The sequence below is a fragment of the Dromiciops gliroides genome, chromosome 1, assembly GCF_019393635.1.
Source record: "Dromiciops gliroides isolate mDroGli1 chromosome 1, mDroGli1.pri, whole genome shotgun sequence".
NCBI classification, from domain to species: Eukaryota; Metazoa; Chordata; class Mammalia; order Microbiotheria; family Microbiotheriidae; genus Dromiciops; species Dromiciops gliroides.
The window spans coordinates 323,917,833-324,062,011 of record NC_057861.1 but is presented as its reverse complement, the minus strand read 5'-3'; the positions used below and the strand labels follow the sequence as shown (position 1 = coordinate 324,062,011).

Genomic DNA, 144,179 nt, shown 5'->3' with positions numbered 1-144,179 from the left:
ACTTAAAATATTGAAGTCTTGCTTTGCTTCTGATTTGTCTTCCAAGGAGGAAAATTGGGAAAAATGGGACAAAAATGACTTCAGAGAATGTAAACTCAAGATACTGTGAGAGAGAGGGGCATCTGACTGCCTACAAAGAGATCAAGTATCCAAACCTAAACCAAGGATATCCTAGGTTGTTAATGTTCCTAATACATGATTACCAAACCACTATCAACACCTTTTTCTTTCTTTTTGTTTTTGTTTTTTTGTTTTTTAAAAAACAGGATATGTGCCATGTTGTCAGAGAAAGAAAAAAAAAAGGCCTGGATTTTCAAAAAGCCATGGGACATGGCTTATATTCTTGGAAATATTTTAATATACACAATCAAAGACATGATTTGTAGGTACTTAAAAAGTAAAGTGTGTTTCAATAAAAGCAAACACAATTTGCTTAAGAATAGATGATAGAAAAAAATCCATTTCTTGTTTTCACAGGGTAACAAGTATGGTAGAAGAGTGGGTACAGTACATATTAGCATGGTAGGTTATGACCAGACTTTCTGGATAAACTGTATAAGTGAGTGAGCAGGCTATGGAGAGCAGAAGAAATTTTGATGGGGAACATTCCCTAGGATGGAGAACAAATAGAATTTTAAGCCAAATGGGAGATGTCATGTAGATAGCTACAATATATGTTTCTTTGCATTAGATATAATCAAAATCTCTGTAGTATTGCCATGCTCCTTAGCATCCTTCTGGTCTTATAAATAAAGATTCACTAGGCTGATATCTGCTTAGTCATACCAGATCAATCCTCAATTCCATAATGATTAAATTTAATACCAAGTATTTTCTCTGTGAAGAAAAAGAGAACCAAGAGAAGGTCTGCCATTTGCCTAAACCATAAGCAGAATCAGAAATAGTGACATGAATTCTTGGCCACTTATTGACAAATGTAGCCTTAAAAATTAAGTCAACACTTTCTTATATAACAACTCATTTGTAGTCTCAATTATTTACAATGTATTGGCACCTGAGGTAAGCTGTCTACCCACTACACAAATCATATCTAAAATTTTGCACTGCTACTCATGTTATCCTATAAAAAGAAGAAAATATGAGGACTACTTATGAGTACAGTCAGATCAATTTGGAATTCTCTGGAGAAAGTTTCATAGTGGGATGGATCTAACCTTCATGTTTCCAGGATTATACTAGGGAAATATAAGCTCTGACAGATTCTACCATGTTGGAAAAGCTCTGAATACAATTTCTAAAAATAGGTTCTCTAGTTTCTAAGGACCATCCTACCCAGAAGGATTCATCCCAAATAAGGTGGACACTTGTTGATATATTCTTTGTCCATGGCAATGCTTGAAATAAGGTGGGGCAGGGCAGGAATCTATGTCTTAGTGGTGATGACAGAGGTGTGGGGAAAAGGGCAGAGGGTAATAACAATCATACCATTTTATTATATCATAACCATTAATTCATTTATTAGCATTAAATTTGTGAGATACTTGTCCACTATTGAACACATGGGCTAACCATTACAGAAAATTAAACCAATCAATCTTGATATTTTTACTATAAATTGAAGTAGAAGACAATAAAGTTTCAGCAAAATGAAAAGCTAGCTAACTGAATCTCTTGAAAAGACAAAGCAAAGAGAATTTCATTTTGTACCCAAGGCAAGGAGAAATGCCATGTCATGTGGAATATGGTCATTTTTATCTTGAAGAAAATATTTGCAAAAAGAGACTATCACAAAAATAATGACTTATGTAACATCCTTTGTTGTAGAGAATAAGGAAATTTCAATAAGTCTATCCTCCTAATTTAATCAATTTGTACTTTGATACTTCATAAATATCAAAGATATACTTAGAGAAAGATGGTTAAAAATAATGAGAGAGAGGGGCAGCTAGGTGGTGCAGTGGATAAAGCACCAGCCCTGGATTCAGGAGGACCTGAGTTCAAATCCAGCCTCAGACACTTGACACTTACTAGCTGTGTGACCCTGGACAGGTCACTTAGCCCTCATTGCCCTGCAAAAACAAAGCAAAACAAAATAAAAATAATGGAAGGTAGTATTGTCTAGTGGAAAGGGCACAAGGCTTGGAATAAAAACATGTGCATAATCTCAGTTCTCACGCTTATTGTCTGTTTGACCTTGGAGAAGTCACTTACACTTTCTGATCCTTAGTTTCCTTACCTATAACACTTTGGGAAATAATGGAAAAGATCATTTCTCTGCTCATTTAGAGATATAAGTCATTAATTCCATGAAGAAACTTATGTTGCCCCTGGTCACATATTTTTATTCTCTGAATTATAAGGCTGATTATTTTAATTTTCTACTTCAATTGCACACATCCAGACCCAAGTGAGTGATTCTTCCTTTTACCAAAATGAAGAGAAATATTTCTCACTACTCTGAGATTGGAAAAAAAGATGATGAGAAGAAATCAGACAACACGTTTTCTCATTTGAAGATAATCATGAATATCAGATAAGCCAGATTCACACATGTAGATAGAATGAGAAGATGCTTGAGAAAACAACTTGTCAGTTGAAGTTACCATAACAGTCTGAAACTATGAGAGCGTTTTTGAACACTATTCCATGAAATGACCAGAAAAGTATGTTGTAGATTAGATAATATTTTGAACAGTTCTAGTATTTCATCCATATCACCCTTGACTTTATGCCATCATTTCTCTTTTGCCACTAAGGGACAACTGAGAGACAGAGACATAGAGAGACAGAGACAGAGACAGAGAGACAGACAAACACTCAGTGAGAGAGAGAGACAGAGACAGAGACAGAGACAGGGAGACAGAGAGACAAAGAGAGAATCATCTACTATCTATGTACCAGGTCCCTGATAAGTGCTTTACAATATATGATCCTCACAAATAAATTATGGAGTATATAATGTTATTATCACTATTTAACAGTTGAGGAAATTGCAATAAATAAGGGTTAAATGACTTGCTTACTGTCACACAACTATTTCTGAGCCCAGATTTGAAGTCAGGTGTTCCAGAAACCATGTCTAGAGCTCTATGTTTTATACTATCTAGATACCTTTAGGTATACAGCTGTCATTGATGCTGAAAATATTCATACTCTTATAATTTCCCTTTTATAATTTATATTAAATAATTATGCTCAATTAGTTAAAGTATTAGCATAATTATATATTAAAAACAATCACAAATATATCACTTTAGGTGGAAGTTAACCTATGATTTCATTGTATAGCGATTCTTGATAAGAAAACTCCATCGATTAAAGCCCTTCAACACCTTTTCTGAGGTGGTTTTTGTTTTGGTTTGTTTTGGTTTTGCCAGGCAATGAAGGTTAAGTGACGTGACCAGGGTCATGCAAATAGTAAGTGTCAAGTGTCTGAGGCTGGCTTTGAACTCAGATCCTCCTGAATCCAGGGCCAGTGCTTTATCCACTGTGCCACCTAGCTGCCCTAGCTGCCCCCGAGATTTATTCTTTTATAAAGTTACTTGGGACAATAGGAAATGAAGTAATTTAAGGGAATCCAGGCTGTCTTGATTTTAAGATCAGTTCTCTGCTTAGTATGCCACTCTTTATCTCTCTATTGCTGTTGATAATGCTCATGGATGGATACAGAAAAAACATTTTTTCAAAATAAACACTACTGTACAAAAAGCATTCATTTTGTTATTGTTAAAAATGAGAGAGGAAAGCTTAAGAATAAGAGAAAGAAATTAATATGATCATCACCAATCATAGAATTGTTTAGTGCATGTGTTCTTTGATACCTTCAATACTTGATAAACTATTTAACCTAACCTTATGAAATTATCTAATATCATTTTCAAAACCCAAACTTCCAATGATGCTCTAAAACAAGACTGATTTTTATTCTGGATCATTTGAACCTCAGTACTAGCTTTTCCCTTAATAAATGGCAGGACTCTGCTTGTTGATCTAACACCTTGTCTGAAAAGCAAACAAGTTTTAATACAACTTTTCCACTCCTGATCACTGTTTTATTCTCTTTCATCTTCCCATGAATAATACATTATCATTTCATTTATCAATCTCATGCCAGGCTTTGATTCCATAGACCTGAACCATCTGTGGGCCAAACTATATGATTTTGGAAAAGATACCAGAGAATCGATGTTTTATTTGTTTGTTTATTTTTTTATTTTTTTCAAAGTTGTTGTTATAATACTGCTGCTAAAAGCAAAGTGGGCATAAATGGATTTCTGATACATGGAATTACAATACTAAATGATATCAAGCAAGGCTTTTTCAGCCATTTTGCCTTTGATTTTGTATTTAAATAACTTAGTATAATTGCTTAGTTATTAAACAAATTAAATGCACGTCCTCTAGCTATAACAAAAATAAAGATAAGCATCATTTTCTTTACTGGTAATGAAGTTTTGTAATGTTAAACTAATTATTGCCAATGAAGATCATCAATTAGACTAATACTGCAACCACTGGTTTTAGTAGCACTTTTAAAATATTTAAATAAAAGGCTTTTCTTTAATCTGTCTTTTCTATTAGCTACCACATCAGCAGAGAGCAACTATACAAACCCTGAATAAAACATTCTCCCATATATAATTATATAAGTTGGTTAAAACATTTCCCTATTGGGGGCAGCTAGGTGGCGTGGTGGATAAAGCACTGGCTCTGGATTCAGGAGGACCTGAGTTCGAATCCAGCCTCAGGCACTTGACACTTACTAGCTGTGTGACCCTGGGCAAGTCACTTAACCCTCATTGCCCTGCCCTCAAATAAAAAAAAAACATTTCCATATTGACTATGTCTGAATATGTATCTCTGCACAGCTTGAGCTTTGGTTGAAGATAAGCACTGAGGTTCATCTTTACTCAATGGATGTGATGATCAGAATTCTAGAGTCTTTCACAGTTTTTTTACTCCTTAAAGTTCTTATCTTTGTGTAAAACTATTCTTCTAGTTCTGTTTAGTGCCTTCTTCAATAGTTCCTTGAGATCTCAATTTCCTCTGAAATTGGACATTTCATCAGTTCTGAGGGTATAGACATATTCCATTATATTCCAATACCACCATTTCATTGACCCAGTGTTTCTCAAAACCTATAGTGAAATCTAGATTGAACCCTGATATATGTTCATAATGTTCATAATAATACTAAAATATTTAATTTCTAATAACATAAATATTGATGGATGTAACCCACATAAATAAAAGCTCTTTGGAGGTTTTTAGAAAGTTTTAAGAGAATAAAAGTGTCTTAAGAGCAAAAAGCTTTGAGAATCACTGGATTATATATTCTCCAATAGAATATGACTTCATTAGTTCCAAAATTTTGACTACCATGAAGAGAATTGCTATTAATATTTTTACACTGATGGGTCCTTTTATTCCTGTATAATATTTAAATAGATATTCAACATCATCCAGGAGATCAATTCCTTTGGAAATTTAGGAGAGTCTTTGAAGCTAATTTATGAAGGATTCAGTCATTCTGAGAATCCACATTTGACCAAGAGAAACAACTACTTTCTATACCTTCCATACCTTTTTATTTCTCCCCAGACTAAATTATGTTTTCTATTCTTTATGGTATGCAATCTGGCAATAAAATGCTTCACCAATTAAAAATTGTTTGGTAAAACAATTAGTGATCCTATTTATATGGACACCTGCAACCCATTTCTCTGCAAAAGTGGTATGACCCCCATCTGGGCAATGATACAAGTCAAATTTTAAACTTTCACAAAAAGTTGTCAACTCTGAGTCCTAAAATTTATTATCCAAAGGATTGACTAAAAAATAGCAGCACAGACTATGAACACTTTGGACACTCAGAAAATGAAACTGTGAAATTGCTGCAGTCCTACACATAGCAAAAGCTAACTTGAGACATCTGGCATTTGAGAGACAGAAACTAATGGATATGTTGCACATTCATTCTTTTAGGTTCCCCACACTCTCATCTTGAATTGAATTGGATTAGAAAATAACATAATAATACCATATTATCTTAGTTTCTGATAGAAATGTCTTCAATGAGTTAAAATTTAATGATATTCCTTCAGATTTCTCCTTTTATGTGATCAATATAAGAAAAATGTTATTGAAAAATAGTTTGGGTCTTATCCAAAATCATAGCTGAAAAACCTGGGATGAGTATAAAAACAAATCTTATGCAATGCATTATTTCTTGAACTTACTGCCAAGAAACTCAAATTTAAGTATAAAACTTGGCTGGAGTAAATATTCTCATTACTCAAAATGTCTGTTAACATCAATTTCTTGGTGTGTTTTTTTTTCAACTGTTACTTTTTTTGTTTGTTTTACACTGTACTTATTATATTTCTTTAAATATTTTGCAGAACTATTGTTCTTTCTCTCCTCTCCTCTTCTCTGTCTTTGTCTCTGTCTCTCTCACACACAAACATAACCCTATATGGAAACATATGCCTATATTGATATAATATGGGTGTGAGGAAAAATAGAAATTATTATGTATTACTTTTCTCTCTGGAAGAGAGAAAAGATTATTTTTATTTATTATTTTATTTTCCCCCAACTACATAAAAAACAATATTTAACATTTGTTTTTAAAACTTTGAGTTCAAAATTCCCTCTGCTCCCTATCAAGAAAGACAGCAATTCAACATAAGTTGACTATATGTGTAGTCATGCAAACCATATTTCCATTTTAGTCATGTGAAAGAAAACAGAGAAAAACCCACAAGAAAAATAAAGTAAAGAAAAATCATGATTCAATCTGTATTCAGTAAGCATCAGTTCCTGTCTGAGGATAGATAGCAGTCTTTACCATAAGGGCTGCTCTGGTTTATTGTTTTACTGAGAATAACCAAGTCACTCACAGCTCATCATCTTAAAATATTGCTGTTACTTTGTGCACAGTACATTTCACTTTGCATCAGCTCAAGTAAGTTTTGCCAGTTTTTTTCCCCCAAAAGCATCATGCTCATCATTCCTTATACCACAATAGTATTGCATCAAAATCACATAGCATGATTTGTTCAGCTATTCCCCAATTGATGGACATCCCCTCAATTTCCAATTCTTTGCCACCAGAGAACTGCTATAAATATTTTGTACATTCAGGGTCCTTTTCCTTTTTTGCTCTTTTATCTCTTTTTGGACACAAACCTTATAGTGTTATTGCTAGGTCAAAGGGTATGAATGGTTGCATAGCCCTTTGGGCATAGTTCCAAATTACTCTACAGAATGGCCGAAACAGTTCACAACTCCAACAGTGCATTAATGCCTAATTTTTTCCTGTATCCCCTGCAACATTTGTCATTATCCTTTTCTGTCCTGTTAGTCTATCTAATAGGATACCTCAGAATTGTTTTAATTTGTATTTCTCTAAGCAATAGTGATTTAGATCATTTTTCTTATTGCTATAGATTGCTTTGATTACTTCATCTGAACACTGAATCTTTTTATCATTCATCAATCGGGAAAAGGATCTTATTTATTTTAAATTTGACTCAGGTTTCCATATATTGGATACATGAGAACTTTATCAGAGAAAATTGCTTCAATTTTTCCACAATTATTATTGCAAAATTTATTTCTCTCCATCCTATTCTCTACCCCATTTATTCTATTCTCTCTCTCCTTTCACCCTGTCCCTTCTCAAAAGCATTTTGCTTCTGACTACTACCTTCCTCAATTTGCTCTCCATTATATAACTCTCCCCATCCCCTTGCCTCCTACATTTCTATATGGTAAGATGTATTTCTATACCCAATTGAGTGTGTATGCATTTTACTTCTCTGAGCCAATTCTGATGAGAGTAAGGATCTCTCACTTCCCCCTATATCTCCCATCTTCCCAAGAACTGTAAAAGCCTTTACTTATCTCCATTATGTGAGATAACTTATGGCATTCCACCTCTCCTTTTCTCTTTTTCCAAGTGCATTCTTCTTTCTCGCCACCTAATTTTATTTTTTAGCTATCATCTTTTCATATTCAATTCACACTGGAATGCTTGTGAATCATCCATTTCATTGAATATCTATTTTCCCCTGAAAGATTATACCCAGTTTTGCTGGGTCTGTGATTCTTACTTGTAGTCATAGCTTCTTTTCCCACTGGAATATCATATTCCAAGCCCTCTGATCCTTTAATGTAGAAACTGCTAAATCTTGAGCTTCCTAACTGTGAATGCACAATTCTTTAATTGTTTCTTCTGTCTGCTTACAATATGCTCTCTGTGTTGTAGGAGCTCTGAAATTTGGCTATAATATTCCTGGGACTTTTCATATTTCAGGGGGTGATCTGTGGATTCATCCAATTTCTATTTCACCCTCTAGTTCTGGAATATAAGGATAGTTTTCCTTGATAATTTCTTGAAAGATGATGTCTAGGCTCTTTTTTTGATTATGTATTTTAGGTGTTCCTGTAATTTTAAAATTATCCATCCTGTATCTATTTTCCATTTCAGTTGTTTTTCCAATGAGTTATTTCACATTGTCTTCTGTTTTGCATCTGTTTTGTTTTATTGATTTTCTGTTATAATTACTTAATTACTAATAAAGTCATTACCTTCCACTTCTTTAATTCTAATTTTTAAGGGATAATTTTTTTTTAGTTATTTAAGTACCTTTCCATTTGGCCAAATTTACTTTTAAAGTTATTGTTGTTGTTGTTATTTTTTTTTTATTCAGTGAATTTTTATGTCTCTTTTTCCATTTGACAGTTCTGCTTTTCAAGGCATTCTTCTCATTTGTGTTTTATATGTCTTTTACCCTCTGGCCAAAGATGTTTTTAAGGTGTTATTTTCTTCGGGATTTTTTTTTGTTTGTTTCTTTCTCTTTTATGAAGCTGTTGACTCGTTTTTTGTGGTTTTCTTGCATCACTTCCATTTCTCTTCCCAATTTTTCTTTTATCTTTATTACTTGATTTTCAAAATCCCTTTTGAGCTCTTCCATGACATGAAACCAATTCATGATTTTCTTTCAGGCTTTGGATGGTGGAATTTTGAGTCTGTTATCTTCTTCTGAGTGTGTGTTTTGATCTTCCTTGTCCTCATAATAACTTTCTAATGTCAGAATATTTTTCCTCTTGTTTGCTCATTTTAAAAGCCTATTTATTAACTTTTAACTTTTTTTAAAGTGGGTCCCTGCTTCCAGAGTGAAGGGTGCACTGTCTCAATTTTCAGGATTTTTGTACAGCATTTTTAAGTGATACTTTTAAAGACCTGTAAATTTTCAGTTCTTCCAAGTCAGTAAGATCAAAGGAGAGATGCCTTACTACTCTTCTGGCCTGTGCTCTAGTCTGTGAATGACCACAAGCAGTCTTTACTTCCCTGGAACTGTGAAGAAGGGGCCCTGTTCCACTGCACAACAAAGTCTGGTATGCTAGTGCCCCTTCTTGCACTGGGACTGCCACTCAGAAATCTGACCCATACCTAATTATCCACAAAGCTACAGAGTCTTGCCCCTACTGCCAGGGAAAAGACCCTTATAATCTCCTTCTGAACAATTGCTCAACCCTCTTACTGTCTGTGGGCTGAGAGCTCCAGATGCAATTGCTCCTGCTGCTGATTCATTGACACCCAAAGTCTGCTGCTAGTTTGCTAGGGTAAGATCTGAGCTGATGAGGCCTGCACTGAAATATGCTCTATTCTCACCCTGGTGCAACAAACCTTTCCCAACAACCTTCCAAGTTGTCTTTGACTGGAAAATTATTTCATCTTATACTATTTGTGGTTTCTGCCACTCCAAAAATTATTTTATGCCATTATTTAAAAGAGTTCTGAGGGATTTTGGGGATAGCTCAGGTGAATCACTACCTTTTATCCACTACCTTGACTCTTCCCCCTAAACTTCCTACTTCTCAAAAGTTTGTGAGGTTAAATGATAAATTGTAGAATATGAAATTAAGCCCCTCATAAAAGATATACAGGCTGGATGAAAAGTCACAAACAAGTCTAATATTTAATTATTTTTAAATGATTTTTTCTTATTTTTTGCCATTTAAGATATTTTTTCATATGTAATATAAATTAATTTCCTATATGTACTATATAGGATACTATGATATTGTAAATTAAAAACAAAAAATTGAGTTGTAATTAAGTATTTGTTGGTTTTGCCCCCCCTGTACCACCCAATCTTCTCCTGAAATCTGTGTATACATATACAAATATATAAATGTATGTGTATACACAGATTTCAGGAGAATTGTCCCAGAAATCACTAAGCCCCCGAAATATAATCTACTTAATAAAATATTCCATATTCCAAAACAGTTGCTATGAAAATTGGAAAACATTTGGGCCAAAAAAAAATGACTTAGCTTTTATTCTAGATGCCACAATAGATTCCAAATGGATATACTACCTAACTATAAAAGGTGACATCATTTTTAGAATATTTGAAATCAATGAAATACATTTTATGACTATGTCTAAGGGAACAATAAGGGACATATAAAATCATAAACTAGAGAATTTGGTTATATAATGTGAGAAAATAATGGGATTTGGCAGATACTCACAGGGTTACCTGGAGATTAATCTAAACTGATTGAATTAAGTGAGAGTGATTGACTGATGATTAGCCTACTTCAAGTTAATTAGATTGTAACCACACATGGATAGCCCTTAAGAAGGTATTGTTCTCAGAAGCTAAGGACTTTGCACTCAACTCAAGACCACCTTCGAGTCCAGTGAACCAATCAATGTGGATGACAATAAGCAATCCAGCTTGAAGCAGTGTGTAAGGATCACTTGTGCTCCAGACCTATAAAAAGCTTCCACACTCAGTTTGAGGTAAATTCATGGTTAAAGCAGGCTCATGGTGGAGGATTTGAGGAAGAACCTGACCAGGCTGGAACTCTAGGCTAGATAGGCCTTTTCTTAACTTTCTGAACTCCACATGAATACCTGGTATATTTTAAAAAATGCTTAATGGCAAAAGACTGGTGCTAAAGCTTCTCATTTAAGGCAACCACACATTAGATTTAAACATCACAATAACACTGTAAAAATGTTACATCAATTCCAAGTTCCATTTTGACGTTGAAATATTTTATTTTATGATTGTATGAAAGGCAGACAAGTGGGATTGTCATTTTGCAGGAGGGATATAAAATTATATCAAAGAAAAACTCATCTGAGTTTTACAAGGTAAGCACAGATGCTTCCATATTTATTCCTGCCTTAACTGACCAGGCACTTCCATTAAAAAGTCCCCCCTCAACCCCCCCCCAAAATTCTGACAAAATGGCACTTGAACTTTAGTTTCATCTGGATTAGTTCAAAGAGGAAAAAATGTGGATATGTATATATGTAAACACACATACATACCCACACAAACAGTTGGGTATGTAGGACTGTTATTCAACAGGAATCTTTGATCAATAGTTATTTAGAATACTTTTTCATATGACTATAGAGTGATTTGATTTCCTTGTCAGAAAACTGCCTTTTCATATCCTTTGATCATTTATCAATTGTAGAATGGCTTGTATTATTATAAATTTGACTCTGTTCTCTACAAATTTGAGAAATGAGGCCTTTATCAAAGATCTTTTTTACAAACATTCTTTGGGAGTTTTCTGTTTTCCTTATAATCTCATTTGAATTGGTTTCACTTGTGCAGAAGCTTTTAAATTTGATATAATCAAAATTATTTATTTTCTATTTTGCAATACTCTCTGTTTTCTTTTGTTCTACATTCTTCCTCTGTCTGTAAATCTGACAGATAAATGATTCCATGCTCTCTTAATTTGCTTATGATATCACCCTATATGTGTAAATCATGAATGCATTTTGACATTATTTTGGTATACATTGTGAGATGTTGGTCTATACCAAGTTTCTGCCATACTGTCTTCTGGTTTTCTCAGCAGTTTTTGTCAAATACTGAGTTTTTGTACTGAAAACTTGGATCTTTGGGTTTATCGTGTACTAGATTACCATAGTCATTTCCTATAGTGCAATTCATACCCATTCTGTTCCACTGATCCAGCACTCTATTTTTTAGCCAGTACTAGATTATTTTTGATAATTATCACTTTATAATATAATTTGATATCTGGTACTGCTAGACCATCTTCATTTATATATATATATATATATATATATATATATATATATATATATATATATAATTGATTCCCTTGATATCTTTGAGCTTTTGTTCTTCTAAAATAATTTTATTTTTTCTAGATCCATAAAATAATTTTTTGATAGTTTAATTGATATGGCACTAAATATATAGGTCAATTTAGGTAGGATTGTCATTTTTATTATATTGGCTCAGCCTCTCATTGAGCAATTAATATTTTTCCAATTGTTTAGATCTGCCTTTATTTGTGTGAGAAAGGTTTTATTGTTGTGTTCCTATCATTTCTGGGTTTGTCTTAGCAGGTAGATTCCCAAGAATATTATATTGTCTACAATTATTTTAAATGGAACTTATCTTTCGATTTGGTGCTGCTGGACTTTGTTGCTAATATATGAAAATGATGATGAAGTATGTTGGTTTCTTTTGTATCCTTTGATTCTCTAGGCTTCTCTAAGTATAACATTATATCATCTGCAAAGAGTGATCATTTTGTTTCTTCTTTGTCTATTCTAATTCCTTTAACTTATTTTTTTCTTCTTTTATTGCTATAACTAACATTTCTAGTACAATATTAAACTATAGAAGTGATGATGGGCATCCTTGCTTCATTTCTGACTGTATTGAGAAGGCTTCTAGCTTATCCTCATTATAGATAATGCTTGATAACATTTTTAAATAAATAGAACTATTCACCTTAAGGTAAGCTCCATATATTCGTATGCTCTCTAGTGTTTTTAATAGGAATAAGTGTGGTATTTTGTCAATCTGTTTCCTTGCAAACTTTAAAATACTATTTAAATGCTGGCAGCATTGCTGGTGGTGGTGGTAGTAGTAGTCTGCTCCTGGAGTCAGGTACAACAATCTACCAATTTGCCACATGATAGCTTATAAATTACTGAAATAAAATTATCATGTGTAGGTTCTTAAGTTTTCACTTTTCTGTGTTTAACATCCTAAATTCCACATGTGTTCCCCCAAAAGGGATATTTATGTAAATGTGTACATATGTATGTATGTTTATATGTAAATATATATGCATGTAAATTTATTAGACATACATAAATGCAAATCATACATATGAATGATTCATTCATTTTATGTTTTTATAGTAAATATGTATATGTTCTTCATATATATATGATGGTATAATGTATATACCAAATATAATTTATATGAAAATATATATATATATTAATTACATGTATAGTGTGAGATTCAAAATTGGATATACAAGCATTAAACTCCCCCTTTCAACTTTTCATATATATATATATATCAGACCACTAAGAAAAAGAAGCCTCTGAGCTTTAATCTGTGAGGGATTAGTTTTTATTGCTTGGGAATTAATTAGACAACAAAAGGTGATACCAATTAGGGAAATAGGGAAGTAGAAATACAAATGAATTATCTTAGGTCTAAACTCAGTCTATTTTCCTTTATAAAACTCACCAAATCCCAAACTGCCCACCAGGCCGAGAACCAGCACACCCAAAGCCGAACACTAACCAAGTGTTTCCTCTCACCCGAGCACTGCCACGGCTAAGTTTAAAAGCCAGAGAGTGAACTTCTGTTCCTCCCTCACTTTTAAGCTGGCATCCCAGAATTTCGTTGTAGTCTCCTCCCCAAAAGGGAGGTACTCCAAAAGCCTATTCAGTAGCATGCTCAATCTCTCAAATGATTCAGCTAAAACTTATGATATATATCTTTACCACAAATAATTTTTTATCACAATAGCATGCAAAAACACTGTGAAGAAAATGTTTGTCTTGCGAAACCTTTCATTTCCTTTTGTACCCATATTAATCCATGGATATGTAGTGGAATTGTGTCTGTCTTTACTGAATCAAGATTGAGCTCCAGGCATACTGAATTCAAAAAGTTATCAAGGCAAATCCAGCTTCCTCAGGCACTGTGAAGACACTCATAGATGCAACATCTGACCAGAACTTCTTTTGCTTTTCAAGTTGAAAAATTTTGACACCATACTAGCCTTAGTTTTTTTTTTTTATAATTCAATATCTCATTGTTATCTTTCCTTATGTTATCCCATTTCATTCTGTTTGAGAAAATCCCTTTTGAATTAAATTTCTAAAGATGGTGTTTTAAAGTACATCCATGTTGAATTGGCCACTTACTGAATTATGTCATGATTGAAAATTTCCTGGCTTGGAAACTTGCTACTCATCCCAGAGACCCAGGAAGCTAATTTCTGGCCATATTTTTGATGAAGAGAAAGACATTAAAATATTGGTGTTTTTCTTCTGTATGCATTATAGATGGGGTGCGAGAGCAATTAATTAAAAGTGATTTCCTCTTTCATGAGTTGGAAAACATGACAACACCCATCCCAAACTAGAGTTCTAATAGCTTCACATGCCTTATGATCTGTCTGTTTTTTTGTGTGTTTTCTGAAGGATGCTGAAAGTGAAGTCAGTATCAAACATATCTTCCTTTACAGATAGTCTGCTTTTATCCTTTCAAGAGAAAGCTCATGGCCCATTTTCCAGGTATGTTTTTGTGTGGAGTCAAAAAGACCAGGGTAAACTGCTTTCAGAACACCATGTGGGAAAGATTTAGTCCACATTTCTGTTAATTTCAGAGTCAAGGGGATTTCTCTCTCTCTTTTTTTCATTTTTTGTCAATATTTAAAAAAAATTACAAAGCGCTAAGATAAGCTCATAAATTGCTAAATTATTAGGTGATAGAAGAGTTTTTGTTAAAAGCTAGTCAATAAAGTAGATTTTTTTTAAAAATCAAGATAACATAAAACATTACTGCTTAAGTGAAAAGACCTCATGCTGATTGGTAGATGAGGGGAGGTTGGGGTGATTATGTAATTCCAGCTGTGTACAGAAAGTAGGTTAGCCGGCATGTTGTTATGATTCTTATTATATGGAGTGTTCACAGGATGTTAGGAGGGTAGAATATAAAAGCTGAAATTTACTTGAGATATTATGGTCTCCCAACCCCCACTTTAAAAATGAGGAAGAGATTTTCATCACAGTAAATGTAAGGGACATTTTTGAATTGGATAATATACTATTAGACAGGTCATTAATTTTTTCTCCTTATGTTTTGCATAATGAATGTGTTCTTCATATTTTCAAAGAAGGCACTTGCCTGCATTGGAGGCAGGATTTTCCTTAACCAGTGTATTCCCTTTATCAGCAAAATTAGAAATTAAATCCTTGTATGTAATCAAATAGTTTGTATTATTATCAGTTTCTATTTTTATGTAACCCTGATATTAATTAACATCTATGTAAGCATTTGCATATCTTAGATTGCAAAGTCTTTCAAGAGTCATGCATTATTCTTTCTTCTATCCAGAGTGCCTAGAAAAACACTGAGCATATGCTCATATGTAGCATAAAAGCATATATTACCAATAAGACTTGTGGAAAGTATAAATTAAAGATTAGTTAATAGTACAGCAATCAACTCATAAGTGTCCCTAATATTTATAAGATTATCTGCCAGGCACTAGGAAAAGCACATTACAATTATTGGTGCATTTGATCCTCACAACAGCTCTGGGAGGTAGGTGCTAATATTATCCCCATCTTATAGATAAGGAAACAGGTAAATAGAGGATAAGGGACATGCCCAGGGTTAAAGAAAGGGGAAGTGTCTGAGACTGCATTTGAATTCAGGTCTTCCTGACTCCAGGCCTTGCTTTCTATCTACTGAATAAACTTTGTAAGCTTCTTGAGAGTAGTAGTGGTATCACTAGTTTAGTATGCTCACCTTCTAGCAAGTACTTAATTGATATTTGTTTATTTTGATGGAAATTAACTTGGGCATACATCGAATATGCAATACAAATGTGGAAAAGAAAAGCTTAACTCTTGCAAGTCTATTAGTGAACACAGTGCCATCCTAGGAATCAGGAAGTCTGACCTCTGATACATACTGCCCATGTGATTATTATCATATAACTTATATTTTCGGTGACCCCAAGAAACTTTATATAACTTCAAGTTGAAAGAGATTTAGAGATGTCCATTGATAAAGGGAATTTCTTCAATGGGAGGGCTGTCCATCATTGTAATCACATGTCCAGAAAATCTGAACAAAACAAACAAAACAAAACAAAAAAAAACTGTCTAAACATGAAAGTGATTTTAATCGGCTCCAAACTCTAGGATACATATGTATTAAGGTTAAACTGACACAGAGAACAGGCATTGCTGCCACTCCCCCTGACAGTTACTTGCCAAGGCAGAGTTAGACTTAAGTTTCCTGGATCTCTAATCCCATCCTATATTCCTTTACAGGCAAATCAGATAATGATTATTTCAGTAGTCTAAACTACTCTGTGGCTTAGCCTCACTGGCAACAGAGTAGTATCAACTGAGTACTGAGTACTGAGTACTGAGTACCATGGAGCTGTTTGTTTTTAATACCTAGCTTACTGTTTGTTCAAGCCATTAGCCTGCCAATTGGCTGGGGACAGTGAAAAGAGAGGGAAAGTTCCTACTTGTACAGTTCCCCATTGGCATGACTTTTTCAACAGCTGCCAAACCTGTATGGTAGTATTATTCTTTTGGGAAATATTTCCCTCTCCTTTTACCCTGCACACTGAACAAACTCTGGGCTATGTTTGTCAAGGAAGATGCCTTTCAGTATATGTAATTTGACCTGGACCTTAGATAAAAAGATATAAGGGAATTTATTTGACAAAAGTGGGGAGAAGAAAGTGTTTCAGGAAACCTATGGTCTAGAGCCATTCTTGTCACTATCTTTAGGAGCTTGAGAAACTTATATATCCTTTCCACATGCCCAGTTTCCTCATTTCTCACATAAAGGGTTTGAACATTATGAGCTATAGGGACCATCAAGCACTAAGACAAGTACATTCAGAGGTGCAGATCTAGCAATGTACTTGTTAGGTTTCAAGTTATGTTTAAATTTTCAGGTTATGAGAAGATCAGCATATTTACTCTTCCAGACAAAAAGCAATAATAATAAAAATAGAAATAATAATGATGATTGTGGTGGTGGTGGTTGTTATGATAAAGTAGCAAACCTATGGGCAGTGCTGGTATTGGCTCTTGCAAATCAGAAAAGGCAGGTTCCCATTTTAGTAGTATCCTTTGAAGAATGTATTCACATTCCATCAATCAAGTAGTCCACTGACCTCTACAACCTTTCTACCCTCATTACTATCATCATAGAAAATCATGTTTGATGCTTAGCAATTTCCCCAACATGATTCAATCTCTGACAAGAAAAACAAGCTATGGTTTGGGGAATCTCTATGCTGGTCATCTTCAATGTGGCCTCTGAGTTAGAAGTTCAGGGTTTGAGTTCTAAACTAGAACCTAATTTTGATGCTACTACTGGCAACTTATATAACTAATTTGTCTCAATGTCATCATTTGTAAAATAGGTGTATTGCAACTTGAACTACCCAAAACAAATATTTTTTTTTTGTGCAGTAAATTGGATTTATTTTTTCCATAAAAGTATTTTATTATTTTCCAGTTAAATGTAGATAGTTTTCAACATTTGTTTTTATAAGATTTCTAGTTTCAAATTTTTCTCCCTCCCTTCCCTCCTTCCCCCCTCACCAAGACAGCAAGTAATGTGATATAGGTTATATATGTACAATCACATTAAACATATATATGCATTAGACATGCTGTGAAAGAAGAATCAGAGCAAAAAGGGAAAACCTCAAAAAACAAAAACAACAACAAAACCAATAGAAATAGTATGGTTTAATCTGCATCTAGATTCCACACTTCCTTTTTTATCTTTTCTCAATTTGGAAAGCATTTCCCATCATGAGTTATATGGAACTATCTTGGACCATTGTATTCCTGAGAAGAATCAATTCTATCACAGTTGATCAACACATAATTATAACAAATAGTCATAAGAAATATACTTTGTGAACTTCAAAATCAAAGCTTTATCAGAAATAGATCTTTGAAATTTTCACTTACTTGTTAGATGGGATAGAGATCTAGGCATGGCTTATTTCACTTGCTAAACAGGACCTGTCTTAAGTACAATCCTAGGTAAAGTTTGTCTTAGTCACTCAGCAAATCTTTACGTACTTCCTTCTCTCTATTATATGCTCTCTCTCCATTTTTCTATAAAAAATTTTTTGAATTATGAATGACCTGATAAGACTGAATATTCTTACAAAATTAAATCCGTTCTCTTAGACTGTCATTCAAGGTCCTTCACTATCTACTTCTCTCAACTTATATTTTGTTGTATGCAAATCATAGTTTTCTAGCTGTAAGAGCATCTCCTCAAAATTAACCCACTGCACAAACCAAGTGAATAAATTGGAATTCATTTTTACATGTCTTCAATTTCCCCACTTTTTACCTTTGCCTATGCTATCTATTCTACCTAGAATGATCTTTGTTCTTCCTGGCTCCATTTCAAAATCCTATATTCCTTCAAGACATACATTGAATCCCACCTTATACAAAAATAAAATAAAACAACAACCAAAACAGCCCCTTCTTTATAAGTTCAACCAACAATTGCAATCCTTTAGCAATTATTTTTGCCCATTTTATGCGTTGTTTTTAATATTTTGTCTTAATTAGTCATGATTTCTATGCCCCCTTTTTCTTTTTTTTTTTTTTTTAGTGAGGCAATTGGGGTTAAGTGACTTGCCCAGGGTCACACAGCTAGTAAGTGTCAAGTGTCTGAGACCGGATTTGAACTCAGGTCTTCCTGACTCCCAGGCTGGTGCTCTATCCACTGCACCACCTAGCTGCCTCCCCCCCCCTTTTTTCTTAATACTAGATTTACCTCTTTGAAGGCCAGGACCATAACATGCACAACTTTGCATACTACAGAATCCTGCCAATAATTGATCCATATGTTGGAAAGATCACTAGTTCTAGAGTCAGAGAACCTGGGTTCAAATACTTTATTTGACAACTTAATATCTATGTGATTTTAGAAAAATCCTTCAGTCTCAGTGTCCTCATCTTTAAAATCAGGGAGGAAGGATTGGACTGTGGCCTCAGTATCCCCTTTTGGTGTTTCCTCTCTCTCTCCCTCCATATATGTACCCATATACACATAAATATATGTATGGATATATGTGTGTATATGATATCATAGGATTAATTATATAGAGATACATGCATGTAAGTATATATATATATATACACATGCTTTGTATATACATATATGCTTAACATATACACCACATATGTGTGTGTGTATGAGAGAGAGTGAGAAAGAAGAAAGAAGAAATGAATACATGGATGTGACACTCACTAAGGATATATTTTTATAAAGTACAGGGGAATAAACTTATAGTATAGGAAGTTGTAGTTTCATCAAGCCTCATGAAGAAGGACTTGGAGGAGGGCTATAGTACTAAAATCAAATTATTCAGTTTGTCACCTATATTTTCTATAATGACAATGATGTTTCTCATATATAGGAAATGGTAAACTTTAAGAAAAGAAATGACAAAATTATAATTTGTATTTCTGTCATATTGCTGGGGCAAGGGGAGAAGTGAGATTAATGTGGTTATGAATAAGTTTCAAATAATATATGCTAGAAAGAGGGAATTCTTAAGATGGGGGTTATGGGGGACACATAAAAGAATCTACCAGTCCAATTCCCCTGAAGAGCAGAAAACATTCCCATTTTGGCCATAAAACATTGATCCTTAGTCTAGCATTATCAGTTCATTGTTCTTTTGTTGCTCTGAAATAAAAGCTAATTTACATTCATGGAAAAAATAATCACTACATAGTGCTTCACAGATTCTGAAGTGTTTTCCTAGCCATGAGCTCATTTGTATTTCATATTCATTATCTGTCAAATCAAATCAATGTAATTCCATTCAACAAACATTTATTAATCATCTATGTGCAACATATCAATAATTTTGATGAAATAAGATAGCTGAGTTATGTTAGGATCATCTTTATTAAAGAACTTCCTTCTTGACTGACTACTATTTCAGGCACAATGCCAAATGCATGTCTAGTAATTGGAAAAGGAAGGCTGTCAATTTTATAGAAAACTCACTTCTTCCTTTCCTGAATTTCATTGGACCATACTTGAACCCTTGCTTTTATACACTAGTCTATTAGAGAGACTCTTTGTGAAGGACTTTAAAGGAAAGACACAGGTGAATAGAGGAAAGAACTGTTCCACTAGTGTGCTGTTCTCTGCAGATGCAATTTACTTTCAGGAAAAAAAAAAAAAAACTACACCTACCTACATATTTAGTCTTGAGAATTAGAACATCCTAAGTATAGAGTACTGACCGGGGCATTGGATCACATAGTTGTGATAAGCAAAGAGCAAAACTGGGAAATAATCAAAGGCTGTCTTCAGTCTTCCACATCGCTTCACAATTGCACTTCAGTTTATTCTTGAGCATCCATGTTTTCTTTTTGATGCTTTGAATTTTTACTCTTCATAGAGGAAATAATTCCATTTGATCATTCATTCATTCATTCATTCATTCATTCAGCTAATCATTATTTGCTGAGATCATGCTATGTGGAGGCAGTGTTATAGTAATAAATAATAATAGTAAAAGCCAAAATTAATATAGAATTTTAAGATTTGCAAAGTATTTTCTGAGTGTTAGTTTGATCCTTATAACAAAGCTGAAAGATGAATACTATTATTATCAAAAGGAAATTGAGGCTCAGCTCAGCAAGCTTGTGACCTCAGATTCAGTCAATGTATAATTTCCTAAGGCAGGATTCAAAATGAGATATACATGATTCCCAGCCTGATATCCTGTCCTATCGTCTATCCTGCATTAAAGATGGTTTTTGCTATTGTTCATATTAAATAACCTGGTTGGGTTTGGTTAGAAACATACAATCACAAAAAATAAATAGAGGAGACAGAAGACTTTATCCTACTTTTGTCATTAAGCATTTGCATGACAAATTATTCCATTTCTCCAGAATTTGGAAGAATAAAGTCCACAAAAGCAGCCTCAGGTTCAGATTTGATGGTGAGAGATTTAAGAACTCATAGACAATTAAGATAATAACTAGAAGCTCTCATTGAATTCAACAAGCTTTTACCAACTCCCTATCACATGCCACCATGTTAGATACTGGCAATACAAAGATGACAAATGATATTGTCCTTGCCCTAAAAAAGTTATAGTTGAATGGCTGAGGAGGAACATCTATAATGAGGAATGATAGAATGAGATCACTTTTTCCTGGAGTTTCTGGGAAGGCTTCATAGGTAGGCAACAGAGATAGGATGAGGGATGTGGAGAATTGTTTCCATGAAAAGGGAACTCATTAGCCAAAGCACAGTAGTAGGAAAAAATAGGTGCAGAGAACAGTCCAATTAAATAGAAAACAATATTTGGAGGGAAGAAATATGATATCATAGGATTAATTATATATCAAGAGATACATGTATGTATGTTAAACATATATATATACACATATATTTAACATTTACACCACATATAAGTACTGTGTGCATGTGCATATGTACACACACACACACACACACACACACACACACACACATATATATATATATATATATATATATATATATATATATATATATATATACATATAAACACATATATAAACACACACATTTGTTGAATGACTTCTTTTGGCACACATTAAGGCATATAAGGCTAGTGCCAATCATATATATTGGATGATCTAGAAACGTCTTACAGCTCTTGGTTTTCTCATCTATAGAATGACCAGTCAACTAAATGAATACCCTTCCAGCTCAGGTGAGAGAAAGAGAGAGAGAGAGAAAATATTGCTTTCAGGAGTAAGGCCATTACCCAACATCATGGAGGAATATTCAAACAAAGCCTACTAGCAATTTGTCATGTTAGTTTTCTCAGAAATATTTGTACTTGTAAATAAAATTAATTCAGTCAAATGTTTAATCTAGAAATGAATCTCAGTGGTAAGAGTTCATGTTTTTTCTAGGTCTGGAGACTCTTTTCATACTAGCTAAATTACACAAGGGTTAATTTTTCCATTAAAGAAAAACTGTGACCTCCATCTGCCAACTGATTTTATGCCCTAGCCTCTCAGCCACAGAAATTTTCTCAGGCCTGAGAATCCCTTCTGTTTTCATATATATCCCCCAGGTACTTGCCCCTCTCCCTAAATACCCACCTTCTACATGGGAATATTTATTTACAATATCCCTGAAAACTTGAGTTACAAGTCACATTTGACCTTTGGCTCCTGAACATATAGCACTTCATGGATCCTATCATTAAAATCCTTCATTTTAAGTTATATTTGTAACAAATAATAAATTCACAATTTACAATTTTATAAATTCAGAGAGCTCAAAGTAAGTTATTTTTGACTTGACTTGCCACATGGGATAAATGTTTTGAATGCCTTAGACCAGGTAGGAATATTCCTTTTCCTGGCACAGTTTTGGACAAAAGTTCTGTTTTGTGTCTCTTCTGACACTGATTCTTGTCTTTTTGACAGTTAATCTCTGTTGAAAGCAGAGCTAGTTTAAGCATTTTCCCAAGAACTTACATGTAATGTATATATTTGTTTTAGTCCTTTATTTACAGATTATGGGCTTCGTGACATACATGCTTAGCCAGACATTCACAAATACAGGACATAAGGCCTTTGATTTACTGTGAAATTTAATGAGTGAATTTTATGTTGAAGTCATGATATCAGATTATGAAATCCATTCTCACCTAAATCCTCAATCCCCAAACATCAGTCCTCATAATCAATTCTTAAGGTTACTTTATTTCCAATGCAAACTTACAGGCCAATATCTTCAGCACAGTAAACAGTAGTTTCCCTAATGTCTCAGATTCTGTAGAATATAAGTCATTAAATATGAGAGAGATATAAAGCATTTAAGCATTTGTTATATGAGTGCCAGACTGTGTGCCAAGCCCTGATAATATAGATATAATGAAAGAAGTAATTCCCTGTTCTCAAGATGCTTGTATTCTAATTAGGGAAAACAACAAAAACAGGGAGCTAAAATGGAGGTTGAATAGTTAAAAGTATTAAGGTTTGTAGATAGCTGGGAAATTGTCTCCCAAGATAGAAGACTGGACCCAAGCAAATTAAAGATGAAACCTACCTATCTGAACTCCAGGTGGTTTGGGAATGTGTGGGGGGAAATCAAGTTTCCAGTGGAGAGGAGGAAGAAATAATGACTGAAGAGCTGGCATCATGGTTTGAAGATGGAAATGAATGAAAACAAGCTGGACTTAAAATTAGAACACCTGCATTTGAGAATAGCATTTTAACTTTTTTCCAGTTACGTGTAAAAATAGATTACAATGTTGATTATTGTAAAATTTTGAGTTCCAAATCTTTCTCGTTCATCACTTCCTCTCTCTCAAAGCCAGCAAGCACACTGATATAGGTTATACATTACAATCATGTTAAACATACTTTCACATTAGTAATGTGGTGAGAGAAGAATCAGAACAAAAAAGAAAAAAACACAAGAAAGAAGAAACAACAACAATAACAAAAGTGAAAATTATATGCTTCAATCTGCATTCAGGCTCCATAGTTCTTTTTCTGGTAGTGGAGAGTACTTTCCATCATGAGTCTCTTGTCATTGTCTTACATCATTTTGTTATTGAGAAGAGCTAAGTCTATCATAGTTGATCATCACCCATTGTTGTTGCAACTGTACAATGTTCTTTCGGTTCTGCTCATTTCACTCATCATCAGTCCACCTAAGTCTTTCCAGGTTTTTCTGAAATCTGCCAGCTCATCATTTCTTACAACATAATAGTATCCCCATTAAATTCATTACTACAACTTATTTAGCCATTCCCCAATTGATGTGCATTCTCTCAGTTTCTATTTCTTTGCCACCACAAAAAGAGCAACTCTAAATATTTTTGTACATCTGGTTACTTTCCCTTTTTATGATGTCTTTGGGATATAGACCTAGTAGTGGTATTGCTGTGCCAAAAGGTATGAACAGTTTTATAGTCTTTTGGACATGGTTCTAAATTATTCTCGAGAACGGTTGGATCAATTCACAATTCCAACAAAAATGCATTAGTGTTCCAATTTTCTCACAACTTCTCCAACATTTATCACTTTCCTTTTTTGTCATAGTAGCCAATTGGATAGGTGTGAAGTGATATATAAGAGTAGTTTCAATCTGCATTTCTCTAATTAGTAGTGATTGAGGACATCTTTTCCCATGTAACCGTAGATAGCTGAAAACTGTCTGTTCACATCCTTTGATGAATTCTCAATTGGTGAATGACTTACATTTTCATATATGTGATTCACTTGCCTATATATTTTATAAATGGGGCCTTTATCAGAAACACTGGCTATAAAAGATGTTTCACAACTTTCTGATTTTCTTCTAATCTTGTTTGCATCATCAACCACCTTCTACTAGTATGGACTTGATTAAGTTCTCATTTTCTCTGGGTCTCCCTTTAATTGTAAAATGGAGGAGATAGTCATGCTACCACTGGGAGAAGAGAATACTGTAAGCCACAAAGTACTATGTAAATTTAATCCATTATAATTTATTCAGAGGACAGATGGATGGAAGAGTGGATGGAATTCTGGTCCTGGAGTCAAGAGGACTCATCTTACTGAATTTAATTTTGGTCTCAGTCACTTGCCTGTGTGACCTTAAGAAGTCACTTTACACAGTTAGAAACAGTTTCCTCATCTTTAAAATGAGTTGGAGGAGCAACTAGGTCATGCAGCAGATGGAACACCAGCCCTGGAGTCAAGAGGACCTGAGTTCAAATCCTCCCTCAGACACTTACTAGCTGTGTGGCCCTAGACAAGTCACTTAACTTCAATTGGCCTTTAGAAATTAAAAAGTAATTAATATGGGGACAGTTAGGTGGCTCAGTGGATAAAGCACCAGCCCCAGATTCAGGAGGACCTGAGTTCAAATCTGGCTTCAGAAACTTGACACTTACTAGCTGTGTGACCCTGAGCAAGTCACTTAACCATGAATGCCCCACCAAAAAAAAAAAAGAAAAGAAAAGAAAAGAAAAAGTAATTAAAATGAGTTGGAGAAGGGTATAACAAATCATTCCAGTATATTTGCCAAGAAAACCCCAAATAAGTTCATGAAGGGTTGAGCACAACCAAAACAACTGAACAACAATTTACTTATAAAAGCAGTAATATTTTACATTTTAACTTTTCAACACATACTTACTTTCTAAAATATATCCTCACCAAGGTACATTGAGACAGCAATAAGTTTTTTTTCTTCTCATTTTCTAAATAAGGAAACTAAGTCACAAAAAGAGCAGGTGATTTGGTCAAAGTTATACTAACTAATAAATGGCAGACTTTTTATTATATTTCAGGCCTATCAAATTCCAAGCCCTTTTGTTGTTTTTATTCTTTTTAATGTACCATTGAGCCAACACTTTATGGAGATCTAGGCTATGGCTAACAATTTGTTGATGCAACTGTTTCACTACAGTTCAACTGAGTCAATCAAAAATGTATTTAAAAAAAATTTCCTCACAGAAATATTGATTTTGCATAATTTATTGGATGGGTTAGCATCATGTTGGTCCAGGCAAAATCAAATTAATTATTCATGAAATAATAGCATATTAAAGGGGAAAAGAAACTTAGAAATTACATAATCTAAGTTCTCTTCATTTCAAACTCTGAAGAAATTGAGAACTATAGAACTGACATGTCTTAGCTAATTTCACACAGCTCCCTAATACACAGGCCTCGACTCCCATGAGATTCAGTTTGCATTACACCAATCTAATTCCATAACTTTTGGGAGAACTTAGCACTAACACTATTTACTTCCTTATAGATGAACAAGTGTTGAAATTGGAATAAGCCCATTAGAAATAACATTCACAAGGCAGCTAGGTGGCACAGTGGATTGAGCACTGGCCCTGGATTCAGAAAGACCTGAGTTCAAATCCGGCCTCAGACACTTAACAATTACTAGCTGTGTGACCCTGGGCAAGTCACTTAACCCCAATTGCCTCACCAAAAAAAAAAAAAAAAAGAAAAGAAAGAAATAGCATTCACATATGGAAAGCTTAAATAGCAGGAAATGGAGGTAGGTATCACCATTGCCCATTTCTAAAGTTCTGGATTAACTATAATCTATAATCTCTCTCTCTCTCTCTCTCTCTCTCTCTCTCTCTCTCTCTCTCTCTCTCCCTCCTTCCCTCCCTCCGTCATCTATCTATCTGACTATCTATGTATCTATCTATCTTTTAAATATTCTGGTTAATACAGAACTCTACATAAATATTTATATGTACATATTAATATGATATACATATATGTTGTATATATAGATATATAGTCATTGACATTTTTAATTTAGAGCACTTCAAAATTCTTATAGATTATTCATATGCTTCCTTGCTGTTTTAGCATAAAATACAGATATGTAATTTCCCTAAAGGAGTTACTTTTTCCTACCCTTGCCTCCATTCGACTTTTAATAAGGCCAAAAGATGTCTTGTGGAAATAAAGGCAATCATGGAACAACTTGGCCAATTTTTAATTAAAGATGAAAATCATTAGCATCCTGACTCTTACTAAAAGATTACAGTCCTTGGTCAAAAACTCACTTTTTAAAAGCTTTAATAGGGAAAGTTCCAGGGCGCAGAGCCAAGATGGTAGAGGAAAGACATTAAATGCACAAAGCTCCCGATACCCCAAAAATAGTAATAAAAGAAAGACACACAAAAATACAGGCTGAGAGTTTTCTCCAGCTAAAGATAGATTTCAGGGGACTGTGCTGGGCCATGAATAAAGCCTAACCTCACAATTGGGCCAATACACCAGACACCCACCCATGGAATTTGCCCCAGTGCCTCTGAATCGGCTGTAGCACCAGTGTCTTCAGGAACCGAGTGTGCTGTCGGGTTGAATAGCTGGGGGGTGGAGTAGGTAAGTGCAGGGGTACCAATGGACTGGGGGGGGAAGGATTCAACTGTCCCACCCCAGCAGGGAACCAGGAAGAAATCCTTAGGGGGGGGAGGCCCTGGTGGGGGAGTGGAGCAGGGGAGCAGGCTCCTCGAGGCTAAAAACCACTCCACCAAAAGCTTTGCTGGTTGGTTGTTTAATAAATAGGCTTGAGGTTATCTCTGGACCAGAGAACAGGCCAGGTGAGATTAAAACCTGCCCCCACTCAAACCAAAACACCCTCTGAAGCTGGGAACAGGAGCAGAGCCCAGAAGCAGCCCCACCCCCACCCTCCGGTGGAGAGTTTAAAATCAAATAAAAGTGAGGCCAGGCAGACTGAGAAGAAGCCCAATCATCCCCTGGGCCATGCTATAGCTCAAACAGTGTGTCCTGGAAGCACTTTCACACTTTAAGAAGGAGTTAAAAACCAAGAAATACTAAGCCAGGTTGAGTAGGCAGAGAAAGCAGACCATCAAAAACTTCTTTGGGGGTAAGACCATGATACAACTTCAGTAGAAAAAGATAACAGGGTCAAAGCTCCAACATCCAAAGCTTCCAGGAAAAATATGAACTGGACTAAGGCCATGGAAGCTCTCAAAAGGGACTTTGAAGAGAAAGTAGGGGAAATAGAAAGAAGATACAGAGAAAGGGAGGAAAGAATGGAAAGAGAAATGAGAGCAATGCAGGAGAATCATGAGAAAAAAGTCAACAGTTTGAAAAGCCAAATGGAAAAGGAGATTAAAAAATGTCTGATGAAAATAACTGCCTAAGAATTAGGATTGAAGAAATGGAAGCTAGTGACCTTATGAGAAACCAAGACACAGTAAAACAAATCCAATTGAATGAAAAAATAGAGGGCCATATGACATATCTCCATGACCAAAACAAAAGCTTAGACACCATGCTCCAAGAGTTTGTGAGGGAAAATTGCCCTGATTTTCTAGAAGCAGAAGCTAAAATAGAAATCAAAAGAATCCACCGATTACCTCCTGAAAGAGATCACAAAAGGAAAATCATAGCCAAATTCCAGAACTCCCAGGTCAAGGATAAAATATTGCAAGCAGCTAGAATAAAGGAATTCAAAAACTTTGGAGCTTCAATAAGAATAAAACAAGATCTAGCAGCTTGTACATTAAAGGACTGAAGGGAAGGGAATTTGATATAACATATTTAATTGCTTGATCTCATAGGGAGGGTTGAGGAGGGAGGAAGGAAGAAAAATTTAGAGTGCAGAATTAGCTCAGGGACCTTGATCTCATCAGATTGGGCTCATGGAGGGAATAGCGTTCATACCCAGTTGGGAGGAGTAATCTACCCTACATGAAAGTAAGAGAGGAGAAGGATAAGGAAAGAAGGGTGAAAAAAAGGGAGTGTGGAGTGGGGGAGAGTCAGAAGTAAAACACTTTTGAGGAGGAATAAGTAAAAAGAAGATAGAGCAAATGTCATGGGAAGGGAGTGGGATGGGGGGAAATATATATGATGATTGATTATAATGGCAAAATGGCACCTACTTTGCTGGGCTTTTACGAAGAGAATTCTCTGTCAAGCTTGAGGTACTACATACAGGTTATGATGAACAGGACACTATCGGAAAAACCTGGAAAGACCTACATGAACTGAAGCAGGGTGTAATGTACTGTATACAAAATAATAGCCATAGTGGGGAATGATCTGCTGGAAAGCATGTCGTTATTTTCAGCAAGGCAATGATCCAGTATAACCCTGAAGGACTTACAAAGATTGCAATCATATGCAGAGAAAGAACCAATAGTATCTGAAAAAAGATGGAACCATATTTTTAATTTTTTTTCTTTTCTTCTTTGACAATTCATTAATCAGAACTTTGAGGGGGTTTTGAATGTTTTCTTTCATGACTAGCTAATATGGGAATTTTTACATGAAGACTCATATAACTTATTTTGAATTGCTTGAGTCCTTGTGGGTGGGGGATGGGAATGGAGGGAGGAAGAGAAGTTGGAACACAAAGTTGTTTTTTTTTAATTGATGTTAAAATTTGTTTTTACATATATTTTGGAAAATAAAATTCTATTAAGAAAACAAATAGAAAAAAGTTTAAAAAATAAAAATAAAAGCTTTAATAGGGAATGTTAATAATTGGGCCCTAGAGCATCACCAGAGTGAGAGACAAAATGGAAATCTGTCATTACCACATTAAGTATAAGTTATTTTTTTTCATTAACTACAACTCTACTATGTGTACATCTAAACTGACTTGTTGACTATGTCTTTCTTTGTTAAAAACAAAAAAACATAACAAAACAAAACAAAAAACAGAAATGTCCTTTCCCTCCCTCCCACTCCCACTCCATAAGGAAAAAGGAACCATAGCAAAATCAAAATCCTTGGGATTTTTTGTTTTGTTTTGTTTTTTAACAAAAATTTATTTTATTTTTTTCCAATTACAAATAAGGGTAGTTTTCAACATTCATTTTAATAAGATTTAGAATTCCAATTTTTTCTCCCTCTCTCCCTTTCCTCCCCCCTCCACAAGATATCAACCAATCTGATATAGGTTATGTATTTACAATCCAAAAGTGCTCTTTTTATCAGTTCTTTCTATCGGGGTGGATAGTATCTTTCTTCAATAGCCTCTTGGGATTGTCTTAGATCATTGTATTGCTGAGAGTAGTTAAATCATTCACAATTGCTCATTGAACAATACTGCTGTCACTATGCACAATGTACTCCCACTTCTGCTCACTTCACTATACATCGGTTCATATGAGTATTTCCAGGTTTTTCTGGTATTATCCTGTTTGTCATTTCCTATACCACAATACCATTCCACTATAATCATATACCACAGTTTCTTTAGTCATTCCTCAATTGATGGACATTCCCTTGATTCCCAATTCGCAGCCACCACAGAGTTGCTATAAATATTTTTTGTACAATTTTCCCCCTTTTCTCTTTTTCATGATTACTATAATTAACCGTTTCTCTCCATCCTATTTACTCTATTATCTATCTTCTTTTACCCTATCTCTCTTCAAAAGGGATTTGCTTCTGTCTGTCCCCTCCCCCAATCTGCCCTCCCTTCTTTTGCCCCTCTCTCTTTATACCCTTCCACTCCTATTTTCCTGCAGGATTAGATAGATTACTCCACCCAATTGAGTGGATATGTTATTCCCTCCTTGAGCCAATTCTGATCAGATTGAGGTCTTTGAGTCAATTCTGATGAGTGTTAGGCTCATTTACTGCCCAGATTAAATAGATTACTCCATGCAATTGGGCATGTGTGTTAAACCCTCCTTGAGCCAACTCTGATGACATTAAGGTCTTTGAGCCTATTCTGATAATTGGAAAGTTCATTTACTGCCCTGCTCCTACCCCATCTCTATCCCCATTCAAGAAACACTTTCCTAATTCTCTCATGTAGGATTTCAACCCATGCTACCTCTGCCCTTCCCCCTCCCCCAGTGCATTCCTCTCACCCCTCAATTTTACCCTAAATATGTCATCATGGGGCAGCTAGGTGACAGAGTGGACAAAGCGTCCACCATGTATGCAAGAGAACCCCCACCCCAATCCAGCCTCAGACCCAAGACAGTCACTCACTGCACAGTCCCAAGTATGTCCCCCAACTCCAGTTTTTTATGGTTATCTAGGGTCCTGTATTTGAAAGCCAAATTTTGCATTCAGTTCAGGTCTTTTCACCACAAATACCTGAAAGTCCTATTTTTCATTGAAGTCCCATTTTTTTTCCAGTGAAAGATTATAATCAGTTTTGCTGGATATGTGATTATTGGTTGTAATCCCAATTCTTTTGCCCTCTGGAATATTATATTCCATGCACTCCGGCTCTTTAATGTAGAAGCTGCTAGATCTTGTGCTATCCTGTTTGGGGCTTCACAGTACTTGAATTCTTTCTTTTTGGAAGCTTGCAATATTTTATTCTTGACCTGGGAGCTCTGGAATTTGGCTATAATATTCGTAGGAGTTTTACTTTTAGGATCTCTTTCAGGAGGTTATCAGTGGATTCTTTCAATTTCTATTTTTACCAAAATGAAAATCCTTGTAACAAATATTTAGTTAACATAACACATTCCTTCACTTAAAATCTCTCTCTCTCTCTCTCTCTCTCTCTCTCTCTTTCTCTCTCTCTCTCTCCCCACCCTATACAACCCCCCCACCCCCCGCCATACACACACATATGTATGTGTGTGTTTATCTCATTTGAGCTGGTAAGTCATTTGAGGCTTGTAATAGTATTTAATGATTAAAAATAGGTGTAGGATAACAATAGCTTAAATTATCCCCTCCTCCCAGTGCTCTTTGTATTTTACATTGACCTAAATTAGAATAATTAGTAGTGAGATAACATTCTAATTTAATTCAATAAACAGGTATTAAGTCATGGCTATGGGAAGCCTATCCAGTCAGGTTCTGGTTATATAATAATAGATAATATGTAACATCAGCCCTTAAGAAATTTACAGGTTATGGGGGTAGCTAGGTGGTGCAATGGATAGAGCACTGGCCCTGGAGTCAGGAGTACCTGAGTCCAAATCCGGCCTCAGACACTTAACACTAACTAGCTGTATGACCCTGGGCAAGTCACTTAACCCGAATTGCCTCACTAAAAAAAAAAAAAAAAAAGAAAAAAAGAAATTTACAGGTTAATGAGGTGAAGGACAAGCCATAAATGGCCTTGATACTAATCCTTATTTGGTAAGGGCAAAGGGGATGTTCACCATCAAACATTTTTGAAGTGTTTATAAGCAGCTAATATGTTACAGGCACTAGCTAGATGCCAGTATAAAAAATAGAAAAATGAAACAGTCTTCACAAAGTGTCAACTCTAAGGAAGAGATATGCTATACAGTTATTCTTTCCACATCATGGGGATTAGGGGTGTATTGCCCCCACAATCTGGAACATCCATGTAAATTATTTTGGCCCTCCCATTTTACCAGAAAAGGAGTCTGATTTTTTTTCTTTTTCTCTTATGAGATGTTTATAGAATATTATTTTGTAATCTGGTTCAGTATTTAGTCATAGGCTCTGTATCATCTGCTGGCATTTGCATATCATATGTAGCTTTTGCAGAATGCCTCCCAAATTCCCATTTAATTTTTATGCTGACCTATGATATATTGAAATTGTCATGTGGAAAGTTGTGGAAGCTATAACTGTATATCTGTCAAAAATCTTAAAAATGTAAATATGATCATTTGATTTTTTTTAAAGTATCCCTTTGAGTTGAGTTTTTAAGGAAGCTCCATATCCTAAGATACCAAAATGAGAATGAAGTATATTGCAAGATTGGGAGGAGAGAGGGGTAAGCAAATGCTGAAACAAAGTGCTATGAGAAATTTAAGAAGTGAAGAGCACATAAGCCCAGGGGAATAAGGTGTCATACAGAAGGTCAAACCTGAGTTGGACTTTTTGAAGGGAAAGAGGAAAATCAGTATAAGGTGATGTGTGAATCCTGTTTCCTCCATAATACAAACACCTCGGCTTGGGTTTGAAAGTTTTTTTTGAAACCTCATCACAACCAATCTATCCCACTTCATTATGTGTTATTCCTTGGCTAGATCATAGACTCTGGCATACACCTTCCAGGATGAAATCTATAATCTAGTCAAATTGACTTTCTTGCTTTTTCTTATATAAGAGACCACATTTTTTTTTCTGTCTTTGGATGGGCCATTTCTCATGCCTACAATAACTTCCCTACGCATCTCTGTTTCATATAATCTCTTATTTCCTTCAAGGTCTAAGTCAAGCATGACTTCCTACATGAAACTTTGAGTGATACCCATCATATTGCCTTCCTTTCTAAACTATTCTGAAGCAGGTCTCTAGGCCTGGGGTGATCCACCAGTGGGTCCCTGCCCTCCTACAGACCAGTAGCCCCCTATGCAAGTGAGCAGTCTAGGCAGCATAGCAAAAACACTCACCAGATTAGCTACCCCCAGGAAAAACGACCAGGCAGGCCTTGACCCTATTCCTGACTAGTACTGAAGCCCTACCAGAGGTTGGCCAACATCAAGTTCCCCTCCATGGGGCCTACCAGCAGAGAGAAACTTTTTTTCCATAGCAATCCAGCAGCAGAGGGTCCCAACACTCAGGAAGATCTGCAACAAAATTAATCCTCAAGGGCCTTGCTAGCAGAGACTCTGTTCCCATAGCAACACTGCATCATGATGCTAACCCTTAGGCAAATTTGGAAGAAAATTACTATTCCAGGGCCAGACACCAGAAAGACTTAATTAGAGCAACAGAGCACCACCCCTGGAGAAGGCCAATTTACACCCAGGGGAGGCCAAACGGGAGGACCAACCTCCCCACCCACTCTAACATGTCATAAAGGAAGCTTACCTTACAGAGAAAGCAAGTGGCTAAGCCCTGCAGCCCAGTGAAAGCCCCCAATAAGACCAAGAGTCTCAGCACAAAAATTTAGAACAGTGGAGGAATAGAGTCCAATTCTCTCATAAAAACACCAAGTCACAAAAAAGGCATAAAAATGAGCAAAACAAACAACAGAAAAGCTTTATTATAGAAAGTTACTGTGGTTATAGGGAAGATCAACACATAAATTTAGAGGACAGTAGTAGCAAAATGGTTACAGATGAAGCTTTGAAGAAAAATCTAAATTTTTCTCAGGCCCAGGAAGAATTCTTGGAAGAATTTAAGAAAGACATTAAAATTAAATTAGTCAATTACATGGGAAAAGATATACAAAAATTACTGAGGAAAATAACTCTCTAAAATGGAAAAGGAAATACAAAAAGTCACTGAAGAAAATAATTCTTTAAAAATTAGAATTGAATAAATGGAAACTGACTGTATGAAACATCAAGATGAGATAAAACAAAAAAAAATTTAAGTAATAGAGGGGCAGCAGCTAGGTGGTGCAGTGGATAGAGCACTGGCCCTGGAGTCATGAGGATCTGAGTTCAAATCCAGCCTCAAACACTTAACACTTACTAGATGTGTGACCCTAGGTCAATCAGTAACCCCAATTGCCTCACCAGAATAAAAAAAAAAAAAGGAATAGAAGGGGCAGCTAGGTGGCACAGTGGATAAAGCACCGGCCTTGGATTCAGTAAGACATGAGTTCAAATCGGCTTTAGACACTTGACACTTAATAGCTGTGTGTCCCTGGGCAAGTCACTAAACTCTCAGTGCCCCACAAAAATCAAACAAACAAAAAGTAAAAGAAGAAAATGTGAAATTTCTCACTGAAAAAACAATTGAACTAGAAAATAGATTCAAGGTAGACGATTTTTAAATTATTTAACTACCTGAAAACCATAATAAAACAACAAAAACAACAGCAACAGCAGCAGCAGCAACAACAAAAACAACAAAGCATGGACATTATCTTTCAAGATAATGGAGCTACAGTAAGGATTACACAGGATTTGGCAGCTTCCACATTAAAGTAACCTTAAAGGTCTTGGAATATGATATACCAAAAGACAAAGGAGTTAGGTTTTCAACTAAGAATCATCCACCCAGCAAAATTGAACATAATCTTTTAGGAAAGAAAGGGATATTTGATGAAATAGCATATTTTCAGTCATTTTTTGTTAAAAGCCAGAGCTGAATAAGCTTTTGATCTCTAAATACAAGGCTCAAGGGAAATATAAAAAAGTAAAAATGAATCAAGAAAGAAAAACTTTAAGAAATTAAATAAGGTTAAACTGTTTATATTTCTATATGACAAGATGCTACTTATAATTTTTAACAATGCTATTACTTATAAGAAGAATGAGGAGTATGTGAAGAGATAGGCTTTGGTTATAAGGTGACATTGATGGGATGATACCCCTTTCCCCTCAAAAAAATTAAGGTGTGAGAAAAAAAATTCATGGAAGAAGAAGGGGAGTATTGAATGGGGTAAATTTTCCCCACATTACAGAGGTATGAAATAATTATTATAATGCAGGGGGAAATCAGGAGGATGTGGTTGTTGGTGGGGGAATTTTAAACCTTATTCTCATCAAAATTGGCTCAAAGAGGGAATAACATCCACACTCAGTTCAATATAGAAAACTATCTTACCTTATAAAGAAGTAAAAAGAAAAGTACAGCGATAATAGACGGGGGAGAAGGGACTGATAAAACGGAGGGAATGTTGGAGAAAACAGTGGTCAGAAGTAAGACACTTGTGAGGAGGGAAAGTGTAGGGGCTAAAGAAGGCATAAATAAATGAAAAAATAACACGGAGACAAATAAAGTTAGTTAACATAACTATATATGTGAATGGGGTTAACTTACCTATTAAACAGGAGTAAATAGCAGAATGGATTAAAAACCAAAGTTTTACAATATATTATTTATAAGAAACACATTTGAATCTGAGAAATACACATAAAGTAATGGGTTTGAAAACAATCTATTATGCTTCAGCTGAAGCAAAGAAAGAAGGGTAGTAAACATGATTTCAGACAAAGCAAAAGCAAACATAACTCTAACTAAAAGGGATACAGAGGCAAACGATATCTTGCTGAAAGTTACCATAGACATTGAAGTCATATCAATACTTAACATATATGCACTAAATGGTATAGCATCTAAATTTTTGAAGGAGAGTTATAGTAGGAACAAAATACTAAAACCATAATAGTGGGGGACCTTAAATTTCCCCTCTCAAAACTGGATGAATCTAATGAAAAAAGAAGCAAGAAAGAAGTTAAGGAAATGAAGAAAATTAAGGAAAAGCTAGATGAGACAGATCTCTGGAGAAAGTTGAATGGAATAGAAAGGAATATATCTCCTCTGAAGTACATAGGACCTACACAAAAATTGACCATGTATTAGGATACAAAAACCTCACAACCAAACACAGAAAAACAGAAATAGAAAACACATTTTTTCAGATCATAATGCAATAAAAATTCTATTCAATAACGAAGAATTGAAAGAGAATAAAATTTAATCGAAAATTAAATAATTTGATTCTAAAAAAAAGTGGATCAAAGAACAAATTATAGAAACAATTGATGTTTTCATTAAAGAAAATGGCAATGAATTGAAAACATATCGAAAATTTATAGGATACAGCCAAATCAGTCATTGGAGGAAAATGTATATCTCTAAACTATACTGCATTTTTTATTCTACATATATTTATTTATCACCTCCTGAAAGAGACCCCCAAAAGGAAAACTCCAAGGAATATTGTAGCCAAATTCCAGAATTATCAGGTGAAGGAGAAAATACTCTAAGCAGACAGAAAGAAGCAATTTAAATATCATGGAGCCCCAGTCAGGATTGCTCAGGACCGGGTACCTTCAACATTAAAGGACTGCAAGGCTTGGAATATGATATTCCAGAAGGCAAAGGAGCTTGGATAGCAGCCAAGAATCTATTACCCAGCAAAAATGTGCATTTTCTTTCAGGGGAAAAGATGGACATTCAATGACATTGGGGACTTTCAATGTTTCCTAAGGAAAAGACCAGAATTGAATAGAAAATTCAATCTTAACATTTAAGACTCAAGAGAAGTTTAAAAAGGTAAACAGAGGGGAAAAAATAAGTTATGCCATTAGGTTGAACTGTTTACATCCCTACACAGGAAGATAATACTCATAACTCTTAAGAACTGTAAATGTATTTGGGCAGAGAGAAGGACTTTACACAGAGGGTATAAATAATTTATAAATTGGCTTTGATGTGATGATACAAAAAAAAATTTAAGGGGTTAAAAAGGGAGTCTATGGGGAGGAGAGGAAAGGGGAGGTGGAAGGGGATGAATTATATCATATGAAGAGGTGAAAAAAAAACCTATTACAATAGAGGGAAAGAAAGGAGGGGTGAACATTGTTTCAACCCTATTCTCATTAGATTTGATTCAAAGAGGGAATAACATATACGTTCATTGGGATAAAGAAACTTAACTCATTCTTTAGGGAATCAAAATGGGAAGGTAAAGGGGGGGACTGATAGAAGGGAGGACAAAAGCAAGGGAGAAAAGGGTAAAGAAAAGAGAGGGGGGTGATAAAAAGGGAGGGCAGATTGGGGGAGGCAGGGGTAAAAAGTAATACATTGGTGAGGAGGAATAGGGTGAAAGAAGGGGGGAAAGTACAAAGGGGGTAAATAGAATGGAAGGGAATAGACAGTAAGTAATAATAACTGTGAATGTGAATGGGATGAAATCTGCTATAAAATGGAAGCTAATTGCAGAGTGGATTAAAAAACAGAATCCTACAATATGCTGTTTACAAGAAAAACATTTGAAGCAGAGAGATACACACAGAGTAAAGGTAAAAGGCTGGAGTAGAATATATTATGCTTCAGCTACAATAAAAAAAGCAAGGGTAGCAATCCTTATCTCAGACAAAGTGCAGCCAAAATTGGATCTCATTAAAAGAGATAAGGAAGGAAATTATATCTTGCTTGAAGGCACTATAGATAATGAAGTAATATCAATATCAAATATGTATGTGCCAAGTGGTATAGCATCCAAGTTCTTAAAGGAGAAGTTAAATGAGTTACAAGAGAAATTAGACAGTAATACTATACTAGTGGGGGATTTGAATCTCCCCCTCTCAGAATTAGATAAATCTAGCCAAAAAATAAATAAGAAAGAAGTGCAAGAGGTGAATAGATTACTAGAAAAGTTAGGCACAATAGATGTCTGGAGAAAATTGAATGGGGATAGAAAGGAATATACCTTTTTCTCAGCAGTACATGGCACATTTTCAAAAATTGACCATGTATTAGGGCACAAAAACATCATAGTTAAATGTAGAAATGCAGAAATAGTAAATGCATCCTTTTCAGATCATGATGCAATAAAAATTACATGTAAGAAAGAGCCAGGGAAAAGTATAATGAAAATCAATTGGAAACTAAATAATTTCATTCTAAAGAATGAATGGACCAAACAAGAAATCATAGAAACAATCAATAACTATATCCAAGAAAATGACAATAATGAGACAACATACCAAAATCTATGGGATACAGCCACAGCAATGCTTAGGGGATAATTTATAGCTCTAAATGCTTACATGAATGAAAAAGAGAAAGAGAAGATTAATGAATTGGGCATGCAACTTAAAAACCTAGAAAAAGAACAAATTAGAAATCCCCAATTAGATACTAAATTAGAGATCCTGAAAATCAAAGGAGAAGTTAATAAGATTGAAAGCAAAAAAACTATAGAATTAATCAATAAAACTAAGAGCTGGTTTTATGAAAAAACCAATAAAATAGATAAAATATTGGTTAATTTGATTAAAAAAAAAAGATAGAAGAAAAACAAATTACCAGTATCAAAAACGAAAAAGGGGATGTTACCACCAATGAAGTGGAAATTAAAGCAATAATTAGGAAATATTTTGCCCAACTGTATGCCAATAAATTTGACAATCTAAATGAAATGGATGAATATTTACAAAAATACAAACTGCCCAGGTTAGCTGAAGAGGAAATAAAATCCTTAAATAAACCCATATTAGGAAAAGAAATTGAACAAGCCATTAATGAACTCCCTAAGAAAAAATCCCTAGGGCCAGATGGGTTTACAGGTGAATTTTACCAAACTTTTAAAGAACAATTAATTCCCATATTATATTTATTATTTGGAAAAATAGGTGAAGAAGGAGTTCTACCAAATTCATTTTATGACACAAATATGGTGGTGATACCAAAACCAGGCAAAGCAAAAACAGAGAAAGAAAAGTATAGACCAAATTCCCTAATGAATATTGGTGCTAAAATATTAAATAAGATATTAGTAAGGAGATTACAGCAAGTGATCACCAGGATAATACACTATGACCAGGTGGGATTTATACCAGGAATGCAGGGCTGGTTCAACATTAGGAAAACTATGAACATAATCAACCACATCAATAAGAAAACCAACCAAAATCATATGATTATCTCAATAGATGCAGAGAAAGCTTTTGACACAATACAACACCCATTCCTAATAAAAACACTAGAGAGTTTAGGAATAAGGGGAGCTTTCCTTAAAATAATAAACAGTATCAACCTAAAGCCATCAGCAAGTATTATATGCAATGGAAATAAATTAGAGGCCTTCCCAATAAGATCAGGGGTGAAACAGGGATGTCCATTATCACCCCTATTATTTAATATTGTCCTAGAAATGTTAGCTTTAGCAATCAGAGAAGAAAAAGGAATTAAAGGAATTAGAATAGGCAACGAGGAAACAAAACTATCATTCTTTGCAGATGATATGATGGTATACTTAAGGAATCCTCGAGAATCAACTCAAAAATTACTTGAAACAATTAACAACTTTAGCAAAGTAGCAGGATATAAAATAAATCCACATAAATCATCAGCATTTCTATACATGACCAACAAAGGCCAGCAGCAAGAGATAGAAAGAGAAATTCCATTTAAAGTAACAGTAGATAATATAAAATACTTGGGAGTCTACTTGCCAAGACAAACCCAGGAACTCTATGAACACAACTACCAAACACTCTTCACACAAATCAAATCAGATCTAAATAATTGGAAAGATATCAATTGCTCATGGATAGGCAGAGCTAATATAGTAAAAATGACAATACTACCTAAATTAATTTACTTATTCAGTGCCATACCAATCAGACTACCTAAAAATTATTTTATTGAGCTAGAAAGAATAATAACAAAATTCATCTGGAAAAACAAAAAATCAAGAATATCCAGGGAAATAATGAAAACAACTTCATAGGGAGGTGGGTTAGCAGTACCAAACCTGGAGCTCTACTATAAAGCAGCAGTCATCAAAACTATATGATACTGGCTAAAAAATAGAGTGGTAGATCAATGGAATAGGCTAGGCTCATGAAATGCAGTAGTAAATGACACTAGTAATGTAGTGTTTGATAAACCCAAAGACTCCAGCTTCTGAGATAGGAACTCAGTATTTGACAAAAACTGCTGGGAAAACTGGAAGATAGTATGGCAGAAATTAGGCATAGACCAACATCTTACACCTTATACTAAAATAAGGTCAAAATGGATACATGATTTAGACATAAGAGGTGATTCCATAGGTAAATTAGGAGAGAAAGGAATAGTCTACCTATCAGATCTTTGGAAAGGAAAACAGTTTTTGACCAAACAAGAGATAGAGTATATTATAAAATGCAAAGTGGATGATTTTGATTACATTAAATTAAAAATATTTTGTACAAACAGAAGGAATGCATCCAAAATTAGAAGGGAGGCAGAAAGCTGGGAAACAATTGTTGAGGCCAGTACTTCTGATAAAGGCCTCATCTGTAAAAAATATAGGGAACTAAATCAAATTTATAAGAACCCAAGTCATTCCCCAATTGAGAAATGGTCAAAGGATATGAACAGGCAGTTTTCTGATGAAGAAACCAAAGCTATCTATTCCCATAAGAAAAAATGCTCTAAATCTCTAATGATTAGAGACATGCAAATAAAAACAACTCTGATGTACCACCTGACAACTATCAGATTGACTAAAATGACAAAAAAGGAAGATAATAAATGTTGGAGAGGCTGTGGGAAAATTGGAACACTAATCCATTGTTGGTGGAGCTGTGAACTGATCCAACCATTCTGGAGAGCAATTTGGAATTATGGCCAAAGGGCGATAAAGCTGTCCATACACTTTGACCCAGTAATACGACTTTTGGGTCTTTTTCCCAAAGAGATCCTGGAAGGAGGAAAGGGACCCACATGTACAAAAATATTTATAGCTGCTCTTTCCGTGGTGGCAAAGAATTGGAATTGGAGGGGGTGCCCATCAATTGGGGAGTGGCTGGACAAGTTGTGGTATTTGAATACAATGGAATACTATTGTGCTATAAGAAACGATGAGCAGGAGGAGTTCAGAGAAATCTGGAGGGTCTTGCCTGGGCTTATGATGAGTAAGATAAGCAGAACTAGAAGAACATTGTACACAGTAACATCAACATTGTGTTGATCTACTGTGATGGACTATATTCTTCTCACCAATGCAATGGCACAGAAGAGTTCCAGGGAACTCGTGATGGGAGAGGATCTCCAAATCCAGGAAAAAAAAAAAGAACTGAGGAGTATAGATGCTAAATGAACCATATTATTTCCTTTGTTTTTGATGCTGTTGTTTTTTTTTTTTCTATTTAGAGGTTCTCCATCATTGCTCTGATTTTTTTTCTCTTATAATATGACTAAAGCAGAAATAGGATTAATGTTATTATGTGTGTGTGTATACATATATATATACATATATATATATGTGTGTGTGTGTGTGTGTGTGTGTGTGTGTATATATATATATATATATATATATATATATATATACACATATATATATATATAAAACCTATATCAGATTACCTGCTGTCTAGGGAAGGGGGGAGGGAGGGGAGGGAGGGAGAAAAATCTGAAATTATAAAGTTCGTGTAAACAAAGGTTGAGAACTATCTTTACATGTAACAGAAAAAAATAAAATACTTTATCAATTTAAAAAAAAGAATAAAAAAGAGAAAGAGGAGATTAATGAATTGGGCATGCAAATTAAAAAGCTAGAAAAAGAACAAATTAGATTGAAAGCAAAAAAACTATAGAATTAATCAATAAAACTAAAAGCTGGTTTTATAAAAAAACCAATAAAATAGATAAAATATTGGTTAATTTGATTAAAAAAAAGGAAAGAATAAAACCAAATTATCAGTATCAAAAATGAAAAGGGTGATGTTACCACCAAACAAGTGGAAATTAATTCAATAATTAGGAATTATTTTGCCCAACTGTATGCCAATAAATTTGACAATCTAAATGAAATGAATGAATATTTACAAAATTACAAACTGCCCAGGTTAACTGAAGAGGAAATAAAACCCTTAAATAAACACATATTAGAAAAAGAAATTGAGCAAGCCATTAATGAACTCCCTAAGAAAAAATCCCCAGGGCCAGATGGGTTTGCAGGTGATTTTTACCAAACATTTAAAGAAAAATTAATTCCAATATTATATTTATTATTTGGAAAAATAGGTGCAAAAGGAGTTCTACCAAATTCATTTTATGACACAAATATGGTGGTGATACCAAAACAAGGCAAAGCAAAAACAGAAAGAAAATTATATACCAATTTCCCTAATGAATATTGATGCTAAAATCTTAAATAAGATTTTAGCAAGGAGATTACAGCAATTGATCACCAGGATAATACACTATGACCAGGTGGGATTTATACCAGGAATGCAGGGCTGGTTCAAAATTAGGAAAACTATTAACATAATCAACCACATCAATAAGAAAACTCACCAAAATCATATGATTATCTCAATAGATGCAGAGAAAGCTTTTGACAAAATACAACACCCATTCCTAATAAAAACACTAGAGAGTTTAGGAATAGGTGGAGCTTTCCTTAAAATAATAAACAGTATCTACCTAAAACCAGCAGGAAGTATTATATGAAATGGAGATAAATTAGAGGCCTTCTCAATAAGATCAGGGGTGAAACAGGGATGTCCATTATCACCCCTATTATTTAATATTGTCCTAGAAATGTTAGCTTTAGCAATCAGAGAAGAAAAAGGAATTAAAGGAATTAGAATAGGCAACGAGGAAACAAAACTATCACTCTTCACAGATGATATGATAGTATACTTAAAGAACCCTAAATAATCAACTCAAAAATTACTTGAAACAATTAACAACTTTAGCAAAGTAGCAGGATATAAAATAAATCCATGTACATCATCAGCATTTCTATACATGACCAACAAAGGCCAGCAGCAAGAGATAAAAAGAGAAATTTAAAGTAACAGTAGACAATATAAAATATTTGGGAGTCTACTTCCAAAGACAAACTCAGGAACTCTATGAACACAACTACCAAACACTCTTCACACAAATCAGATCAAATCTAAATAATTGGAAAGATATCAATTGCTCATGGATAGGCAGAGCTAATATAGTAAAAATGACAATACTACCTAAATTAATTTACTTATTCAGTGCCATACCAATCAGACTACCTAAAAATTATTTTATAGAGCAAGAAAAAATAATAACAAAATTCATCTGGAAAAACAAAAAATCAAGAATATCCAGGGAAATAATGAAAAAAAATGCACATGAAGGTCGGTTAGCGGTACCAAATCTGGAGCTTTACTATAAATCGGCAGTCATCAAAACTATCTGGTACTGGCTAAGAAATAGAGTGGAGGATCAATGGAATAGGCTAGGCACAGGAAACACAGTAGTAAATGACACTAGTAATGTAGTGTTTGATAAATCCAAAGACTCCAGCTTCTGAGATAGGAACTCAGTATTTGACAAAAACTGCTGGGAAAACTGGAAGATAGTATGGCAGAAATTAGCATAGACCAACATCTTATACTTTATACTAAAATAAGGTCAAAATGCATATATGATTTAGACATAAGAGGTGATAACATATGTAAATTAGGAGAGAAAGGAATAGTCTACCTTTCAGATCTTTGAAAAGGAAAACAGTTTATGACCAAACAAGAGATAAAGAATATTATAAAATGCATACTGGATGATTTTGAGTACATTAAATTAAAAAAGGTTTTGTACAAACAGAAGCAATGCATGCAAAATTAGAAGGGAGGCAGAAAGCTGGGAAACAATTGTTGAGGCCAGTACTTCTGATAAAGGTCTCATTTCTAAAATATGTTGGGAACTAAATCAAATTCATAAGAATCCAAGTCATTCCCCAATTGAGAAATAGTCAAAGGATATGAACAGGCAGTTTTCTGATGAAGAAACCAAAGCTATCTATTCCCATATGAAAAAATGCCCTAATCTCTAATGATTAGAGAGATGCAAATTAAAACAACTCTGAGGTACCACCTGACACATATCAGATTTGCTAAAATTACAAAAAAGGAAAATAATAAATGTAGGAGAAATTGTGGAAAAATTGGAACACTAATGCTTTGTTGGTGAAGCTGCGGACTGATCCAACCACTCTGGAGAGCAATTTGGAATTATGCCCAAAGTACTATAAAGCTGTGCATACCCTTTGACCGAGCAATGCCACTTTTGGGTCTTTTTCCCAAAGAGATCATGGAAAGGGGAAAGGGACCCACATGTACAAAAATATTTATAGCTGCTCTTTAAGTGGCAGCAAGGAATTGGAAGTTGAGGGGATGCCCATCAATCGGGGAATGGCTGGACAAGTTGTGGTATATGAATGTAATGGAATATTATTGTACTGAAAGAAACAATGAGCAGGAGGAGTTCAGAGAAACCTGGAGGGTCTTGCGTGGGTTGATGATGAGTGAGATGAGCAGAACCAGAAGAACATTGTACACAGTATCATCAACATTGTGTGTTGATCTACTGTAATGGACTATATGCTTTTCACCAATGCAATGGTACAGAAGAATTCCAGGAAACTCATGATAGAAGAGGATCTCAAAATCCAGGAAAAAAAAAAAAACTGTGGAGTATAGGTGCTGAATGAACCATACTATTTCTTTTGTTTTTGGTGCTGTTGTTTCTCTATTTTGAGGGTTTTTTGGCATTGCTCTGATTTTTCTCTTATACTATGACTAATGCAGAAATATGTTTAATGTTATTATGTATGTGTATATATATATATATATATATATATATATATATATATATATATATATATATATATATATATATAACAACTGTATCAGATAACCTGCTGTCTAGGGGATGGGGGAGGGAGGGGAGGGATGGAGAAAAATCTGGAATTGGAAAGCTTATATAAACAAAAGTTGAGAACTATCTTTATATTTAACAGGAAAAAAATAAAATACTTTATTAAAAAAATTTTAAAAATCAACATTAAAAAAAGAAGTGAGGGCAGCTAGGTGGCGCAGTGGACAGAGCACCAGCCCTGGAGTCAGGAGTACCTGAGTTCAAATCCGGCCTCAAACACTTTACACACTTACTAGCTATGTGAGCCTGGGCAAGTCACTTAACCCCCATTGCCTCACTAAAAAAAAAAAAAAAAAAAAAAAAGAAGTGATGTGTTCTCTACAATGTATTAGAAAGATTATTCAAGATGAACTGTGAATCAAGTACCAGAGTAATAGAATTTAGCTATAGATAAGTCAGTTAAGAAGAATATTAAAACAGTCTGTGAGGAAAGAGTTAATGTTCTGAACGAGAAGTTCTGGTCCAAGAGGATGTGATGGATGTAAGAACTTTTGAAAGGCTAGAATTGCCATAAGTGAGAGATGGAACATACACACAAACACACACACACACACACACACACATTCTTTGTGTATGTGTTTGTGTGTGTGCATGTGTGTGACAATGCTTTGGAAGGTAATAAATTCTTAGTAGAAGTGTTCAGGTAAAAGTTTGGCTCATTTGTCATTTTCCCCACACTCCTCTCAATTTCTCTATTTTTGTTGTTGTTATTATCCTCCTTCTGGTATTTTTACTAGACATCTTGAAGTCATTTTTGACATTTTTCAATTAGTTGCCTAAGTATATCCAGTATATCGTACTTCAATTATCTCTAACATCTTGCTGGTTTCCATTCATACTACCACAACTTTGAATCATACCCCCATCAATTCTTATGTTAGGCTGCTGTAGGGTCTTCCTAACTGTTCTGTTTGCCTCAAGTCCATTCCTATTCCTATCATTTACTATCAATATAATCACCCGAACCACAGGTCAAAATATAATTTCTCTAATATATGACTTTGAACATGTTATTAAACTTCCCTAGATCTCAGTTCCCTCTCTTTTGATATAATGAGGTTGGATTATATAACTATTGCATACATGACATGTATCTCTTTAGAATGTCACCCATGACCACCTAAAATTTGACCCATAACTGTGTTTTTAATGTTTTTATAAATCCTACTCCCATTTATATTAATTGTACATACAATATATTGCATATATATTTTGCAATATGTATAATACATACCTATACATTGCATTTCTATAAATTCCATATATAAACTTATAAAAATTACATATTACATAAATTGCAAGAATTACAAATTGTGCTATCAGTTAGTTCTTTCTTATCTCATCTATCATCTCCCTACTCTGTGTAATTGTGTGAGTCATGTTCCATGTCTTCAACACACTACATACAATAATCTTTTAACAGTTTTCTTTTTTTAATGATCATCAAGTATCACCTTCCTCATGAAACCTTCCTTAATTTTTCTAGGACAGTGATACCCTTTTCTCTCATCTTTATTTCACATCTTGTTATTTCCTTTTACATGATCACATTCTATGTTAAAGCAAAATAATACACATTAGTTTTCAACTACCTTGAGGGCAAGGTCCTTTTCCCTCTGAATTTTCAGTGACTAACACAGTGACTTGCACAAAGAAGGTACTTCATAAATGTTAAATTTTAATATTATGATGAATCTATTTAAATTGTTCTGTAGTTAGGGCCTATTTAAGATAAGTTAACCAAGACAGAAAAACCAGTTAAGATAGAAACTTTGATTTAACTAATAGATCTAGAGCTATAAATGACCTCAGAGTCCAACTATCTAGTCCTACTCCCCCATTTTACAGATGAGGTGAGGAAACTGAGCCAAAATGAGGGGTCATTGACTGGTCCTATAGAACAAGGGAATAAGTGATAGAAACATGATGTGAACTCAGTTTCTCTTACTCTACAGCTATTGTTTTTTGTCCTATTCCACTACCTCTCAAATAGTAGTTATAAAATGGAATTGACTTTTTTTTCTATTGATTGTTTTGTTTTATTTTGTTTTGTTTTGTGAGGCAATTGGGGATAAGTGACTTGCCCAGGGTCACACAGCTAGTAAGTGTTAAGTGTCTGAGGCCAGATTTGAATTCAGGTCCTCCTGGCTCCAGGGCCAGTGCCACCTAGCTGCCCTGCACCACCTAGCTGCCCAAATTGACTAATTTAAAAAAAATTCCCCTTTATTAATTAATTCTTCTTTAAAAATAAGATAGAACTTAAAAGCTATAAATCACTTCCCATTGCTGTACTATTCTCACACTGTTTATCCATGGAATATTTGTTTTCTGTTGTTGCTGAATAGGGCAAGGTACAGCACTTCGAACTCCCTCCCCCATTCCCCCACATGATTAACAACTAATTCATTTGGCTGCATTAGCTTAGTCTCTTTAACTTATCAGGAAAAAGGCTGCAAGTACGAGATGATAACATGATATCTTGAGCATATTCAAGAGTACTACTCCAAATAGTTGTTCTTAAATACATGGTATTTTAAAATATGTTCTCTGATGTCAATTTCTAAATCTGATCAGCCTTTGTGAAAGAAAACCAAAAATATTCTTTATTTAATTGGCAGGTTTTTCATTTTCAAATTAGGAAGGTTTTGTTTAGTTAATAATGGATTCACTTAACCACAAAGAGAATTGCTATGAGTTTCAGTAGGGTGCACAAAATTAAAATGGTTAATTAGCAACTTCTTTGATAATGTTGGAGATTGTACAGAGAGGACTCAGTGTTTCCTCAAGACCTCAGAAGAAACAATTCCAGCTTGAAAAGAATTCCTATGTATTATTTTCCTATAAAGTATATATATGTATGTATATATATATTATATATATGTGTGTGTGTGTGTGTGTGTGTGTGTGTATAATAAGAATGGAACAAAGAGCAACTAATTCTAAGTTGGGCCAGCTTCCAGCTTTTACTAGGATCTTGATTTATGATTACACATGAAATGATATAAATGGACCATCAAGGTCTTCCTATTTTAAATCTCTTATTTCATGGGTGAAGAAACTGAGAATCAAATACATGAAATCAATAAGTCAACAACTTGTCAACAGTCATTAATTGAGCTACTCTGTAGTGAGTAATATGACCAGCACTAGGCTAAGTGTTTGTGATACTAAAGGAGGAAAAAAAAAATTATCCCCCATTTCAAGGTCTTCAAAGTCTAATGAAGGAGACAACATGCAAACATATATGTATACCTTTGACTGAGACCCAGACATGTATGTATAAACATGATATATTCAGAGTAAATTGGAGATAGTCTCAGAGGGAAAGCATTAAAAGTAAGGGAGAAAAGGCAAGGCTTCTTATAGAAGGGGGGACATTAGATAAGATTTGATGGAAGACAAGGATGCTAGCAAGAAGAGGTGAGAAGCAAGAAATCTCAGGGATGAGAGACTTACAGTAAAATATATATAGTTGGAAGGTGAAATTTCTTGTCCACGAATTGCAAGGAGGCCTGAGTCACTTGATCATAGAGCCATGGAAGGTAGTCATATGCAAGATGACTGGATTTAGGCTTTACAAGTAGAGGTTTTTATATTTGATATAGAAATTATTATAGAGTCACTGAAGGTTTTTGTTTGTTTGATTGATTGTTTGGTTTTAAAGGGTAGTGGCAAGGTCAGTCCTGAGCTTCTGAATAATTGTATTATTTTTTTATTTAAATTGAGGACAAAGTGAAGTAGGAAGAGAATTGAAGGAGGAAAACCAAAAACAAATATATTTTAAGACCCCTGATGTGAGGTGACTAGTGCCTACAGCAGTTGTAAAACAAAACAAAACAAAAACAAAACCCACACAAAACAAAACAAAAACAAAAAACCTGTTGGTACTGTAGTTAGAGTAATGGGCTTAGAATCAGGAAGATCTAAGTTCAACTCCAGGCTTAGCCATTAACTAATTATGTTTTTCTGGGCAAATCAAACTCTGTTGGCTCCAGTTTCCTCAATATAAAAGGGGATTATAAATAAAAGCCTCTATTTCACAGGATTGATGTGAGGATCACATGAGATTTTGTTGGTTGAAAAAGACAGAGCATTTGGGAGGAAAGATAATGAGTTGTGTTTCAGAATATTATAATGTCTATAGGATATCCAAATGGATGTTTGAGATGTGAAACTAGAGGTGAAGGGAAAAGTTATGGACAGATAATTATAAAAAACATATTCATAAAAATGATCATTGACTTTATTGGAGTTAATGAGACTACCCACCGAAACAGCACAGAGGGAGAAAAGAATGTATAGGGCAAAACTTTGGAAAACAACCCTGGTTCATTGGGTGTTGTTTTGATAAAATTTCAGGAGATATAGAGGAGCAGTCAGGCAGACAAAGATAATAAGGAATGATAAATGTGATAAAAATCTAGAGAAAGAAAAAAAGTATCAAAGAGAATTGGGTGATCAATAATATCAAAGTCTACTGAGATGGTCAAAAGGATCAGGACTGAGAAAAAGCAATTCTATTTGGCAATCAACTCCTTTTAACCAAGGTATACAGCCATAAAGTCAGGATTTCATCTCATATTCTTCTTCTTCTCTTACCTCTATTGACACAATTATTAAACTTATTTTTTAGGCTGAAATTGATCTCTATTGTTAATATCAGTGGGTTCTAGTTTTCTCAGCCACAGTGTGCATTAGAAAGCACTGCTAAATTTGTAACCAAAAAGTGTGGATTCAAATCATAGCTTTCCCACTTATTTCCTATGTGACACCCATGATGAATCTAAAATACCAAATGATTTTAATTATCAGTTCTATTCAGATGACTCCCATAACTTCATCCCTAGCTCTAATCTCTCCTCCTGACCTAGAATGAATCATATTTTGCCAATATCCTACTAGATATTCCCTACCAAATGCTCCAAGAAACATTTCAAAATCATCATATCCAACAGAGAATTCAGTGTATTTTCTTTAACATCAACACTCTGCTTAATATTACTGGAGTAAATACCACCTTGTTCAGGGTTCTATGGTTCTATTAATGTTGTTTAATATTAAAATACCATTTGGGGCTTCCATGTCATATTGATGCTTCATGTGAACTCAAAGTAAGGTACTATCTCTAAGAGCAAACTCAGAGAGGATGATAGAATACAGAAATGAAATAATCCTTTTCATGTTTGATTTTTTTTAAACTCCAATGTGATAATGTAGAAAAAAAAATCATCTTTGACTCAAAAGAACAGGTTTGATTTCCTAGTTTCCACACATATTAACTGAATGAACTTGAAAAAGTTAGCCACTTTATGTCACTATTTCTTCATTTCTCAAAAAAAAGGATAATATGATGCGGGGACCAATTCTTAATTGGGGAGTGCTAGCTAAGCAGCTTGCCACAATATTGGGGCAAGGAAGGAAACCAGCAGCCTCCCTCAAAACAGAACAAGATTTATTTTTAACAAGAACGAACTTAAAAAAAAAACACAAACAGGATCAGTAGGATCAAGGGAAAGGAAATAAAATGGGGAAAGGGAAATTATAATACCTGAAAAAACACCACTGCCCAGGAATCAGCTGAAAATACGCAGCAGAACATCTGTTGCTTTCCAGCTTCCACCTAGAATGCCCAATTCTCCTCCCCCAAACCTAGACAACACCCCACACAGCCCCAGCCAATGGGATGGCCGCTCTGACAGTCACATGACTGCCCTCACCAGGCTTCCAATCATTATAATTTTGCCAGGCCCATGTAGAAGTCAGTGAGGGTGATGACATGAGGTGCCAGAGCCCTGACAACAGCTACAACCAGTGGGTGGAGCACTGTGTGGTTTGCGGAGCCCCAGGCCAGTGAGCGCCAAGGCATAAAAACCTCAAATAACAATTAATTCTTTACCATGACATACATTCCAGTCATATGGGGTTATTGTAATGCAAGTGCTTTGTAAAATATAATATACACAAATGTGAAATTTTATTTTTAGAGCATGTGGGTCCTTCTACAAAAGGCAACACTGGTGTCTTATAATAGATTGCAGGAAATGATGAATTCTTAAAAGCTTTTCTTGAAAACAAAACAAAACAAACAAAAATAGCTCTGGCAGTATCTACGCTGTCAGATTCAATGAGGTGTAAAGTGTTGTCCCAATACAATAATATATCTGATTTTAGAAAAACAACCTAGTTAAAGAAAAAGAGCTTATCACTTCTGGCTATTTAGTGGTGTCTTCTTAGGCCACAGGAACCTATTTAAACACAGGGAGCTATAAAATGGAGATCTGTCCTGCTTATGCTCTTCTGTTTCTATAGTGGTGATAGCAGACTTTAAGAAAAGGGTGAAGACAGAGCTACCAATTCAGAAATTTCATTGATATTTATAAATATTTTCTTAGCTAGTGATAATCTAAATATGAATTTAGAAATATTTCTCTAGTGACCAATGAAGTGAATATAAAAGTGAGGATTTGAATTGTGTCAATCTTAATAATTTTACTCTAAATATATCCAAAGGGAAGCAGTAAAGTTGGCTATAAAAGGAAAGATTGTGGGTTCTTCTTGGAGAGGCTAATCATAGGGGGTTGAAGAGAATAGAACAGATGTGTTGAAAACATAATTCAAGTAAAGGACTAAAGAGGCCAGTGGCTTGCAGAAAATACTGAAGCTTTGTACCCATTTGTCATGAATAACAGTGAAGAAGAAGGTAGAGATATATGTAATATGGCAAGGATCAACTACAATACAAAAAGTTAAATGGAACTATTTCTATTTAATCAACAGGAAAAAAATTGTTTACCAATACAGATCATTTCCAAATCAGTTGTGTGGTCAGGTCATAGTAAACCTTGTAATAATAAACATGCAGATCAAATCCAAATTAGAAGAAAGAATAAAAATGAAAAGATGGTATACAGTTGCAGTAACAAGCAACTAAGATATTCAAATGAATTATTCACACTCAAAAAATTAAAAAGGATAAAATAAATTTGAAATAAAATGTCATTTCTTAAGAAAGGTTAATTAATGCAAATTAATTACCAACATGAATGAGCCAAGAGGCTAGAAAATGCCTTATCCAGAAAACACTTAATCTTTTTGCTAATGAGAAAGGGGGGAGGGGTAGAAAGAGAGACAGAGACAGAGAGACAGAAACAGAGAGACAGACAGAGAGACAGAGACAGAGACAGACAGAGAGACAGAGACAGAGAAAAAGAGAGAGATGTGGAAGCTAAGACGCTGCATCAGTATGGAATATAAATGCCTTCCATGTCTGTGAAGAAGGATGGTGAGAGGTTATGAGCATTATTATTTTTTAAAAAATCAAAAAGTAGTAGAAGTACATTTAGAGAAAACTTGGCAAGAAACTCAACTAGGCTGGATGATCTCAAAAATGAAATTTGTAATGAAGGAGGACAGTGAATAGACACAACTGAAAATCTCTATAAAGAGTTCTATAGGGGCAGCTAGGTGGCGCAGTGGATGGAGCGCCGGCCCTGGAGTCAGGAGTACCTGAGTTCGGATCTGGTCTCAGACACTTGACACTTGCTAGCTGTGTGACCCTCGGCAAGTCACTTGACCCCAGTTGCCTCACATCCCCCCCCCCCAAAAAAAAGAGTTCTATAACAAAATACATTCTTCATCAATGAGTCACAACATTGGGTTCCCAATATGACAGCCCTCAATGGATACCAGGCTATATAAAAGTCAATAAAGGAAAAAGAACATGTGAAGATCAGCTACACTATAAAAAGTAGACATAGAACAAATCTACACTTGGAATGCATAATTCTGAGAATATTGTGGGATACAGGAGAAGATAGAAAATATCACAGGCAATTTTTCCTCCCAACTAGTTCTTTCCTTTCTCCTTTTCCTCCAAGGCTTCTGGGTGTTAAACCTTAATCTTTCCCTTAAGTGAGGCAATATGATAGAGTTAAGTGAGTTAACATGATAGAGTCCTGAAAAAATTGACCTTCTGGTTTTTATTTCTTTATAAATAATAAATACTTTTTATTTATTTTCTATATGCCTATTTATGTATATCTTGACTATCTTGATAGAATATAACCTTCTTGAAGGAAGTTTCTTCCACTTTTGTCTTTTTGTCCCCCGTACCTAGTACATACTAGGTATTGAATAAATCTTTTTTGTTTGGTGAATAATCTTAGCCCATGAAAAACATGAGTCTCTCTTTTGTGCAGTCCATAATTCCAATATATCTCAACTACTTTCTCTTTCCTAGACAAGTTGTTCAAGTTGTCCTCCAAACTTGCTCATGTAAGCACCATTCCTACCATGGTGAGGTGGGTGATTTTTCATGAAGATGACCATGCACTGAATGCTCCATACTCATAACTTGTGATTAGCTGAGGGGAAAAAACAAAACAAAACACTATACTGTAGACATGTGTAAGGTAGATTCTTGGTTGGAGAAAATATCAGGGAGGTACTTGGAAAAAAGTGGTCATGAGAAAGATGCACACAATTTTTATTTGTTACTGACAACCTTAGAGGAAGCCAATTACCCACTGTAGAGACTACTAAGAGCAGAATTCCTCCTTCCAATTGAGCTGTAATTTTATATTATTCCCAGATGAATTTATTTACACTTGTAATATGCTTTAGTCTGTCTTAATCTGTATATTGCTATGTTTTTGTTTATTGCTTACTATTTAAATTTTTTCTAGCTATTTGAGATGGTGTTGAACGTAACTAATTTTTGATTGGAAGGAGGGGTGGTAAAATTTTCTCCAGCTGACTGTTGATATCCTTTAACCATTTCTCAACTGGGGAATGACTTGGATTCTTATACATTTTATTTAATTCCCAATATATTTTAGAAATGAAATCTTTATCAGAAGTACTGTCTATAAAAATTGTTTCCCAGCTTTCTACCTCCCTTCAAATTTTCACATCCTTTACATTTATAAATTAATGATTTCTATAAATATTGTTTCTTTGTAATAACATATTTTTAAAAACAAGAATCATGCTTTTAAACCACCCAGACAAGGGAGTATCTCCTTATGTAGCAGCCAGAATCAATGACTAAAGATTTATTAGAAACTCAAGCTAAGAAATAAAACTAATAAACAGATAATGTTAAATTTATGTATACATAGATTACTTTATATATAGAAGTCTTGATGTTTCATAATAAGTTCATAAAATCTGTAATATTTCATTAAAAAAGTAAGTGGAATTAAGGTAAATCTGGGTTAAAAGAATTTTCACGTTATTTAATATGATTGTGCATATATAATCTATATCCGATTGATTGACATCTTGGGAAGAGGGGGAAGAAGGGAAGAGAGGGAGGGAGAAAAATTTAGAACTCAAAATCTTATAGAAATAAATATTGAAAACTATCTTTTTAATTAAAATATTTTATTATTTTCCAGTTACATGTAATGATAGTTTTAAACATTTTTTTCATATAATTTTTAGTTCAAAATTTTCTCCCACCTTCCCTTCCCTCCCTCCTTCCCAAGACAGAAAGCAATCCAATATAGTTTATATATGTACAATCACATTAAACATATTTCTGCATTAGTTGTACTCTGAAAGAAGAAGTAGAAAACAAGGGGAAAACTTCAAAAAAAAAAGGGAATAAAAAAGTCTCAAAAGTAGAAACAGTATGGTTCAATCGACATCTACATTCCACAGTTCTCTTTCTGGATGTTGAGAACATTTTGTGTATTAAGTACTTTGAAATTGTTCTGAATCTTTGCACTGCTGAGAAGAGCCAAGTATATCACCATTTTTCATCACACAATGTTGCTGTTACTGTACAATGTCCTCCTGGTCCTGCTCCTCTCAGTCAGCATCAGTTCATGTATGTCCTTCCAGGTTTCTCTGAACTCCTCCTATTCGTTCTTTCTTTTCTTTCTTTTCTTTTTTGAAGCAATTGGAGTTAAATGATTTGCCCAGAGTCACACAGCTAGTAAGTGTCACGTGTCTGAGGCCGGATTTGAACTCAGGTACTACTGAATCCAGGGCCAGTGTTTTATCCACTGGGCCACCTAGCTGCCCCCTGTTCATTCTTTCTTAAAGCACAATAGTATTCCATTACAGTCATATACCACAACTTGTTTAGCCATTCCCCAACTGATGGGCATTCCCTCAATTTCCAATTCTTTGCCACCACAAAGAGAGCTGCTATAAATATTTTGTGTACATGTGGTTCCTTTTCCCTTATCTGTGGTCTCTTTGGGAGACAGATCCAGCAATGCTACCACTGGGTCAAAGGGTATGAATAGCCCCATAGCCCTTTGGGCATAGTTCAAATTTCTCTCCAGAATGGTTGAATCATTTTACAGCTCCACTACCAATGCATCAGTGTTCTTATTTTTCCACAGCTTCTCCAACATTTATTATTTTCCTTCTTTGCCATGTTAGTAAATCTGAGAGGTGTGAAGAGGTACCGAAGAGTTGTGAAAACTATCATTACATGTAAGTGGAAAAAATTAAATACTATTAAAAAGAATTTTCATTAAATTACCAATAGATTACAACTAAATTACCATTAGACAATTGGGTTGTCCAATTTAAACCTGAACAAATTGGGAAGATACTAATAATAGTAGGTTAAAAAACTAAACAAAACAATTGAACTTGTTCAGTTATTTCTGAACAATCGAATTATCTGGCACTTTAATTTGATTTAGTCATAAAATTCTGTATGTGACAATTTGATGGAATCCTAAAATTTTACTGGGATTCAAGAGACCCGAGTTTCAAATCTACCTCTGATGTTACCTACCACAGTATGACCTTGGACTAGTCATTTAAGGTATTATAACCTCTGTTTCCGTGTCTATTAATTGGAAATTCTTAATGTTCCTGAGACTATTATGGTTAGGGTCAAACAAAAAATGTTTTTGGAAATGTTCTGAAAATTGCATAATATTAAACTCATGTAGATAAGAGATTGTTGTGTCTAGACTTTGCTTGAAAGCAATGTTTTCATTTAATTCAATCTGACAAATATGGAACAGACACATATAACACGCAAGAAAATTTTAGGTATAGGAGGAGGAACTATAATTCCCAAAATCTTATGAACATAATATCTAGGATCTATTTTTTCCTTGAACATATTATGTCATTCCATGTAACTTTTAAATTTCTTGAAGGAAAGATCTGTGTTTTATTATTTTCATTTGTTTGTTTTTTGTATGCCCTATAGAACCTAGCAAAATGGCAGGAACATAATATATAGTTGGATAATGCATGTTGTAAGGTAGTATGTCCTACTGGGAAAATAGCTGGAGCCTTAAAACTAATATTAATCCTTAATATTGATACAAGGTGAGTGACCCTGACCAAGTGATTAACCTCTTTGAAACTTGTTGCTGTTATCCCTAAAAGGAAAATACTTATAAGTAGTTTTATTATAAGTAACATATTTTATACTATAAAACCTATTTAAGTGAGAGGTATTATTATAATAATGATAGGAATATCTAGCTGTATGATACTGGGGAAGTTCATACAATACTAATAAATTTTCACCTCTATAAAATGAGGAGACAATGCTAGGTGATTTGTATGTTGTTCTTCTTGTTATTCTTGTTGTTGTTCTTCTTCTTCTTCCTCTTCTTATTCTTGTTGTTGTTGTCATCATCCTCCTTCTTGTTCTTCTTTTTCTTCTTCTTGTTGTTCTTGGTCTTGTTCTTGTTCTTCTTGTTCTTGTTCTTGTTCTTGTTCTTCTTGTTCTTGTTTTTCTTGTTCTTGTTTTTGTACTTCTCCTCCTTCTCCTTCTTCTTGTTCTTGTTCTTCTTCTTGTTCTTGTTCTTGTTCTTGTTCTTGTTATTCTTCTTCTTCTTCTTCTCCTCCTCCTCCTCTTCCTCCTCCTCCTCCTCCTCCTCTTCCTCCTCCTCCTCCTGCTTTAACTTACTATGAGAAACATGATGGAAAATGCTATCCATATCCAGAGAAAAAACTCCGGAGTCTGAATACAGATAGAGGCATACTATATACACTTTTTATTTCCTTTTGTGTGTTTTTTCCCTTTTGCTGATTTTTATTTCACAACGTGGCTAATACAGACATTAAAAAACATACTATGAGACAAGAATACATAGAGAATTAAAATTTATATATTTTGCAATGGTAAAAGCTAGCCCTATAATTTAGACGAGATTATATTTTCTGAATATCATGTTTTTTGGTTAGGCAATTGGGGTTAAGTGATTTGCTCAGGGTCACACAGCTAGCGGCAAGTGTCTGAGGCCAGATTTGAAGTCAGGTCCTCCTGAATCCAGGGCCAGTGCTCTATCCACTGCACAACCTAGCTACCCCTTGAATATAATTTTTAAAAAAATATTCATTATTTTGTTTTTTCCCTATTACATATAAAAACACAATTATTAACATTCATTTTGAAAACTTTGAGTTCCAAATTATCTACTTCCTCCCCCACCATTGAGAAAGTAAGCAATATGATACAGGTTTATATATCATTCTTGATAGTTACAAAGTGCTTCAGTAATTTAGTACATTTGATAACCCTGTAAACAAGGACATACAAATATTACTCCTATTTCCTAGATGAGGAAATTGAGACTAAAAAAATGAAATCACTTTTCCAAGTCCACATAACAACTCCTAAGTTACAGATATGTGGTTCAAACATAAGTCTTCTGATATAGCCACTTCTATTTATGCCACATTATTTATCATTTCATATTAACTAAAACAGTATAACCAAATTTTCTGCTCAAGGCAAAGCAGTTGGGAAAATCCAGTTAGCTGCCCACCTATAGTTACTGATAGCATCTTTTTAGTTACTGATAGCATTTTTTTCCACACTAATGAAGTGAACCTTGAAGATCTAATTTAGTCTGACAATATAATCCATTTTGGTCACCCTGAACTTTCCTCCTCCACACAATTGAGGCTGGAACATAATGTTTCAGGTAACTCAGAGGTTTTTGATCAAAATATTGTAGGACTCTAGGAAACTGAAAATGTGATCCACAATGTGAACAGTCTATACTTCAGTGTTTTAATCATGAACATTGTTTCCCCTTAGTTCATTATAGGCCTTTCTTAGAGATGATGACATTTCCACAAGATTTCTGAGCCATTTTCTTTAGGAAATTTTGATTTCAACAAACTCAAGGCTTTTTAGCCTATGAGAATTTTGTCTTTATCTTAACAAGACATATCTCCATTGTGAAAAGCATGCTAAAATTAGCGTGGAGAAATCTGCTGATTGAATTAACTCTACAAAGTTGACCCAGATGCAATAAAAAAAAAACATTTGTGTTACATTTAAAATAAAGTTGTCTTTACCTGTTGATATTAGGCTTTATGCAGTATTATCCATGAGGAAAATAGCATAAATGCTTTGTTGCTTAAACATATGTGTCATATGGATAAATGGATTATGTGTAAATATTAGAAATGTCAATGATGTTTCTTTATTTACCCATTAAATTGTATCTATTGAGATACAAGTATTAAATTATTTTAATAATAAATATAGTTATTATAATCATATTTACTATATAAATAAATCTCTAAATAATAAGGGTCAGCAGTCATGTGAGCAACAAGAAAGCAGATTAAGCCTTTTTTCTCCAATCTCTTTATTCTCTCCAAAAAATAAAATGTGCATCCAAGATAAAGTAACTTTAAGTGTTTCCATGTTCTAGTACCCCCAGAATCCTAAAGAAGGTTTAAAAAATTTTTAAAAGGATGTTCACTTAACTTGACCTAACTCAGCATCCCTTATCCACCTCTTTTGCTACCAGTTCTACACTAGCAGACACAAGGAAATAACACAGATTTCCAACAAAACCCACCCATAGATACTTTAGGAGCAACAGGCTCCCAGAGACTGCAGCTTGAAAGTGCCACAAATAAAAATCTTAATTTCCTGTGCCAGCAAAAAAGGCTTTTAATTTCCAGTGCAGACCAGAGAGCTGAGGACTAGAGGGAGTAGGACTGTTTACTAGGATACAATACTACATGTGTGCAGAGCTATGTAGCACTTCTTGAACTATGAGTGAAATAAATTAGGTGATGGGTAAGGAAAAGTTATTTCAAGAAAAGACAATTGAAAGACTTTGAACATAAACAGTTAAATCAATAGGAAAAAGAGTCAGAACAGGAGTAAATATGGCTTCCAGATCTAATAAAGTTCAGATATCTATGAGTAAATATTGTAGAATAAAGGAAAATGATCCAATACTTGATGAGACAGAGAACTATGTGGAATTTGATGTAAACATGCAACTATAAAAACACTCTTCTGAGTGGTTTAAGAGAGAAATGAGAATTATGAGAACAAAATACAGCAAAAATAATGAGTAGAATGGAAAAATTTAAATCAGCAAAGTAACAAAGGAGAGAACAATAAATTAAGACTGTAAATATACAGGATTGAAGGACACTCTAGAAGTGAAGCAAAAACAAACCAACCCCAAAATAATATTAAAAGTAAATATTTTTAACATGTGAATGAAATATACTGATTTCAAAAACAGGAATTGTAAAGACAACCTAAGGATCATAGGTCTCAAAAAAAAAAATGAACAACAGGAAAACACAACCAAACAAAAAAGAAAAAGAAAAAAAAGAGAAAAAATACATTTAGGGAAGAAATAATAGAAATGTCCCAAAGTTCTGAAGAGAGAAAATTAAATTCCAATTAGAAAATTTACAAATTGCCTCCAGAAAAAAAGAGAACAACCTAAAGCTGCAATTTCCAAGGAGATCTTCAAACCATCAGGAGGAAAACATTCAAATGCAAAGGAAAAATATTTCAATAATTCAAGACTCTTCCACATCTGCTAGAAAAAAGAGGATGGGATAGAATTATGTATTCAAAAAAGTAATGGAGCTCATGATGTATTCCTTGGGAAAGTATCCTGAATATATGAGCTTATTCATACAGCATGCCCTACCCAAATAAACATTCAAAACAAAGGAGAATTTGAAACATTTTCTATAAAGAATACATGAATTGAAGAGAATATGGTCTACTAGAACAAGCCCAAAGAACATCAATATTGGAGTGAATAAATGAAACAGACAAGGACAGCAATATTATGACAAAAATACCAGTAATACTTCTTCCTAAATTTACACAAAGAGGTGTGGGTGAAAACAAACATCTGGTAGAGATAACATTGAGGTTTGCAAGAGTTTTATGGACATAGTCTAGTGATACTTTACTTATAGGTGAATCAATTATTTCTTTTGGTATGATATTACACTATGGGAAGATATTTAAAATGGGGAGAAGAGCAAGGGGCATAGAAAGTAGTTTATAATATACTGGGGTCAATTAAAAGTCTACCAGTTCAGGGAAGATGACCTCTGTGGTCTCAGAAAAACAAAACAAAACAAAACAAAGAGCCTACTTGATAGTGGGTGAGGAAACTTGGGGGCAGGGATAGAAAAAAGGCAGAAGGAAAAATGCTTTACTTTGGAATTACAATATGGTTCCACTGATAAATGTTCCTATTCATGAAGAGACCTTACACTGAATGATAGATGGAGGATTTGGTGCTTGAAAACAATACTTGTCTTGGGAGAGTGGAGTTGGAACAATTGGAAGCAAGTGATATTGCGGGGTGTATAAGAGAATGTAAAGACAGGGGAAAAATTTTAGGTAAATGTAGGGGGACAAGGTCAACAAGAGAGGCTATTGATCACTGGTGAGTTGAATAATAAGTGTTGTAGTAGAGGTAGGTCCTCTAATAGGTCAGTATCCTCTCTGACATCTTCAATGTTTGCTATTGTTCTGGGAGTGAGGCACATGGGAGATGGAAATGAATTTGGAGATTGTATAGGATTTTGCAATTCTGAGATCTATCAATTTTAAAGGAAAACGAGATCTGATAGTACCCAATGATAGCTAATATTCATACATAATTTTAATATTTGCCGTATTTTACATATATTACCTCATTGGGTCTACAAAACAAGCCTTCAGGGTATGTGCTATTACTAACCTATTTTTCAGATGAAGAAATTGAGGCTTAAAGGGTTAAGTGACTTGACTAGCAGTGTTTGAACTCAGGTATTATTGATTCTAGGACAGCTAGGTGGCACAGAGGATAGAATACCAGGCCTGGAGTCAGAAGATCTGAGTTCAAATCCAGTCTCAGATACTTATTAGCTATGTGACCATGGACAAGTCATTAATTCTGTTTTCCTCAATTTTTGCATGTGTAAAATTAGCTAAAGAAGGAAATGACAGGGGCAACTAGGTGGCACCAGCAGGATAAAGCACCAGCCCTGAATTCAGGAGGACCTGAGTTGAAATCCAACCTCAGACACCTGACATTTACTAGCTTTGTGACCTTGGGCGAGTCATTTAACCCTCATTTCCCCACAAAAACATAAATAAAAATGAATACAAAAATTAAAAATTAAAAAAGAAGGATTGGCAAACAACTCCAATAAGGTTATAAGGTGCTCCTAAATATAGTCACAAAGAGTCTGACATGACTAAAACAACTGAACAACAAAATTACTGACTCAGTGCAGTGCTCTATTCATTATATTGCCTAGCTTCCCCTGGTGAAGGAAAAGAAGTGAAGAAAAGATAAAGTAGCATTAAACCATTAGGCATCCTGGGTTATAGTTTTAGTTTTGCCTCTTAGTAGTTATTTTCAGTATTTCAATAAAATCTTTGGGGCTCATATGCCTATTGTACCATGTAACTTCTCATATTACTTTTGAATATACTTTTATAATTCTTAGATGAGAGCTAATGTAATGGAGTATCATGCAAATTCAGAAAAATGCAGGAATATTTGAAATGACGCTAGATCATGGAAAACCTAAATTTTGAACTGGACCTCATTATACCTCCATTATTTTTCCAGTTTCAGAATCTCTAAATCACCCAATTTTCCCCTCAGGCACAGGGTAGTATAAATAGTATTGTACTAATGAGACCTCATATAGTAATGGGTCCTAAAACATATAAAAATTGTTTGAGCTGGGCTCAGACATCCCAAATGGAGCATTATAGATCCTAGTGTTATTATGGGTAATGTTATATAAGAGAAGACTTTTATGAGTCTGCTGGACAGAAAGGAGATTGAATTAGTTAATATGTAAAGAAACTAATTCAGGCTCTTCACTGGAAGATCAAATATTTAACATAAAACTTAAAGACTTTGGTCACATAATGAGAAGACAGGATTCATTGGAAAAGTCCCTGATGCTAGCAAAGCTGAAGCCTAAAGGATAAGGGGAGGGAGAGGGTGAGATATATATAGTGTCATCAAACAATGAACATGAACTTGAAAAGACTTCAAGCGATACTGGAGGATAGAACGTCATGTTGTTCTATGGCCCATGGGGTCACAAAGAATCTGATACAATTGAATGTTGGAACAACAAAAGATTATGGATGGGAATGGATCTTAGAAGACCTATGACAAATCACACATTTTGTAGATGGGGACACAGGATGATAACACTTTTTTTCAGGGCAATGAGGGCTAAGTGACTTGCCCATGGACAAAGAGCAAGTAAGTGTGAAGTGTCTGAGGCCAGATTTGAACTCAGATCCTCCTGATCCAGGGCCGGTGCTTTATCCACTGAGCCACCTAGGTGCCCCCTAGGATGATAATACTAACAACAATTGCTATCATGGAAAAGAAAATGGAAAAACATTCCAGTAACATTGCTAAATGAGGAAATGAGGAGTTGAAAGTGACTAAAAAAAGACTCAACAACAATAACATATGGCACTTTTACATCTGCAAAGGTTTTTATATTATTTCATTCAATTCTTACAACAGCCTCCCAACAACAAAATCTATTTCCATTTTATAGTGAAGAAATTGAGGCAGGTGAAGATTTAATGGATTTGCCCAAGTTCACACATCTATTAACTCTATGATGGCAAATTTGGACTTAGGTCTTAGCAACTCCCAGTATAGCACCCTCATCACTGTGTCATCCAGCAGCTTCTATGATGTGATTAAATACCAATGTGGATCACTATAAACAGAGAGTCTTATGCTTTCCCATGGCCAAATTGCTAGTCTTTAGTAGAATGTTTATTAAACCTCAGGTCTTCTGAAATTCTGATTTATCAAATACACCAAGTCAGCTTTCAGCACAAAATCTTTGTATATATTTTAAATTTAACCAGCAACAGATTTTAAAAATGCAATTTGTAGTTTTTTGTGAAGTTTTCCCATATTTCTTATTGACCTAATGAAAAGATCCAGTTTAAGTTTTCCCTAAAGACAGAAAGAAACCCAATGTTTTGTGGATATAAAAGTTTTTTGTTACAAATGAAAAATTTACATTACATACTTTGCACATTGGTTTTCAAGCAAATGTTTTTACATATATTTTCCTGTTATTGTCTGCTGATTCTGAAGCTAAAAATAAAATTTGTAAATTGTTATTAATAAAGCTCCAGAAGAGGACAATTAGATTTACAATCATTTGAAATCAATGACCAAAGATCTCCTATAACAAGCACTTAATTAATGGAAGGTTGCAAGTAGTGGGAATTGGGCCATATATCAGTTTCAAAGAATGGCTATTATCATAAAAGGCCATGTTGTCAGAATAACCTTTATACTCTAATAAAAATTTGGCATTTATCCATCATTTTTTTTCTTCCACAACCTCAGAGCTCCAAGGTATCTTTGGCCAATTCTAAATGGTTAAAACATGCTCCTGAAAGAAGATTAATCCTAGTCAGAAAACCCCTGGGTATTCATATTAAAGTAGCTTGACTCCTAAAAATGGCACCTGCCATGTTTACTTCCAGACCATATTGAAAGCCAGTACCAAAGAATCTCTACCTCTGTTTTCTTGCTAAGATGTTATTTTTACTAAATTTGTGCCTCCAAGGAATTTCACTCATAGTTCATAAATTGATTTGATTAAATGTTTTACTTGACCATCCTGAAAACATTCCCTTTTATTGGCATCAAGAAAATAATGCTTGTCTACATTTACTTGGGATTTAAAAAATTAAAAATCTTTCATCCATAATAAAGTTTGTACCTGAAGGTAAAGAGAATGACTGTTCAAGAGATGAGCCATATAAAATGTTTTATAAAATTTAAAAAGCGACATAATAATACAGTAATAGGAGCAGTACCAATAGTCAGATTCTATTCCTAGAATACCCTTGTGTGTATTTTTCTATTTCTGTTCAATATCTAGCATGACACTGATCCTCAGTGTCAAGTTAACACATGGTCTAGTACTCATTCCATTACAAGCACATTGAGTGACCTTTATCTTATCATTTAATCTTATCACTTAACCTAAAGTATAGGTTCTTCTTCTATTACTAGGGAAGAATACTACCAGTTCTACTTAATTCACAAGGCTATTGTGATGATCAAATTAAACTTTCTTTATTGACCACCTAATTTGAGTGCATTGTGCAAAGTACAAGGTGGGCCAAAAGTCATGAAGGGGTATCAAGTTTCAATAAATTTTGTATGTATGTATGCATGGATGTATAGGTATATAAATATATATTCACATATATATTGTAGTAATATTAAATTTTAGAGAATGTTTCAATTTTTGTTTTTATTATATGTTTCATGTGTAACAACTAGACAGTAACTGTAAAATCTCTAAAAGATTCTGAAATTTCCTTAGACATGTTTTTGAGAATTCTCATTGTTTGATTTGGTTATTGACAAAGCTATTTAAAGTTGCGTTAAGGTAAATTTTGTGTATAACTTTCCATCTTATTACTAGTATCTGAAACACCTGAGAGACTTTACAATCACACCTGAAACTCTACAGCTGAGGCTTGTTAGTTGATCATCAGTATCCACATCTGAAAGACTTTAACTCACCAACTACACCCAGAGGACATCCCAAGAATCATCTGAGAAAAGGCTTCCAAAGACTTAAATGGACACTTTCCTGTTTTGTTTTTCCCCACTGTATACACTGTTTATAATGTCCACTTACTAAAGGGGAGTGGCCCCTTTAGTTTTTCTTTGTTTGTAATGTCTACCTGCTAAAGGGGAGTGCCCCCTTTAGCCTCTGTTAATGTGTTGCTCAATTTCTTTTCTCTCTTTTCATTGCCTTTACTTTGTTAGTCATAAGTATCTGTAATGTTATTGCTTCATGTAAGGAAATGATATTTCTGTATAAAGCACAGGGAGGAGTGTGAGAACCAGGGTGCCACCCCCTGCTGAGAAAGACATTGTGAGAAGCAGGGCCCTGCCTCCTAGCAAACATGTGGCTTCGCTTGACATCCAGAAGTCATCACTATTCATAGAACTGCCTATAAGACATGTCAATCAATGCTACCAGCCAATTATATTGGAGCTATGTATGGGGGCCACCCCTCTTCCATTGGAAGACTGAGAATACTACTTTTTGGTTGCTGGGACTGCTGGTGGTGGCAGAAGAAGCAGGCCAGGGGAGATAGGCTATAAAACACTTTTTACACAATTAAAGTCAGATCTAAAAATTTGGAAAAACATTAATTGCTCATGGATAGGCTGAGCCAATATAATAAAAATGACAATCCTACCTAAGTTATTTTATTTGTTTAGTGCTATACCATTCAACTTACCAAAAATATTTTATGGACCTAGAAAAAATAATAACAACATTCATCTGGAAGAAGAAAATATCAAAGACATAAAGGGAATCAATGAAAAAAATATGAAAGTTTTCTAGCAGTACCATATCTCAAACACTGTTATAACTTGGCAATTATCAAAACAATCTGTTACTGGCTAAGAAATAGAGAGGTGGATCAGTGAAATAGAATAGATGAAAATTGCACTATATTAAAGGACTATAATAATCTAATGAATGATAAACACAAACTTGCCAGATTTTGGAACAAAAACTCATTATTTGACAAAAAATGCTGAGAAAACTAGAAAACAGTATAGCAGAAACTAGGTATAGACCAACATCTCACACCATATAATAAAATAAGGTCAAAATGGGTACATGATTTACATATAAAGGGCGATACCAGAAGCAAATTAGGAGGGCATGGAATACTTTATCAGATTTATGGACATAGGAAGAATTTAGAACCAAAGAAGATATAGAGAGCAAAACAAAATGTAAAATGGACACTTTTATTATATAAATTTTTTAAAAAAGCTTTGACTCAGTTCTCTATGTGTTTGAGAATGGAGACCTGTCAGACAAACTTTCATCAAATTTTTTCATGGTTACTATGGCTAACTGTATTTCCCTCCATCCTATTACCTCCCTGTGATATTTAAACTATTTTATATCTTCTTTTACACTATCCCTCCTCAAAAATGTTATGCTTCTGACTACCCCTCCCATAATTTGCCCTCTTTTTTTTCTCCTCCCTTAGCCCCTTCTCTCACTACTTTACTGCAGTGAAAGATAGATTTTTATACCTAATTAGGTGTGTATGACATTCCATCTTTGAGCCAATTCTGATGAGAGTAAGGCTCACTCACTCCACAGAACCTCTCCTATCTTCTTCTCTGCTGTATAAGCTTTTTTTCTTGTTTCTTTTATGTGAGAAACTTTTACCCCATTCCACCTCTCTCTTTCCCTTTGTCCAATGCATTCCTCTCCCTCCTTAATTTTATTTTTTAAAGATATCATCCCTTCATATACAACTCACACCTATGTCCTCTCTCTAAATATACTCCATTAAGCTGCCTTAATGAGAAACTTCTTATGAGTTACAAGTATTATCTTTCCATTTAGGAATGTAAACAGTTTAACCTTTTATTATCCATTATGATTTCTTTCTCCTGTTTACCTTTTTATGCTTCTCTAGGGTCTTGTATTTGAAAGTCAAATTTTCTATTCAGCTTAGGTCTTTTCATTGCAAATGCTTGAAAGTCCTCTCTTTCATTGAATTCCCATTTTCCCCCCAAAAGGATTATGCTCAATTTTGCTGGGTAGGTGATTTTTGGTTGCAATCCCTTCTCCTTTGCCTTCTGGAATATCATATTCCAAGTCTGACAATCTTTTAATGTAGAAGCTGCTAGATCTCATGTTATTGTGACTGTGGCTCCACAGTGTTTGAATGGTTTCTTGCTGCTTGCAATATTTTCTCCTTCACCTGAGAGCTCTGGAGTTTGTCTGTGATATTCCTAAAAGTTTTCATTCTCGTATCTCTTTCAGGAGGTGATTACTGTATTCTTTCAATTCCTATTTTACCTTCTGATTCTAGAATATTAGGGCAATATTCCCTGACAGTTTCTTGGAAGTTGATGTCTAGGCTCATTTTTCTTTTGTTTGTTTTGGGTTTTTTTGTTTGTTTTTTTTTGTTTTGTTTTATCATGGCATTCAGGTAGTCCAATAATTTTTGAATGATCTCTCCTGGATGTATTTTCCAAGTCATTTGTTTTTCCAAGAATATATTTCACATTGCCTTCTGTATTTTCATTCTTTTGCTGCTTTAGTGTGTCTTGATTTCTCATAAAGTCATTAGCCTCCATTTGCTCAATTCTAATTTTAAGGAATTATTTTCTTCAGAGAAATTTTGTACTTCATTTTCCATTTGGCCAATTTGGCTTTTCAAGCTTTTGATTTTTTTCTTCATGATTCTCTTGCATCACTCTCATTTTTCTTCCCATTTTCCTCTATCTCTTACTTTATTTTCAAATTCATATTTTTTTTCTGAGTAGCTTAGGATGTAGGAGCTTTAACATTGTCATCTTTTTCTGAGGCTTTATTTTGATCTTCCTTGTCACCAAAGAAACTTTCTAGGGTCAGAATTTTTTTCTGTTTGCTCATTTTCCCAGCCTCTTTCTTGACTTTTAACTCCTTATAAAGTGGGGCACAGCTTCCAGGATGGAGTGTGCTTTGCTCCAAGCTTAAGGGTATTTGAATAGCTGTTCCCTGAGATACTTCTAGGAATTTGTAAGTCTGTATTTCCTCCAAGGTGGTAAGATTTAAGGAGAGACATATTCTTCATTCCCCCGGTCTGTGCGCTGATCTGGAAGCAACCACAGGACTGCATCTCTGCCCTCTAACCCAGAACATAATCCTGCTCCACTGTGGCTGCAAACTCTGGCATGCCCACATTCCTTCCCTGCCTGGGCCACCACTCAATACTGCAACCTGGATCTGGGAATGGGCAAAACAACAGAGTCCTGCCTCAGTGCCAGAAAAGAGACCCCTTGTAATCTCTCCCTGGACAACTACTTGACCCCCTCAACATCTGTGAGCTCAATTCCAGAAGCAGCTGCTGTTGCAGCTGATTCAGAGGCTCCCAAGGCCTGGTTAACTGGCATAGCCTACTCTGGGGTTGGGTCTCTGCCAGTGTGACCTGCACAGGACTGCACTCCACTCTCCCTCTAGTACAACAGATCTTTCATGCTGAACTTCTAATATGTCTTTGGGTGGAAAATTATTTCACCCTTTCCTTTTCTAGGTTCTGCTGCTCCAGGAATTGTTTTATGGCATTATTTTAAAGTATTTGGAGGGGTCTTAGGGAAAGCTCAGGGAAGTCACTCCCTTTCCTCTGCCATTTTGGCTCTACCTCATCCACATTTTCAAGTTAAATGATTTACCCCCAGAACAGTAGCTGACCTTAATGCCATTCTTGTCTTCATTGAAATCATCTAACAACCTCACTGAAAACCTCATGTTTAAAAGCATTAGAACAAGCACAGAATCCTACCACATTCCATCTTTGAATGGGAAAGCACAATAGCATTGTCCATTAGCCAGAATCCAAGAAAATATGATAACATGAAACTGGCTTACAATACTGATGAACTTCCCAAGTACTCAGATTTCATTATAATATTTCACATAATATCATGATTTACAGTATCAACATCCTTGCTTATATTGAAGAACCTTGTGTAGAGATCTCTGTTCTGCTCTTGCCATTTCTCCTGGAGTTGTCAGGTAACAAGCACCACATAAACCATTCCTCAGCCCTTTATGAAGCCACATTGGCTCTCAGGTAGATGACCATCTTCCAGGTGAAGGAAGAGCTGATTAAGAAGGACTCTGGCAATTATCTTGAGGACAAAGGATAAAAAAGAAAACTCCTTGAGGTTGTCACAGAACAACCTATTTCTTTTTTCTTTATAAAGATAAATAATGGAGGCATCCTTAAACATGTGTGGGAATAATTTTTTCTTGCCATATAACCCAGAAAATTTCCTTCAGGTTTTGTATGAACTCTGGACCCCTTACCTTGTAGATCTCTGCTGGAATGGAATCACCACCATGAATTTGTCTCATGAGAGAAGCCTAATGTCACTCAAAACCTTTTTTTTTCAGTTGGATGTTGGGCTATACTTACTAATCAGTCTATCTCCATCAATGCTGAGTAGTTGAGATGCCACTTTGGCCCATGAATAGCACTCAGGAAATCATTGAAGTGCTTTGAATTTTTACAATCAAAACAAAAAGGAATTTCATTTCCATTCTTACTGAGCCAAGAATTCGGTATCTCTCTAGCTTTACTTCTTATGTAGTTAAATGCTGCCTTCTTAGAGATGGATAATCTGTCATGCTGGTAAACCCTTTGGAATTCTAATGTTTCACTTTTGAATTTTCCTATAATTTTCATCACATCAATCATGATGTTTGTGAGTGTTCTGGCCCAGATGAGTAAATGTGCTACCAAATCTCTCAAAGTTGCCCACTCGTTTTCTCTTCTACTGTTGTCAATTGTGTGCTGCCTCAGCTTTGCTTTCAAGTCAGCAACAAACTGTTCACACAGGGAGAATCATCCTAATCTGTTGACTCTGAGTCTTCTGCTATATATCTTGTCTTGGCACCTATTCTTTTGGTAAATGCAAATGTTTAGCTTTGAAAGGATAAGTCTATGATCAGTCCAACACTCTGTGCCAAACATTGCCTTAGTCATTCTCAAACCTTTTCTGTCTCTTCTCCTTATAATGACATAGTGTATTGAATGAAAATGTTTGCTGCAATGATGCATCCTCCAAGTTTTATTGCATTTAGGTAAAGGGAAGATAGTATTAGTGATGAGGTCATAAGACACAAGTCCTTGGTAGCAAGTGACCACTTCTGTTGCTCATACTGACTCTATTCCTCCCAAAGACTCCTGCCATGTCTGATATTCTGTGCCTACTCTGGTGTTAAAGTCAACCAGAATTACAAATATCCTCTTTTGGCAACATTGATGATGAGACTATATAGGTCTTAAAATTTGTCTACAAACTCATGAAGGTTCATCATGGTGAGAACATATATGCTGAACATGGTAGCATGCTATTTTGCTGTAGGTGGTCTCCTTTTGGGGAGGCATACAAGCTTAATGACAAGATGAGATCTGATTGTGGATATAAGCACAGAGAAAAGGCACAAAGATTAAGTTGTGGAAAAAGCTTCTTGAAGAAGGTAGGGTTTTAGTTTTTTATTAAGGAAAAACAATTAAGCTAAGAAGTGGCAGTGAGTTCTGGTATGGAGGTCAGCCAGTGAGAATGGTCAGTGTCAGGAGATGAAATGGCATTTGTGAATAATAGACAGGAGGTCATTGTCACTATATCATAGAGGATATGTAGGAGAATAAAGTGTAAGAAGACTGGAAAGAATACTGAGGAATTTAAAAGCCAGTGAGGAATTGATATTTAAGCCAGGAGGAGAAAGGGGGCCACTGGAATTTGTTTTATATAGTGGTAGCCTACAAATTGGGCTTTAGAATATGAAATGACAATTGTAATATATACTGGGTTGGGGAGACACTTGAATCAGGGAGAAAAAAAGATCAGGCTATTGTTTCTATGAGCTCATGTTGCTCCTCTAGTTGGATGTCACTTGACCTTTTCGGGCCTCAATATTCTCATCTCTAAAATGAAGGAGCTGATACAGATAATCTCAATGTTCCCTTCTGATTTTTATTTTTTATTTTTTGAAAAAGTAAACAGAGGGTCAAAGCTCACAGTCTTTTCACAACTCATGTTGTGGAACTTGAGCAATTATATAAACCTTATTGAATTATTGGGCCCTATGACAACATTGTATACAAGTATTAGCAATATCTTATGATGATGAACTATGAATTATTTAGCTCTTCTCAGCAATTCAGTGGTCCAAGACAATTCAGCAGGACTTATGATGCAAAATGCTATCTGTTTCCAAAGAAAGAACTGATGGTATCTGAATGAAGATAAAAGCTTGCTTTATATATACATACATATACATATATATGTATGTGCATATATACATATATGCATACATATATTATTCATACACATATACATATACATGCACGTACATGCATATGCATATACCTACACATACACACACACACACACATATTCCCCCTTGGGTTGTTTGGGGGTTTTTTGCTGCATTTCCTTTCACAGTATGACTAACAGAAATTTTCAGAAACAGGAAGAAAATGATTAATTTCAATGTGTTTTAATTCCTCAAAGATGAAGAAAAATATAGAAAATAGAATATCCAAACACTGTGTAGCAAATTTATAGAGACATGGAAATGCATAGCACAGGGTAGGCATAAGGTGAAGTCTATATGATTGGAAGGAACACTCCATTAATGATAATTATTAGTATTTCACTGAATCCTCCCTGCCCCCATATTTTTGTGGGGCAGGGCAATGAGGGTTAAGTGACTTGTCCAGGGTCACACAGCTAGTAAGTGTCAAGTGTATGAGGTTGGATATGAACTCATGTCGTCCTGAATGCAGGACCAGTGTTTAATCCACAGCTCCATGTAGTTGCCCCCAGATGTTATTGTCACTATGTTAAGAATTCATTCATTCATTCACTCATTCAACCAACTTTTTTTTTTCCCCAGGGCAATGAGTGTTAAGTGATTTGCCCAGGGCCACACAATTAGTAAGTGTCTGAGGCCAGATTCGAAATCAGGTCCTCCTGAATCCAGGGCTGTTGCTTTATCCACCATGCCACCGAGCTGTGCTCCTGCCCCCATATTTGTTATAGAATTTGGCCAAGTTCTGCTATAACACTGACCTGGTTACTTATATTGAGGGCAGTGGGCATAGTAAGAATTTTATAATGTGGGACAAATAAAGAAAATAGAGAAAAAGAGAGTGAGTTGGCAAAAGTAAAAATAAGATATAAAAAGGTAGGTCTCATGTCATCTAGGACTTCTCTTGACCACTGAATGAGCAAACCCTGTGCTGATGCACCACCTTATAAAAAGCAATTACAGAAAGGGCCATCATCACTCCTGTAACCAGGTGAGAGCCCCATCTTGGCCTGGTTGCTGGAGATCATGACCAAAAAGAAGTCCCATTTTGGGTAAATAGAAGAGGAACAAGGAGTCCGTCTAATAACAACAACACTTATTAGGTTCAGTTTTCCATTGTATATTGCCTTTTATTTGAAAACTGTATTCAATGAAACAATATTTTTTCTACATATTTTCTATCTCACACCTCTTTGTTTATGAGGCAGTAATTTGAGAGAGTAGATATAACAGTGGCCTGGAATTAGGAAGATTTGAAATCAATTCTGGCTTTAGATAGTTACTAATTCTATCATCTTGAGCTAGTCATTTAACTTATAATTGCCAACATTTCATCACCTGTAAAATGGAGATGATAATAAAAGTATCTAACTCCCATTGTTCTAGTGAGGATAAAAGGAGATAATATGTATAAAACACTTTGTAAACCATAAAGTGCTATAAAATGCTAGTTATTATCATCATATTAAATTCATCATTTTGATAATTGAGTATCAGGCAACTTCTAGAGCCTTCCAATATTTAATGTTCTTGAAACCATTGTTTAAACAAAGAAATTAACAAATCAGGGAATGACAGAGCTAAATGGAATGATTTACTGTAATTCATTGCCATTATTTTTCAGATAAGGTCCTTGAGGCCTACTAAGATTTATTGATTTGCTTAAGATCATACAAGCAGTGATAATGGCAGAGCTTGCACTGGGTCCTACCCATTTCTTCTTGATGGCCAATCTAATGTTCTTGTCACTGTATCAAATCACTTCAAATACTTAGATATGGATTCTCTGTACTAAAAGATGCAAAAACATATTCTAGTTATAAGGCCAATTGACATAAGTGTTTAATATAATTTTTTCTTTTGGATGTGTAATTACTTTGCTTTGTGTTGTTGTTTAATTAAAATATGAGTGTTTTTTAGCCTTTCCATCTTGGAGACATGTCTTACTTTTCCACTTCACCTATGACAGTTACCTGACTGAGTTGCTATTATTCAGAAATCATTTTCATTGAACAGCACCTGGATAAGGGGGAGGGAAGAAAGAAAGAGGGGGGAAAGAGCTGAGAATTTGGTTGAAATAACATCAGTAAGAAGAGCACATGGATTTGAAGTATGTCATTTAATAAGAATGACATGTCTGGGTTAATATGAATAGCTAATCTCATCCACTAATGGGAAAAAAATTCAATATTCCTAAAAGACTATTGAGAAATGGAATATGATATTCTTCTTATAAGATACATCAACATTTCAATGATTTGAAATTCAATGTCCATTTATCATTATCAATTAAAATTCCCATCATTAACTCTATCATTGTTTCCTTTGACAACTCAAGCCTCTATTTCTAAGGTCTTTCTATGCATTTCTCCCTACCTAGAACTTGGAAATCTATTCTTCCACTGAATAATAAAAGGTGATTTGATTAAGTATATAGGACATCTAGAGTCACAGTGTGTTGGGAAATTTATTATGAGAAAACCAAAAATTGGAGAAAATGTATTTAAAGGTTATATTTATTTTTTTCTAATTCTACTAGGTTAATGGATTATGGCTATATTTCCATGTTCTCTATAGCAATACTATAGATGAAAAAGATTATATATTTATGATGAGCATAGCTAATTATCATCATCATCACATTTATATTGTGGTTATGACAGAATATAGATTTGCAGACTTTAAAGGTTTGTAAAACATCTCATACTCTGATTTTATCCTAACAACAATCTCATCTTAGGTATTACTATTGTACCCATTTTTTAACAATATGGATATAATAATAGGATGAAGAACTGAGAGAGACAGACAGACACAGAGACAGAAAGACAGATAGAGGGTAAGTGACTTACCTAAGTTTACAAAGCTAGGAAGCATTGGAGGTCCCTTCCCTCTGGCAATTATGGTTCATTTAAAAGATAACTCAAGGAGCAGCTAGGTGGCACAGTGGATAGAGCACTGGCCCTGGAGTCAGGAGGACCTGAGTTTAAATCCAGCCTCAGACACTTAACACTTACTAGCTGTGTGACCCTGGGAAAGTCACATAACCCCAATTGCCTCACCAAAAAAAAAAAAAAAGATAACTCAAGACCATATGATAGGTAACATCATTCTTGTTGGAAATACAGAGACCTGGATTTTAATCTATATAATAAATAACCTGAGTAATATTTGCCAACTGAAGCTTCCTATCGTGAATTCCATTTTCTATGCTGTACAATATACTGACAAAATCTTCCAGTTTCAAGGACATGTGGGATTGTTCAAGGAGCTTAAATTAAATTACACATCAATTAATAATCCAGTGAAGAATAGAATGATGAATGAATGATGATGATGATGCAAATGAAACCTAACTCATGTATAGCTCTATAGGTATGTATGTATGTATTTATGTATGTATGTATGTTTATATATATATATAGTTGTATATATAGTTATATGTACACATACACTATATGTGTGTGTGTGTATACATATATACACGCAAATATTTTTTCTGTCACTCATTTTCCATTACTTGTCACATTCAAATAATTAGTGTCTCTGAAATGATAGGTTAAAAACAAAGTTGTAAATAAAATACCCATCTCTGATTTTTCTGAATAATGCATCATGTCCTTTTCCCCTGAAGTGTGCATTGTAAACAAAATAAAAGTTTAAATCTATATATTTTTAAGTTATAAGTAGTAGTAATAATGGTAATAATAATAACAACAGGAACAGGTATAAGGGGGAAGATCATAGGGTCAAGCTTGAAGTCTTCCAGAATATTTGGTTTAAAATAATAGAAAGGTATTGCTAATGAAATATAATATGATGGCATAGTAGATAGAGAATTAGGCCTCAGAACCAAGAAGACAAGGGTTCACAGGCCTATCTGTGTCATATAATTGTTCTGTGTCCCCTGGGCAGGTGCCCTCACTTCTCAGTGTTCTGAGAAACTCTCTACAGACTTTACATTTAAGAAAACATTTTAGCTTTCATTTTTTAGATGAATTTTCCTCACATGGATATATTTCGTGAAATCATAGGTCTTACCTATTTCCCTATCCTATAGCTAAAATATAAATATATCAACTTTTCCCCTAAATTTTGGGAATAGCTATCTAACTGTAATGATTGGAATGATGCCACCTACTGGAGACTTGCTGTGGGAAAGCTCCACCATGAGGAAAATGCCTCAGAGACACTGTGGCTTTTCCTTGGCGTCAGGAAATGATGTTTGCTCATGGGTGCTGTATATCAAGGCTACCAGCCAATCAACTTGAGGAGCCTTCTATTTTCTGGGAGGAGACAGGAAGGAGAAAAGGGAGCCTGCGTGGAGAGCTCTTGGGCTTTTGGGTTCCTGACTTGGTGGTGGTGGTGGCATAGGACTTCACAGGAAATTTGAGGAAAGATAGTAATGCCAGGCTGTTGGAATTCTATTTCTCAATCTTTTTCTTTCTATTTTCCAATAAACCCTTAAAAACCTAAACTCGTTTTATCAGTGATTTTAGTCAGTTTCCCCAAAAAACTGGGGGAACAGATTAGAATCCACATTTAGAATCTTAAATTACACATAACCATGAATAGCATGAAACAGTAAATACTTTTTCATAGTTTGAATCAATGAGTAGACAGTGGAAGCCTTTGGTACCACTGATATTGGACTCAGGACTAGCAATCAGATCATGGAGACAGGAGTCAGAAGACCAATATTTTAATTGTGGATATATTGTTCATTATCTCTGTAACCCTGAGCAAGTCAGTTCTTCCAGAAAGGGATCATTCACACTTATAAAACAATGGACATGAATGATGTTCTAGATTATTTCTAATTTCCTTCTAACTCTAAAATTACACACACACACACACACACATCAATTTGCATAGAATCTTTTCTGTGAAGAAAACTTGATAGTAGAAATGAATAACTATTCTTTTTGTTTGTTTGTTTTTTGTTTTTGTTTTGTTTTGGCAGGGCAATGGGGGTTAAGTGACTTGCCCAGGGTAACACAGCCAGTAAGTGTCAAGTGTCTGAGGCCGGATTTGTACTCAGGAACTCCTGAATCCAGGGCCGGTGCTTTATCCACTGCGCCACCTAGCCACCCCATGAATAACTATTCTAAGAGCTATTACAACTAACTATTCTAAGAAATACTTTCTACAATATTCTAAAAAGAAAACATTTAATAATATATGCCCCGTTTGCTACCCAATACCATTCTTTTGGGTATGATTGTGTCTAGTGATTGAAAATCATATAATAAAGTTTATATACATACTATGTGGGAGGTATTATATTGAGTGCACTAAGGGATACAAGGCTGAAATGAACATGATCATAATCCTCCCAGTCGTACATGCTGGTAGGGATGATAAAGCATAGGCATAACTAATAAAGAAGTATATTGGTTAGCCAAAGGAGTCTATAACCCCTCTTTTCTAGGCCTGCTTCATTTGGCACATGCTGAAATCCTTAAGGCTTAAACTGCAGCCAGCTTTACTGAGAACCAGCTGCTAAAATTCTCTAGGAAGATTGCTGGTGTGTCACACTTATAATTCTACCTTGCTCATTTTAGTAGGTGTTTTTGCCTCAATTTTAGAGACCCCCACCACTTTGGTACTGATCCATGTTCACTGATCTCATTTCTTAACTTGCAGTGTGACAGCTGCCATGACAAATCTTAGCCCTAAGTGGCTCTATGCATTATTACAGGGGGCATATCCCACAACTTGTCCAGACTAGCACCTGGAATGATCCTTTATGAGACAGTGGGTATGAAGGAAGCTGCATACAGCTCTCTCACTGAATTGTTATTTATCTGTCGATATACCCATTGTGCTCTGCTAAACTGTAATAAATCAACAATTTTCACCCATCCAAATATTGCTGTTCACCATTCATCCTAACTCCACCCTGATACTTCTTGTCATTTGTAATTAGTATCAGATGGATTATAGGCATATCATAAATAAAGAAAATTTGGAGGGAAGTCATGAATAGCTGTAGAGAAAAGGAGCATATTCAGAGATGTACAAATGTGAAGTAATAAATTTCTATGATACCTAAGATATAATTGTATATCTTTCCTGATTTTTCCTGTTCTCTTTGTCACTCACCTTTAATTTTGTAATTCCCCTAGAAAAGTTCTTTGCTAAGTTAGAAACATTCTTGATTTTCATTGTGCAAGATTTCAGTTCTCTTTATGCTCTGATAGATTTTCATCATGAGTATAACTTATTAACTAGATCATTTTAACTCATGCATATTAATAGAGATTTTATTACAGGTATAGTAATTATAATTTGACATGGGCCACATGCTTTTATAAAATTTTAATTGCCTATTATTCTTCTTTGAAGTAGGAAGGATGGGTACCTTTCTAAAAGTAGCACTTTCAAAAAATTGGAGTAGCTTTGATTTTAAGACATAGATTTACATGGCTCCGAAAACAAACACTTAGAAAATATGTGGGAGTCTCTGTTATGCTAACATTGCTTGATCAAGAGTGCTCTGCCTTGATTTAAAGCTGAGTAATGAAAATTGAAAAAAAAAAGAAAACTAATATTGTGCACTGCAATTTAGACAACTCTTCCAGAAACAATTTTATTTAATACACATCCATGCCATTTCTAGGTTGGATATAGAGAGAAGAATACAAATGACCATAGACCTCATGCTTATCAACCTTCCCCAAGATAAGTTCAGGTAACATTGTTTGGAGTCTTGAACAAGAAAACATAAAAAATGTTAAAATATACTTTGGGTTTCTAGAAACCTCACCACTCAGCGATCCTTCTTAGACCAGTTTCTCTTATGATTTTATTTTTCATATAATCAATATCTTAACCCTGAATTTAAAAAAAAATATTTGTGAGTTCCAGATTCTAATCACTCTAGATAGGTTCTAGGAAATGATTCTATTTAGACAAGATTTATATTTGTTATCACTCATTGGGAAGTAGGATGTTGTTCACTGACTATGAATTGGCTCTTTCCCTCTCCCTCAAAAAGATTTCATTTGGTATATATTGACCTCTTCTTTCCTTTTACTAGAGGATGAAATAGTTGATGAAATTGAAGACAGTCACATCTGTAAGCTTAGCTAGGTGAATTTTCTTTGAGTTTTATCCATTCCCAAAGCTCCTATGAGTGTCATGCTGTTGCCCATGGAGTTAAGTAATTGGGCAAGCATCACAAAAAATCATTCTTAAAATCATGGAATCTGAGGTATCAGGGACTTCAGAAATATGTCCTAACCTTTTAAAAATGAGGAAGGCTAAATTACAGGTCCCTACAACATTGAATAAAGTCTCCTTGAGGACAGGGACAGTTACCTTATTGGATATGTATTTTCACCAACTAGCATATTGACTAGAGCACAGTGAGTACTTAATAATTGCTTATTGATGATTGGTTGTTTTTCCAAAGTTATATGGGTGATAAATGTAATAAGTAACATGCCCACTACCAATCCATATTTCTCTTGACTTTTATGATTAGTAAACTACTTGAGAAGGCAATAGAAAGCACATGACTCCACTCCCTTTTCTTTCATTCTCATGAACTCCCACATTTCTGATTTTACCTAATTGTTCGTCTGACGCTGCTCTCTCCAAAGTTTTGATGATCTTTTAATTGCTAATCCCATGTCCTTTCCTCAATCCTCAAACTTTTTTTCCCTACTATTAAACTAGCCCTGTATTCTTGTTATAAATCACACCTTGTCCTATGCATGATCCTGAGGATATATTGCTGTAATCTCTTTACTAGTATTTTATTTAAAATTTTTTGTATCAATATTCATTAGGGAAATTGGTCTGTAATGTTCTTTCTATCTTTTGTCTCTTCCTGGCTAGGGTATCAGCAGCATATTTATCTCATAAAAGGAATTTGGTAATACTCCTTTACCTATTTCCCCAAAAAGTTTATATAGTATTGGGGTTAGTTGCTCTTTAGATATTTGGTTGAATTCATGTGTGAATATATCTGGCCTTGGGCATTTTTTCCTAGGAAATTCATTGAGGATTTGATCAATTTATCTTTCTAAGACTGGATTATTTATTTATTGGATTAATTTATATTTTGTGAGTATTCATCCATTTCATCCAGATTGTCAAATTTATGGGCTTATAATTGGGCAAAATCACTCTTAATAATTGTCTTAATTTCTTTCTCAGTGGTGAATTAACCCCTTTCATTTTTGATACTAGTAATTTGATTTTCTTCTTCCTTTTTCAAAACAAATTAATCAATGGTTTATCTATTTGATTTTTTTTCATAAAATTAGCTTCTACTTTTATTTATTAATTCACTGGTTTTCTTCTTTCAATTTTATTAATTTCTCCTTCGATTTTCAAGATTTCCAATTTGGTGTTTAGTTGGAGATTTTTAGTTTGTTCATTTTCTAGGGTTTTTTAAAATTTGTTTTAGTTGAATTCCCAATTCATTTATATGGCTTTTCTCTGTCTTATGGATATAAGCAATTAGAGATATAAAATTTCCCCTAACTACCCCTTTGGCTGCATCCCGTAAATGTTGACATGTTTTCTTGTCATTTACTTTACTGAAATTATCAATTTTTTCAATGAATTATTCTTTTACATGTTTGTATTTTTTTAGAATTAGATTCATTTCTAATTAATTTTAATCTCTTCCAATTATCCATTATTGAAAATAATTTTTATTACATTGTGATCTAAAAAGGCTGTGTTTACCATTTCTGATTTTCTGCATTTGTTCATGAGATTTTTGTGTCCTGATATGTGGTCACTTAATGTGTAGGTGCCATGTACCACTGAGTAAAAAGGCATATTCCTTTATATGCCCATTCACTTTTCTCCAGAGATCTATCATATCTAACTTTTCAAGAATTTTATTCATTTTTTTAACTTCTTTCTTGTTTACTTTTTGGTTAGATTTATCCAGTTCTGAGAGAGGAAGGTTAATATCTACCCCTAATATAGTTTTATTACCTATTTCCTCCTGTAGATGCTATACCATTTGTTGCATAAAACTTAAGTTTTGATATGATTTCACTGTCTCTGGTACTTTTCAGAAAGATATCGTTTTCTTCTTTATCTTTTTAATTAGATCTATGTTTTTGCTTTTCTTTTGTCCAAAATTATGATTGCTACCCCGTTTTCTTTGTTTCAACTGAAGCATAATAGGAGCTCCTTACATTTATCCTGTGTGTATCTCTCTGCTTCAAATGTGTTTCTTGTAAACAACATATTGTAGAATTTTGGTTTTTAATCCATTCTGCTATCCACTTCCATTTAACTGGTGAGTTTATCTCCTTCACATGTATAGTTATGATAACTAACTATTCATTTCCCTCCATGCTGTTTTTCACCTGTTTATCCCCCCATTCCTAGACCCACCCTTTATCTCATCACAATTGTTTTAGTTTTGATCACTGATTTCTCCAATATCCCCTCCCTTGTATCAGTCTCACCTTCCCCTTATATTATCCCTATCCCATTTTTTAAAAATTTCTTTATAGGGTAAAATATATTTCCATACCCAGCTGAAGGGGCAGCTATGTAGCATGGTGGATAAAGCACTGGCCCTGTATATAGGAGGACCTGAGTTCAAATCTAGCCTCAGACACTTAACACTAGCTGTGTGACCCTGGACAAGTCACTTAACCCCAATTGCCTCACCAAAATAAATAAATAAATAAATAAATAGATCCAAATGAATTTGTATGTTAATTCCTCTTTAAGCCACCTTTTATGAGAGTAAGGCTTAATCTTTGAGAGCCACTCCCACCCCCATCTTCTCCATAATAATAGTTCTTTCATGCCTCTTCTTGCATGTGACAATTTATCCCATTCAGTCTCCCCATCTTCTTCCATGTAACTTCTTACCCCTTTATTTCTTTGGGGTAATGTTACTGCAATGTCACTTCATAACACACCCCTGTCTACATATGCTCCTTCTAATTACTCTTATAAAAAAGTTGTTATGATTTACAAATATTATCTTGTCATATAGAAATATAAACAGTTTAACCTTATTTAATTTCTTACAAATTTTCTTTCCTGTTTCTTTTTTACCTTTTTATCTTTAAATTTGATTCTTGATTTGGAGGTCAAATTTTTCATTCAACTCTGGCCTTTTAATCAAAATATGATTGAAAGTCCTCTATTTTATTACATGTACATTTTTTCCTCTGAAAGATTATGTTCAATTTTGATTGGTAGGTGATTCTTGATTGTAAACCTAATTCCTTTGCCTCCTGATGTTTCATATTCCAAGCCCTGTGAGTCTTTAATTTGGAAGCTTCTGAATCCTTTTTAATTCTGTCTGGAGCTCCACAATATTTGAATTGTTTCTTTTTGGCTCCTTGAAATACTTTCTCCTTGATCTGTGAGCTTTTAAATTTGGCTATGATGTTCATGGGAGTTTTCATCTTGGTATCTCTTTCAGTCAGTGAATAGTGAATTCTTTCAATTTCTACTTTTTGCCTTCTGGTTCTAATATATCAGGACAGTTTTCTTTGATAATTTCTTAAAACATAGCATCTAGGAATTTTTTTTCTTGATCATGGCTTTCAGGTAGTCCAATAATTCTTATATTATCTCTCTCAGATCCATTTTCTTTGTCAGTTGTGTTTCCAAGGAAAACTTTCACATTTTCTTCTTTTAACTTTTTGGTTTTGTTTTATTCTATCTTGATGTCTCATTGAGTCATTATCTTCCATTTGTACCATTCTAATTTTTAAGAAACTATTTTCTTCAGTGACCTTTTGTACTTCCTTTTCCATTTGTCTAATTGCATTTTTAGGGAATTATTTTCCTCAGTAAATTATTGTATATTTTTTTATGGTTTTCTTGCATTAATCTTATTTCCTTGCCCATTTTTCCTTCTACTTCTCAAATTTTCTTTTTCTTTTCTTTTTTCTTTCTTTTTTTTGGTGAGGCAATTGGAGTTAAGTGACTTGCCCACAGTCACACAGCTATTAAGTGTCAACTGTCTGAGGCCAGATTTGAACTCAGGTCCTCCTCACTCCAGGGCTGCTGCTCTATCCACTGCACCACCTAGCTGCCCTACTAATTTGCTTTTTTAAAGTCCTTTTTAAGCTCTTCCAGGAATTATTTTGGGGTAATGAGACAAATTTACCTTTTTCTTTGAAGCTTTGATTGTAGCTATTTTGTTATTATTGTCCTCCTCTAAATTTATGCCCTGATCTTCCCTATCAGCATAGTAGTAGTAGTCCTCCATCAGTCGCAGACGACCATGGATCAGCACCTTGAAGAGTCATAGGCCACAGTATGGCTGTGTTGGAGTGTCCTCTCCAGGGTGCTGGCCTGGGTGGATCAATATGGAAAACAAGCTGTTGTCCATGCAGCAGGTTTTCACTCTCCGTGACCTTGGTGGATCCAAAGGAGAGGCAGAGCTAGTACAGTTTGGCACCAGTGCCACCACAGCAGTTGCCAGAGGGATGTGATGTCCAACATCCAACTACCTAAGGGATGCCAACTCCTGATTTTTCCTCAGGGTTAACTCCTGAAGCCTTTCCCATATATGGGTATAGCCGCAAGGCAGTGGAGGTTTAAAATCAGGGTTCCTTCCCCTAGGCAAGTTGCCTGCCAAGGCTGATGAGCCCCACCTGCCTGAAGTGACTGGTTTTAAGGTGCCAGTGACTTGCCTTCACCCCATTAGTGGAAACAGTTACAACCATAAGAAGGCCAGGAGTTGGGCTTCGGTTGTCAGAGGCTATTTGAGACACATGCCATTGGAGCATTTTATAGAGAGTGGGAGCTTATCCCCACTCCCACCCCGGCATGACAACCTTTGGAACCCCTATCAGCATAGTAACTTTTAATAGTTATGGGTTTTTTTTTTTCATTTTTTTCTCAGTTTTGTGCCTTTTTTGTCACATGGTGTTTTTATGAGGAAGTTGGGCTCTTGATGTCTCATGACATCATTTTCATGTGCTCAATTCTAATTTCTCAGAAATTATTTTCTCCAGTGAGTTTTTGTACCAACTTTTCCATTTAGAAAATTCTGTTTTTAATTTTTATTTTTTACACGTAAAGATGATTTTAAAATGTTGATTAAAATTTTGAGTTCCATTTTTTTCTCTCTGCCTTACTTCCCCTCTCCCTGAGCAATTTGATATAGGTTATATATGTACAATCATGTAATATATATTTCCAAGTTAGTCATGTTATGAAAGAAGAAAAAGATTAAAAGGATAAAAATGCATGAAAAAATACAGAAAGAGAAAAATGTATGCTTAGATCAGCATTTAGACTTCATCAATTCTTTCTTTGGAGGTGGATAGCAATTTTCATCATAAGTGCTATAGAATTGCCTTAGATATTTTTGTACAAATAAGTCCTTCTCTCCGCCCACTTTATTTTGATGTCTTTGGGATATATACATAATTTGAGCTCTTCTAGGTTCTGATACTAATTCATATTTTTCTTTGAGGCTTTGAATGTAATTGTTTTTGTTTTGTTGTCTTCTGAATTTGCATTTTGTTCTCTGTCACCATAGCACTTTTATATGGTAAAGTTATTTTTAATTGTTTGTTCATTTTTCCATCCTTCTTCTTGACTTTTAACTTTATGTTAAAGTTGGGATCTATCCCTGGTGTGGAAAGGTCATTTTGACAAGCTTTAGGTTTTTCATGCTGCTCTTTTCAGAGCTAGTCCTAGGAGTCTATATATTTTCAGTTCTTCCAACTTGGTTTGATCTAAGAAGAGGTATGATTAGTGCTCTTCTCATCTGTGTTCTGTTCTGTGAGTGACAAAAAGAACTCTTTTCCACCCTATCACTGTGACCCAGGACCACCACTGAGCAATGCACCAGAGCCCTGTTCCCAGTGCTAAAAAAGAATCCCTGGTAATCTCCTTCTGACTGGTTGTCTAACCTCCTTTCCACACATGGGCTGAGCTCTGGAAGCTGCTACTTCTGCAGTTAATTTACTTGTACCACCCCGGCATTCCAGTAAGGCCTGCACTTGGACTGTACTCCATTCTCACTGCAATGAGAGAGATTTTTCCTCCTGGAAAATTGCCTCACTCCATTTTGCTCCAAAATCTGTTTTGTGTTGTTTTAGAGTTGTTTGGATGTAGGGTCTAGGAGATCTCAGGCAAGTTCATGTCTTTACTCTCCCATTGTGGCTCTGCTTTACATATCCAACATCTTTAGGTCAGTTTCTATTTTCCTTTTTCTGGTATACATTTTTGAAAAGCGGGAAAAGGAAACATGCAATAGGAAATGAATGTGATGTTTAAAAACATATCAAACACTTACATTTAAATAAAATGATTAAAAATAAGGGTTAGGCTAGATTATAGCTAATGTCCAAGCTCTTTCATTTTATTGTTCTGTGAAAAATATTACTTCCTTCCCACTTTCAAAAATAGGATTCAGTAAATACAATTTAAAAAAATTATTTAGAATTTTATTTTCCCCAATTACATATAAAAATAATTTTAACATATTTTTAAAACTTTGTGCTCCAAATTTTCATCTATCCTTCCACCCCCCTTAAGAAGACAAGCTATTCATTATAAGTTATACTTGTGCAGTCATGTAAAATATTTCAAAATAAGCCAGGTTGTGAAAGACAATAGAAAAAAAATCCGTTAAGAAAAATAAACTATAAAAAGAATGCTCCAATCTGTATTCAGGCACCATCAGTTCTTTCTCTGGAGATGGAACACATTTCTTCCACCATAAGTCCTTCAAATCTCTTTTGGATCATTGTATTGCTGAGAATAGCAGTCAGTCACTGCTTATCATCTTACAATATTGCTGTTCCTTTGTGTACAATACATTTCACTTTGCATCAGCTCATGTAAGTCTTTACATGTTTTTCTGATAGCATCCTGCTGATTATTTCTTAAGCACAACAGTGGTCCATCACAATCATATCCCACAATTTGTTCAGCCTCATTGATGAGCATCTGTTCAACCTTGAATTCTGTACAGCAGAAAAGAGCTACAATAAATATATATATATTTTTTACATATAGGTCCTTTAACTTTTTGTTTTTATCTCTTTTTGGATAACAACCTGGTAGTGGTATTACAAAGTTAAAGACTCTAAATGGTTTTATAATCCTTTGGAATTAGTTCCAATTTGCTCTAAAGAATGTTTGAATCAGGGGCAGCTAGGTGGCACAGTGGATAAAGCACCGGCCCTGGATTCAGGAGTTCCTGAGTTCAAACCCGGCCTCAGACACTTGACACTTACTAGTTGTGTGACCCTGGGCAAGTCACTTAACCCTCATTGCCCTGCAAAAAAAAAAAAAAAAGAATGTTTGAATCAGTTTACAACTCCTCCAACAGTGCATTGATTTCTCATTTTCCCCATATCCCCTACAACATTTGTCATTTTCCTCTGCTGTCCTATTACTGGATAAGTTTACTGGATAAGTTTCTTTTTTATTTTTTTTTCTTTTTCTCAATTACATGTGAAGATATTTTTGAGTTTCAAATTTTTCTTTCTCTCTCTTCCCTCCCCCTTCCCAAGGGCAGCAAGCAATTTGATATAGTTTATACATTATTATCATTTTAAACATATTCCCACGTTAAACAAAACCAAAGGGAAATAAAAAACTGCAAGAAAAAACAGAAGTGAAAATAGTATGCTTCAGTTTGCATTCTGACTCCTGAGTTCTTTTTTCTGAATGTGGAGAGCATTTTCCACCATAAGTCTTTTGGCATTGTCTGGGATCATTGTGTTGCTGAAAAGAGTTAAATCTATCCCAATTGATAATCACAAAATGTTGATACTGTGTACAATGTTCTCTTTGTTCTGCTCATTTCACTCAATATTTAATCAATATTTGTGTAACCCTTTCCAGGTATTTTTCTGAAATCCATCTGCTTATCATTCTTGTGCACAAGAGTATTCCATTACATTCAAACCCCACAACTTGTTTAGCCATTCCTCATGGATATGTGGGTCTTTTTCCATTTTTTTAAATCTCCTTGGGATATAGGCCTAGTAGTGGTATTGCTGGGTCAAAGGGTATATACAATTTTATAACTTTTTGGGCATAGTTCCAAATTGCTCTCCAGAATGGTTGGATGAGTTCACAACTCCACCAGTAGGGTATTAGTGTTATAATTTTTCCACATCTTCTACAACATTTATCATTTCCCTTTTTTGTCATATTAGCCAATTGCATAGATGTGAGTTGGTACCTCAGAGTAGTTTTTAATTTTCATTTCTCTAATCATTAGTGATTGTGGCATATTTTTATTTGGTTGTAGATAGTTTTAATTTACTCATATATGCAAACTGCATGTTCATATCCTTTGACCATTTCTCAGTTGGGGAATGAATGACTTGTATTCTTGGATATTTGATTCAGTTCTTTATATATTTTAGATATGAGGCTTTTATATGAAACACTATCTGTAAAGAATGTTTCCCACCTATCTACTTTCTTTCTAATCTTGTTTGCATTGGGTTTTGTTGTTCCAAAAACTTTTTAATTTAATGTATTCAAAATGATCCACTCTGAATTTCATAATGTTCTCTATCTCATCTTTGGTCACAAATTCTTCCCCTCTGCATAGTTCTAACAAGTAAAGTATTCCTTCCTTTTCTAATTTGCCTGTGGTATCACCCTTTATGTCTAGATCTTGTACCATTTTGACTGTACTTTGGTGTATGGTGTAAGATGTTGGTCTATGCCTAGTTTCTGCCATACTATTTTCCAGTTTTTCCAGAATTTTTTGTCAAATACTGAGTTCTTATTCTGGAGGCTAGAGTCTTTGGGTTTATCAAACAGGAGATTGCTTTATTAATTTACTGCTGTGTTTTGTGTGCCTAACGTATTCCACTAATCCTCCTCTCTATTTCTTAAACAGCAACACATAGTATTGATGATTGCTGCTTTGTAATAAAGTTTTAGATCTGGTACAGCTTGGCTACCTTCCTTTGTATTTTTTCATTAATTTGCTTGATACTATTGTCCTTTTGTTCTTCCATATTAATTCTGTTACTGTTTTTTCTAGCTCTATGAAATACTTTTTGGTAGTTTGATTGCTATCACATGGAACAAATAAATTAATCTAGGTATAATTGTCATTTTTATTATATTAGCTTGGCCTACCCATAAGCAATTTATATATTTCCATTTGCTTAGATATTATTTTATTTGTGTGAAAAGTGTTTTGTAATTGTGTTCATATAGTTCCTTGGTTTGCCTTGGCTGGTAGACTTCTAAGTATTTTATATTGTCTCCAGTTACTTTAAAGGAATTTCTCCTTCTATCTCTTGATGCCTGAAAGTCTTCTCTTTCATTGAATGCACATTTTTACCCAGAATGGTTACATTCAGTTTTCCTGGGTTGGTCATTTTTGGTTGCGATCCATTTTGCTGTCTGGAATACCATATCCCAATCCCTTTAATGTAGAAGCTATTTAATCTTTGTTATCCTGACGATGGCTCCATAATAATTGCGTTGTTCCTTTCTGGCTACTTACAATATTTTCATCTGTGAAGTGGGAGCTCTGGAATTTGCTACAATATTCTTGGGGGTTTTCATTTTGGGAAGTCTTTCAGGAGGCAATCTGTGAATTCTTTCAATTTCTGTTTTACTTTCTGGTTCTAGAATATCAGGGCAATTTTCCTTAGAAATTTCTTGGAAGATGATGTTTAGGCTCTTTTTTTGATCATGGTTTTCAGGTAGTCCAATAATTTTCAAATTATATCTCCTAGATCTATTTTCCAGGCCAGTTGTTTTCCAATGAGATATTTCACATTACCTATGATTTTTTTCATTCTTTTGGTTTTTCTGTATTGCTTCTTTATTTCTCATGAAGTCATTAGCTTCCATTTATTCAATCCTAACTTTTAAAGTGATTTTTTTGAGAACTTTTGTACCTCCTTTTCCATTTGGCCAACTTGGCTTTTCAAGTAATTTTTTCCTCTTTGGCTTTTTGTACCTCTTTTACCATTAGGTGTAGTCTGTTTTTCAAGGGGTTATTTTCCTCAGTATTTTTTGTGTCTCCTTTACCAAGTTGTTAACTTTTTTCATGATTTTCTTGCATCACTCATTGTTTTTTTTTTTTTCCATTTTCCTCTACCTGTCTTATTTTATTTTCAAAGTCCTATTTTAGAACTTCTATGGCCTGGGACCAGTTTATACTTCCCTTGGAAGCTTTGAATGCAGGAGATTTGATGTTTTTATGTTCTTAAGGTGTGTTTTGATCTTCCTTCTCACCAAAGAAACTTTGTAGGGTCAACATTTTTTTCTGTTTGCTCATTTTCCAGCCTATTTCTTGGTTTTTAACTCTTTGTTAAAGTGGGGCACTGTTTGAAGGGTGGAGGGCATATTGTTCCAAGGTTCATGGGGTTTGTGCAGCTGGTTTTAGAGATACTTCTAGGAACTTGTAAGTTTTTAGTTCTTCCAAGATTGTATGATTTAAGGAGACATATGTTTACTACTCTCTTAGCCTGTGCTCTGGTCTGCAATCAACAACAAGCCTGCTTTTCTGTCATGGAACTATAAAAAGAATCCAACTCCAATGTGGCTGTAAGTTCTTGTGTGCTTGTGCTCCTCTCCCACCTGGGACTACCACCCAAAGCTGTGACCTAGATCAGAGTAAGGGCAAAAAAAAACAACCAAACAAACAAACCAGAATACTGCATCAGTGCTGGCAAAGAGATCCCTGTAATCCCTTTTTGGCCAATTTTTCAACCCCCTTAAAATCTGTGGGGGCTGAGTTCCAGAAGCAGTTACTGCTACAGCTAATTACAATGCTCCTGAGGCATGCTCCTAGTTTGTTGGGGCTGGGTATGTGCTTCTGCAGCCTGCACTGGGCTACTCACCCCACTCTCACCCCAGTACAAGAGACCTTTCCTGCTGACCTTCTATGTTATCTTTGGCAGGAAAATTATTTCAACCCATCTTTTTCTGAGTTCTGCTCTTCCAGGAATTGTCTGATGACATTATTTTAAACTATTTGGAGGGTTCTTGGGGAGAGCTCAGGTAAGTCCTTGCCTTCCCTCCACCATCTTGGATTCACCCCCACCCCACAATCCAATTGTTTTAAGGAGTTATTTTCTTCTTCGAGCTTTTGAACCTACTTTTCCATTTGACCAATTTGTTTTTTCAAGACATTCTTTTCCTCACTGTTTTTTTTGTACCTCTTTCACCATCTGTCCTCATTTTTGTCTGGTTTTTGTCTGTTCTTTAAGGTGTTATTTTCTTCAGTATTTTTTGTGTCTCTTATACCACACTGTTGACTTTTTTCATGATTTTCTTTCATCACTCTTATTTCTTTCCAAGTTTCCCCACTATCTCTCTTACTTTATCTTCAATGTCCATTTTGAGTGCTTCTGTGGCCTAGAACAAGTTCATCTTTTTCTTGGAAACTTTGCATGTAGGGGCTTTGACTTTGTTATCCTCTTCTGAGTGTGTATTTTGATCTTCTTTGTCACCATAGAAACTTTCTAGGGCCAGCTTCTTTTTTCTGTTTGCTCATTTTCCCATCTTATTCCTTGAATTTAACTCCTTATAAAAGTGGGCCACTGCTTCCAGGGTGGAGGGCATACTGTCCTAAGCTTCAGGGATTTTGTGCATCTGTTTTCAGAGATACATCTAGGAGTTTGTAAGTTTTTAGTTCTTCCAAGTTGGTATGATTTAAGGAGAGTTTTGTTTTGTTTGCTGCTCTCCTGGTCTATGCTCCTGTCTGTGAGGAAGCATAGGCCTGGTTCTCTGCCCTGGAACTATGGACAGAATCCTGCTCCACTGTGGCTACAAGTCCTGGTGTGCTTGTGGTCCTTCTCTGCCTGGGGACACCACCAAAGACTTTGATTTGGATCTGAGTATGGGAAAAACAACAGAGTCTGACTTCAATGCTAGCAAAGAGACCCCTGTAATATCATTCCTGTCCCCTTACTTTTTGTGGGCTAAGAGTTCCAGAATCAATTGCTTGAGATGGTGATTCAAAGGCTCCCAAGGCCTGTTCCTGGTTTGTTGGGGCTGTGACTGTACTAACATGGCTTCTGCTGGACTGAACTCCACTTTCACCCTAGTGTAACTGACCTTTCTTGCTGACCTTCTGAGTTGTCTCTGGCTGGAAAATTATTTGGCCCTGTCCTTTTGTAGGTTCTGCTGCTCCGGGAATTATCTTATGGCATTATTTGTAGGTATTTGGGGGATCTTGAAGAGAGCTCAGGAAAGTCACTGCCTTCCCTCTGCCATCTTGTCTCTGCCCCCAGGAAATGTGATTCTAAAGAACTCAAAATCCTTTCAAATTAATTGCTATGACTATTTGGAAAGTAAAGTAATTTTTAATTATCATTGGTAACATAAGAGAATAATTTTAAAAAACAAACAAACAGCAACAACAAACAAACCAGCAAGAATAACAACACATACAAGCATGTCTGTGAAAACAGTCACTTCAATATGCATGTGTATGTGTGATTTTTTTAATGTGAATTTTTTTTTTTTTTGTAAACAGGAAGCTATAGCAAACGTTTAATTGTTCAATTCCCCAATTCAACCTGGCCACCAAAGAGCAGGTTCTTCTTTTACTTTAATGGATTACATGAGTTAATTGATGTGGGTGCTCCCTCCAGTGGTAGAAGTCAAGAAAGTGACTATCCTGACTTTCAGGAAATGACTATCAGTAGCAGAAAGGATGAAATCTAGAGATATGTAGAGGTGTTGTGGTATAGTGGATAGAGTGTTGGACTTCAATTCACTCTCCTAGTTTAAATCGCACCTTGGATGCATACTAGTTGTGGGTCCATGGGCAAGTCATTAAAATTTTTTTTAAAGTTCAGTTTCCTCATTTATAAAATGGGGACAACAATAAACATAGCACCTAATTATCTCACAGTGTTTTCTATCCAAGGACATAATAGATGCACTTGCATGATAAAGGGCAAAAAATAGTATCAGAAAATCTATATCCAATGTATCATGACTGATATTTCTATGGCATTGCTACCTTCTTTAAAATAATAGTGTTGGAAGGCCTTTCCATCTCTATTGGATCTATGATCATATATAAATGTTTCAATAAATTACAAATCATATATATGTGTGGGTGTGTATATATATATATATATATATATGTATATGTATATGTACTCATAGATATGTATATATACACTCATAACATCTAATTTATAAAAACAGGAACAACTATGTGCATATATATATATATATATATATATATATATATATATATATATATATATATATATATATATATATCACTACAGAGCCAGTATTCTTTCTATTCTACTACAAGTTTTTGCTTTTGGTTTTGAATAGGGAAGAGGGGGGAAATGGTCATTGGACCCTCTCAGTACAAAACACCATGACAATTTACCTGTCCCTTTGGGAAGGCAGTTTCTATTCACATCTTATTCACATTACAGTAAGTCTTTCTCTGATGCCCTTATACTATTATTGGGCACTTTCCAATTACTTCCTGAGTAACCTATGAGTCCCTTTATGGCATGAAGGTCCATGTTTATGCTTTGGAAGTGGATTTTAACTGTATCACCAAAATTTTACTTTTTTCTCAGAATGAAAATGAGCATCTTAACACTCTTAAGAAAGGTTCTGGAGCCAAGATGGCAGAGGAAAGGCAGTGAGCTTCTGAACTGATGACACAATCTCTCCAAAAAACATCCAAATAATACCATAGGAAAATGCCCAGAGCAGCAAAACTCACAGAAGAATGTGCTGAAATCATCTTCTAAGCAAGAACAGCTTGGAAGGTCAGAAGGAGGGAGTTTCTGTGCTGATACAGGAATGGAGCCCAACCCCACAGTCACCATGACACAGATCCAGTACCAGGAAGGCCTCACCAGAAAAGCAGTCCCCCAGAGTCTCTGAATCAGCTGAAGCACCAGTGTTGTCTGGAACTAAGCTCACAGTATGGTGAGTGGGCTAAGCTCTTAGCAGGGGGAAGATTACAGGGGTCTATGTTGGGGCTCAGGCAGAACTTGGATTTTACACCCCTGCTGAGAACCAGGAGGTAGGCTTGAATAGCAGTGGCCCAGGTGGGGGAGGGGCACAGGCTCGTTGGCACTAACAACCACAACACACAAAGCTGGTTGATTAGCAACTTGGTCTGGGGTCATCTAAGGACCAGGGAACAGGCCAGGCAAGTGAAGAACCTGATTCTCTTTAAATCATACCACCTGGGACTTCTTAAGCTTGGGATACTATAGCCTGGAAACAGTGCCCCACTTTTTAGGAGCTAAAAGTCAAGTAAAAGAAAGGCAAGATGAGCAGACAGAGAAACGTGAGAACCATAGAAAGTTTCTTCAGTAACAAGGAAGACCAAGGGGCACCCTCAGAGGAAGATGTCAACATCAGGGCCCCTATATCTAAAGCTTCCAAGAAAAATATGAATTGGTCTCAGGCCATAGAAATGCTCAAAAAGGACTTTGAAGATAAAGTTAGAGAGGTCAAGGAAAAAATGGAGAGAGAAATGAGGGTGATGCAAGAAAGACATGAGAAAAAAGTCAACAGTGTGAAAAGTCAAATTGGCCAAATGGAAAAGGAGGTACAAAAGCTCTCTGATGAAAATAATTGCCTAAAAATTATGATTGAACAAATGGAAGCCAGTGACTTTATGAGAAACCAAGACACAATAAAGCAAATACAAATGAATAAAAAAAATAGAGGGCAATGTGAAATATCTTCTGGGAAAAACTGCTGACCTGGAAAATAGGTCCAGGAGAGATAATTTAAAAATTATTGGTCTACCTGAAAACCATGATCAAGGAAAGAGCTTAGATACAATCTTCCAAGATATTCTCAGGGGGAATTGTCCTGAAATTCTAGAAGAGGAAGCTAAATTAGAAATTGAAAGAATCCACTGATCACATCCAGAAAGAGATCCCAAAAGGAAAACTCCTAGGAATCTTATAGCCAAATTCCAGAGCTCTCGCGTCAAGGATAAAATATTACAAGTTGCCAAAAATTAAGAATTCAAGTACTGTGGAGCCTCCATCAGGATAGCACAAGATCTAGCTGCTTCTACATTAAAGGACCAGAGGGCATGGAATATGATATTCCAATGGGCAAAGTAAATAGGATTACAACCAAGAATCACCTACCCAGGAAAACTCAGCATTATCTTTCAGCGGAAAAAATGGGACTTTAATGAAAAAGAAGACTTTAAGATATTTGTGATGAAAAGACCTGAACTGAATGGCAAATTTGACTTTCAAATACCATACCCTAGAGAACCATAAAAAATTGCAGCTGGAGGACATACCTGGGGTCATACAGTGGGTGACTGTCTTGTTTCTGTAGCTGGGTTCAGGGGTGATGCTTTGTCCACTGTGTCACTTAGCTAGGTCATGACATCTTTAGGGTTAAATTGAGGGGTGAAGGGAATTCACTGGGGGAGAGGAAAGGGTAGAAGTGAAATACTACATGAAAATATCAGGAAAAGGCTTATAGAGTGGGGGAAGAGATAGGAGACGAACAGGGCAGTAAATGAATTTTACACTCATCAGAAAAAGCTCAATGACCTGAAACTCATCAGAGCAGCCTCAAGGAGCAATTAACAGACACAACCAACTGGGTGGAGTAATCTATTTAATCTGGGCAATAAATGAGCCTAACACTCATCAGAATTGGCTCAAAGACCTCAATCTCATTAGAAATGGCTCAAGGAGGGAATAATATACACACTCAATTGGGTGGAGTAATCTCTCTAACCCTGCAGGAAAATAGGAGGGGAAGGGGATAAAGAGAGAGGGGCAAAAGAAGGAAGGGCAGAGTGGGGGAGGGGACAGGCAGAAGCAAATCCCTTTTGAAGAGGGATAGGATGAAAGAAGATGGATAATAGAATAAATATCATATGGAAGGGAATAGGATGGAAGGGAAACAGTTAAAAATAGTAATCATGAAAAAGAGAGAAGGGGGGAAAATTATACAAAAAATATTTATAGTAACTCTTGGTGGAGGCTAAGAATTGAGAATCAAGGGAATGTCCATCAATTGAGGAATGATGGAAAAAGCTGTGTTATATGATTGTAGTAGAATGGTCTTGTGCTACAGGAGATGACAAACAGTATGATCCCAGAAAAACCTAGAAAGACTAATGAACATCGATGTATAGTTAAGTGAGCAGAGCTGGGAGGACATTGTGTGTAGTGACAGCAGTTCAATATTGTTCAATTGAACAATAGTTCAATGAGCAATTGTGAATGACTTAACTACTCTCAGCAGTGCAATGATCCAAGACAATCCCAAGGAACTAATGGCGAAGCTTACTATTCACCCCTTTAGAAAGAACTGATAAAAAGAACACTTGTGGGTTGTACATATATAACCTGATTGCGATCTTGTGGAGGGGGGAGGAAAGGGAGGGTAGGAGGGAGAAAAATTTGGAACTCTAAATCTTATGGAAATGAATGTTGAAGACTACCCTTACATGTAACTGGAAAATAAAATAAATGTTTGTTGCATAGAGGAAAAAAAAAAGAAAAAGAAAGAAAGGTTTTGGAGTCAGAGGACCTGGAATAAAATCTAGTCTCTATTACTACCTATGTGACTTTGGACAAGTCACTTAACACTTTGGATCTCAAGTTCTTCATCTGCAAAATAGAAGAGTAGGACTAGATGGTATTTAAGGTCAATTCCACTTGTAGATGTATGGTTCAATAAATATCTAGTCCAGAAGAGAAGAAGATGAGGAATTTAAATAAATATGCTAAGGACATTCAAAAAAACACACAAAAACTCCCCAAACCAAAGCCAACAACCTAAGCTAATTCCTTTTTTTTTTTCTTTAAGGCTTACTAAACTGGTAGTTCAGGTAAATACTAGAGACATAATATAATGTCTAGATTCTTCCACATTATTTTCTTTCTCTTCCTTTTTTTCCAGAAGGAAGAAAATATACTTAACCTCATTGATCTCTATATCGAATTTGGCAGTACTTGATATCAAATCTTCTTTCCTTCCCTAGTCTTCAGAAACACCACACTCAATTCTCTCCCTACTTCAATAATCACTATTTGCCTTGCTAGCTCATTGTCCTCTTCCCACCTGATTATGACATGTGTCTCTCAAGGGTGTCTCCTTTGGAGTCTCTATACTCTCTTCCAGTTCAATTCAAATAAATAACAGAGGAAGTATTTGACTTGGCATAAAAAAAAAAAATCAAGATTCAAGTCTTGCCTCAGATACTTGGCTCTGTGTCATCCTGGGCAATTTACTATATCTATCTTGGCTTCAGTTTCCTAATGTGTAAAATGAGGTGCTTGAATAAAATGATCTTTAAGGTCTCCTTTATCTCTTATTCTCTTATTCTCCAATCTTATTGTATTATCATGAACAACACATAGTTCCAGTCTCTGGAGTTTGAGAAAATGAAAACAAAAACAAAGGGAGTTTCTAGTCACCTTTCCTCCCACATGTTACATTACCATAGCTACACACATTTCTTCCAGATCTCTAGCTATATCTATCACTGGATTCTCAGCTCCAGAACCACACTCCAATTTTGTTTACAATATACTTCCTTGTATGCCCCGAACTGGGTTTAATTCTTTGCTTTACTACTTATTAGTTGTTTTAACTGGGGCATTTTGAAAGGGATGACATTCCAGACCTAAACGTACAATGTTATGTCTATATGTAAGCTCATTATAATTTTCCCCTTGAAACCAACTTCACTACTTATCATATGGTGATGTCCATAACTCAGTGTTACATGTTCAAAATTGTGATGTAATCTTTATTTTTTTTTGTTTTTACTTCAGCATTCATATCTAATCTGTTCCATGGATTCTATAGTCACACTATATATTATATTTGTTCCATCCTCTCTTTATACTGTTACCATCAATGGTTCTATTTCTTACTTGCCTGTGACCTGGTAGCCTATCTTCCAAACTCCATTCTCTTCCTCCTCAATGTATCCAAACTACCTCCTAGACTAATCTTCTTTATGTATAAATCTGATGATTTTTCAGTCTGCTAAGTGGTCTTCAGTGACTCTTTTGTCTACATAATTAAGATCAGATTCTACTACCAAGAATTCAAGTGGTTCTACCATCTAGTACTACTCTACCTTCCTGCTTTATCTGCCATGATTCCTCTATTCCAGTTGAACTGGTATACTCACTGCACTCTCCAACCTTCCACACCATAACCTTCCTTTCCTGCCTCCTTGCCTTTGATATACTATTGACATCCCTATTCCATATGTAAAGAATTGTTATTTGAGGTTTTTAATGCCTCGGTGCGCACTGGCCTGGGGCTCAGCAAACCGCATGGTGCTCCACCCACTGGTTGTAGCCATTGCCATGGTGCTGCCACCTCATGCCATCACCACTCACTGACGCCTACATGGGCCTGGCAAAATTATAATGATTGGAAGCCTAGTGAAGGCAGTTATGTGACTATCAGAGCGGCCATCCAATTGGCTGGGGACTGTGTGGGGGTGCTGGGAGAAGGGATTTTTTTTGTTCCGCATCCTACTTGGAAGCTGGAAGGTGACAGGAGTAGGGCCGTGTATTCTCAGCTGATTCCTGGTCGGTGGTATTTTTTTAGACTGTATAATTTCCCTTTCCCCATTTTATTTCCTTTCCCTTGACCCTACTGATCCTGTTTGTGGGTTGTTTTTTTTTTTAAGTTCATTCTTTTTAAATTAAATCCTGTTCTGTTTTGAGGGAGGCGGCCTGTCTCCTTCCTTCCCCCAATATTGTGAGGAGCCGCTTTGCTAACACTCCCCAATTAAAAATTGGTCCCCACAGTTTTTGGCGAGCAATGCTAGGATATTTTTATTCACTTTGTTTGTTGAATTATTATTTATATTTTAAAAGTTCAATAGAAATTCTTTGTCTTCCATGAAGCCTATCCTCAGTGAATAATAAATCTGCCTCTTCCTCAATCTTACAGAATACTTTTCCCCCCTCACCTCTATATACCCCAGTTTCTTTAACTGTAAAATAAGTAAAATAGCAGTGCCTACCTCCCAGGCTGTTAGTTATGATCAAATGGGAGAATATCTGTAAATTACTTAGAATATCATATGGCATATATTAGGCACAATATAAATGCTTATTTTCTTCCTTTTCCCTTTACCCTTAGGAATGACCATGCCCTGGAACATAATGATCTAGTACATGTGGTGAGTATAATTAGCAAGACATGTCATCTCAATAATGTGCATGTTGGCAATGAACCAACTCCTCAACTTCTGTTGCTTGTATAAGGGCTCCAACCTTCTTAGCATAGGCTGCCTTCAATAGGTACTGATAATGCCTACACAGAACTTAGTAAAGTGGGAGGCATGAGCAAAATTCCTCTTTTTTGCCCCTAAAGGATAAATGGAATACTAGGTCTGACTGGGCTTTGGGAAGTGTATCTTCCACAATCATCCAAGAAGGAGCCCCGTTTACTTGTGAGAGGCTCATGGTTCACGGAATTTCAACTAATATAAGGGTTGGGACCTGCAGGGGTAGACAATTATGCCTGGGATGTGCTTCTAAACATTTTATAATTGACTCTTCAGGAAAAAAATGTATGTACAAAACACTTTTACACTGCAATATATATATATATATATATATGATCAGATCTTAAACTAGATTATAATTTTCTACAAGACAGGAGCCAGATCTTATGATTTTTGATTGGTCCTGGGCATAGAGAGGTACTGAATGATTATTTGTTTAATGAATAAGTGAGTGAATGAATGAAAATTTCACAATTCGGAAAAAAAAATATACTGACCACAGAGATCCCCAGAAAAGCAATTAACAAAACTGGAATGTCTCACATTTTAATACAAGGTAAATTTGTTATGAAATCCTATTGGAGTCCAAAAGGAGTGGATTGGATAGGTAGATACAAGGGCTTCACAAGCTGGGAGATGAAAGATAGGGACTGTTATAAAAAGCCAAAATGGAATTCATTTTCTTTGTAGGAATATCCTCAGTGGGGATCAAGGTAGAAACTGATAGTTCTGGGGGGGGGAAAGAAAGAAAGAAAGAAAGAAAGAAAGAAAGAAAGAAAGAAAGAAAGAAAGAAAGAAAGAAAGAAAGAAAGAAAGAAAGAAAGAAAGAAAGAAAGAAAGAAAGAAAGAAAGAAATCCATTTGTCTCATGTCACAGAAGAAGTGAAGAGCACCCTCATGTTCCACCTCTGACAATGTGGTCTGTACCCTGGAAGACTTCAGTGTTGTTATCTAGAGTAACTGTGTTGTGTTTATCTGTACCTCAGAAAATGTGTGGTGTCAGGAGCATTTGAGCCTTCTAGACATATAATAAGCTACTGCCAGGTTCACTTAGCCTGAGATCAATTCCTCTCTTGGCTCTGAGGGCTTGTTCTGACTACATGAGTTCAGGTTATTACTTTTGCTCTTGATAGAACCATCCATATGTTTCATATAACACTTCTCAGTTTGTCAAACACTTGCATGTTATTTCACTTAGGCCCAAACTGTTTTCTTTGAGCATCTCTTCAATGTTGGTGATAATCAGCATTTTGATACATTGTCTTACTGGTATAAATGCTTTATATACTTGAAATGAGATAAAATTTAATGGAAAAACATTAATTAAGGACTTACCACATGTTAAGTACCTTGCAAAGTGCTGCGGCCACAAATAGAAAGGAGAGGAAATACGTGCTCTCAATAAGTTCACATTCTAATCAAGGTGGGTGATACATATAGGAGAGTCCAACTTCAGTGTAGATGGAAAGGCCCAGGACACAGGATGGGTTGAAAGGCCAGTTAGACCTTGGAGAACAATGACAGAGCAGGAGATCCTCAACAAATGACTGTCATGAAATAGACAATGTGTCTGAAATTTGGAATGGAGCTCTTGCTATTACCTCAGGAAGAAACAGGGATGGGCAGGGATGGCCTAGAGTGGGGAAACAGTGTATACATCTAAAAAGGGGCATTCAGTTCCTCCTGAGAACTAGGCAATGGAAATTTGTGCTGTAGAATGAAAGGAATCCCTGAAGAAGCTGCCTGTTGGTCTCTTTGACACCTGTTAATATGTGAGGGGTAGGGGCAACTAGGTGGTACATTGGATAGAGCACTGGCCCTGGAGTCAGGAGGACCTGAGTTCAAAATCCAGCCTCAGGCACTTAACACTTACTAGCTGTGTGACCCTGGGCAAGTCACTTAACCCCAATTGCCTCACCAAAAAAAAAATATGTGAGGGGTAGGTGGCCTAGAAAGGGAAAGAAGAAAGCGACCAGTTCCTGGTAGGAACTCCTCTTACTTTGCCTTTGGCCTACTGCTTGTTTTCATACATCCTGCCATTTAATCCTTAACGTAACTCTGAAATATAGATAATTTTGAGGGGGGAGGAAAGGAATTTCTGTGATTTCATTTGTGTAGGGACCCTCTCTCATAAATGTGAGTCAGTAAAACTGACCTTTTTTGTTTTTCAGACATTTCAGTCATGTCTGACTTTTCTTGACCTTGTTTGGAGTCTTGGCAAATAGACTGGAGTGCTTTGACATTTCCTTCTCCAGCAATTTTACAAATGAGTAAACTGAGGCAAACAGAGTTAAATTACTTGTCCAAGATCACAAGTCAGTATGTAAGAGGATTCAAATGTATTTTTTTGTCATTCTGAAGTCACTATACCATGCTGCCTCTTAGAGAATAATAATAATTGAAATGTATATAGTTCTTTAAAGTTTGCAAGGCACTTGATATACTAGACTCACAATCCTGTGAATTAGCATCCCTGGGTATAATTATGCCCATTTTACAGATGAGAAAATGAGACTTAGAAATAACTATTAGGTGTCAGAGGTAGAAGATAAATCCAGGTTTTCCTAACTGCAAGTTCAGCATGTCTTCTAATATATTCACACTGCCTCCCTAGGTAGCATCTCTTAGAGATAAAAGACTGGGGCCCAGGTAAGACCAATATTTTACCAAAAATTACAGAACTAATGGTTGAATTCAATTCTTCTTCTAAGTAAAGCCACCAAAATGAAACCTTTTCATTTTTAAGTCTCTCATGATGTGTCAAATACTGTCTGGTTTGCAACCCTGATTCTACATCTGGTGCTTTTTCTACCACATTTCATTGCCTCTCAATGCTGTGGGGCCTCTTCATCTTGGGCTAGGTGCAGTGCAAGGAACATTTTTTCTAGTCCCAACTTGACCATTTACCTGTGTGACTTAGGCAAGTTCCCCCATCTTTATACCTCAGTTTCTATATATGTAAATAAAGAATGATCTCTATGATCCCTTCTAGATCTAAATCTATGACTCCATCAGTTACTCATACCATATGATGTTTACCATTGCTTAGGATATACTGATGAAGCTATGTAGGGAGACAAATGTGAAATCTATGAGCAGTCTGTATGGCTAGGTCCCAAAGAGTGCTAATAATGGATCCCATGAAGTAATCTCATGTATTTTAAATTATAATTAATACTAATATGTTATCTTTTATTTATTATAACATTCTATGCAATATGAACTATATTGCAACCATATTATAATTAATTATTCAAAGTTATAATTGTGTTAAATATGTTCATTGTTTCCAGCCCATTGAAATAGACAGTTCAAGTAAAAGAACCACTTTAACTTTACCTTCACAGGATTCATCTTATTTTTTTATTTTTGCATCCATCAGGACCTTGGTGTATCACATAGGTTAGAGAGGTCTGGATGCTATCACTGCTATGTAGTAAGTTCCTTGCTTTAGACTGAAATTTATAGTTATGTGATTTTTCTGTTAGTATGTCCATCTGTCAAAGGTATTCTTCATTCAATTTTCTTACTTTCTGTCCATCAGTGTGTCAATTGCTAGTCAACAATACCCTCCTGATGCCATTGGTCTTCTTCCAGAATGAAGGGCAAACAACAGCAACAAACAACAACCTAGCCTTTCAATACTGAAAAGACAAACTGATACCTAGAAGAGACCTTAGCTTAAAAAGGACATGGTCTCTTATTTCATCTGGGACCATTGCCAGTCACTCTGACCTTTGTTTTGCTACAGGACTCCAATGACCCTGGAGGAGAGAGTCAGGCTGATAACTTTGTACAGTCCTGCCACACTTAAATCCAATTGACTTTAAAGTCAAGACATCACCCTCCTGATGCTATCAGTTCTCTTCAAGAATGAAAGACAAACAAAAACAAGAAAAATAGTCACATTATACCATCATGTAGTATCTGACTTTCTGATTACCCCCACCTTTTGGGGATCTCTCCCCCAAATTAGTGATTCAGTGAGTCACAAGTTCTTCTCATCCAAATTACTGACTATGCCAGATATTGAGGTTGGGGCAGATACCAGGAACATCTTAGTTCATTTGTTTTCTGTTTTGGAGACAAAATGGGACATAGGTCAATGAGCAGTTAATAAAACTAATGAGTTGGGGTTTAAATAGCGAAGATATTCAACAAGGATCCAGTGATGTTTAGTTTCGAGAGACAACCCTCCTTCCCCTGTTCCAATATTGAAATGCAATTAGTCAGCATGGCAGGGTGTAATGAACCTTATGATATTCAAATATCCACTAAGCCTGTACAGTCCAAAATCTATGTAGGTTGTCCTTTTTAAGTCCTTAAGTTATCAGGAAGCTGCTTCAATTGAAGGAGTCAGTCAGGTCATGTGCATACCTTTGTTAGTATATACTAATTCTGTTTCATGTTTAGTGAGGTGAAGGAAACTGATAAATATTTGGCTTTATCACAAAAGTTGACAATGGGCTTTTTCTTTGTTTACAAGATATTTTATTTCACCCTTAATTTTAAATTTAAAATCATAATGATTTAATTCCCTATTCCTTTTTTCCCTTTATTCCTCTCTTCTACCTTATTACAACAGGCAGTGTACTGTGAAGACTATTCCATACAGCAATAAAGAATCTCTCTATCCTGCACTCAGTACTGATTAATTAGCTTTACTTATAATACTTTCCCAAATATGGAGAACCACAACTTTCTCTTATATTTTAGTATTGTACTTTTCTAAAGGGATTAACAATCATTTTCAGTTTCCTTTTTTAAATTTTTTTCTTTTCCTTCCATTTTTTAAGGAGAGTAAATCTTTGGGTTTGTTCCAGTAAATGGAAAGTTTATCATCAAGATTTGGAGTTAACTACACAATTTCCACCTTCTTCCAAGTAGAAGCATCTGTCTCTTAAAGTGAAGATGGAACTTGGATCTAGGCATGCTTGCTTAGCTTTATTTTTGCAGATGTCTCCAGGAACAGATTGCTTGCATGGACCAAATGTGCACAAGCACCTGACAGTGAAATCTAATGGATTGGCTTGTTTTATTTGTTGGTTTATTAATAATCATTTAAAAATAAATCCTATTTCACAAGAAGTTCGCTTCAAGTCTGATTTGTCGAGTAGAGCCTTTTTTTTTTCTTTCTACAGAAAACTTTCAGTAAATTACAAGCTCTAAATACTGGATTTCGTGGAAATATTTTACAAGAAGATTTAAGAATACAGAATAATAGGATTAGGTTAAAATTTGAACTCTTCTATTTACTACCTGTGTTGCCTTGGTCAAGTTCCTTAAACCCTCTTGACCTGGGATCACAAGAACATTGATACAGATTTGGAAAGTATCTCAGAAGCCATCTACACCAACCTGTTTAAGAAATAAGGAAACTGAGACTGAGAGAAATTATGACTTGCCTAATTTCATATAGGTAGTAAGCAGAAGTAAGCAGAAAAACTTGGGATTTGTTCCAGATCTTTAGATTTTGAATTCATTATTTTTCTACTGAACCAAGCTATCTCATTTTCCCAATCTATAAAAAGGAATCAGAGTATGTGATGTGTCAGATTACCAACTCTAAGATTCTTTGATTAGAGAACATGATCATGATTCATGTAGTTTAACCTCCAGCTTCAGATAACATTGTATGAAAAACTCTCACAAAAAGTTAAATTTACTTTTAATATTGCAGAACCATATATAACTTTTATTCACATCCAACTCATTCTGAATGTATGCCAACTCAATTCAATAAGGCTTTGCTGAATTTCTCTTCTGCATAATGGATGATCAAAGGGTTTGTTAAGTGAATATATAGTATGTGTAAGATTGCAGGGAGTGATGTTTTATGTTATGGAAACATATCAAGCATTTTTTTTTTTGCAGGGCAGTGAGCGTTAAGTGACTTTTCCAGGGTCACACAGCTAGTAAGTGTCAAGTGTCTGAGGCCAGATTTGAACTCAGGTACTCCTGAATCCAGGGCCAGTGCTTTACCACTGCACAATCTGGCTGCCCCCCATTTCAAGCAATTTTAAAGCTACTTGTTACTATATATTTGCATATAAAAATGAATACTATATCTTAACATTTCATACTTTACTTGCTTTGAGATCATCTGTATTTGAGTTCCACTCCACTGCTTCCTAGATATTGTGCAGATTACTTAATCACTTTGAATCTGTTTCTCATCTACCTTCCACCTGGAGTTAATCAGTTGATTTCACCATGTCTCTGAGAACAGACATGAATGGATGGATAGGTACATGGAGAGGATAATGAATATATGAACAAGAAAGGTAGGTTCAACCATAAAGCCTTCATTTTGAAGTCTGAATAATGCAAAAACATTTCTGAGTAGTGGATAGGGCTAGGAAGAGAAGAAACATGGGTTTCTTGGGATGATTCTTGACTAAAATGAATAGTTCATTAGGCTTAAGGTTGTGTGAGATAGTTCAATAGACAAAATACTGACCTCAGTCATGAAATAGCCCCTACATATGCAGAAAGAGCATGAATCACCTAAAACTGCTGAATTTATGTTCAGAAAGTAGGTCTCTTATCCTCAGGTTTTGACTAAAAATAATATTTGAATTCTTATTTTTTCAGTCCTTGGCAATAATTTTGGTGGTACTTCTGAATTTATATTAGAAACACTATTTTGTTGAGTATATACTGCAGTTTTGAATTATTATATTGCATGACCCATAATTTACTACTGATTTGAGTCCAGGTACATTTATCATGTTAGCACAGTGAGGTAATTAAATGGTTGAAATCACTCTGCTTATGAATATACTCTGCTTGTTATTACCATTCCACTTAATTTAGTTTTATCTGCAGACTTCTAAATATTGCTTCAACATCATCATCTTGTGCTCTAGTAAAACTATTATTGCAATTTTTGTGCCTTGCATTTTGTAGTGGTAATTTATCATTCAAAGTTTTGTCACTTGTTGATTAGAAAGTAGAAATGTGTTCATAGAATAAGAAAGCTACAAGTTAACAAAAAACTAACATCCCCCAATTTGAAAAAGAAAGGATACCACACTAAACAGGCAAAAACATGAAATTCCTTACCATCTTAACATCTTGGAAAAGAGATTTTCAATCCTCTTTTTGAGTCATGCTCCAACATTCAATTTCTTCTTGGTATTTGAACAATTTTACTTTTATCTCAATTATTTGTATGCTTAAATGCATTGTGATAAATTGCCCCAATCTTTTTTTTTTAATTTAAACTATCTCTATACCTAAAATTAATCTTATACACTCTAGCACAAACTTCAAATTTGTACCTTGCTGGATATAATTGCTTTGGGGCAAACTGCCTCATTTTACCCAAATAACTCGAGGAGAACACCAAGTCAATTCCTACAGGAATGGGCAAGCTCAATGCCTGAGTCACGATAGCTAATACATGCCTTGAACATTTATAGGAATGTTGGTCAGAGGGGAAGTCCCCATGCACACTAGGGCAAGCTCACAATCTAACATCCAATCCTGTCTCACCCAGGGTGCGTGTTTAGCTCGTGATCAATGTATGGAGACATGCATACGTGTGCCAGGAACAAGGGGGAAAAGGGGAGGGGGAACAAGTTCAAACCGAAGGAAGAGGGAATGGGGGAGTGACAGTCAGATGTTTCAGATCTCACAGTTCCCACTGACTCCCCTCTCCTGGCCCCTATCTCTAAAGATATTCAACTTGAATAACAGGAAGAGTCACTCAGGTATTTCAGCATTGTTTTGTAGTCGTGTTAATTTTAGAAGGATGACAGGGTTAAAATTTATCTTCAGCTATCTTGGGAAATCAAAGAAATAGAATAAAAAAATAAAAGAATAATCCATTGTTGGGACCCTAGGGTCAAGGGGATTCTGCTCTGAGAAAAAGAGACATGTCACTTAACATCTGGTCTCAACTTAATTGCCGCATCCTGTGCCGAGCCCTGTCCTTTCTTCTTGAGCCCCAAGTATTGAATTGGTGGGCAAACTCCCCAATCCACTCAACAGGGACTGGGGTTCTGACACATGATGGATTCCAGATAAAACTAAGATGTAGCTGACAAGTGGGGAGACTGAGCAGAAGTAAAAATACTATTAATTGGCAATAAAACAAAGGAGACATTGAGAATTTGACAAGCAAAAAACTTTTAAACTAACTATACTGGGGTGGGGCTGGGTATCTTCCAGATCCCATTCTCAGAGTTTAATCTGACTCAAATCCATAATCATCTCATACATAATGAACAACTGCTTTCTAGAGTGACTTTCTCTTCCCTGACTCTCAACATCCTACAAGCATCCAATATGGATTAGAAATATTATAAAAATTTGGGGGCAGCTAGGTGATGCAGTGGATAGAGCACCGGCCCTGGAATCAGGAGTACCTGAGTTCAAATCTGGCCTCAAACACTTAACACTTACTAGCTGTGTGACCCTGGGCAAGTCACTTAACCCCAATTGCCTCACTGAAAAAAAAAAAAAAGAAAAGAAATATAAAAATTTTCCAAAGGTTTCTTTTCTCTAGCTGAAAACATACCACTACCCTTAACATTAATTTATGGTTTTATCTTCCAATTTTGTAGCCACATTTTCTTTACTCTCTATGCTTCATAGATTGTTCACTTCCTTATTTTGTTGTAGACTTATGATCTGGAAAAAAGATTTTCTAATAAGTATCTATTGGTTGACTGTGATGAGAGTGTAGCCACTTAATTCCAAGATACCCCAATTCCTTTGAGCCATTCCATTGTCATTCTTTATTCTATGCTAACCTAACTAAATTTTTTGGGGGGAAGGAGGAAGTTTGTTATTATTATCTTATGGCGGTATTTTTATAAGTGGAGTTAGTCTTTAGGCATTTTTTGAAAATGATGTTTTTTTCTTATTTTATATTTTTGCAGGGACATATTTTACCCCTGAATCTAATAACTTTTCCCCTTTTTTCTCCATATTTCATTCTCATCTTGATCATCCCATACTGTATCTCTTCTCGAATGTAAGAATTATCTATAATATGTGTATATGCCATATATTTCTCAAGAAATTTAAATTCTTTGAATGAAGGATTGATTTATTAAATTATTTAGCATCTATTATATCCCTGGTCATAGTAAATTTGTAGAAGACAGTTAATTATTTATTTTTTGAATCCTTACTTCCAATTATTACTTTGGTGAAATCTTGTGACTATTATATATTTAATGGTTGCTTTATGGGGCAGCTAGTTGGCACAGTGGCTAAAGTCCAGCCTCAGACACTTGACACTTAATAGCTGTGTGACCATGGGCAAGTCACTTAACCCTCATTTCCCTTTTAAAAACAACAACAATCAAGTATGTCTTTTTATCTTCACTGTCAAGCATAGTTCCTGGCACATACATGTAATAAGTTATTAATGAATTATTTTTTATCTTTTTGTTTATTAACAGAAGATGTAAAGACACAGAGGGAAGAGGGATTATATTCTGCCCTGATGGATGTAGTACTCTTATCAATCTCAGCTTCATCTAAATATTTAATGTAATGACATTTTCTACTACATTATAAGCACCATGGATGAAGACAAGGACTATGACTTATTTAATCTTTAAGCCTCCATTTGGCATTTCCACTTTTGGACTAGACTTGTGGTTTTATCATTGGAAGGATTTCCCAGTGAAGATGTTCCTTGACCAATGCAGATTGTCTACTGTTCTGTAATGTATAATCTAGAGAGCTGCCCCCAAAAGACAATGAGAAGGTTAAATATTCACTCAGAATAAATGAGCCAATATATATGTTAGAAATATATTACCTGCCAGAGACAGGACATGAACTGGGGTCTACTTGGCTTGCCATATCTCTTTGCTACTGCCCAATCAAATTCTATGTTCAAGTTCTCCAATTAAATATACCAGAAGTTGGAATTGTCTTTTTATATTTTGTTTCTATGTCCTTTTTTATTATTATGTTTGCCTTTTTAACATGTCTTTCTCCCTCATTTAATTTCTATTATTGTCTGCTTTTCTCTTCTCTGTCATAATTTCCAGTCTCTATTTTTTTCTGTGATTCAATGGCGTAGTACAGTTTTCCAAAGGTTAATAAAATAGGTTGAGTTATAAGTCTCAACCACATAACTTAGTCCACCTTAATTAAGAATTGTATTCTTAACTCTGAATATATGATTATTAAAACATGTTCTTTTTTCCCCATAATGTGAGTCTAGCTACTTATGTCCTCAGAATGTTCATGCCTTTCTTTCTTCCTTTTTTTTCAAGAACATGTATTTATTTAGAGCCTTGGCTCTCAAATATTTATAGTTAGGGACAGGAACATTGAGTCTGTAGAAGAGGAATCATCTAGTCTTGTGTCCCAGATGCCCCAAATAGGTAAGGGAAACCTTGAAAGTACAAGTATCATCTGAGTAGAATAGAAAGGAGAGGGGGAACCCTTGCAGTATCTGGGACAGCACATTGCCTTTAGTAGAAAGAACAAGGCATGCTAAATACTGACTTTGGGCTAGAAGCAATATTTCTGAGTGGGCAAATAGGGTCTGTATGGCATGGAGCTCCCATCTTGTTTGAAAAGCCACACCTCCTAAAAATGAGGTCTCATTTCCCCCTTCATTCCCTCTACTATTTCTTAGCATCATGTGTAGCTGCCTAAATGCATCCTGGAAAATAGGATGAGGATGAACTATGGGTGGTTTCTTCCATCCCCCATCCTTAACCCCATGTTTGCTATATCCTAAAAGATACAGCATTGATTTTTTACTAGATGTTCAATTTTTAAAGTCTGGTTTAGGCTCAAAAGAGGACTTAACATCTCTCTTCGAATCAATAATGGTTTTCTTAAAAGGAAGAGGGGAAGTTTAATTCCCCTTGCATGCTCTGGCCCTAGGAAACTATCTGGGTAGACCCTATTCCTTCAGTTGTTCCTGGGCATAATTTTGCTTAGTATTCCCAAAGCTACTAGGCTAACTCATAGGGCATCCTAAGCTTCCCCAGAGATGAGGGACAGAGGCAAGACTCACTTTTTTCCTGGAATTCAAATGATTTACTTAAAAAAATGTGGGATGTCATTGACATGGACACTTCATTCATTACCACATTCCACCCCCTTTACACCTTAGTAGACTATTTACTAGTAGCTGCCCCCCCCCAAAAAAATGATTAGCCACCTGTTGATTGTCTTATCTGTTTGTATTGTTTGATCTTCAGACTCAGTCACATAACTCATAATCTCTCTAGTATGGTAGCACCTATAAGAACCTTCAAGAATTCAGGGTCACCTCCATACCTGCATAAGGCACTGGAAGAATTTTCTGCCAACACTAAAGTCCATAAAGGATAAATATGATCATGGGGTTGGGGAACAACTCTACATATCACTCTTTACCTCTATTACTCAAATCCACCCCATTTCCAACCTATTATACGAAGAGCTGGACCTTTTGGAGGTAATTGATTAAAGGATCATTTGGATCTAAAAGACTTTCTAGTTCCTAGCATAAAAGATTAGGACAAGAATCCTCAAAATGAGCCATGGGTCTGAGCAAAATCTAATCTCTGACAGAGGACGGGATCTTACTTATCCTCTTTACTCAAATATGCAAACCAGCTTCCTCCTTCTCTATGCATTGCCATCTTCCACAAGACTCAGGATTTCCACTACCAGTGCTGGGTTGAGCAAAGGAACCACTTTAACCTTGGTCAGTTTTTCTCCTTCATCTTATGGGAAAGTGCCAACAAGAGTCTATAGAGATTATATACTAAAACTCTGAGGGTCCAGACCTTATGAGGTATAAAGGATAATGGCTCTGGAGCTGACGATTCTTCCAACCTCTCTACATCCAATAGCTTAAGATGCCACTGACAATCAGCAAGGCACATGCCCATTCCCAGATCTGTGATGTCGTGTTTCCTAAAAATAACTCAAGCCTGAAAAGACCAAGAAAAATGTGTATCTCTAATAAGACACACACATATATATCTCAAGCCTACTTAGGGTATGGAGAGAGGAAGAAAACATGTAGTATATTTTGCTTTGTTGGGGGGAGGCTAGGAAGGAGGTGGCTTCTTCCAAACAGAATGCTACAACAAAATCCTTTCAAAGAAAACATTCTCAGCTGTGAGTCCTGAGAAACTTATGGGTGCATAAGAATGCAGGAGGGCATAGAAGTCCCAAGGCTCTAGAATGAAGATTACCTCAGGTTAATTTTTTCTGGTTTGATAATTCCACAGTTACCACATCCACAAAGCCAAGTACAGGAGTATGAAGAAGAAGGTATAGAAGAAGGGTCATTTCCTATCTGGGAAGAGGTGCTTCTGTTTCTGGTATATCACATATGCACACAAAATCATGGCAAAATAGGTCAGGAAGAGGAGGAGTAGGAGGAAGAGGAAGAGTACATTGAAGATCTGCCTTTCAGTGATCAGAAACCAATAGTACAGTCTGCTGGGCCCCAAGAAGAATAGAACTGATTGAGGATTCCTGTTGTCTTTCTGTGAAGTGGTGAAACAGCCACTGAAGTATGTGAAAATATGTGGAAGAAAAAGATGTACCAGAAGCAATGGCCTATATAATCAAGATAGTAGAAGATTCCCTCAAAGGAGTCAGTCAGGGTCTTTGGCTTCAGCATTTTTCAAGACAGATAGGTGGTGCTGGTACCTGCTTAATATTTGGTATTGGTTGGTGCAACTAGGTGGTGCAATGGATAAAGCACCAGTCTTGGATTCAGGAGGACCTGAGTTCAAATCCAACCTCATACACTTGATACTTACTAGCTGTGTGACCCTTAGCAAGTCACTTAACCCTCATTTCTCCCCATACACACACACACACACACACACACACACACACACAAATGCAAACAAGAATTGGGGGTGGTTCATAGATTCTCTTACTAGATGAAGGCTCAGATGCATGATAAAGGTGATGATGATAGTGTACACAATTGTTTGAGGTAGGGTCTTGGGGAATATTGAAAGGACTGTGAGTAAAAGAAATGGTATGATGACCTTGAAACTGTGATGCCATATGAAAGTCTCCTTGTTTAATGGAAACCACCCTAGGGAGTTATCATGGCACTGGTGTGGCAAAAATCTGGAATCCAATTCTGCAATGATAACTAGAACCATAGGTCAAGATGGAAAGGAGAGAGATTTGGGACCCTTCTTCACCTTTGACTATGGAAGGCCTATCAGGGTGGCAGCCACCACAAGAGCTTAACCAAACATATGGCCCCCTCTGAGCCAAAGGTTTCATGGCTTCCAAACCTGTCTTAGGCCCTTCTTTGTTCACTGTCAGCTGATGAAGCCAGGTATAGGGAACAGACTCTAGTCCATGCTAGTAGTCTCTCCTATTCAGCAGCTTTTGGAACAGCTAGTATAGAGTTAGGGGGGCAAATAAGGCCTGAGTCAAGCTAGGCCTAGGTGGTTTGATTTAGCTGGTCTCAAAGGGAGATTTGAAAGTATTTGATCAAGGGGCCCCAAGGCCAGGCTGATAGACAATGGGAGGGATGGAGAAAGGTGATGGCTGAAATTAGGAAAAGAGGGAAAAATGGAGAGGATGAGGAGGAAAAGAAGGATGGGGGAGGAAGGGAGGATCTGGTAGGGAATACTCATTCTTTTTTATTACAAGAGATTAAATTCCATCTGTCACCTGGTGTCTACCAAAGAAAAGGCAATCAGCAATGACTATCATGAATTTTATTAAAAACAGTATTTTCAATATTAATAATTAGCAGCATCATATTCTGGACTTCTAATATGTATATGTATACATTTTTATAAATACACACATACACATATATATTATATATTTGTCTTTAATTGTTTCCATTCACTTCACTTTTTCATCTCATTTTCATTCAAAAACATTTTTTTTTTCTTCTTCAATACAAGGTACAGTACAAGGCCCTATAGGGAGTGGAATAAATAAACACAGGACCTGGATTCAAGGAATTTAGAATCTAGTGACTGAAATAACACATATGGAGAGAAATGCACATGATAGAAGGCAGCACATGCCACAAAAGTGGTCTATAAGTATTCTTAGTTAAATATCATTTATAACAGACAAGTATCAAGCAAGGCTTCATAATTAAACTAGTATTCGTTCAATTATGCAAAGAGTAGGTAGAATTCTAACAAAGAGAGATGGGCTTGGGATAACAAGTTTTTAACAAATTCATAAAATTTACAACCTAAAACACAATTTTCATATGATATGGAAGCTCTTCAGAGAGAGCAGTGTTCTATATTTCTCAGCCATGTAACATCATTAGAATATTTGTCTTAAAAAAGACAAGGGTTTTTTGTTTTTGTTTTTGTTTTTTTGTTTTAATTTTTTTAATAAAGTATTTTATATTTTCCAGTTAGATGTAAATATAGTTCTCAACTTTTTTAATACTATTCCAATTTCAGATTTTTCACACTCCCTCCCCTCCCTTCCCCCTCTCCTAGACAGCAGGTAATCTGATATATATATATATATATATATATATATATATATATATATATATATATATATATAAAACATTAAACATATTTCTGCATTAGTCATGTTATAAGAGAAAAGTCAGAGCAATGAGGAAAAACCTCAAACACAGAAAAACAACAGCACCAAAAACAAAAGAAATAGTATGGTTCAATCAGCATCTATACTCCACAGTTCTTTTTGTTTTTTCCTGGATTTGGAGATCCTCTTCCATCATAAGTCCTCTGGAACTCTTCTGTACCATTGCATTGGTGAGAAGAATATAGTCCATCACAGTAGATCAACACACAATGTTGATGATACTGTGTACAATGTACTTCTGGTTCTGCTCATCTCACTCATCATCAGCCCACGCAAGACCCTCCAGGTTTCTCTGAACTCCTCCTGCTCATCATTTCTTACAGCACAATAGTATTCCATTACATTCATATACCACAACCTGTCCAGTCAATTCCCAATTGATGGGCATCCCCTCAAATTCCAATTCCTTGACACCACATAAAGAGCAGCTATAAATATTTTTGTACATGTGGGTCCTTTTCCCTTTTCCATGATCTCTTTGGGAAAAAGACCCAAAAGTGCTATTGCTGGGTCAAAGGGTATGCACAGCTTTATAGTACTTTGGGCATAATTCCAAATTGCTCTCCAGAATTGTTGGATCAGTTCACAGCTCCCCAACAATGCATTAGTGTTCTAATTTTCCCACAGCTTCTCTAACATTTATTATTTGCCTTTTTTGTCATTTTAGCCAATCTGATATGTATCAGGTGGTACCTCAGAGTTGTTTTAATTTGCATCTCTCTAATCATTAGTGATTTAGAGCATTTTTTCATATGGGAATAGATAGCTTTGGTTTCTTCATCAGAAAACTGCCTGTTCATATCCTTTGACCATTTCTCAATTGGGGAATGACTTGGATTCTTATAAATTTGATTTAGTTCCCTATATATTTTAGAAATGAGGCCTTTATCAGAAGTACTGGCCATAATAATTGTCTCCCAGCTTTCTGCCTCCCTTCTAATTTTGGATGCATTGCTTCTGTTTGTACAAAACCTTTTTAATTTAATGTAATCAAAATCATTCATTTTACATTTTATAATATGCTCTATCTCTTGTTTGGTCATAAACTGTTTTCCTTTCCAAAGATCTGAAAGGTAGACTATTCCATTCTCTCCTAATTTACCTATGTTAGCACCTCTTATGTCTAAATCACGTTTCCATTTTGATCTTATTTTAGTATAAGGTGTAAGATGTTGGTCTATGCCTAATTTCTGCCATACTATCTTCCAGTTTTCCCAGCAGTTTTTGTCAAATACTGAGTTCCTATCCCAGAAGCTGGAGTCTTTGGGTTTATCAAACAATACATTACTAGTGTCATTTAGTACTGTGTTTCCTGTGCCTAGCCTATTCCATTGATCCTCCACTCTATTTCTTAGCCAGTACCAGATAGTTTTGATGACTGCCACTTTGTAGTAAAGCTCCAGGTTTGGTAAAGCTAACCCACCTTCCTTTGAATATTTTTTCATTCTTTCCCTTGATATTCTTGATTTTTTGTCTTTCCAGATGAATTTTGTTATTATTTTTTCTAGCTCTATAAAATAATTTTAGGTGGTCTGAGTGGTATGGCACTGAATAAGTAAATTAATTTGGGTATTAATTTTAACAAAGAGCGAAGGTCTTGGGATAACAAGTTTTTAACAAATTCCCAAAATTTACAACCTAAAACACAATTTTCATATGATATGGAAGCTCTTCAGAAATAGCAGTGTTCTATACTTCATAGCCATGTAACATCATTAAAATATTGGTCTTACAAAAGACAAGGGTTTGTTGTAAGCAGAAGAAATAGGTATTTAAAAGAATGTTAACATTTCCAAAAGCAGTCTAGTCAACAATTTGTTCTTCTGTTTAATTATGGGACTGGCTCCTTATCTGTCTCTCATTCTCCCTATTATCTATGTTCTTATCTAGACACATGTAAGTTTCACATATACCTGCAAATATACATAAATATATACATGTATGGATGCACATACATATGTATATAAAATGTATTTTGTGTGTTCATGTGTGTATTGATCACATTAAGGTTTCCTACTGAACTGAATATCTTGACTTGGTGACTACAGTCATTCTTATACATTTGGTATGGGTAGTTAGGCAATAGCCAATTGAGTGATGATTGATTCTCTTCAATAGTTCAGAATTTGGTACAATCAGCACAGTGTCTTTGAGAAACAAGCATCACAAAGAATCCACTATAGGAATTCTGTTTTCTTTTGGGATTCTGCACTGGATCTCTCCTTTGACATCAGTGAACAATTTAGCTTGTCCTTTATCTTCCTATTTTATGCCTCACTAGATATTACCAAATAAAAGAGTAATCAAACAAGTTTATCTTTTATTATAGATTTAAAGAAAAACCCAAAGTCTTAACTGTTCTTTCCTTAAAGAGAAAGGAAATAAGGGGGTTGCAGCAAATACATTTTTTAAAAAAAGATATTACAGATTGTAAGCTACATAAAAATGTCATCAAAGAAATGTGATAAAAAGATAAACTGAACATTTAGCAAGTCCTTTTGATATAATAACATGAAGAAGGTCCAGAGCATATCAAGTATATTCCATATGGTCAATGTATGTGAGGACATGTATAAGAGTAGCACAAAATAACAAAGATGGGTCCTGATCAGTGTATGGGCTGCCTGCATGGATAAAATCACTAATACATTGAAATATTGGAGTATTAGAACATACTAGTTCTTAATACATTTTGTTTGATAAGTTGTATTATTGCTTTATCACTAAATAGTTGTTATACCAGACAAATAAATTAGCTTCTCTCAGCCCCAGTAAAATGGGAATAAAAATCCCTGCTCTCCTTACAAAGGCCTTGTTAAAAAAATGAAATAACATATCTTAAAATAGCTTGGAGTACAGAACCCATTAAAAATCAGTATGGCATAAATTATGCATAAACTAGCCAATGACATCTAGGATATACAATTGCCGGTACTATTCTTCATCAGACACTCATAGAATTCATCAGCATTGGATAAATTGAGTCATTGGGCAATCAGATTTTGGGGAAATGATCTTTTAAACTAATCTTTCTCTAATTCATTATGAAACATTTGTTTTTGTTTCCTAGATGTAATCTATTTCCAATGCTTCCCAATGGGTACCAGAATTTTTCTGTCATCAGAAATGATGAATAATGTTAGCATTTCTTCATTTTGTTGAGCTTTGCTTAAGACTCAATAGATTTTTTTTCTTCAACCTAAAAAAGACAATAAGTTTTCAAATGCCAGAAATACATGTGGTCAAACCTCATTCCACTTTCAAGCATGATTTGAAGGTGGAAGATAAAAGAAAAAGGTAGTTCAGTATTATCAAACTAGTAATTTGCTATCATTAGATGAATTACTGAATTTTAAAACTTTATCTTTTTGACCTCCAAAGAGAGTTAGACCATTGTCCCATCTCTTTAGCTTTTAATAGGAAAGACCATTTGGAATCTGCTCCTTATTCCCAATCAGAAAACTTCCTTTTAAGCACATGCTTATCCTATTCACTTTCCTTTCATTAGTAAATAAATTATTTTAGGAATTTAAGAAAGTTGAAAATAGTTCTTCATGAGGAAATGCTTGATGCCTCCTCAACTGAAGAGTAGCTAATCTCTCCACAATACCGAATCTTCACTCCTAACTCCCATTCTTCTCCCTCAATATACCTATATGTATCATTGTGACTCTTGTTGAATCTGAAAAGACTGTTGAGAGTACACAAGCTATTGACAGTTCAAAATATTGAGCTGCTTATGTTGACTGACAGCTCCACTTTCCAGGCAGCCATTTTGAATGGCAGTTTAAATTTCAGTTCATCCATTTTGAGTGGCACCCCACATCAAACATATCAAGTTTGACTGATAGCTTAGCATACAAGAGTGTAAAGCCAAAACACCTCAGAAGCTGAGAGGAAGAGTCTTTCTTTGGACTGCTGCTTCATTTCCCTTCAGTCTTACACAGAATATCCTATCAACACTCCTGTTAAGCCTGTAATAGAATCAAATGAAAAAGGCAACACTTGATTTGTCACAGCTGTGCTGTGAGTCAACACATGTCTATGTCTGACCACAAAAGTGTGTCTTTCTCCCCTCCCTTTCTTATTTTAAGTTAAATAGAACAAAATCCTCTCCTCATTTTAAGTTGTGTTGCTGTTGTTGTTGTTTTCTTTTGTTTGGCCCAGGTTTTCTCTAAATATTTCAAATGGCCTGGCTGACATCTTCATTTTCAGAAAATGTCTGGGATCCCAGCAAGGAAGTGTCCTCTAGCTGTATTTACCAGTATTCCTCTGCTACATTGGATTTCCCATTTTTGTTTTCTATATACAGTTTCCTGAATTATAACACTACCGTGGGAATTCCAGAAGTTAAACAATCCTTAGTTGCTATTTTCTTCTCCACATTGGAAAAATGCATTAGGCATCCTTGAGCTAAATGTCCCTATGAAACTAGAATGGTAATCTTTAATTTTCCTCTGTCTCGCTGTCTGTCTCTATCTCTATATCTGTTGATCTCTCTCTCTCTCTCTCTCTCTCTCTCTCTCTCTCTCTCTCCTTTTTTCTTCATTTGTCTTACCTCCTTGTTACCCAAGTTCTCACATTCCAGAATCCTTAGACTACATACTTCTTTATTAACAGATTTCTCTAGCTATTATTATCAGCTCTGCATCTTAACATTCCCTTTCCTCCATGAACATATTTAAGCAATAGTCAGATCTCCAATATATCATAATTCAATGGATTTGTAATTTCATTAATTTTGGAAATCCCTGTAAAGTTGAAAAATACATCTTTTTATTCCATCTCATTCTATTAAATGTTTTTACATGCCATCCCATAAATCCTCCAGAAAGTCACCTGAATTCAAAATTGGCCTCAGACACTTGACACTAACTAGCTTTGCGACTCTGGGAAAGTCACTTATATCTCATTGTCCTGCCAAAAAGAGAGAGAGAGGGGCTGGTAGGTGGTGCAGTGGATAGAGTATCGGCCCTGGAGTCAGGAGTACCTGAGTTCAAATCCGGTCTCAGACACTTAACACTTACTTGTTGTGGGACCCAGGGCAAGTCACTTAACCCCAATTGCCTCACTAAAAGAGAAAGAGAGAGAGAGAATTCCAAGCATTGGGAACAACCAGTAAAAAAATGATTGGAGGGGTGGCTAGGTGGCGCAGTGGATAAAGCACTGGGCCTGGATTCAGGAATTCCTGAGTTCAAATCCAGCCTCAAACACTTGACACTTACTGGCTGTGTGACCCTGGGCAAATCACTTAACCCCCATTGCCCCGCAAAAAAAAAAAAAAAAATGATTGGAAGTGGAAGATGGAGTTTCTTGTGCAAAGGACACAAGGAGGCCAATGTCATTGGATCACAGAGTACATGGAAGTAAGATAGAAGAAGATTTGAAATGTAGAATGCTTCCAGGTTAGGAAATCCTACTGCCAAATGTAGGATTTCATTTTTCTTCCTGAAGGTGATAGGAAACCACTGGAGTTTACTGAATGGGGGATGGGGGTCAGTCTTAGAACTGTGCTTAGGAAGATCTATTTGTCAGCTGAGTTGATAATGGGCTGTTGAATTACTACTAAGATGTGGTCTGCTTTATAATGTATGATAAGAAATTCTGTCTCTTGCTTTTACTTATTTTCACCAATGATGCCATGTATAATATTCCTTTAGAGTCTATAAATTTCAGAAGACAATATTTTGTCCTCTCAATCATTTTTTGTCATCCATTACTCTTTCCTCTACCTCCACCCAGATATCCAATCAGATGTCAAAACTTGTCTATTCTGACCCTGTGTTTTTTCAAGTCTTTCCCTATCTCTCTACTCACACAGAACCACTATGTTTCATGTCCCCATCACTTTTCTATAGGTTATTGCAAAATACTACTAATTAGTCTTTGTGTTTGGTAGTTTTGCTTAATTATTTTTGCTAGAAGGGGATAGTGACAAAAGAGTATAGGGATCTATTGTGATATGACTGAGGCCTAAAAAGACATTAATGTCAAATTATAGATCCAACTTCTTAATGCATGAATAAGAAAAAGGACACAGAGAGACAGAGAGAGACAGAGAGAGAGAGAGAGAGGTGGATAAATTTATTTACAAATGTTATGGAAATAGATGATTATTAACAATATTGACACGTAAAAAAGAAGGAAGAGAGAGGAAATAATTTGCTAAACGATTCAGGGTGAAACTCTATTATAACATATCATCTCAAGAACGTTTGAAGATACAACTGGAAAAAATCATATTGTTTTTGTTAACAAAAATAATCAATATCCATTTATTAATCACCTACTATTTGCAAGATACTGTGCTAGGTACTGGGATCAGAAAAAAATTGTCTTACCTCTAAGAGCTAACAATGTCTGGAGAATACAATACATTCACCCATAAGCAAATAGTATTATTAGATGATTTTTGAAAGAGCTATAATAACTAGTGAATTAATAAGAGATCCAACATAAGTAACTGTTGAATGGGCTATATTTTGATGGAAGCTAGGGAGGTATAGGCAGCAGGGAATGTATTCCATACATGGAGCAGTTTCTCATGCAAATATATTAAACAGGGAGATGAACTGTCATGTGCAGGTATCATTTAGCAGGTTAGTTAGACTAGAACAAGGAATATATTAGAAGAATTAAAATAAAATGATGCTAGAAAGGAGATGAAAGTTGGCCTTTTTCTGGATCATAGTTCAGGCAGACTATTTTTAAAAAAATTTTTTTCTTAAAGGCCATAGACAGCTATTCTATTTTTTTGTCATTGAAAAATAGTTAATCAATTAGTAAACAGAATACTGTAGCTTCTGTACACCCAATTATCATGGTCACAATATAGTACATCCTATCATTAAGAGCATACTTAATGTCCTTGCTTTAGGTTATACCTGTAACGATTGGAATAACGCCACCTGCTGGATACTAACTGTAGAAGAGTTCTGCCCATGAAGCGAAGGTCTTTGAGGGCAAGACCAGGAGTCCTTTCTTTGGTATCAGGACGTGACGCGGACTAGTGGGAGGAGGAAGGAAGAGACCGGCGCTCAGTCTGGGGCTCTTTCCTCTGGACTCTGGCGGAGAAGGGAGCTAGAAATGCGCTCTCCCTTTAATAGATAGGAATCTAGACCTTTCTCTCTCTCTTTACCAAATTCTTATTCTCCTTAACAAATGCTTAAAAGTCTAACTCTTGCTAAAGCTTATAATTTATTGGCGACCACTCATTAAATATTTTAGACAGACTAGCTAGAATTTTAGCCCTTAACATACCTGATGGAATACTTTTTTAAGACTTAAAGGTTATACCTATGACCGGATGAATCAGAGGAGTCTTTTCTTTGCTTATTGCAATTAAAGTAGTAAGGGAAAGGAAGAAAGAGGATAAATCCTTCATGAGTCTGAGTAAGTTCAAAGTAATCATATTTCTTTTGCTTTCATTGTACAGTACTGTATTACTTTCCATTGCACATCAAGCATCCTATAAATTTGCATTTGGTAGGTAATTCTCTCCTTTTTTTTTTTTTTTTTTTGTGGGGCAATGACTGTTAAGTGACTTGCCCGAGGTCACACAGCTAGTGAGTGTCAAGTGTCTGAGGCCGGATTTGAAATCAGGTCCTCCTGAATCCAGAGCCAGTGCTTTATCCACTGTACCACTTAGCTGCCCCTTGGTAGGTACTTCTCAATGCTCCCTTTACACCTTTCCTTCTGTGAGATCTTTACTGTTTTCTCAGAAGAAATACTTGAGGAATAGATGTATTAGTGAAATAGAACAATGGACTATAGCCTACTTTAAAGTTTGGTAACCTTTCAAAAATAGCATGTTAATTCTGCATTAATTTGATTTGATCAAAAGTTTTGTATACTAACAACAGTGCATCTAGTAATTGAGAATGTATCTCTATAGCACCAACCTTGGCTAAGCTTTGGTTTAATCTATTTTTTATATTACCAAAAAGAAGCTGAAGTGGTACCTCTTCCTAATGCACTGCGATGAAAAATGAAGAAAATGCAAACATAATTCAGGGTCAGTAAAATCCTTTGATGCTATAGAGCAAGGGTGATAATTAGACTGAGACAGCCCTTGATTATTTGCTTAAAGGGAAGTTCTTCATGTGTTTCTGCAGATTGCAGTTGGTAATAAGAAATTAAATACAAGTTACCTGGAATTTCTAATCTTGCATTAGATAAAGGCTTAGCCCAAGATAGTATACCGCCTTCAGAGAAGGAACTTGTTTTTTTCCCCAAAATAGATATTATTACCTTGCAAGGAGTATATTTGGATTTAGCCCTTGGATGGCTATAATATATCATTGCCTTCAATATGAATAAATAATTATTAATCTCCTCTTATCAATTAGGATCTTTCTAGTACATCTTGTGATTTGCATCTTGTCAGACAAGTGCCACTACAGTCAGAAGTTAACCTGTAGAAATGGAACACAAAAGCTAATAGCAAAGAGAAAGTCAGTATCCTCAGGGCCAGAAGACACATAAGCTCACTGTCTCAAAAGAGCCATGGCAGAGCAATCCTTGTCTAACAGAGACTGCAGAAAACAATAGGTAACACTGTGTGGTAAAGCCTCAGTAAAAGCTGACATGACCAGAAGAGTCTGAAAACATGCTAAGCATATAGACCATACAAAATACAAGGGAACAGGTCCATTACGACTGTTTCAAACATATCATTAGTACTTCTGCATGTCACAAGCATGAGTTGGCCCCTATGCATGCACAGTCTTCCATTCGCTTCCTTTGTATGTGCCCCTCCATTCATGTTCCACTCTTATGACAAGTGGTATATGTATTTCTTGCCTTATGTATACCACTTTTATGGGATAAAAGTTCTATTGCTATTTTTCTTACCATGCTATTGCAATAAATGCCTTTGTTTTGAATCAAAGCCTCTGGATCAAAGCCTTTTAACCAGACTCTAGGTGACTAGCAAAAGTAAACAAATTGATATAGCTCTACAGGTATAGTTCTAAATGGATGCAAATGCATAGAGAACCATAGATAGACAGATAGATTTCTTTTCTGGGATGAGAGTAATCTATGTGTGATAGGGGACATCATTTAGTGCTTCAGCCACAAGGTTATACAGAAAGGGATCTATATAGAAGTTCACTTCAAATAAAATTATAGTTTTCCATTTATTTTCTGTTCCATCTCATATATGACCAGAGTTAGAAAATGCAAGAAAAAAATAGATTCAAATGTACAACCTAACCAGATAATCAAAGTTCAATGTCCTGGAGGAATTTACTCAGCCTATTTGACTATATTGATTGCATCCCTCATCTCTCTCTCATCCTGACTTTGAATACCATGCATTACATCAACATTATGAAAAAACATGTCTTCCTTTTTGCCATAGGGATGTGGTCTATGTATTCTAAATCAAAGACACTGTTATTTCTCCTAGTTAGGAAACATTTTAATATTTTGATTAATTCTGGGAACCATATTATATGAATAAATACAACACAAGTTAAGTCTATTAAGAAAGGAGTGACTGAATTTTAACAAAGACTAAAGTTATAACATATAAAAAGACTTGTCAAAAATGACAATGTTTAATCAAAATGTATCACAATACCTGGAACATAGAAAGTACTTACTATTTTTTAAAAAATGTATTGTCTGACTCAAAGAACAGAATACTTAGTGGGAATATAATAGTTTCTTCAGGTATTTAGTGGGTTTCTTCTAGTACAACTCAAGCTCTGTTCCTATCAAAATACATTTCATATCATAGTACATTATTCTTTCCAGAAGCAGCAGGAAATACTGGTAGTCTTTTGGGGGAAACTCCCAATATTCATTCCATGGTTCTATAACATCCTCTTTATGTTGTATAGCTTGAATTTTAAAAGGGTTCAGATTCAGACTATTATGTAGGTGTCTATCGCCATCTAGAGGACTAGAGGAGAATTCTGTACAATGTTAGAAATATAAAACACATTTTTATAATAAAAGTCTGGTATTTGGTTCATAATTATTTGTGACCATATTTTCCCTACCAAATATCAAGACATATGGTCTGACAAAATATTTTTCACTGTCATCACCTCAGCATGACAATCAAATTTGACACCTTCAGGGATGTACGGCTTATTTATAGATATCAGCAGAATGTCCTCAGACTTTATAGCTTTATAAAAACTACAAGAAGTTAGTCTTAAGAAGGAGAGTAACAGTAATGTAAATGACAAGCAATGTCTTTTAGATATAGGTTTCCCTTGGTTTTTCTGGTCTTATTGTATTAATATGTTTAAATAAAGATTCAGAGGGGTATTATATCAAATATTTCCATCCCAACTGATTAAACTTTTGATTCTTCTCCTAGGATTGTCCCAAAGGGTTATGAAAATAAGAAAAGTATGCAAGTTATGAAAGGAAGGTGACCCCTGGAGAATACATTTAAGTTGTTGAAGTTCTTTTCTAGTAATGATATCGGATGCCTCCTCCAACCTCCAGAATCAAAACTGGACAGCAATGCAGATCTTTTGCTTCCAAATACATCTGCCTATCTACTGAGAAACCTAATATCTTAATGTTAATCAAAAAGCTTTATTCTCTAATAAGAAACATATAACTACAATATTGTAGTTTTGATTCTGGAGGTTGGGGGAGGCATCAGGTTAGTCCTAACCTGGGACCATTTAATTTTTCTCTTTGAATCCCTAGCACCTGGTAAATAGTAGACTCTTAATAAATGCTTGCTGAAGTAATGTATCAGCCAAGATTTTCTCAACAGTAAAATAGGAATAATGATTGATACACTACTTACTTTGTAGGGTTCCTTTAAGTTTCAAAGAATCATATAATTATAATGTATTATTAATCAGTGATTGAAAATACTGTGGAAAGTTATCAGTCTAATAAATATTTTGTGTTTGGGATGATGATGATGATGATGATGGATGAGTATGGATGATTGATGATTAATAATTGTTGATGAAATGATGATGGTATTTGATTCACTAAATAATTTAGAAGAAAAGTGTAGTTAGAGTGTGAAAACATGTCTACTACTACTAGGTTTAGGCTCTGACATCACCCGAGTGCTAACCTTGACCAAGTCATGTTCCTCCTTTTGAACATAAACATTGCATGATTTCAAAAGACCCTAATAGCACCACAAATTACTAATCATCAGCTTCCTAGATGCTTCACTTCAGCTTAACTTGTAAGGTGAAACTCTCATCCCTGACAGCTGAAGTAGACAAGAATAGTAATGGGCACACAATAAAGGATCTGAAAGTGATTCTGAACTGCTCATAATTATCATTAAGATTTCTTATTTTCAGTCCTGATTGCAGAATGTCAGGCTGAGCTGAGCTGGGTAATATTATACTTGTTCATGTCTAGTGGCTGACACTTTCTTTTAATTCAGTAGGGATTTTAATAAGTAGAATACAACAAAATGAGCATTCTTTGTGTTTTGATTTATTTTGATTTTTGGTATTAAATTAACAATAGTCCTTTCTTTGCCTGAGATTCAGAGGAGGCAGCCATGACTTGCTCCCTCTTGAGCTAGTGAAACTCATGACACAATCGATCCAAAAAACCTCAAAATAATGCCATAGGACAATTCCTAGAGCAGTAAAATCCACAAAAGAAAGTGATAAGATCATTTACCAACCAAGGACGGCTTGGAAGGTGAGAAGGACAGAATAGCTGTACCAAGACAAGAGTGGAGCCCAATTCCACAGTGACACTAATACAGATCCAGTCCCAGGAAGGCCTCACCAGAAAGAAACCCCCAGAGCCTCTGAATAAGCTTCAGAACCAGTGTCATATGGAACTTAGTTCACAATCTGGTGAGAGGGTTGAGCCCTTAGCAGTGGGGAGATTACAGGGGTCTCTGCTGGTTCTAAGTCAGAAATTGGGTTTTTCACCCCTGCTGGGTAGCAGGAGGTAGGCTTGAGTAGCAGGGACCCAGGTGCGGGAAGGGCTCAGGCTAGTCGAAGCTGACAACCACAGCACACAAAACTGGTTGATTAGCAAGTTAGTCTGGGATTATCTATAGACAAGGGAACAGACCAGGCAGGTAAGGAACCTGACTCTCCTTAAATCATACTACTTGGGATCCCCTGAAGCTTGGGACAGTGCAGCCTGGAAACAGAGCCTTACTTTAAGGAACTAAAAGTCAAGTAAAGAAAGGGAAGATGAGCAGACAGAGAAAGGTGGGGACCATAGAAAGTTTCTTTAGTGACAAAGAAGATGGAGGTGCTCCCTAAGAGGATGATGGCAATATCAGTGCCCCCATATCTAAAGTTCCAAGAAAAATATGAATTGGTCTCAGGCCATAGAATTACTCAAAAAGGCCTTTGAAGATAAAGTAAGAAAGGTAGGGGAAAAATGGAATGAGAAATGAGGGTGATGCAGGAGAGACATGAGAAAATAGTCAACAGTTTGAAAAGCCAAATGGAAAAAGAGATACAAAAGCTCTCTGATGAAAATAATTGCCTAAGAATTAGGATTGAACAAATGGAAGCTAGTGAACTTATGAGAAACCAAGAGACAATAAAGCAAATCCAAATTAATTAAAAAATAGAGAGCAATGTGAAATATCTTCTTGCAAAAACTGCGTACTTAGAAAATAGCTCCAGGAGAGATCATTTGAAAATTATTGTTCTACCTGAAAACCATGATCAAGCAATGAGCTGAGGCTTCATCTTCCAAGAAATTTTCAGGGAATATTGCCCTGATATTCTAGAAGCAGAAGGTAAAATAGAAATTGAGTGAGAGGAATTCACTGGGGGAGGGGAGAGGGGAAGGGGAGAGGTAGCATGGGGTGAAATTCCACATTAAAGAAACAGGAAAGGGCTTCTGGAGTAGGGGAAGAGATGGGGGAGGAGCAGGGCAGTAAATGTACTTTACACTCATTAGAATAGGCTCCAAGTCCTTAATCTCATCAGAGTTGGTGCAAGGAGGGATTTACATACACACCCAAATGGGTGGAGTAATCTATTTAATCTGGGCAGTAAATGAGCCTAACAGTCATCAGAATTGATTCAAAGACATTAACCTCATCAGAATTTGCTCAAGGAGGGAATAGCATATATACTCAATGGGGTGGAGTAATCTATGTAACCCTGCAGGAAAATAGGAGGGGAAGGGGATAAAGAGAGAGGGTCAAAAGAAGGGAGGAAAGATTGGGGGAGGGAGCAGTCAGAAGCAAATCCCTTTTGAAGAGGGATAGGGTGAAAGAAGATAGATAATAGAGTAAATATCATGGGGAAGGGAATAGGATGGAGGGAAACAGTAATAGTAATTGCGATAAAGAGAAAAGGAGGGAAATTGTACAAAAATATTTATAGCAACTCTTTGTGGTAGCTAAGAATTTGAAATCAAAGGAATGTCCATCAATTGGGGAAAGACTGAAGAAGCTGTGGTATATGATTGTGATGGAATATTATTGTGCTATAAGAAAAAACAATCAGGAAGATTTCAGGAAACCTGGAAAGACTCATATGAACTGATGTATAGTGAAGTGAAGCAAAAATGGGAGGACATTGTGCACAGTGACAGCAGTATTTTTCTGTGAGCCACTGTAAATGATTTAATTACTCTCAGCAAACAATGATCCAAGAAAATCCCAAGGAACTAATAATGAAGTATACTATCCACTCCCAGAGAAAGAATTGATATTTTTTGAACACAGACTAAAAACAAAAACAAAAACAAAACACTTGTGGATTGTACATATATCACCTATATCAGATTGGTTGCTGTCTTGTGGAGGGTTGAAGAAAGGGAGGGAGGGAGAAAAATTTGGTACTCTAAATCTTATGAAATACAATGTTGAAAACTACCTTTACATATAACTGGAAAAAATAAAATGTTTGTTGCCAAACAAACAAAGAAATGAAAAAAACACACAATAGTCTTTGCATCAAAGGACGTGGGCTCTTATTCTGCCTTTCCCAGCAATTATGTACATTAAGTTGTTGTTGTTCCATCACTTTGAACTCCTTGTGACCTATTTTGGGGTTTTCTTGACAGAGAAAACTGGAGTTCTTTTTCATTTCCCTCTCCAGTTTATTTTACAGATGAGGAACTGAGGCAAACGGGGTCAGGCATCTTGCCCAGAGTCATACAGCTAATAAGTTTTTGAGTCTGAATTTGAATTCAGGAAGATGAGTCTTCTGATTCTCTGCCTAGTGCTCTATCCAATATACCATCCAGCTCTTCTAATTATCCACATGCCTATAGAAAATTTATTTCATCTCTCTTGGCTTCAGTTTTCTCATTTATACAGGGTGGGGCAAAAGTCATGAAAGGGTCTGATGGTTTAATAACTTTTTGAAAATTATTTTTCTTAATTTTTTACCATTTATGAGATTTTCTTTTTCTTTTTCTTAACTCAGGTCTGTTTAAACATTTACTTACTGTTGTTCTCAATTACATGTAAAAAGAATTTTATCAACTATTTAAAAAAATGTGAGTTCCAAATTATCTACCTTCTTCCCCCTCCCCTTTAAGAAGTTAAGTAGTTCAAAATAAGTTATACATGTGTAGTCATGCAAAACATTTACATATTTGTTATGTTGTGAATAAAAAGAGAAAATAAACTCAAGAAAAATAAAGTTTAAAATATGTTTCAATCTATATTCAGACATCATCAGTTGTTTTTCTGGGAATAGATACAATTTTTCATCATAAGCCCTTCAAAGTTGTCTTGCATCATTGTATTGCTGAGAAAAGCCAATTCTTTCACAGCTGACCATCTTACAATATTGCCGTTAATTTGTATATAGTACATTTTACTTTGTATCAGCTTACTTCAGTCTTTCTGGGTTTTTCTGAGGGCATCTTGCTCTTCATTTCTTTTATTAAAATTTATTTATTTTTTGTTTGTTTTGGTCATCATTTCTTATAACACAATAGTATTATTCCTTTATAATCACATACCACATGTTGTTCAGCCATTTCCCAATTGATGGGCATCCTCTCAACTTCCAATTCTTTGCCACCAGAAAAGAGTTATAAGTTCATTCCTTTACAATCTTGGTCTACATACTTCAGTGATTCTTGGAGAAAGGATATAGAAAGATTTTCATATGTTGTTAATAAGCTTTCTAGGCAATTCCAGGAAAGAAATTAATTTAGCAAAGGAGATTCTTGAGATTTTTTTTGTGTGTGTGACATGAACCCCTTTGACAGTAGAGTGAAGCTTATGGAACTCTTTTAAAAATGCTTTTGAAGGCATATACTATAAATAGGATTAAAAGAAAAAGCTAATGAAATAACATATTGTATATGATTATATGAATTACATAACTGTAACAAGATATAATTATGAAAATTCCATGACTTGGAAAATAGAATTGAAAGTATACTGGAAGGGAAGAGAACACAAAATAAAGTAAAAATTAATCAAAAGGAACCTAACAAAAATGTTACTGTAAGGAATTAATTGTGATTTGGGGTTTCCATGACCACATCTTTGCTTCATTATGGTCAGACTAAAAAGATATAATCCTGAAAAGCCATGCTGCATTAGTGTCTAAAAGCTGACCAGCTTGCAGCTATAGAGCTGTCTGTTAGTTCTGTCAATAAAAGTTGCTTGGGGGTCGTGCGTGTGGTCAGCCCTGTTTTTGGTTTCACAAGAGGCTTCTGGAAAAAGCTGGGGAAGCGAGCACTTGCTCTGGCACTCAAGAGAGAGGGAGAGAGATGCTAGTGTGGTGGACCTTCAGACTGAGTCAGGAGACAGTGCACAGCTGACTCTCCTTGGAAATATAGATTCTAGGTGGTGATTCAACCCTTCTGGAGGGCAATTGGGAGCTGTGCCCAAAGGGCTGTGGAACTGTGCATGTGCTTTAATCCAGCAATGCCACTGCTGGGGTTGTATCCCAAAGATATCCCCCAAAAGAGAGAAAGACTTATTTGTACAAAAATATGTATAGCAGCTCTTTTCATGGTGGCTAAAAAATGGAAATCAAAGGAATGCCTATCAATTAGAGAATGTGTAAACAAACTCTTATATATGATTGTGATGGAATATTCTTGTGCTATAAGAAATGACAAGCAAGATGATTTCAGAAAGGCCTGGAAAGACTTGTATGAACTGGTATATAGGGAAGTGAGCAAAACCAAGAGAACATTGTGAACAGAGATAGCAGTATTGTTTGATGAAGGACTGTGAATGACTTCATTATGTTTATCAATACAATGATCTAAGAGAATCCCAAAGGACTATTGATAAAATATACTATCCACCTCCAAAGAAAGAACTGATATTGATGGAAGACCCAAATCACAATTAATTCCTTATATTACTTAAAATACTAGTTTGGGGTAGGGTGGGTGTGGAATATTTTTAAGTATTTCCTTAAATGTGTGAGTAACAGAAAACAACAGAAAGAAGGGGAAAGGAGAGGAAAATCCACAAATTTAAAAAAAATAGAGAAAGTAACAAGATAATTAAAAATTTTTACAATAGTATATATAAATGGAAATGTGATTATGTGGGGAATCATCTATAGGAATTGATTACTTTCTTTGTTTTTTGTTTTTTTTTTTGCTGGGCAATGAGGGTTAAGTGACTTGCCCAGGGTCACACAGCTAGTAAGTGTCAAGTGTCTGAGGCTGGCTTTGAACTCCAGTCCTCCTGAATCCAAGGCCGGTGCTTTATCCACTGTGCCACCTAGCTGCCCCAGAATTGATTACTTTCTAATTAGTATAAACAAAATGAATCATGAGTATTAAGTACTGAAATATAGTAAAGGAATAAAAATCAGTACAAAATAAATTATTGGAGAATAAGCACAGTCCCAATAATGGTAACTTTACATCTGAATGGATTAAACAGGCCAATGAAATGAGATTGTAAGAATATGTAAGAAAATAAGATCCAGCAGTTTATAAGAAATATATCTAAAAAAAAAAAAGAAAAGAAACAAAAAGCAGATGTATCCAAAATGAATATGAGATGCAGGAAATGTTTCTACGCACCAATTGATTAATTAAATAAAGGAAGAAATGAAAGAATGAATAAAACCCAGAGCTACAATTATACTATGAGACTGAACAACTTAAAAGAAAAAAATTACAAGTAAGAAATGGAAATTATTGATTAACATGAGTAACAATATCATTGACATTAAAATAATATTGATACTAAAATGTATGCATCAAATAATATAACACACACATAAATATATGTGTGTGTGTATATATATATATATATATGTATGTATATGTATATATAATGGAAAAATTAACTCACTTGCAAAATGCCAAAATATTTTTTGCAAAAGAAAAGTTTATATTTTCATTTTTTTTTCAGGCAATGAAGGTTAAGTGTCTTGCCTAAGTTCACACAGCTAGTAAGTGTCAAGTACCTGAGGCCAGATTTGAAATCAGATCCTCCTGAATCAAGGGCCAGTGTTTTATCCACTGAGCCACCTAGCTAACCCCTTTATTACCATTTTACACCATATACCATAAGTTCAAAGTAGATGCTCACCAAGAAGAGGGTTTTTTTCCTTATAATTGTTTTCCTTTAAGAACTTATGTATATGTAATTTGACATGTATATTTAAATATTTATCGTATTTAATAATTTATGCTTAATTTAATCCTACTGTGGTTTCTCTACTTATTTTTTAAAATGTTGATTGTTGACTTATTTGGGATTATTATTATAACCATAATTGTCTAAAAGATCCACCTGAAACATAATCAGTTTTGCCTCAGCCCCTCATGGTAACATATGGGAATCTTTGCATTTTGCCTGAGTTTCTTGCAAGCCACATGCCATTATATTCTTCCTAATGCATAATATCTCTATTTCAAAGTTTTGTAGGGGCCAAATTTAATATGGGGAGAGCTAATTGGGTTGCTCACCATAATATTGGGGTTCAGAAAAAAATGAGGGACCTCTAGGTCCAAAGTTTCCTCCCTTCCAAATTGCCTTTTTTAGTTATTTCTTACAGGCTAATAAGAAAGGAGATTAACAGCCTCTTTTCCACAAACAAATCATGTTTTATTAATATGAATAAAATACGTAACAAAGGTGAAATTGATAAAGCCGGGGACAAGGGAATAGGGGAAGAAAAAAAATGGATAAGCTCCAGGCTCTAGCAAAGACTTACTCAATCCCAACACTTGCTCACAGCTCAGCTAATTGGAAGATCTGTCTTCATTTCTATTAACTCACTACCTGTGGTCCGTAGTTTCTATGGGAGTCAGCTGTGCAGCCCCTCTCCAGTCTGCTCTCAGAAGCTCACCAACAGGAAAAAGGGAGCTCCTCTGAGGAAACATTCCCTTTTCTACTTTTTCTCTCTCTCCCCCAAAAGGGAGGTCCTTCAAGTTGCATGACGGAGAGTGGTCCCCCTGTTGATGTCAGCAGTATATTCCCTCAGGCCAGGCCAGGTGTGGCCTATGTCTAATCATTCCCAAGTAGGTACTTAGTCAGTTTCTCATTCTCACCCAATTCAAACAATTCTAAGGTGGGACCCCTCCCTGGGCATCTGCCAAATTCCATTATTTTATCACAGTTTTCTTTTCATCCCATTAAGTTTTCTGCCACTATGTTTTTGTTTTCCACCCATCCTAATTTCTTATTTATTTTTTTGATCCTTCCTTTTACCACCCAGTTTCAAAGTGAAGTTGAAAATGTGAGAAACACTATACATCTGTGACTGAAATGATGTGATGCCATTCATTGTCCCTCTGCTCTTTACCTGACCCAAACCCTCATCACCTGTTCTTACAATTGATTTATTTCTATTGCATTCCCCAGTTATGATACACTATCCAAAGTTAAACTTTATTTTCCTTGTGATTACCTCCTTTATGTACCTATCCCTTCTCTTAAACTCTTATTTTCCATCCCCCTATCACAGGTTCCTGATTGATTTTTAAATATTTCTAATTGATGTTAAAATTTGTTTTTACATATATTTTGGAAAATAAAATTCTATTCAGAATAAAAATAAATTAATTAATTTAAAAAATTAAAATTAAAATTAAATATTTCTAGGGGCAGCTAGGTGGCACAATGTATAGAGCACCAGCCCTGGATTCAGGAAGACCTGAGTTCAAATTTGGCCTCAGACACTTAACAATTACTAGCTGTGTGACCCTAGGCAAGTCACTTAACCCCAATTGCCTCACCAAAACAGACAAACAAACAAACAAAAATAAACAAATAAAATATTTATATACAAAACCCTGTGTTTGCATTTTCAACACCTCTTTATCCAGTTTAGATGAGAATGAGGTTCATAAGGAATATTCTCCCTTAATCCATTTCTCTACATTCATATAATCATTTTACAAACCCAAAGGGAGGAAAAAATACTTAAGTTTTCCACCTTTAATTCTTGTTTATTTTCTAGTACAGGGCTTCCCACACATGACCCTTTATAACCTGAGATATTTTTACATAACTTTCAGTATATAGGTATATAAAATATGTATACAAATCAAACATTTACAGCCAAATTTTTCATAATATCCACGTTCAGTTATGTGACCCCATATGCTGTCACAATCCACAGTTTAAGAAGTTTTGCTCTAGTATATCCTTTTCCCTGTTTTCTTTCTTCCCTCTATAAAAATGATAACAGAAAATTACACACACATACACACAAACACATACACACACCAACCCTGATATATATATATGTCTTAAAACTATGACCCTCGAAGACAGAATTTTGAAGAGACAAGTATATATTCTCTTCTACTAGGATGTAAAGAAATTTATCATTATATAACCTCTCATATATATTTTTTAATTTATTTACCTTTTCAGTTTCTCCTATCTCCTGAGTTTGCAATTCAAAGACTCTACTGAGTTCAGGTAGTTTCAATGTTTCAAAGACCTCTATTCTGTTAAAAAAAAAAAACTTTTTTTTTAAAGTTCAGTAGTCTTACACTCAGTTTTGGTGAGGGTAAGTTATTCTTCTTCTTGAATTATTTTCTTTTAATTTTTAGAATATAAATTCTATAATTTTTTTTCTTTTCAAATCATTACAATAGTCCAATGAGGAGAAGAATGCCTTGAAAAGCAGAATTGGCCAAAAGAAAAGGAGGCACAAAAATTCACTGAAGAAAAAAAAATATATATCATTAGGAAGTAGAATTGGTCAATTGGAAAAAGGAAGTACAAAAGGTCACTGAAGAAAATAACCCCTTAAAATTAGAATTGAGGAAATGGAAGTTAATGACTTTATGCAACATCAAGAAACCATATTAAAAAAGAATAATACAAAAAAAAAATAGAAGACATCTTGGAATAGTTTATAGGGGAAAAAAATTGAACTGGAAAATAGATCCAGGAGTGAGGGGATGCCCATCAACTGGGGCTGAACAAATTATTATATGTGATTATGTTGGAATACTATTGTGGAATAAGAAATGATGACGTAGAATGCTCTCAGAAAAATCTGCAAACACATGAGCTGGAGGAAAGGGAAATGTATTGTGTGAAAAGTAACAGAAATTTTGTAAGATAATCAGCTTTGAATGACTCAGCAATAGGATGATCCAAGATAATCTGAAGTATTTATGGTGAAAAACAAAACAAAACAAAACTATCCATCCCCAGAGAAATAGTTAATTTTCTATGAATACAAATTAAAGCATATTCTTTTTAACTTCATTTTTCTTGAGATTTTTTTAGGTTCTATATTTTCTTTACCACCATGATTAATATAGAAATGTTTTGTAACACTCCGTATATATAACCTAAAAAAAATAAAATAAAAGAAGAGTTTTGATAATCAATTTTTGTGTCTGTTATAGAAGAGACCCATTTTGTCTAGAACTTAGATTAGATCAAAATGAAGTATCTTCTTAATTACAAATTCTGTGATTCTAAAATATATTCCTTTTCAATTGAAGATTCTTTGTAATTTCTATTTTCCAATAAATATTTCCAATATTTTAGTTTGTTCTAATATTTCTTGTCTTAAAGAAATGATTATTAAAAACTAATATATTGGGGAGATTCAGAGGCTCTCCTTTTCTTGCTAAATACCTCATTTTAAAAAGTCCCTTTATCCTCGAGGGTATTCCCAAATGAGATTATATTAGCTCTACTAATTTTGGCCAAGCCCCATCCAAACATGTGAGAAATTAAATCTAGGTTGGGCCAACTCATTTTGTTCTACTCAAGCTTTGGTGAAGATGTAATTTTGTTTAGGGAGCTAAAGGCTTCTCCATCTAGGGGTCATTGTTATCCCCTCCCATTGAAGAGGGGATACATTCTTCAAACTGATAGCCTAAGGCTATAGGTGATCTCAGTGTAGATAATCTCTTTGTTCAAGGGTCAACTCTCAGACTAATTGACCACCTATTTTCTCAAGGACATGTGAGCCATGACCCCTGCCACTATTATTGTCTTTCATCTAAGAGAGATGGCCAAATAATTATCCTTTTAATAACTGATTTCTGTTTACTCTATTCTGTTTTTCAAGCAGAATATCACTTGGGAAGTTTTTCACCATATATTTTAAGCAGTTGATTTACTATCCATTTTTATTTTTTTTATTCTTAATTTCTACTTTCACTTTTTAAACTGTCACTTTGTTTAAGATACTTTTGAAGTCCTTGAAGGCAAGCCATTCTCCCTCCCCACCTCTACACCCCCCCCCCTACACACCTGGTTCTACTTTTACTTTCTGTACAGTTACTTTTTTCTGGATTTACCTCATGAGATTTTTGTAATCCATACAATTTTACCATTGTATTTAGCAGTATTTTATCTTTATTCACATCTCCTGATTAACTTTTTTTAATTAGAACTTTGTTCTAGAGCTCAAATTTGCTCTCTCCCAAACTCTTGGAAGTGGTAGACAAACACTCTTTAGTGTCCCCATCCCAGCTCCCCTCCCCCTACCCATGTACATGCTGCTGCCACTACAATTCTGACTAATGTGGCTAGGACTATTTCCTATACTCTATAAGAATTCCTCACTTCTTAATCTGCTTTTTATTTTCTTCAGATGAAACAGGTTTGGCCTTGCCCTTTTTTTCTCTTACGTTTTCCTTATCTGTCCCAAGTTTTGGCTGTATCTTCTGCTCTGGTACAAATAGAATCAAATTAGACATTTTAGATTATATTACCCTTAGTCCTCCAATGCCATTGGGCTTTGCAGATGGCTTTGCTGGCCCAGTTTTTTGCAGCAGCTCTAATAGTAGCATTGGTTTAAAGTCTCTTGGTACTAAGGCTATCTTGGGGCTGCATTGGTTCTGTCTTCTCCTATGGTTTGATACAAGTTGCTTAAGGGCTACAGTTGTTTTGTTATTGCTGAGCCTCCTTTGCATACCATCTATACATTGGCTTAAAACTTTTGGGAAGGAACAAGGTGAATGTAAATTATCCAGTTCTTTCAGTACAGTGGCTTATAGAAGCTTTCTCATTTCCTGATGCTCCAATAGGTCAAGGCAGAGATATTTCACATTTTAGGCCTCATCTCATTGTGCTGATATCCTTGTCTCAGGTCATTCAGAAAGTCTTGGCAGTCTTCTTGTATAGTCCCAAAGGAATGGTGAAGTCCATGCCTATTTGTCTGATGATGATGATGATTCAGTGTACTTTTGGAAATTTTCTATAATGTTGGTGGAAGACCAGGATTCTTTAGACACATTAATGTCATAATATTAACTAGGAGTCTGATTTTCAAAGCAAACATGATTTCATGAAAACGTGCTCCAACTTACTAATTATAAGAAAAATGCAAATCAAAACAACTTATAAATATAACTTTACAAACAGTAAATTGACGAATATAGGAGTAAATAATAATCAAAATCTGAGGGGTTGTGAAACAATGGGAACATGATTCTGTGTTGATGACATAGTTTAAACTGAATTAGTTTAAACACTCTGAAAAGCAATTGGATATTATGTTATGAAAATTATTAGCTTTAAACAAATTATTCCCACTGGTTGGTACATGCTGCAGTGGTACCTCTGTCCTCATCATTAATTGGTTTCAGAAGCCACAACAAGTGGTGAAGCAATGAGTAGCAAGAAATTTTCCCCAATAAGGAGTAATGTAAATTAGAATAATTTATTTCTGAACCCCAGAAATTTCACATTTTACTTGACAATTTATAAATGTATGGGGTTGGCTTTTGAAACAAAACCTTGAAATTAGAAAGACATCCATGAAACATTTTAAAAATACACAAAGGAGATCAGAGAGAGATTTAGAAGGAAAGACAAGTATGAGCAATATTGGTACCACTTTGTCAAATTTTATATATATATTTTATTTTTATTTTTTTTGCATGGGGCAATGAGGGTTAAGTGACTTGGCCAGGATCACACAACTAGCAAGTATCAAGTGTCTGAGGTCAGATTTGAATTCATGTCTTCCCGAATCCAGGGCCAGTGCCCTCCACTCCCTTCCCATGACATTTGCTCTTATCCTCTTTTACCTATTCCCCCTCAAAAATGTTTTACTTCTGACTATACTCTCCCCCACTCTGCACTCCCTTTTTTTACCCTTTTTGTCTTTATCCTCCTCCCCTCCTACTTTCCTACAGGGTTAAATAGATTACTCCCCCCAATTGGGTATGAATGTTATTCCCTCCAATAGCCCACTACGATGAGATCAAGGTTCCTGAGCTAATTCTGTGTTCTAAATTTTTCTTCTTCCCTCCCTCCTCCCTATGAGATCAAGCAATTTAATATGTCATACTTGTGCAGTAATGCAGAACATCTTCACCTTACTTGAAAGTGTTTCACTTTTTAATGCTCTCTCCCCCAATCTGCCCTTCCCTTCTTCCCTTCTTCCCCGCTCCACTTATCTCCCTCCCCTCCCTCAGGGCAAAAATATATTACTATATGGGGCAGCTAGGTGGTGCAGTGGATAGAGCACCGGCCCTGGAGTCAGGAGTACCTGAGTTCAAATCCAACCTCAGACACTTAAGACTCACAAGCTGTGTGACCCTGGGCAAGTCACTTAACCCCAATTGCCTCCCTAAGAAAAAAAGAAAAGAAAAGAAAAGAAAAATATATATTACTATACCTACTTGAGTATGTATGTTAGTCCTTCTTTGAGCCAATTCTGATGATATTAAGGTTCACTCACTCCACAACTCCTTCCCCCTCTTCTCCTCCCCTCTATAAGCTTTTTTCTTGTTTCCTTCATGTGAACAATCTCTCCCCAGACCATCTTTCCCCTTCTCCCTAACCCAGGCTATTCCTCCTCCACCTCAACCCTATTTTAAAGATGTCATCATGGGTTAGTTAGGTGGCACAGTGGACAAAGCACCAGCCCTGGACCCAGGAAGGCCCCAAGCCCAAATCCAGCCCCAGACATAAGACACCCCACCCTGCCTGTCCCACAAAGAACAAAACATAAATGTTTTACAGATATCATCCCTTCATATTCATTTCAGACCTTTGTCTTTTGTGAGTTTCTTACTGAGATAGTTCTTATGAGTTCAATGTATTATCTTCCCATGTAGGAATATAAACAATTTGATCTTTTAATATCCCTCATGAAGTAATTTTCTTGTTTACCTTTTTATGCTTCTCCAGGGTCTTGTATTTGAAAGTTGAATTTTCTATTCAATTCAGGTCTTTTCATCACAAATGCTTGAAAGACCTCTTTCTCATTGAAATCCCATTTTTGCCTCTGAAAGATTATACTCAGTTTTGCTGGGTACGTGATTTTTGGCTGTAGGCCCAGTTCCTTTGCCCTCTGGAATATCATATTCCATGCCCTTCAGTTCTTTAATGTAGAAGCTGCTAGTTCTTGTTTTATCCTTATTGGAGCTCTACAGTACTTGAATTCCTTTTTGTCTAGCTGCCTGCAGTATTTTCTCCTTCACCTGGGAGTTCTGAAATTTGGCTATAATATTCCTAGAAGTTTTCCTTTTTGGGATCTCTTTCCAGAGGTGATCAGTGGATTCTTTCAATTTCTATTTTAGCTTCTGCTTCTAGAATATCAGGGCAATTTTCCCTCACAATCACTTGGAGGATGGTGTCTAAGCTTTTGTTTTGGTCACGGTTTTCATGTAGTCCAGTGATTTTCAAATTCTCTCTCCTACATTTATTTTCCAGTTCATCTGTTTTTCCAAGGAGATATGTCACCTTGCCCTCTATTTTTTCATTTAATTGGATTTGCTTTACTGTGTCTTGGTTTCTCAGAAGGTCACTAGCTTCCATTTGTTCAATCCTAATTCTTAGGCAGTTATTTTCATCGGACAGTTTTTTAATCTCCTTTTCCATTTGGCTTTTTGAACTGTTGACTTTTTTCTCATGACTGTCCTGCATCACTCTCATTTCTCTTTCCAATCTTTCCTCCCTTTCTCTACATCTTCTTTCTATTTTTCCTACTTTCTCTTCAAAGTCCCTTGTTAGAGCTTCCATGGCCTGAGGCCAGTTCGTATTTTTCTTGGAAGCTTTGGATGTTGGAGCTTTGATCCTGTTATTATCTTCTTCTTTTAAGGTTGTATTATGGTCTACATTAACCCCAAAATTTTCAATGGTCTTCTACTTTCTCTGCCTACACATCCTGGCTTACTATTTCTCGGCTTTTAACTCCTTAAAGTGTGGCACTGCTTCCAGGACATACTGTTCAAGCTGCAGCATGGCCCAAGGGATGGTTGTGCTTCTTCTCAGCCTGCCTGGCCTCACATTCATTTGATTTTAAACTCTCCAGTGGGAGTTGGGGGGGGGGGGGGTGGGGGTAGGACTGCTTCTCGACTCTGCTTCTGTTCCCAGCTTCAGAGGGTCCCAGGTGTTTTGGTTTGAAGAGGGGCAGGTTTTAATCTCACCTGGCCTGTTCTCAGGTCTGTAGATAACCTCAGGCCTACTTATTAAGCCACCAACCAGCAAAGCTTTCTGTGCCATAGTTCTCAGCTTCCAATGAGCCTGCCTGCTCCCCTCCCCCACCTAGGCCCTCAGCTGCTCAGGATTCTTCCTGGTTGCCTGCTGGGGTGGGACTGTCTAATCCTTCCCCCCAGTCCACTGGTACCCCTGCATTTTCCCCCCTGGGCAAGCCGTTCAGCCCGACCACGTGTTTGTTTCCAGAAGACACTGGTGCTGCAGCCCATTCAGAGGCACTGGGGCAAATTCCTTTGGTAGGTGTCTGGTGTGTCGGCCTGATTGCAGGGTTAGGCTTTATTCGTGGACTAGCATGGCCCCCTGAAATCTATCTATAGCTGGAGAAAACTTTCAGTATTTTTGTGTGTTTTTCTGCCCCTAGGGTTCTTTTATTGCTATTTTTGGGGTGGTTGTATCAGGAGCCCTGTGCATTTAATGCCTTTCCTCTTCCATCTTGGCTCCACCCCCATTATGATTCTCAAACTCACTAACAAAGGTTTTGGCAGCTTCTTTGTTGACACTGACTTCCTCATTTCTGTTTTTAAATTTATCAAACCTTCTCTGATTGACTTTAAATACTTCCCTGCTCTCACCACTTGTTCCAGGCTTGTCTTTTAACAAATCAGCATGCAATTATTTTATTTTCTTGCAAATTATTACCTCAGAAATACTATCACCTGCTAACTGTTTTTCATTAATCCAAATGTACAATTTCTCCAATTCATCCAATGTCTGTGACATTGTGACATAGCCTTCTCACCTCTAGCATCACTGGCTCTTCTAATAGCCTTCTTATTTTTCCCTATTATAGAGATTATTGTTCTAGGAATTTTGTACACAGCAGTGAGATCAGATACATGGCTACCATGATTTTAGCTATTATCTCTTTTTTCTGTTCTTGTGTTATTGTGTTTCTCACTAATTTTCTTTTCTGCTAAGTGGTATCCCTAACTTTCTTTGAAGTCATGATGATGTGTAGGAACAACAAAACAAAAATCCTGAAATGAAAAAAAGCACAAGAAAGTATAAACAAAATATGTGTGGTTCTGCACTGAACGTGAGCTACTGTAAGACTAACACATTGGTCTTTGTTTCATCCAGAGAGATGAGATGCAGAATTCCAATGCCCAAGATTAGATGTCTTCACAAGTAAATACTACCTAATGTTAAGGGCTAAAATTCTAGCTAGTCTGTCTAAAATATCTAATGAGTGGTCGCCAATAAATTATAAGCTTTAGCAAGAGTTAGGCTTTTAAGCATTTATTAAGGAAAACAAGAATTTGGTAAAGAGAGAGAGAAAGGCCTAGATTTCTATCTATTAAAGGGAGAGCACATTTTTAGCTCCCTTCTCCGCCAGCGTCCCCAGGAAAGAGAGTGAGACCGAGCGCCAGTCTCTTCCTTCCTCCTCCCACTAGTCCGCGTCACTTCCTGAAGCCTGGTCTTGCCCTCAAAGACCTTTGCTTCATGGGCAGAACTCTTCTACAGTAAGTATCCAGCAGGTGGCGTTATTCCAATCGTTACAGTCCCCCCTGTTGTTCCTCAAGAAACAAAATGTTTCCTTGACGGAACAGTAAAAAGGATATAATAACTATTGCTAACTAATAATATGTGAACAACAATATAGAAAAGGAAGAGAGGAAAGTTTTGTCCAGAGGGGCGATTTTTTTTTTGTCCTCATGAACCGACGCTTTGACATTAGTCTTGCAAAGGGAGGGCTTCTGCAGAGAATACATGTTACAGATGGTGTATATTATAACAGAAAGAGAAAAAAAAACAACAAAAACAACAAATCAAAACTGTTCATTTAAAGTCTCTGAAAGTCTTTTCTCAGATGTCCTCTAGGTGTAGTCGTAGAATGGAAGTCTCTTCAGGGGTTGATGTGTGGATGCTGGTAATCAGCCAGGAAAATTTCCTACAAAATTGAGCTTAACACAACTTTAAAATAGCTTTGTCAATAATCAAATCAAACAATGAAAGTTCTCAAAAACATGTCTAAGGGAATTCAGAATCTTAGTTGTTAACACGTGAAACATACAATAAAACAAAAATTGAACCATTCTTTAAAATTATATTATTATTATAGTCCCCCCTTATGGGGAGTAATTGAGAAGACAATTGCTGCGATATTAATTATTAAAAATAATTTTTTATTTTTGTTTCATCACTTTTTGCATCATCTGCCTAATTATCCTCATGCCATTATGAGAAATTAAAAAATCATATAATTGGTAACAGGTGTCAAGGCCAAATTCAACACTGTATTTATCATGACACCTGAGATAATTATGGGGGTTACCATAAAAGAACAGAGAAATGATGGGATATGAGCATTCCCACACTTGAGCAGTATGTACTGCCCATACAGTATGCCAGGCTTAAAAGAGGTGGATGGAATATACGTCCATGCCACTGAACATATTGGAGGAAACTGAGTCAGACTTAATCAGATCCATGGGATTAAGATGTCCATGGCATCAGGCATATAGGAGGGAGCATAGAAGCTAGGTGTAGAAGTGAGATGGGTGGGATCAATACTTCCAGCCATCTGTACAATATTGTGGGGGAAAAGAGAATAAAATAAAATATTAAACCAAGAGAATCCAACCTCAACATTTGTCAAAAGCCGTTCCCTCGGCCATACCTTGACTTCATGCATGTCTCCCCTCATGTGACAGTTCAGTGTCTGCTCTTGCATGTATTCCTCTTGTGATTGGATGGCACCTTGGCCAACTGGCATCTGATAACTCAGAATAAAGGCAATTAATGTCTTAAATGATAAATTCCCATAATCCAAGTCTCATATGGATTTAAAAATTGAGGATAATAAATGATTGCAAAAAATGTGAATACATCTTGACTCAGAACACAATATATAATTATGCAACAATTTCAAATAATACCCCTTTTTTTTTACTTAGTATACAATTACTTTTGTGAAAAATCAGAACATATTTAAATACAAGTTAAAGCACAACAGAATCTCAAAGAAAACTTTTTTTAAAAAAAGAAAACTTTTACAAATGTTCCCCTCTCTTTTTTTTTTTTTGGAATATGCTTATCAAAAATAATACTTCTAGAATCAATTTACACTTGCCATGGCAACCAATTTGCCAGGGAAATGCTTTGAAGAGTTTGATCAAATAATCAGTTGAGAAAAAAAAAAATAACAAAAACAAATAACTCAGAATATGGGAGCACAATACTCCTAGAATTAACATTGTATAATAAAATCAAAACCATCTTGCAATGTTTCAAAATTAGATAGACAAATGAATAGAAGAAAATACACATGGAACAATAAAAGACAATGAAATTCAAACTAAGGAAATCTAAATGAATATGAACTTAATATTAACAAGAGTATTATAAAATATAAACCTGATCACATGACTATAAAAAGCTTTTACAAATATTCTCCTTGTTTTAAAAACTAAGTATAAAACACAATCTCAAAAGCAGGAAAATCTCTACAAAAATAAACCCATACCATTAATTTCAAAATGTATATGTAATAGCATAGAAATCCTATGTAACCTCTGAACTGACATTAATACTCTGAATGAATTCAGAACACTTTTGATTCCGATATCTAAAATCCCCAATACTCATATCAATACCTTGCTGCTTACTTCTACATTTCTGTAAAATATATACCCTTCCATGGCAAAAGAAGCAGAGTCTTGAACTATGTTGATTGTCATTCTTATTCAGCTTAAGTTTTTCTTCTTTAACCCCTCTATATTGTCTGTCGGGCTTTTCACCATACAAATGCTTTATAAGATTACTAATTAAAGACAAAAGCAGGTTAGCAAAATTATGAACAAAACGAGCATATCTGGAATTTAAAGAGTTTTCTAAGATTGTCTCAAAAGCACAGCCAGGCCGGGGAAGGGCTGAGCCTGAAGCTGCAAATGCAGGTAGAAAAAGTTGAGCATGCGCATCAGTTCTCTGGACTTCCCAGGCCGGGGAAGCAATGGGCTTGGCCATGGGAGGAGTAGAGGGTGGGGTCTGGGGAGGAGGGGAGGGACCAGAGCAATTTGAATCAGACTTGATTTTGAACTCAGGCCTGGATTCCTCTTCCCCCACTTTGCCTCCAGGTGCTAGGGGATTAAAAGCTTCTAGAGGGTGGGTCATTGCCTCCAGGCATGCAAAATTAGAGCAACAATTAGTGTTAGAATTGGGAAAAGCTGCAGGAATCTCTTCAGGTTTCTCTGAAAAAGCATGGTTGGGAGAGGGAGAGATATTTCCTTGTGTGAGTAAGTTGCTGGCTCTTTTAACAAAAAGAAAAAGAAAAATAGAAAATCCACAAAAACAAAGCATTAACATGATCTTATCTCCCATTTGTCTGGTTAAACAGACCAAAATCAAAAATAGGATAATTAGGGAGTTTAAAAGGTCCATTCGAAAAAATTTAAAGGAAAACACAGCCAGTGCGCCAGTACTTAGCAGTTAAAGGGAGAGGGAGGGGAAATTTCTTACCCAACCAGCAGATCAGAAGACTGAGGGTTAGCTTTCCTCTTCGTGGTCAGCCATCTGTTAAGGGCTAAAATTCTAGCTAGTCTGTCTAAAATATCTAATGAGTGGTCGCCAATAAATTATAAGCTTTAGCAAGAGTTAGGCTTTTAAGCATTTATTAAGGAAAACAAGAATTTGGTAAAGAGAGAGAGAAAGGCCTAGATTTCTATCTATTAAAGGGAGAGCACATTTTTAGCTCCCTTCTCCGCCAGCGTCCCCAGGAAAGAGAGTGAGACCGAGCGCCAGTCTCTTCCTTCCTCCTCCCACTAGTCCGCGTCACTTCCTGAAGCCTGGTCTTGCCCTCAAAGACCTTTGCTTCATGGGCAGAACTCTTCTACAGTAAGTATCCAGCAGGTGGCGTTATTCCAATCGTTACACTAACTTTTAAGGAACAATTATATCAATACTATATAAAATATTCAAAATATAGGTAATGAAAAAGTCCTCTCAAACTCATTTTATAACAAAGATATAGTGCTGATACCTAAACCAGGGAGAGATAAAATAGAGAAAGAATACTACAGACCAATTTGATTAATGTATATCAATGCATATATTTGTAATAAAATTGTAGCAAGGTGATTATAGCAATATATCATAAAGATTATACACTGTGACCAGATGAGATTGATAGCAGTATTTTAGGGCTGGCTCAGTATTAGGAAAATTATTAGCATGATTAGCCATAGAAAAAAAATAATAATAATCAGATGATCATTTCAGAAAATGAAAATAAACCTTTTTGACAAAATACAGTAGCCATTCCTATTAAAACCACTAGTAAGGAAAGAATTCAGTGGAACCTTTCTTAAAATGATAAACACTATCAAAACCAAGAGAAAGCATTATCTATTATTGTGATAACCTTGAAGTATTCTCAAAAAGATCAGGAGTCAAGCAAGGATGTCCACTATTATTAAATATTGTACTAGAGGGGCAGTTAGGTGGAGCAGTGGATAAAACACCAACCCTGGATTCAGGAGTACCAAGTTCAAATCTGACCTCAGACACTTGACACTTACTAGCTGTGTGACCCTGGGCAAGTCACTTAACCCCCATTGCCCCACAAAAAAAAAGTACTAGAAATGTTAGCTATAGAAATAAGGTATGGAAAAGAAATTGAAGTTTTAATTGTTCATGCATAGGCTATATCGATGCAATGAAAATTATATTTTACTTAATTTATGTATTCAGTGTCACACCAATCAAAGTACCAAATAGTATTTTTAGAAATAGAAAAAAATAACAAAATACATAACTAATTGATAAAAATTGCCATGAAAACTGGAAACAGTTTGGATGAAACCAGGCATAGACCAACCTCTCATACCATATACAAAGATGAGGTCTAAATGTATAAATGATTTAGACATAAAGGTTGCTATCATAACTTAGTTCAAGGAATATGGGGAAAATATACCTATTAGAACCATGAATGAGGGAGGAGTTTATGTCCAAACAAGAGACAAAATAAATTATTGGAAGTAAAATAGAAAATTTTTATTACATGCAAATTATTTTATGCAAACAAAACAAAACAACCAAAATTAGAAAGAAAATGGGAAACTGGGAGGAAAATTACAATAGATTTTTTTCTGATGAAATATTCCTTTCTCAATAATGTAGGGAATTGAGTTAATTTATAAAAAAAATAAGATTCATCCCCCAGAGGCAAAATGGTCAAATGTAGGAATAGTCAGCTTTCAGAAGCAATAAAAGCTATCCAGAGGAAATTGATGTTTCAGAAAAGATATTTCAGAAGAAATAAAGGTCATAAAGACATATTATAGTCATATTAAAATATTCTAAATCACCACTCATTAGAGAAATGCAAATTAAAACTGTGAAATATCACCTCACACCTATGTGATGGGCTAACTTGACAGAAAAGGAAAATAACAGATACTGGAGGGAATGAGGAAATATTGGGACACTCAGGCAGTGTTATTACAGCTGTGAACTAGTTCAAGCATTCTAGGGAGCAATTTGTAACTATAACCAAAAGGCTATAAAATTTCATGTTTTTGACCTATTAATATCATAGTAGGACTGTGTCCCAAAGAGAAAAAAGAAAAAGGAAAAGAAACTATATGTAGAAAAATATTTATATTAACTTTTCTTAGTGGCAAAGAATTGGAAATTGAGGGAATGCTTTTCAACTGGAGAATGGTCAACAAGTTGTGATCTATGATGGTGATAGAATACTATTATGCTATAAGAAATGAAAGGATTCTTTAAGAAAAACCTTGGAAGACTCACATGAATTCAGGGAAAGTTAAATGAGCCCAACCAGTTGAGCATTATACACAGGAAAAATAATATTATAAGAATGATAAACTTTGA

At 35.4% G+C, this 144,179-nt stretch overlaps 1 pseudogene; it reads right to left on the bottom strand.

Moving 5' to 3' along the window:
• Nucleotides 1–109,158: 109,158 nt before the first annotated feature.
• Nucleotides 109,159–110,212, bottom strand: LOC122748784 (annotated as a pseudogene).
• Between the last annotated feature and the right edge of the window lie 33,967 nt (nucleotides 110,213–144,179).